Source organism: Capricornis sumatraensis, chromosome 1 (assembly GCF_032405125.1).
Source record: "Capricornis sumatraensis isolate serow.1 chromosome 1, serow.2, whole genome shotgun sequence".
Lineage (NCBI taxonomy): Eukaryota > Metazoa > Chordata > Mammalia > Artiodactyla > Bovidae > Capricornis > Capricornis sumatraensis.
This window is the reverse complement of record NC_091069.1, coordinates 201,059,926-201,204,104: the sequence shown is the minus strand read 5'-3', so window position 1 is coordinate 201,204,104 and position 144,179 is coordinate 201,059,926. Positions and strand designations below refer to the sequence as shown.

The window sequence follows — 144,179 nt, the reverse complement described above, 5'->3', positions numbered from 1 at the left end:
GCCTGACTCAGTCTCTATGGGGTCTCCTGGTGCGCACAAAGGTTTTGTTTGGGCCTCCTGAGCATCTCTGGTAGGTATGGGGTTTGATACTACAGGGGATACCACCCCTTCTACCATATTTTTGGGGCTTCTCCTTTGCCCTTGGACATGGGATATCTTTTTTGCATGGGATCCAACATCCTCCTGTCAATGGTTGTTCAGCAGTGAGTTGTACTTTTGGAGTTCTCACAGGAGAAGATCAATGCACATCCTTCTACTACACCAGAAAGATATGCAGAATACATCATGCAAAATGCTGGGCTGGATGAAACATAAGCTGGAATCAAGATTGCTGGGAGAAATATCAATAACCTCAGACATGCAGATAACACCACCCTTATGGCAGAAAGTGAAGAACCAAAGAGCCTCTTGACGAAACTGAAAGAGGAGAGTAAAAAAGTTGGCTTAAAGCTCAGCATTCAGAAAACGAAGATCATGGCATCTGGTCCCATCACTTCAAGGCAAATAGATGGGGAAACAATATAAATAGTGACAGACTTTATTTATTTGGGCTCCCAAATCACTGCAGATAGTGACTGCAGCCATGAAATGAAAAGATGCTTGCCCCTTGGAAGAAAAGTTATGACCAACCTAGACAGCATATTAAAAAGCAGACATTACTTTGTCAACAAAGGTCCATCTAGTCAAAGGTATAGTTTTACCAGTAGTCATGTATGGATGTAAGAGTTGTACTGTAAAGAAAGTTGAGCACTGAAGAACTGATGCTTTTGAACTGTGGTGCTGGAGAAGACTCTTGAGAGTCCCTTGGACTGCAAGGAGATCCAAGGAGTCCATCCTAAAAGAAATCAGTCTTGAATATTCATTGGAAGGACTGATGCTGAGGCTGAAACTCCAATATTTTGGCCCATTGGAAAAGATCCTGATGCTGGGAAAGATTGAAGGTGGAAGGAGAAGGGGATAACGGAGGATGAGACGGTTGGATGGCTTTACTGACTTAATGGACGTAAGTTTGAGTAAGCTCTGGGAGTTGGTGATGGACAGGGAGGCCTGGCCTGCTGCAGTCCATCGGGTCACAAAGAGTTGGACACAGCTGAGTGGCTGAACTGATAAGGGTAATTGATGTCAGGTGGGCCCCTCAGTTACCAGGGAAACCAGGGCCTGGGGCAGGAGGCAAGCACGTAGGCAGTTACTGATGAAACCTTATAATTAGGAGGATTGGATAGTCATATGAATGAAACAGGGCCTTGTTGAGCAGGGGATGGACACAAAGGAACACAAAAGAAAAACAGCTATCCTGAATGGCCTGACCATAAAGTTCACCCCTGCACATTTTGCACAACCCTTACAATCTTGGTCCATCCCTCTTCTGTGCTATCCCTGGGCTCAGGTATGTACACTGGGGCACTGCAACCAGACACCACAAAGGCAATACAGACAATAGCAGCTAAAGAGTATAAAGAGTCCAAGAGGGTCAAACATTCAAGCCAGCCAGTTACAGGTTCCAGTTTTCATGAAAGTCCAGAGGACAATGACAATGGCGTCTTGCTATAGACCCAGCAAGCAGACTCATTTCACAGCGATGCCTCCACTGTGCCCAGTCTGCAAACAGATTGCCTTTGCTCAGACTAAATTTGGTAAGAGGCACTGTACAGGGAAGATTATGACCATTAACCAACATAGAATCAGTAACAGCATCTTGAGATAGTGCTACCCCTGCCTGAGGTTTCTGTCCTAGAGGGCAGTAACATACCATCTCTTCATCCTCAGTGCCCAGAACCCATGCTGAATCCTGGAGAGGCCCACAGGGTTAATATGGTTGTGCCTTTCTCCAGTCAGGGCTGTATTAATTATCTTATTGGTCTTAGGTGGGACAGGTAGCAGACAGGTGAGATCTATAAATCCCTTTCTAATCCTATTCCCCACAAGGCCACAAATGGCAATATTATTTTGCTGTTGCCACAGGTTCCAATCAAACCCTTCCAGGTAACTGGCCATATCCAATTCACAAATCTGTCCCTGAGTTAACATCTCTAAAGCCCACTTCTGTAGTTGTTTAGGGTTGATGGTTTAGGGGTATGCTGATATTCTGTATCTAATCCAGGTCCTTGCGTTTTTCCTGTGTTCAGCAGCCAGCCCCATGCATTTAGGTGAGCCATGAATGTAGGACTGCTCCTTTTAAGATGGAAAGAGACCTGAGGTTAACAAAATATCAACATAATGGAAGAGAGACAGCCCTCATTGAGATGACCATCACCCCAGGATCACCCCCATATCTTCCTGTTCCCTGACCTTATTTCCCAACAATTCAATACTCACAGGAGTTTCCTTGGCTTCTTGACCACTCATCAATTATTGGGCTGCACCCTGCAGGCCTGCAAGCCTTGTAGTTGCTCAGCCTTGAGACCTGAGTAGGACCCCAGGTACAGCGACAGAGACATCAGTGGTTTAGTGGACAAGGGATCTTAGACGTCTGAAGCAAAAGGTCCTGGAACGACAGCTCCACCATGTGTGGCAGATGGCAGGCAGGACATGGCAGCAGTCTTGGCTACTCAGGAGAGAAGGAGGCTACCATTTATAGGGGCAAGTTATGTCACGTTGTCTCATCAGTTACCAGGGAAACCAGCAGCTGGGCCGGGGGCAAGCATCGGCAGGCAGTTACTGATGAAGTCCTGTAATTAAGAGGATTGGATAGTCACTGAGTGAAGCAGGGCCTTGTTGAGCAGAGGATATACAGAAAACGGGAACAGCCATCTTTTTTAAACAAAATTTCAGGTCTGCAGCAAAGTGACTCAGGTTATATACATATGTATCTACTCTTTCAAATTCTTTTCCCACTTACATTGTTACATAATATTGAGCAGAGTCCCCTTTGCTATACAATAGGTCCTTGTTTGTTATCCTTTTTTAAACATTTTAAAATATTAGTATTTATCTGTTTGGCTGTGCTGGGTCTTGGTGGGGCAGGTGGGATCTTTAGTTGCAGCATGTGAGATCATAGTTCCCTGACAGGGGTCAAACTCTGGGGCCCCTGCATTAGGAGTGTAGAGTCTTAGCCACTGGACCGCCAGGGAAGTCCTGCTAGTATCTAAAGGGAAGTCCATGTGACCAACACACAGTGAGGCCAGACAATACCAAAATGCCTGAGTCTGAAACAGAGAAAGGTCTTTGTGCCACAACTACTAAGTGGTCTTGGTGAGGGCTCTGGAGCCATGCAGGACATATACTCCCCCCCCCAGCCTGTTCCCTGGCCCAAGGCAGGGTGAGCTGGAGGCCCCAGGGAGAAAGCTAAGATCAGCCTCTTACCTCACTCTGCACCTGAGGGCAAATGCTCCACTGATTGTTGGGTGAATGACCTCCCTAAGGGTCTCACTGATGCTTGCTTGTGGGCGGGGCCCACTGTGGCACCAACCAATGAATGACTGAGCAGGACCACAAATAGTCCCTCATTGATAGTTGATTGCTTGAGGGAGACACTCACTACTGCTGACCAATGGCTGAGAAGGATGACTAACGGTCCCCTGGTAACAGGGTGGGGGTGGGGGCTGGGAGGGGTTAGTCAGTTCAGTTCAGTCCTCAGTCCTGGAGGGGTGAAGGGCCCATAGCAACTAGCTGCGCGCCAAAGTCTGCACTACAAGGCACTCTATTCCGTCCTGTTTGGAGCACGGGCCCTAGGGCATGTGGCCTCAGTAGCTGTGGCGCATGGACTCGAGAGTCTGGGCTCAGTAGTCGTGACACAAGGGCTCAGTTACTCCTTGGCATGTTGGATCTTCACAGATCAAGGACTGAACTGGTGACCCTTGCATTGCAAGGCAGACATTTAACCCCTAGACCACCAGGGAAGTTTCAAATATAGCAGTGTGTACAGGTCTGATGCTCAACTCCCTAACTGTCTCTCCTCCAAACCCTTCCCCTCTGGTAAGCATAAGTTTGGGAAACAGCCCTCTTGAATGGCCTGACCGCACACCAGGTCTATTTTATTTCAGAAATTTGGAGTTTTAGGTAGAATAGGATGGTGGCTAAGAGCAGGGATCTAGAGTCAGACTGCTGAAGCTTGAATCTTGCTCTAGGATGCACACACTTCCATCACTGGTTGTTATTTGGGCAAATTCCCTAAGGCAGGTAAATGTTTATCCTGATTCTTCTTCAATAAAATGGAAGTAGCACAAGAACTTGGAGAAGGAAGTGGCAACCCACTCCACTATTCTTGCCTGGAGAATTTCATGGACAGAGGAGCCTGGCAGGCTACAGTTCATGGGGTCACAGAGAGTTGGACACGACTGGGTGACACAGCACACCACAAGAACATAAACTTTGTCTTTCAAACACTGTATCCCTAACGCCTAGCACATTTCCTGGAACACAGTGGGCATTTAGTAAATATTGGTTGAATAAGCTTATATATGAATGTATGAATATTGCTTACATAGGAATTCTTTTTGTTCATAAAATCATCCACTATGGCAGAGGGTGCTTCCTTCATATTTTGGTTTCCTGCAGCACCTAACTAGGGTTTTGGACTGAAGTATTCATGAACGTTGATGAATTTAAGGGCGTTTGAATTGAAACATCACTGCATGATTGAAGCATTTTTCTATTTCTTTCTAGGATGACAGGATGAGACAGTTGGATAGCATCACCAACTCCAGTGAAGGACAGGGAAGCTTGTCATGCGACAGTCCTTGGGGTCACAAAGAGTCGGACATGACAGCAGTTACACAACAGTTCCTTTCTGGTGGGCAGAAGAAGGGTTATAGGGAATCAAGAGAAGCGAATGGAATGTTAGAGTGACATTGACTCTCTCCTTGCCTCTGGCTCTTTTCATCTTGGATTTTACCCATGCGGTGTAGAACCTAGATCTTTTTTTTCCTGAGTATCCTGCTTAGCCTTCAAAGTCAATAAAAATGATGCCTAGATGATGAGAATCTTTCCCAGCAATCAGGTGGCAATCTCATATTCTGATTCCTGTGTAACCAACCTACACCACCCTCAGCAAGTCACGTCACCTTGTAGAACTGTGAGGGGCTTCACACTCACTCTCAGGAGGAATCCTAGTTGGCAGGGTCATTATGGGAGAGAAGAGAGGGGGAGTATGAAAGCCCTGTGAAAAGGATGGCATAGGCAGGAATGCTCAGTCTTTTTAACTAGGAGATGCAACTTAGAGACTCATTTCTCTATGAGATTTGGAGTATAATAGTCAAGACAAGCCATCACAAGTCAGTCAATCTTGTGTTAGATTGTGCTGCACAGACCACAACAAAGAGATTTCTAGCATTACTGCACAATTTAAAAATTCTGGTTTCTTTAGTATATATCCCCTCAATGGTTCCACAAATGCACATGGAGAAGTTCGCTTGTGTCAAGCAAACTTGCTTGCTGTTTTAAGTAGAATGGAAACATTAGGAAGGAAAACTGATCGTGTGGATTTACATTCTAGTGGTGGAGCCAGACTTATGAACAGACAATTACCTCTGTGTGATAAATACAGAGAGGAGTGATCAAGGATAGTTGTGCTCTAGTGACCTTGAAAACTGCCCCTCATTGCTGTTGGAGAGGTGATATTAGTGATGGGTATTGGGGAGTAATACCTGAGATGTGTCTTGAAGAATAAGTTGACATTCAGTAAACACTGAATGGATGAATGGTGCTTATCCATTGTCCTTGGTATTAAAGTCCCTGGGAGGCAGAGCCTAGCAAGGGAATGAGGAAAGAGAGATATTTCACAGAGGAATTACCAGCATTCCATTTTGAAGCTGCCAAACAGGAGGCTGGAGTGGAGAGAATGAGCAAGAGAATTGATTCAGGGGTCTTCAGGCACTAGGAGAGTACACTGTCAAGGACCTCAGACATCATCCTGCTGGAGACGGGAAGTCATTTTCATTTGTATTTTTCCAGTCTGAAATGCCTTTTCATCCATTAACAAACAGTCATGTGGCTGGGACCCTCTGTTCCTGTAGGTCTGTGCTTTGAAGGAAACCAAAACAGGGACAGGGAGAGGTGCTCCCTTGCAGAGGCTGCCTGGGGAAGCTTTGCTGATATTTGGCAGATGGCTAAAGCAATTGAGATGTCCAAGTCATGTGCATCTCTGTTAATAAATGAAAGAGTGTTTCAGGTTGGAAGAATAGAGAAGGAAGGAAAATAACCTAAAGGCTGTTAGAGAAGGTTAAGTAAATTACAGTCAATACAATTAATAAAATACTACACAGATATTAAGAATGACCATCTTGGGACCTCCCTGGTGGTCCAGTGGTTTAAAATCTGCCTTCTAAGCAGAAGATGCAGGTTTGATCCCTGATCATGGAACTAAGATGTCACATACTGTGGAGCAACTAAACCAGTGAGCTGCGACAAAGAACTCGCATTGCCACAGCTAAGACCCAAAGCAGACAAGTAAAGAAAGACAGGAGGGAGGGGGGAAGGAAGGAAGGGAAGGAGAGAAAGAGAAAAATATTAAAGAAAGAGATAAAGAAGAAAGGAAGGAAGGAAAAGAAAATATTCTCTGTGAATAAATAAGATATTCTAGCATCTTCTTTTGGGCTCCTAATTGATGGGGAATTTCAAGCCAGCCAAGGCTCTGGGGCTTGACATTCACTTGATGGCTGACGGCGGCCTTGAAAACAAAGTGAAAACGTTTTCCATTTCCCCATTCCAATCTGCGCACCACCATCTGCTGTGCTGATTCCCAGGGTGGCTGCCTCGGTCGGGACAGAATACGGATGACCCGGGAAACCAGAGATTCATCGATGCTAAAGCAAGATGGACTCGCAGACTCTCAGAAAGAGGAAGCTTCTTGAAAGAGGCCACTGAATTGGTTTCATGGACCAACGCTTTGATCTCAACATGTGTGGAAAAAATACTGCACATTGTCTCAAAGACTTCTCCCTTTGAGAGAAGTTTCTTGATCTTCATTCCTTCCTGCTTCAACCTCATTCCATCAGCAGACAGAGTGATCTTCTTTAAGTGCAAACGTGACCCATCACTCTCCCACTCCAAACCCTTCACTGGCTCTAAACTGCTTTTAGGATAACAATCAGTTCCCTGGCATGGCTGCCGAGGCCTTGTCTCTCGGGCAGTGCCCACTCTATGCCGCTCTTTCCCTTGCCTGCCATGTTCCAGCCCCGTGACTGTCTTTCACCTCCTCAGATGTAGCACATTCCTTCCCAACTCAGATCTCTTCTGTACTATTTTTAAAATTGTTTTTAATTCCAAGATAACTGCTTTACAGTATCATGTTGGTTTCTGCCATATCAACATACTATTTTTATACTAGGAATCTATCTAGCAATCTATCTAGCTCCCACTTACCCTTCATATTATGGTGTAAACATCATTACCGCAGGATACCCTCCTTAGTCTCATGCCCCACACCAGGCTGGGTGAATGAAAGGGGCTCACACAGCAACACCTACCCCAGCACTTCCCCACCAGAGCACGCAACTCAGTTAGGGTTAAGCAGTTATCAGGCAGTTATTTGCTCCCTTGTTTTCCCCATTGGACAGACCCACTCAGTCCCGGCACAGTGTTGGCCTGTATGACCTTACTTAAACTTTCTTTCTTCAGTACTATTATCACCCTGAGATATCTGTGGGTTAATAAAATGTGTGGAATAAGAGAAAGTAGAGGATGCACTTTTCAGCAGGTTGGGCTGTAAAGGGGAGGAGAGAGCTAGGGTGAAGGACACAGTGGGGTTGCTGTAGTCTGCTTCACTGGGTAACAAAGTACCATAGGCTGAGGGGCTCAAACCACAGAGACTGCTTCTCACAGTTCTGGAAGCTGGAAGTCCAAGGTCAGGGTGCCAGTATGGTCGGTTTCTGGTGAGAGCTCCCTCCTTTCTGCCTTGTCAGTGCCTACCTTCTTTCTGTGTCCTCACTGGTGGGGAGAGAGAGAACAAGTTCTCGGGTATCTCTTCTTGTATGGGCACTTACAACCATCGTCAGGACTTCATCTCTAACCATTGTGTTAGGCATTAGAGATTCAACATACAAATTTGAAAGGAACACAATTCAGTTCATAGCAGCAGTTAAGCGAAGGCTTTATGGCAAAGAGTCCAGATCTGGCTTAAGTGCTGATGGTAGATGCTAGCAGAGAGGAGAAGGATGAAGCTCTAGGAGAGAAGAGGGCATAGGAGAAAAGGGCTCTGTTTAGGAAGGCATGCTCCCACTGTGACACAGAAGAGGGGCCAAGAGCATGGACAGCTCCACGCGATCTCTTCCAAGTAGTGGCAATGAGCTAAGAGAGTTCCTGAGTAATGGCTTCTCATTTCCTTTTAGAAGCAACATGCAAAGGTATCTGCAGAGGGGCTGGCAGGGTCTGCAGATCACCGAGAATGTTTGAAATAGATTCTTTTTCTTTTTAAGAAACAACAGCAGCTTTTTTAAAAAAAAAAAAAAACAAACCATTTTTATTTATTTATTTGGCTGTGCCAAGACTTAGTTGTGGCACATGAACTCTTAGTTGCAACATGTGGGACCTAGTTCCCTGACCAGGAATTGAACCTGGGCCTCCTGCCCTGGGAGCTTGGCATCTTAGCCACTGGACCACCAGGGAAGTCCCCTGAAATTGATTCTGTAGAGGATAATGGAGCTGACTCCCCACACACCACCATGGAGTTTTGATGGATCAGGAGAGTTTGTTCACCTTGAATGTTTGGAGGCTCCAAGTGCTTGTGCTGTGAGATGTTTCTCCACGTTGCTCAGCATCCAGTGTGAAGCAGAGAAGGACATTTCCTGAAAAGTGGCTGCTGTCAGTATCAAGACAGTAGGATTCAGAGAGGTTAATGCTAAGTGTTTGTCCACCGTCACATGGCTGGTTAGTGGTGAAGCCAGGAGTAAATTCTGTAACTTTTTGCTTCCAAAGTCTTTCATACACCATGTCTTATACTTTGTTTCTGGAAGATAAATTTTGAAAGAAAAAAGCTGCTCAATAAAGATTCTGATGCTGTTAAACAGGCTTAGATAGTGAACATGTGGCCATGCCTAGAGCTATCCTTTCAGGAAACTAGAAGTGCTTGCCTCTTTTGCTTCCTATTGACTGAAGCCAAAATCATTTTTCCTTCCATAAATAGAGGTTCATATGTCCCCTGGGAGAGAGGGTCCAACGGATCACTCCAAAGTATGTCACCAGCATTGCATCTGTTTTACCAGGCTCTCTAATTCCTGTAAATGATCCATGAAGCTGCTGAGGGACCTCTGCCTGGCTGGGGTCAGGGCAGACAGAGAAGACAGGAGAAGGGTTCTAGACTACAGAGCCCCTGAGAGGAGGACTCAAAATGGGGCTGCCTCATGCTTTGCCAAGTAACCAGTGATACTCATGACCACTTAGTGAGCATCTACCAGCTTCTGGTATTTTACTTGGGAGGGAGGAGAAGAAACTTGCAAACAGAGGCAAGATAGAGGCAGAGAGTAGAGGGCAAGTCCCTTGGGGAGATGGCAGGGTTAGAAAGATAGACAGTCTCTGAACTGCAGTAACTCAGTTTACTACTTGCTATTATTATAAGAATAATACATATTCTTTGGAGAAAGATTGAAAACCATAAAAAATAGAAAGAAGAAAATATTTCTGTGAATCAGAGAAATGCTCTTAGGACTTTAGAATGTAGTATCTTCAAGTTTTGAACATGAATTTTTTTTTTTTACAAGATGGGATAATATGCTTTTTCACTTACTAATACTATGTAAACATTTCCTTACATTTTATTAAGTTCTAAATTAAACAATAACATGTTTAATGCCTACACAGTGCTCCAGAAGAGCAGGAATGAGAGCACCAAATGCCTAACTGGCCTGGGGTCAAATTCCAGCTCTGCCCTTTCCTGACCATATGACAAAACCCCTCCACCCAATGAAGAGAATAACAGACCCTCCTCTTAGGTATGTTGGGACAATCATATGAGAAATGGAATTGAAAGCCCTTACCACAGTGCTGCATACATGCAAACTATTATCATTTCTGAAACTTACCGATTTCCTATTCTCCAACATTCGAGTTTTTCAGGTTTTCACTATCACAAATAAGAGGTAAGGAACACTATTACATACAGATCTCTGTGGTCCTCCATAATTATGTCTTGATGTGAAATTACTGGATCAAAAGGGATGCAGAGTTTGCATGCATTTGATACACATTGTCGAACTATTCTTCAAGAGATGTGTGTTGATTTATAGTTAATTTGATGGCCCCTTGGAAGAGGTGGCTATGAAATCAGGAACCGATGATGAATTAGTTATAAGTAGGGATGCAAGAAGCACATAATACCTACCGAATCCTGGGGCAGGCCTGCTGGCCTCTCTTCTTCTACCTTGAATCAGGTCCAGGGTCTGCCATAGGAGGAAACCTGGGAGAATGTGTTGGGCACTGAGTGGCCTTAGACTGAGGGAGAGGTTAGACAGCAGAGATCAGAAGACAGTGGCAAAAGCCTTATCAGATCAATGAAAACAGATCCCATGATTTTCTTCTTTGGATTAGTGTTATTAACTACTGCCAAGTACTACTTATTCATTTTTAGACACTACTTCCAAATTGTAATTAACTCATATTAACAGCAGACGTATAGAATTTTGTGGGATGTTGAATATGTTGCATTTTTACACTGTGCTGATCCTTTATTCTGAGATTATGCCCTTGCTGCTTTTTTTCTTTTTAAAGCTCTTTTAAAATTGAAATAATGGTAATGGTGGTAGGGTATTTTAAAGTCTTTTAATTGGCATATAAAAGTTGGCCACTTTTATTGATCTTCTAATTTTAGTCTTAAATTTTATCGGTACCTGGAATCAATATATCTGGAAGCTAATGTCCAAGTGACACATAAGCTAGTCTTGAAACTTTCATTTGTCAAACCAACATTCAATGAGTGGATGCTGTGTGCAAGAAGAACAGAAATCTCTGGGTCACACATTAGTATAATACCATGAAGCTGCAACACCATTATCTCTGGGGATGACAGGCTGTAAATGTCAGAAAGCTGGGGGAACATGGGAATCATAGTATATCACAGGGTCCCCAAGTCTTAATACTTAACAGGAATGGTATACTTCATTGGAGTCTCTGGGGAAATAAAATTCGCTACAACAAACACCTCCTCAGAGTTGCACAGTACATATTTCAGGAATTAAAAGGACAAAATTAGACTGAAGCTAGGACAAAAGTAGAGGTTAAATAACCCAGACACCAAGATTTATCCTTGTAAGTTTATTAAGCAATTATTTGGTTAAGGACACCCAAAGAAAGGAAAACCAATGCCTAATTTCATAATACAAGTACTTGGAGAGCTAAAGTAAACTCTTTAATATCCACAAAAACCTTAAATAAAAAGAATCACAAAACAAAATATCATTAGTCACATTTAGGTTATACTGGGAGAACACAAATCAACCAAGTTGTAAATTCTACACAGACATAGAGTACAGCAGGTATAAGTGAACTGGGAGATTATGCTGTATGAACATATTTATATGAGCAAGCGTTCTTTAGTATCCTAAACTTACCAAGTTAAAATTGAAAAATATAAATATTTTTGTTGTTTGAGCCAGAGAAATCTTTAGATTTGAGATGCTTAAATCACAGAAAATCTTTGAAACTATTCTTCCCAAACACTTTCTCTGGGGCTGGGAGGCAGAATAGTTCTGGAAAGAAAATCTATAAACATTCTGGGAGAATTTTCTGAGTGTTGACATGAGACATGCTTTCAGAAGGCCATAATGGTTTGTCAGTTTTAAGGGTAGTCAGCAGTCCTTTGAGGGTATGTGTCACAACATAAATTATTCATTGGAATTCCAGCAAATATCCAAGCAATTGGGAGGGACACAGACACGGCAGCTTTTTTTTTCTTTTTCCAAAGGGTGATGATAATTCTCTCAACCAAAATGGCTAAACCCCAACACCCTGCCAAAGTTTGCATTCAAAAGGAAAAACCCAAAACAAGCCTCGCCCAAACCTTCCCATCACCTGCTTCAAAGAGATTATTGTCAAGCATCGACATGGCTGAATTCATTTAATATGAATAAACAAGTGACATGAACTGACAGCGAGCATTTACCACCAGCAGCACATTGCTTTCTGTTGCCTTGGACATTGAGATCATTCTCTGGATGAAACATGTTATCAATTCAGTGAGTTAACATCAGTCACTAATCATCTAGTTAGGTTCCAATTATATATATCCAGGCCTGGATAATTTAAATTGAAATTTAATTTACAGTTTTTAAATGACAATGTGTAATTTAAATTGCAAATAAATCATAGAAGGATCATTAGATTATGAACCATGAGTGACACTCTCTTTATCTTTTAGGGCATTATTTACACTGAAGACAGTGTTTCTGAAAGCAGAATGCTCTATTCTATTAACTTAGACACTGTGACAAGAAATTTCGATATATGTATGTATATATGTCACATTTTACAGATGCACACACTTTTTAAAAACACACTTTTTTAAAAGACAGGGGAGTATTTTTCAGGTACCAATCTTGCAAAAAAGTCTCACAGTTTTAAAAAAAAGTTAAATTCAGGTACGGCAATAAATGAAAAACAGCAATATAATCACAGCTAAAATTGTCAATGTTGAACTAACAATTATAAATTATAATGATTTCAGGTTCTTAGTAAAAGCATTGGAGTGGACAAGGTGGAATTTCAAGTCAAATCCCATCACAAGAAACTTCATTGCAATAAAAACCTGACCATAAAGAAATGGTTTTCAAGGTCTGGCCAGACATTAGAAGTGTTTCTCATTCTCATTGCCACAACACTTACAATTTGAAATAGCTTGTGGCAATGAGTATTTTCCTAAAAGCAATTATTCAAAAGTTCTTTCTCATACAACAGTCATTTCCAAAAATGAAAAAAATCCAACCCTTGCTTTTGTGACACAGTGTAAGGTGTGGTAATAGAAACCTTGATTCTAGGTAACCAGAAAAATAGAAACACAGATTATAACCGAAACCAATTTCTTTATTTTTCTTACATTGAAAAAGAATGCACTGGCAGACAATAGCTACATCTACAAATTTGACTAGTTTGTGTACTAGCAGCCTGTTCTGAATACTTTGAGCCAAATATACAATAGAGGGAGGTGCACAGCACAGTGTCAACTGAAGATGCTTACTTTATAATTTAAATATATTAGTTATCTGCTATAACAGAACACACAAGTGGTCATGAATTCATTAGGGATAAAAATACTTAACTTATGAATCTCTAGCGCTTAGAACATACCAGGCGCATACTAAACATGAACTGAAGGACCTTTAGGAACATTTTTCCTCATATAAGTTCCTCTTTTCGCTGAGTCTGAAATAATTTATGGACCATGATGAAACAAAGAAGTTACAAAAATAAAAAGGCAATCATATAAGAGCATGATTAACAATTCCTTTCTCTAAAACTATTCTCTGAGTTCTAATGAAGGACAATAGTGGCCCCTGCTATGGAAACTATTCCCTGTGAGTTGTACTGAGACTATGGACATGAACCTACAAGAAAGTGGGGGGTGGAGAGTGGGGTGTACTGAATAATTAAAAGTTGGGTTGTTTTTCTCCAAAGCAATCAACTATGTGATCAAGTCAAGCCTTTTTTTTGCTTGTTTCCTCTCAAATAGGATATATCTGTAGAAAGAAACAATAAGGTTTCAGGAAATTGAATTACTTCTTTGAGATTTACTGGGACCTATTTAGAACAATAATGTTGAATGACCTAATTAGTATTCAATGGGCTTAAATGATTCAGTATTTAAAAAAAAAGATACACTCCAAAGAATTAACTGAGTAATCAATTTGCTGAAGTTCTGCATTTAGACTATATTGATAATACAGTTTTAGTGTCAGGAAGAACTTTAGAAATATTTCTCTGGAGAAATTATTCTAATTATGATTATGTTTTCATTAAAAAAATAGTCAATTGATTATTTTGGCATAATAATCTATACTTTGGGTGGGGAAAACCAGTCATGGCAATAATTTACCTAATTAGTTCAATCAGTTCCATACTGAACCAATAACTTTATGAAGGAATTGCTTATATAACTTAGTATTACAGAGGACTATGAAAAAATCATTTTTTGGAATATTATATTTAATATAAAAGAGTTAATTATAAGAGGAATAATAGGAATATATATGAAAGTTTTAGATTTATAACCAATATGTATAATATTTACAGTGTCTAATCATTCATAATTATGATTAAGAGGAATACTGGAAATCTAAGTAAACATTTCTATCAGATAAGCAGTGGGATGTAAAGAGCACAACTAATCTGGAGATAGGGCATGCATAGGCATTTTGAAATAAATGATCATAAGGGTTTTTTTAAGTGTTGAATATCAATCAACAGTAGCATTGAAGGGGCTGTGAATTTTTCACCATTTGAAAAATTACTATGTTTACTAAGTTTCTGTAAACTTTCCAGAGTAAGTTGTAAATTATTCTTTATTCACAAATCAAAGGCTTATGATTGGCTTAAGTATTTTTGTTAAGCCAAAAAAGGTAATTTGTGATTTTCTACAGTTTTTAAAAAGTCTCATTTCCTGATTACTAACACTTGCAACCCAACTTGATTAAAAATGCATGCATATTATAGTTCATATCCACTTTCTCCCAAGCAGAAATTACAGGGCATTCAGGTATAATCCTTAGAATTTATCACTCTAACACTCTCCTATGCTAATTTCACTATAAAAACATTTCAGGAAATGAGTATTTATTTTTAGCATTTCTATGAGATTAACAATAATTTTCCATATACTATAGAGCTGCATTGTCCAATATGGTAGCCATTAGCCACATTTGGTTATTGAAACACTTGAAATGTGACTATTGCAACTTGAAGAACTAAGTTTCTAATTTCAATTAATTTTAAAGTTAAGAACTTATAGTTGTTTTAGTTATTAGAGAAATTTTAAGTATGTTTAGACAACTTAGGTTAATGAATCTACTTTTTCTTCTGCAAAATTTATGAAATTGCAATAAATCAAGTATTACTGATAAACACCCAACGTCCAAATTAAGGTGAATTTAAAATTTAAAAAACAAACCAGATTTTAAAGACTTTAACATAAAAAACATAAAATTCTCATTAACAATTTTATATTGGTTTCTTAAGTGCTTTGCATCATATTTCTCTTGGACAGCACTGATCTGGGACTCTATGAAATTTTCTAGCTTCTGAAAGTCATATTTTACATTTTTTATTATTTTAATAAAAATTATCATTATGAAAAAGAAATTAGAGTTAGAATTTGTCTAGTAAAAAGTGATCTAATTGCCTTCTCTACACTACCTCCCTTCTCTGAACTGCAGAGCCCTTGCTAGCACCAACAGCAGAATGCAAAAATGATAGGCAGTGAAATATGCAGAAATCATGTATGACAGCACTGATGAGTGTGCAATCAAATCAAACTGCTCACACACTACAAAGTCTCTCTTTTCTTGTTCCCAATTGTCTTCAGATCTATGTGTCCCTAATTCCAAAATTAACCCCCCAACTTCCTCCCAAGTTCTGCTGTGCTATGGCTTCTGGTGTAGAATAATGAGTGATGACTTTACTGGGCAATGTATTAATTAATTGCTGATCATGTATTAATACTAGATTCTGTCCAGGCCCGAGAACTTTCATCCTTTAGAGTGGAGAGCTTCCTCTGGGAGAGGGGTTCAAATCCCAGAAGTTTGAACACTGCCACTCGGTACTTCTTGGACATGATGTTGTAGAGAATAGGGTTGATGGCAGCACTGAGGTAGAAGAGGACGAAAGAGACGAGGTTGCAGTATTGGCTGATCTGAGCGATCTCCACAGAGCCAGGCTCGAACGATTTGGAGAATAAATATCGTCCTACATGGAAGGGCAGCCAGCAGAGGATGAAAGCAAAAACCACTACAGCTGAAAAGACAATGAGAAAGAGAACGTCAGTTCAAGATATGTCATAGCAAACCGCAGTCTCTTTTGAAGACATGGACTTGTTTTGATTATGCGTGGCATGACAATTGACTTCAGAAAAATATCATGTTTTGCTCTTCCCCATTCCTATATTTTAACCAAGATTGACTCTGTTTGGACCAACAGTTCAACCATTTTCACTAAGCTTTCCAATCATTTCTATTTAACAACTACTTTAGTAATTTTGTGCTTGAGTTGACATATTGACTCTAGTAACCTGACAATTTAGTCTCAATAGTCCACCATTTTATATGTGTTAGATCAAACCCATATGAGATAATGTGGTTATAATCAGCCACAGTTATGTATCAGAGTTTCCTGGGGCACAGATTCCTTGGATATAATACAAACTAACTAAATTAAACTCTCTAGAAAGGAGACCAGGACACCTGTTCTCTTTTTTTCTTTTTAAAGTTTCATAAAAGACTGAATATGCAGTCAGGATTGAGAACCATAGAGATGAATGAGACTTTTCCACCTAAAATAGACATAAGTAAGGAATAAAAGGCCATAAAACCAACTAACATTAATGATCATCCATCCAAGTTTTAATTTTGCCCATGTAAGGTAGCTTTTATTTTTTCAAGACCTTTGCATTTCTAGGTTAAGTTTTTAAAATTCAGAAATCAGAGGAAAAATAACAGAAAAAAATATTCTGGTCCTTTTGCCACTTTAGGGAATCACTCAAGTGACTGATTCCCTTCCAGTTGTCAAGGCAAAACAAAATTAGCATTGCTATTGAGACACCAGTGAGGATAATTAACAGTTTAAAAATAAATTAGAGGAAATTATTAAATGTACTCTCAAAACTAAGTTGCATAGTAGCAACTGACTGCCCCAGCAGCAACATGAATTTAAAGTCCCTTGAGGAGCACCAGCAGATTTCGGTCTATTAGTCATATTATGAGAATCATTGGTCTTAAAAACAAAACAAAACAAAACTGGCATTCTTTGAATAAACTCTATCACTTTAATATATAGGATTTCAGGAATTGTAAAATTACAATGCAAAATCATCCTGGAATGACTTCTAAGAAGCACTAAATATGCAAATCAGTACAAAATGTTGACTACAATGTCCAAATAATAAAATGTAAAGATCCTGGTTTTGAAAAAAGCAAGTAGAATTACAATTTCACTTGGATGTGAACACACTTTCTATTACTTGTACCAAACACATATAGTTACAGAAGCTGAATTTATGGAATAACTATTCCATACACACTCCAGTGTGGCATTGCATCCAGATGTTTTCTGAAGGCTCACTTGGGGAGAGATAGTAAGTCCTACCAGCTTCCACCCCTTCTCCTTTTCTTATGCTGGAAGCCTGCCTATCCTAGTTTATCTAGCCTTTCCTACTTGGAGAGAAAGGTAAGTACGAAAACAGAGATCCCAGTACTTCCTTCCAAAGCTGTATAAACAGCATCAGGATAAACAGAATTGAGGCAATTATCTGAAAAAAATACAAGTCAGAAAGCAAATCACAATGTTGAAAGAAAAATGAATCTTCTCTGATAGAATTATCCAAATGATCACATCTTTGGTTAAATTTACCAATGAATGCTTTCTAGAGTCAATGCCTGATTTTTTCACTCCCAGTACCTGCTTTTCTTAATGCAACTTAGTTATCTCCATATTGAGGCAGGAAGCTTAACATCAACTTTAATGCTTCAAGACCACAATAGATTCTTTAATGAAAGATATCAGTTTTGACACGAAGTTTCTAGGCTAATACGCACTACATTGTAGAGGAAAGAGAGAAGGAAAGACCAGGAATGAGACACGCACGAAAACAGAGAAAGAGACCAAAGGAGAAAGAGACCAAAGGAGAAAGTCAAGTGGCGAGAGGAGGGAAGGAGAGAGAGGAAAACAGAGATATATAGACAGAGAAAAAAATGGAAAACAAAAAAGTAGACACACGACAGAGAAACTAGAGACCAAAGAGAGGGCTGAAGACCAAAACTGGAGCGAATAATTGAGAGATTTATAGGGCAACATAGACTTCAAGAAACAGGAGAGAGAGGGAGACTCAGGGAGAAGGGGAAGGCACGGGGAGAGGAGAGCTCGAAGGCGCGCTGAGACCCACCCAGCATCTTCACGGTTTGTTTGTGGTTCTGGTCTCTGAGAGAGGCGCCCACCGCCGCCTCGCTGCGTCTTCTCCTCCATAGCTTCCTGCCGATGAGGCTGTAGAGCACAGTGAGGCAGAAAACAGGCAGGAAGAAGAAGATGCTGGACACCCACACCATGATGGTGAGCAGCCCGGAGCGCACGGCGAACTCGGTGGCGCGGCACTCGTTGGTGTCCCGAGGGTCGGTACCATTCTCATGCTCCACTCCGACCAGCATGAAGATGGGCCCGGCGCTGCAGAAAGCCACGGCCCAGATGACCAGGACGACGAGCTTCACCCGGCCCTTGGTGATCACCACCTTGGCCCGCAGCGGGAAGCAGATGGCGAAGTAGCGCTCGACGCTCAGCGCGGTGATGGTGAGCACCGTGGCGTAGGTGCAGCTCTCGCTGACAAACTGGAAGAGTTTGCAGAGCAGGTCTCCCAAGTTCCAGGGCCGGTAATGCCAGAGGCGTACGAGGTCGAGGGGCATGCAGAGGAAGATGAGTAAGTCGGAGAAGGCCATGCTGGACAGGTAGAGGTTGGTGGTGGTACGCAGCTCGCGGAAACGCGACACTACCAGCATGGTGAGCAGGTTGCCCGCGATGCCTACCACGAAGAGCGCCACGCAGGTGGCTGTGACTCCCGCCAGCAGCGGCGCGGGGAAGAGGGATGGCAGGTCGTCCGTCAGCGAGTCGTTGTCGGGGGCAGCGTCCCAGTCCAGGTCCGGCAGCGTGAGGTTGGGCCCCAGCTCCTCGCTCCGCGTCGCATTCCACATGCTGCCGGTTCTGCTTAACTGGTTCAGGGACGCGACTGCACTGAGAGGCTGGATCCGGCTAGTCCGGGAGAAGGTCTCTTTAGGCTCAAAAGAGTGCGAGGGAGGAGCGCGCGCTCGCTCTCGGGAGAATGCTTGGAAAAGAGAGAGAGGAGAGGCAGTTAGCTGAGCGAGAAGGTGAGATTGAGAGCCTGAGGCGGGGAGGAGGGCGAGAGATGGAGGCAGGAAGACACACACACACACGCACATGCACACACACACGCACACGCACACACTGGTAGTGAGATGGACAGAGTGACCCACAGCTCTGGCACCTCTCGTTTACCCCTTTCTCTCCCCCAAAGACCCTCTCTCCCAACCCAGCCTCCAGCCGGCCTCCACACAGGTACCTGTCCCTGGAGTAGCTTCACCAACTCTGCTTCCCTTTTGCGTTCAGTCTCCAGCCGCATCTCGCATTTCCCAAAGCGCTGCGAAGCGGAGACCCGGCACTGCGATGCTGCAGCGCGCGGGAGCGCTCCCTCACTAGCCTTGGGCGCTGCGTGCCCAGTGTGGCCCCAAAGGCAGATCACACCTGAGGATGGGGGCGGGGATAGTGGGGAGAACACCTTCAGTTCTCAGGACTTACCTCAACAAGGGTTAGAGTTGGCTACAAACCTGGTGTCGAAAACTGAGAGTGCACAACTGAGCTTGGGAAAAGGAGGTAGGGAGTGTTTCGACGGGAGAGGAGACCTTGGGCACCTGGGAAGAGCCTCACACGGTCCTGGAACCTACCATCGTCTTCGCGAGGAGAAGCAGGCTTAGAGAGGTGCGGCCACTTGTCCAAGGTCACACAGCGAGCAGGGGACTCAGGTACTAGATTTGAATATCCCATCTGGTGGACTTCTGAGAACGAAGGAGCAAGATGTGTGAATAAATTATTGTGAATTCCAGCCCTTTGTGCAGTCTCCCAACTGGGCGGTGGTAGGGAATATGCTGTGTAGGAGATTACTTTTGCTGCAGCAAACCTCGGAGGAGGAGGAAAAGCTAAGGGGCATGCTAGCGTGGCAGAGGTGGGGGGAGCTGGTAAAGGGGGCGTAGCAGAGGCTGTAAGGCTGGTACGTTGAGGGTGATCAGTAAACATTTTCTGAGGCATGGATACGAAAGATTAGCCTTTGGGTAAATCATCAACCTTTTTGCTTCACATTTCGAGGATGTTGTGAAAACTACTGAAAATAGATGTCAAAAGTTGTAGCTTAATACATAAATATAGGCAGCAGCGTTACTGTTACTGCTATTGAGGGGCAGGAGCTGCGCTTCGTGGGTATGGGTCGGAGGCTGCCTCTACGCTCTCTAGGTGACTCTCTCTGGACGCAGTCACAGTGTCCTCTGCTCAGAGCCAGGAATCCGCAAACTAAGGAGCGAAGCTGGAGGCTGCCCTCTAACTCACTAATCCGCCGGGCCTCTTCCAGCGAGCCAATCTGGCGGCAGCTCACAAGCGTGTTCAGCACCGCGGCCAGCGACCGGCTCCTCCTACCTCGCGGCACTGCTCACCCCGCTGAGGTCCGCCGCTGGCTCTCATCTTTTTCACTTCTGGCCTCAGGGCCTCAGCCCAGCTCCACAAGGGAGCCGGGAGATTCCTCCCAAACACAGACTCATATTAAGTGGCTTCGCTGACCGCGCCTATTCGCACTCATCTACCCGTGGCCTAAATTGACTTTGTATGAGAGACAGCTTTCCCGAAGCGTTTTAGGGCCTTTGCATATGCCTTTGACAGATGGTTTATATTACCTCTACTGACTAAATCGTTAATGCTTTAAAGTCCACAAAAATTTAAGGCTGGATGTATGCATATGTGCATGAAAGAGTCCACACACAGAGAGAGACTAGTTTAGTACAGGCAACATACTGGAAAATGCTACATAGGTTACTACTGCTATGTTACAGACGTTGGAGCAAAGATCTATTACAATCGTTCTTTTAGAAAAAGATGAGGGACTGCCTGATGGTCCCAGTGGTTAAGAATCTGCTTGCCAATGCAGGGGATTCGGGTTCAATCCCTCATCTGGAAACTAGGATCCCACATGCCAGGGGGCAGCTACTGAAGTCCCTGCCCTCAATAGCCCATGCTCTGCAACAAGAGAAGCCATCAAAATGAGAAGCCCTCACATAGCAACTAGATTTGACTTTAACACGTCCTACCCTACATTATTGGGTTTTCCATATGGCACTAGTGGTAAAGAACCCATCTGCCAATGCAGCAGGTTAAGAGATGTGGGTTCCATCCCTGGGTCATGAAGATCTCCTGCAGGAAAGCATGGCTGCCCACTCGAGTATCCTTGCCTGGAGAACCTCATGGACAGAGGAGCCTGGCGGGCTACAGTCCATGAGGTCACAAAGAGTTGGACATTACTGAACTGACTTAGCATGCACTCTACATTATCAGTGGTCTTCTGTGTGCAGACAAACCTCTAGGGGGAGAAAACAGTGGGATAAATAAAAATACCACAGGAGGCTGTAGCCTAAGAATAAGAATAAGGAAAAGATTGTGGGGACATATTTCTAATCTACTGAGTGTAAAAGCAATAGCTAATAGATAGGTGAAATTCTTCTTAAAAATCGTTATAACAAAAATTTGCCATGTTGGCCAAAATAGCCAGATTTTAACTGCATTTAATTATTTTCTAAAATAAAGACAAATCTGTATTGTGTGATGATGAAAAAAAAAAAACCAGAGGATACTATTGAAATCGATTCATTCATTTACAACACATAATATTGTAAAAATATATAAAACTTTCTATTAGTAGGTGTCACGTACTGGGAATGAGCAAAAAAAAAAAAAAAAGAAGAAGAAGAAGAAGAAGTCAGAAAGGTCCTGTATTTATAAACTTACATTATGGAGAGAAAAGTACAGTTAAACAAGCAATTCCAGTACAGTTTGATATGTGCATTTAAAGAGGCATGTAGAATGAGCTCTGTTGAAATATGGAGAAACAATGAGCTGCACAGAGGTTTTAGGGAAGACTTCTCAGAGGAAGTACCACCTGAGCAGGATCTTCAAAGTTGAGTTCCAACAGGTGAAGCAGAGTATGCTAAACTGTTCAGATAGGAACAAGACCACACTGGAGCATAAAAACCCAGCATACCTTATCCTTTGAGGAGTATTATTATGGATTCATAGATTTTCATATATTCAGTGAGGAGCAGTCCAAATTACAGTATTTTCTTTTCTTTTTGATGCTTAAATTATCCTATCTTTGGCTAATGAGATCCCTTTCAAGCTGGCTCAAGGGCCTCTGACATGACTTGCTTAGACTTTGAAAAAGTCTTGCCACATTTCCTTGCCAAAATGTGTGGCACAGTAAAACACCGCTTGTAAGAAACTTACTGTGTAAGTAACTTACTGTGTAAGTTCCCTACCCTAGACCTGGGAGCAGCTATTTCTCCAAGAATTCCTGCTACTTATAGAGGGGAATGGCATTTAGAAACTTAAGTTTAGGCAGTAGGGATGGTTATCGCTCCTATAATATTATGGCCTAGACTCTGTCTATCAACAGAGCTAGGATAAATGTTTTTTGAAAGTGTCATGAGATGATGATAATACAGTAGATAAATCAGACACACTTTTAGCAAGAGATCAAAATTAACACCACCAGTGTGATGCTCTGTAAAAGACACAAAGTCCCTTACATGGTATTCCAGCTAGGAATGCACAATCTCTAACTAATCACAAGGAAACATCAGACAGACTCAAAATGAGGAATATTCTATTTTTAAAATTCTTTCCCAAACTGTCAATGTTATATATGACAAAGAAAGACTGGGAAAATGTTCCAGACAAAAGAAAACCAAAGAGATGTAACAGCTAACTGTAATTTCTGTCCTAGACTGGATCCTAAACTGGAGGATAAAAACTTCTATAAAGGTCAATATTGGGTTAAGTGACAAACTTAGAATATGGATGATAGATTAGATAGAAGTATTGAATCAATGTTAAGTTTACTGGAATTGATAACTATGTAAAAGAAAATATTCTTAAAAATATATACTTAACCATGATCTATGCTTCTGTTTTAGAATAATTACATGTGTGTAGATAAACAGAGAATTTCCTAAGTGGCTCAGTGGTAAAGAATCCATCTGCCAAGCGGAAGACATGGATTTGATCCCTGGGTTGAGAAGATCCCCTGGAGGAGGAAATGGCAACCTACTCCAGTATTCTTGCCTGGGAAATCTCATGGACAGTGGAGCCTGTTGGGCTGCAGTCCAAGGGGTTGCAAACAGTCAAATACAACTTAGCAACTAAACAGCAGCAGCAGATAAACAGAGGCAATGATAAAGCTGCTGCTGCTACTAAGTCACGTCAGTTGTGTCCGACTCTGTGTGACCCCAGAGACGGCAGCCCCCCAGGCTCCTCTGTCCCTGGGATTCTCCAGGCAAGAACACTGGAGTGGGTTGCCATTTCCTTCTCCAATGCATGAAAGTGAAAAGTGAAAGTGAAGTTGCTCAGTCTTGTCCGACTCTTCATGACCCCATGGACTGTAGCCTACCAGGCTCCTCCACCCATGGGATTTTCCAGGCAAGAGTACTGGAGTGGGTTGCCATCGCCTTCTCCAATGGTAAAGCAAATGGGGAAACATATGAATAATAAATGAATCCAGGGAAGGGGTAGAATGATTTCTTTGTATTATTCTTGCAACTTTTCTTTGTTTGAAATTATTCCCATACAAAATATTAAGAAGTCATTAGTTTTAGAGATATTTCAATTCAACTTCTGATTATTTACTTAATGTACTTGGTTTTATATTCCTTCTGAATATCCTGGCTTCTAACAACATAAGCATGATTATTTATGTTGTAATATGCAGTAAATGATTTCAAACTAATAACATTGGCACTACTGTTAATAGTAAACTTGGCAAATAAAGCTTGAGATTTTCTTGCAGTTCTCTTTGTTCTTAGAATATACCCCACTAAGTGTGTACAGGGCTTCCCAGGTGGAACTAGTGGTAAAGAACCTGCCTGCCAATGTAGGAGACAAAGAAATGTGGATTTGATCCTTGAAGAAGGGCATGGCAACCCACTCCAGTATTCTTTCCTGAAAAATTCCAAGGACAGAGGGGGCTGGCAGGCTATAGTCCATAGGGTTAGAGTTGGACAAAACTGAGCACATATGCACGAGTCTACAAATGTGTACAACTATATGTCCTAAGATTAATTGAAATAATGCTTTTTCATGTGTGGTTACGCGACAAATTTGACACAGATTTGTTTTAGTTACTTTTAATTTTAGGAATTATTTAAAATTTGACCTGTGATTTGACAATTAAAATTTTAAAACAAAGCATGGTCTTAAATTTAAAATGATAAACCAAAGAATATTCAGCAACATATTATACCTTCTTCATACTCCTCAACTGACATCATTAAAAGGAATTTAGCCTCTGGTTTACCTATCCTGTGTGTTTCTATAAATACGTATGTGTGTGTACATAGCTTACATAAAGGGTAATATACTATATATACTTGTCCACTCTTCATTTTTAATGTAACACAGTATCCTGGAGTTCTCTAATACCAATATTCTTTTCTTGGATGTTTTTGTAGTACTCCATCTTGAGAAAATTACATAGTTTCCACTATGAAGATGTACCTTAGTGTTATTCAACCAACATTTTATTGTTTTTGCTTGCATATTTTTAATAATCTTTTACTATTATAAATAATGTTGCATTTTATATGTTGACAGGTACAGTACAGAATAACATAAAGATGAAATGACAGTTGAATAAAAAGAAGAATGTTCTCCTCCCAGCCTGGCAAGCAGCCACAATCTGTTTTCTGTCTCTGAATTTGGCTACTCTAGTTACCCCTTGCCAGTGTTTGCTCTTTCATGACTGGTTTATTTTATTTCGCCTAGTGTCCTCACGGTCTGTCTGTGTTGTAGCTTGTGCCAGAATCTTCTTTCCTGAGTAATATTTCACTCTGTATATAGACCACATTTTGCTTATCTGTCCATCCACCAATAGACACTTGAATTACTTCCACCTTTTGGCTCTTGTGAATAATGCTGCTATGAACATTGATATACAAACATCTGTTTGCTTCCCTGCTTTCAATTCTTTCAGGTATATACCCAGAATTGGAATCGCTGGGTCATATGGTAATTGTATATTTAATTTTTTGAGGAACTGCCATATGCTTTTCCTCAGCAGTGGCCGTATTTACATTCCCACCAGCGGTGCCCAGGGATTCCAATTTCTTTACATCCTGGACAATATGTGTCCCCTGTTTTTTTTCCTGTTATTTATTTTTCTGTCTTGTAAAGTCATCCTAATGAGTATGAAGTGGTATATCATCATGGTTATGATTTACATGTCCCTAGGAGAAGGCAATGGCACCCCACTCCAGTACTCTTGCCTGGAAAATCCCATGGGTGGAGGAACCTGGTAGGCTGCAGTCCATGGGGTCGTGAAGAGTCGGACACGACTGAGTGACTTTGCTTTCACTTTTCACTTTCATGCATTGGAGAAGGAAATGGCAACCCACTCCAGTGTTCTTGCCTGGAGAATCCCAGGGACAGAGGAGCCTGGTGGGCTGCCGACTATGGGGTTGCAGAGTCGGACAGGACTGAAGTGCCTTAGCAGCAGCAGCAGCAGTAATTAGTGATGCTGAGCACCTTTTCACATACTTATTGGATATTGGTATATATTCTTTGGAGAAGTGTCTATTCAAGTCCTCTGCCCATTTGAAAATCAGGTTATTTGGTTTTTTTTTTTCCTGTTGAGTTGTCCTTTTGACTCTTGAGATTTTCTTCCTTGTCAATTCATCTTCTAATGATTCTGAAAGCATTGGAAAATAAATGGAAGGAAGGAAAGTTTGTAAAAAGTAGTATTCCATTTTAATGGATATGACTGTAACATCCGAGGCAGTTTCAAAGCTTCAACAGATGGTGCACAGCAATTGTGCTATACTGATTGAGTTACAACAAATTCCATTAAATTAAAAATCCTCTTAGCAGCTGCCTTCAATAATTGTTGTCTTCTCTGAAGCTAATCTCTGAAGCAAATACTTTTTTTTCAATGTTTGTTATTTGTAGTGTTTGGATCTTTGAAATTCTAGACTTTCTACAAAATAATCTATTGATTGGGGGGCAGTTTATTTTAAGAGTGTTGAGGGGTAGGAGGATGGAGGGATAAAGAAGACATTAATCTCTGACAAAAAGGTAGATTGCTAATAAACTAGACAAGATTTGTGAAACATGAATATATGAGTTTCTTTATAGAAATAAACAGTATATCTTGAAACTGTTTGCTATAGATTGCAATATATATTCATTTTAATGAAAGCTAAATACTATATGCTGAGCGCCGAAGAATTGATGCTTTTGAACTGTGGTGTTGGAGAAGACTCAAGAGTCCCTTGGACTGCAAGGAGATCCATCCAGTCCATTCTAAAGGAGATCAGTCCTGGGTGTTCATTGGAAGGACTGATGCTAAAGCTGAAACTCCAGTACTTTGGCCACCTCACATGCGAAGGGTTGACTCATTGGAAAAGACACTGAGGCTGGGAGGGATTGGGGGCAGGAGGAGAAGGGGACGACAGAGGATGAGATGGCTGGATGGCATCACCAACTCGAAGGACATGAGTTTGGGTGAACTCTGGGAGTTGGTGTTGGACAGGGAGGCCTGGCGTGCTGCAATTCATGGGGTCGCAAAGAGTCGGACACGACTGAGCGACTGAACTGAACTGAACTGAACTACTATAAATGATCTCACCAAGATCACTAAAATAGGAGTCTACATCTAGTTCTAATTTTCTAAAAATCCATAATTACTTATTAAGACTAGTAAAGAATACCAAAAAAAAAAATTTATGACCATTTGGGTAATCAGATTTTATTATGTCACGATATTATTTAATATGCTATTAAGATAATGTATCTAGATATTTCATTATGTAAAGTCTTGCCAGGTGCTTTAGAAAGAGAATGTTTCCTTTGTACAAATCACGGAACATTACTTTTGAGAACGCTAATGAGGAAAGACAACCTGGAAGTGTAAGCAGTGCAGAACACAAATAAAAACCACTCAGTCTGTATTGCCTGCTGGACATTTATAACTGGAGAGCTCATCACCACGTCAAGCTCATTTTATGTCTAAAGCAAATTCATCATCTCCAACCCACTGAGTGTTCCTAATATCCACCCCTCATCTCCATTAAAAAATTTTTTTATACAACTTGTACAGGTTACTTTCCATTTACAGTTATTACAAAATATTGGCTATATTCCCTGGGTGGTAAAATACATCCTTGATAATTTTTAGAATTATATCCAATAGTTTGTACCTCCCATTCCCTCACCCCTACATTGCCCATAGTTTGTTCTCTGTATCTGTAAGTCTGCTTCTGTTTCCTTATATGTACTGTATTTGCTGTAGTTTGTTGTATTTTTTAGATTCTACATATAAGTCATATCATACAGTATTTGTCTCTCTCTGTCTGATTTATTTCACTTAACGTAATGTCCTCCAAGTCCATCCATGTTGCTACAAATGGGAAAATTTTGTGTTTTTTTAATGTCTGAGTAGTATTCCATTACATATATATATATGTATATATACACACACACACACACACACACCGAATCTTTATTTATTCATCGGTTGATGGCCACTAGTTTCTTCCATATCTTGGGAATTATAAATAAAGCTGCTATAAACGTTGGGGTGCCTGTATCTTTTTGAGTTAGTATTTTTTTTTTTCAGAGATATAGCCAGGAGTGGAGCTGCTGAGTCACATGGTAGCTCTCTTTTTAGCTTTTCGAGAAACCTCCATACTGACTTCCACAACAGTGGCTACACCACCTTACACTTTCACCACCAGTGTACAAAGACCTTTATTCCACATCCTTGCCAACATTTGTTCTGACAGGTGTGAATCGACGCCTCATGATAGTTTTGATTTTCACTTCCCTGACAATTAGCAATGTTGAGCATCTTTTCATGTGCCTATTGGCCATCTGCATTTCCTCTGTGGAAAAATGTCTATTTGGATTGTCTACCAATTTCTCAACTGAGTTTGTTTTTTTGGGCTTGAGGTGCATGAGCTGTTTATATATGTTGGATATTAATCCCTTATCTGACATATCATTTGCAAATACTTTCTCTCATTCAGTAGGCTGTCTTTTCATTTTGTCAATGGTTTCCTTTGCTGTGCAAAAGACTTAAGTTTAATGAGGTCTCATTTGTTTGTATTTGCTTTTTTTTTCCTTTGCTATAGGAGACAGATCCAAAAAAATGTTGCTGCAATTTATGTTGAAGAGTGTTCTGCTTATGTTATTTCCTTGGCCTCACCTCCAATCTTAATCATCAACATCTAAGTCCAGTTCCCCACTCAACAACCATGTAGCCGGCAAGTTCTCAGTCTAATTAACTACAAGAATTTGGTAAAACTAAACTTCTTTAAAGCTTACTTTCATTTGGTATCCTTCCTATGTAAAACATTTTTAGTGACTCATTTTCATCTCATATCAAGTCCTTAAAACTCTGACCTTCTCAAGAGCTCATCATTTGGCCTTATCCTACATATCTAATAAGATTTGTTCTTCATTCCACTGTGCCAGCCCTGTCCCTCCCCTCACTGCCCTACCTCTTGCCACCGCTCACCTCTGGCTTCTCTCTGCAAATCCAAACCATGGAGTCCTGACCCTGTTCTTGCTCTCAGTTCCTGCGTCCCTCAGAATTTGAACTTTCTAGTTTATTTCCTAATTATACACTGTTTCTGTGATTTTACGTCCGTGACTTGCCTCTTCAATTATATTATAAGCTCCTTGAAGGCAGCTAAAGTGTTTCATGGGCAGCCCTGTCAGTTCAGATGTGTTTCAGCCACTTCTTATCATATCCTCCATTAATGCCCTGGTCTGAGCCCCTCGACCCCACTAAAATTGCTACAGTAGCCAAAGGACTGTTCTCTCTCTGTTTATTCTTCCCATGCCAAGATCGTTTTGCCTCTTCAGCTAGCAATCTTTTGAAAATACAAATCTAATCCTGACACTCCTGTGCTTAAAACCCTTCAAATGGTTCCTCATTATTTTTGAGGCCACAATGGCTGGCAAGTTTTCCCAGGATCTCTTGGAAAACAGATTTCCCCAGAATATAGATTCTAATTTGGAGCTCTTTCCCTCTTACTCTCGGCAACCCAGTTGGATTAGTTCCCCAAGCTTAAAAAGATTTCTACTTCTTTCCTACTGTTCCACTGTTAAATTTGTACACATTTATGTATTTATTTAACATTTCTCTCCCTCTTAGATTGTAAGGCTTATGTGAGCAGGGCCCAGGTCTTTTGTCAGGGCCCAGGTCTTTTGTAAGTCATTGTTGCCTGGGACTTATTAGATTCTTAATAAATGCTTGTTTAAATGAATGAGGGCACTTTTTATTTAGGCAGTGCTCTCTAAACCTAGGACTTTCTAGTGCATACTCATTCCAGAACAAAGTGAGAATTTAGATCACTTGATCCTTGTACATCGATAGCCATATTCTGCTTTATTCACAAGTGAGTAGTTTACATAAATTATAAAATGTAAATACGCTTGTAGTTTCAGATAGTTTAGGGGAAGATATTTTGCTTCCATTTATTTCATCTGTAAGTTCTATCCAAGGAAAATATTTATTTAGAAAAAATCCTGTGTAAATCATAAGCTTAAAATTTAAAACACAAAACACAGGCTACATTACTTCATTACAAGGGGGATTTAACTATTTCAGATGACAAATTCATTTCAAACTGATAATGTATTGGTAATGCCCTGATCACTACTGGGATTCTGTTATGTGGTTATAAAACAGAGATACGTATGTGAAATGTAGTAGTCACTGCTGGAGCTACAGTGTGCTGGTAAATATTTGACAACTAGATCTTCGGGAAAAACAAAACAAAACAAAAACAACCAACAATCTCAATTTAAATGTTTCCTGATTTCTACTCCCCACCATGGTCAATTTCACTATTAAGGCCACTGCAGGCAGAGTTTGAAAGCCAAGCGAGCAAATGGCTCTTACAAGAGAGTACAAACTGGATCCAGCACACGACTGGATGGGCCCTGTATAAGCAGCATGAAATGGTTGGGAGTGTCAATGATTTGACTTTATGTAGGTATTATTGGAGGGACTGATATTGAAGCTGAAACTCCAATACTTTGCCACCTGATGCGGAGAGTTGACTCATTTGAAAAGACCCTGATGCCGGGAAAGATTGAAGGCAGGAGGAGAAGGGGACAACAGATGATGAGATGGTTGGATGGCATCACCTACACAATGGACATGGGTTTGGGTGGACTCCGGGAGTTGGTGATGGACAGGGAGGCCTGGCATGCTGCAGTTCATGGGGCCGTAAAGAGTCAGACATGACTGAGCAACTGAACTGAACTGAACTGATGTAGAATAGGGGACTTCAATTTGGGAAACCCACAACGGACTTGGATAAATAATTCTGAACAGTGAGTGTGGGAGAGTTTTGCTCAGTCTTAAAAGGGGATGCAAGGTAGCTTTTAGTGTTGTGAAGGCCCTGAGTCTGCTGCTGTCATCCGGCAAGCTACCAGTCAAAAGCCAATATTATGGGCAGAGTGCAGCAAAAGAACAGAGAGACCTGGCTTTTCAGTGATGACGATGAGCCACTGACTTAACCAAGCCCGGAATCACTTTACCCCAAGCTTTTATGTTATTGCTGCCAATTGAGGGGGATCATTTGTTAAAAGCTTGTGAAACCACACTAACTGAAGTGCTCACTAATAAGTTGCTTTGGGCTGATTTCGTTTCGTTTTCTCCACTTGTCTAAACAGGTTAAGAAGGAAGAGCATGATATTTCTTTTACATTGATCTCTCTCTCTCAGAGATGCCCTGGCAAGTGATTTCAGGGAACCTAGGGAGTTGGTGATGGACAGGGAGGCCTGGTGTGCTGCGATTCATGAGGTCGCAAAGAGTCGGACACGAGTGAGTGACTGAACTGAACTGAACTCTTATTTTAAAACATTCAGTTCAGTTCTGTTCAGTCTCTCAGTTGTGTCCGACCCTTTGCGACCCCATGAATCGCAGCACACCAGGCCTCCCTGTTCATCACCAACTCCTGGAGTTTACCCAAACTCATGTCCATTGAGTTGGTGATGCCATCCAGCCATCTCATCTTCTGTCGTCCTCTTCTCCTCCTGCCCCCAATCCCTCCCAGCATCAGAGTCTTTTCCAATGAGTCAACACTTTGCATGAGGTGGCCAAAGTACTGGAGTTTCAGCTTCAGCATCAGTCCTTCCAGTGAACACCCAGGACTGATCTTCTTTAGAATGGACTGGTTGGATCTCCTTGCAGTCCAAGGGACTCTCAAGAGTCTTCTCCAACACCATAATTCAAAAGCATCAATTCTTCGGTGCTCAGCTTTCTTCACAGTCCACCTCTCACATCCAGACATGACTACTGGAAAAACCATAGCCTTGACTAGATGGACCTTTTTTGGCAAATTAATGTCTCTGCTTTTGAATATGCTACCTAGGTTGGTCATAACTTTCCTTCCAAGGAGTAAGCATCTTTTAATTTCATGGCTGCAGTCACCATCTGCAGTGATTTTGGAGCCCCCAAAATAAAACTGTTTCCACTGTTTCCCCATCTATTTCCCATGAAGTGATGGGACTGGATGCCATGATCTTTGTTTTCTGAATGTTGAGCTTTAAGCCAACTTTTTCACTCTCCTCTTTCACTTTCATCAAGAGGCTTTTCAGTTCCTCTTCACCTTCTGCCATAAGGGTGGTGTCATCTGCATATCTGAGGTTATTGATATTTCTCCCGGCAATCTTGATTCCAGCTTGTGCTTCTTCCAGCCCAGCGTTTCTCATGATGGACTCTGCATATAAGTTAAATAAGCAGGGTGACAATATACAGCCTTGACGTACTCCTTTTCCTATTTGGAACCAGTCTGTTGTTCCATGTTCAGTTCTAACTGTTGCTTCCTGACCTGCATATAGGTTTCTCAAGAGGCAGGTCAGGTGGTCTGGTATTCCCATCTCTTGAAGAATTTTCCACAGTTTGTTGTGATCCACACAGTCAAAGGTTTTGGCATAGTCAATAAAGCAGACATAGATGTTTTTCTGGAACTCTCTTGCTTTTTCCATGATCCAGCAGATGTTGGCAATTTGATCTCTGGTTCCTCTGCCTTTTCTAAAACCAGCTTGAACATCTGGAAGTTCATGTTTCACGTATTGCTGAAGCCTGGCTTGGAGAATTTTAAGCATTACTTTACTAGCATGGGAGATGAGTGCAATTGTGCAGTAGTTTGAGCATTCTTTTGCATTGCCTTTCTTTGGGATTGGAATGAAAACTGACCTTTCCCAGTCCTGTGGCCACTGCTGAGTTTTCCAAACTTGCTACCATATTGAGTGCAGCACTTTCACAGCATCATCTTTCAGGATTTGAAATAGCTCCACTGGAATTCTATCACCTCCACTAGGTTTGTGCATAGCCCCACTTGACTTCACTTTCCAGGATGTCTGGCTCTAGGTGAGTGATCACACCATTGTGATTATCTGGGTCGTGAAGATCTGTTTTGTACAGTTCTTCTGTGTATTCTTGCCACCTCTTCTTAATATCTTCTGCTTCTGTTAGGTCCATACCATTTCTGTCATTTATCAAGCCCATCTTTGCATGAAATGTTCCCTTGGTATCTCTAATTTTCTTGAAGAGATCTCTAGTCTTTACCATTCTGTTGTTTCCCTCTATTTCTTTGCATTGATCACTGAGGAAGGCTTTCTTATCTCTTCTTGCTATTCTTTGGAATTCTGCATTCAGATGCTCATATCTTTCCTTTACTCCTTTGCTTTTTGCTTCTCTTCTTTTCACCGCTGTTTGTAAGGCCTCCCCAGACAGCCATTTTTCTTTTTTGCATTTCTTTTCCATGGGGATGGTCTTGATCCCTGTCTCCTGTACAATGTCACGAACCTCTGTTCATAGTTCATCAGGCACTCTATCTATCAGATCTAGTCCCTTAAATCTATTTCTCACTTCCACTGTATAATCATAAGGGATTTGATTTAAGTCATACCTAAATGGTCTAGGGGTTTTCCCTACTTTCTTCAATTTAAGTCTAAATTTGGCAATAAGGAGTTCATGATCTGAGCCACAGTCAGCTCCTAGTCTTGTTTTTGCTGACTATATAGAGCTTCTCCATCTTTGGCTGCAAAGAATAAAAGCAATCTGATTTCGGTGTTGACCATCTGGTGATGTCCATGTGTAGAGTCTTCTCTTGTGTTGTTGGAAGAGGGTGTTTTCTATGACCAGTGCATTTTCTTGGCAAAACTCTATTAGTCTTTTCCCTGCTTCATTCCGTATTCCAAGGCCTAATTTGCCTGTTACTCCAGGTGTTTCTTGACTTTCTACTTTTGCATTCCAGTCCCCTATAATGAAAAGGACATCTTTTTTGGGTGTTAGTTCTAAGAGGTTGTAGGTCTTCATAGAACCGTTCAACTTCAGCTTCTTCAGCATTACTGGTTGGGGCATAGGCTTGGATTACCATGATACTGAATGGTTTGCTTTGGAATTGAACAGAGTTCATTCTGTCCTTTTTGAGATTGCATCCAAGTACTGCATTTCGTACTCTTTTGTTGACCATGATGGCTACTCCATTTCTCCTAAGGGATTCCTGCCCACAGTAAGTAGATATAATGGTCATCTGAGTTAAATTCACCCATTCCAGTCCAATTTAGTTCACTGATTCCTAGAATGTCAACGTTCACCCTTGCCATCTCTTGTTTGACCACTTGCAATTTGCCTTGATTCATGGACCTGACATTCCAGGTTCCTATGCAATATTGCTCTTTACAGCATCAGACCTTGCTTTGATCACCAGTCACACCAACAGCTGGGTATTGTTTTTGCTTTGTCTCCATCCCTTCATTCTTTCTGGAGTTATTTCTTCACTGATCTCCAGTAGCATATTGGGCACTTACCGACCTGGGGAGTTCCTCTTTCAGTATCCTATCATTTTGCTTTTCCATACTGTTCATGGGGTTCTCAAGGCAAGAATACTGGAGTGTTTTGCCATTCCTTTCTCCAGTGGACCACATTCTGTCAGACCTCTCCATTATGACCCGCCCATCTTGGGTGGCCCCACGTGGCATGGCTTAGTTTCATTGAGTTAGGAAAGCCTGAGGTCTGTGTGATCTGATTGACATGTTTTCTGTGATTATAGTTTCAGTGTGTTTGCCCTCTGATGCCCTCTCGCAACATCTACTGTCTTACTTGGGTTTCTCTTACCTTAGTCGTGGGTATCTCTTCACGGCTGCTCCAGCAAAGTGCAGCCGCTGCTCCTTACCTTGGACAAGGGGTATTTCCTCACAGCCGTCCCTCCTGACCTTGAACATGGAGTAGCTCCTCTTGGCCCTCCTGTGCCTGTGCAGCCGCCGCTCCTTGGACGTGGGGTTGCTCCTCTCGGCCGCCTCCCCTGATGTCAGGTGTGGGGTAACTCCTCTTGGCCACCTAGGCCAACCTAATGAATAAGCCAGAATGTTTTATACTTCTAGGACAAGTCTAAATTTATATATACTTTACAATGCTTGGGCGCAGTCACTTAGTGGTGTCCAACACTTTTGCGACCCCATGGACTGTGGCCTGCCAGGCTTTTCTGTCCATAGGATTTCCCAGGCAAGAATACTGGAGTGGGTTGCCATTTCCTTCTCTAGGGAATCTTCCCAACCCAGGGACTGAACCCACATCTTCTGCTCTGGCAGGTGGATTCTGTACCACTGAACCACCAGGGAAGCCTATACTTTAGAGTACATGCAGGCTGGTAAGTCAATCACTTTAAAATTTGCACCAGAGATTTTATTAAAATAATGAAATCTCTTAATAAATATAGAAAAATTTTTATGAGATAATTTTTTGTCATTGTTTCACTCACATTCTCAGGTGACTTGTTGTTACTTAATTCAGCATTCCTTACTGTCAAAGCAAAATATGACAAGCAGTTTTTGGTAGAGCAGTTTTGTTCTTATTATCCCAGCTTTACTAGCAGGAAATATTTTCAGTTTGTTACCAAGCCTCTTCTCTATGCTGTGTATGTCAAATAAGTGCTTTAATTCTTTTTTGTTTGGACTTATTTTTGAGTCCCCAAAATGTGGTGACTATGACTTCATGTTGCATTGTCACAAAAAATAATAAAATAATTATCTCGTTAGCATAAAAATATGGAAAATCAGATCTGACACCAATGTATATCTGCTAGTACATTGCACAAAACAGACTATTTTAGATGAGGTAGTATCAAGGGACTCTGTTTATGTTTGGGGGCAAGTGTCACAGAAGGAGGTTATGTTCGTAGTCGAGCTGGTGGAACTTTGCTAACACTATTTTTGTTTGTTTGTTTCCCAGAATTACATAGAAAGGCTCATCTTCACCTAACTCCTTCTGTTCTAACATAAACCAACCCCACGGCAGTTCAACACTTGAGCTGTGGAATCAGACCAACCTAAGGTCCCAACCTTGCTGTTTAGCTCTGTGATCTGTTTCTTCATATGTAAATAGATGATTATCCCCATCCTTCCGTCACAAGGTTTCTATAGGAAATAAGTGAGCATACAAACAAGAGTACCCCACATAGAGAAAGTGCTCAATAAATGGTCCCGTTTTCCCTTTTTTATTATCTCCCTAGAGTGAAAGCTGGCCCCAATGGAAAGGCTGCCCAAGTACAAACAGCACCACATCCGACTCACACTGCACTTTCCTGTCCTGAGGGTGAAGGGCTTTTGTGCTGTATTGCCTCTCAAACTCCATCTACTTTCTGTACCCCTCCTGGAGAGGGTCTGGAGACAGAAGCTTGGGAAGCTTAGAGGAAAGGGGAAAACCTACAACAGGGGAAGCAAAGGATGCAGAAACCAAATCATCAACCTCACGATGTATTCTGAGGATACCTTCAGTTCATTTTACAGAGCAGCCAGAAGCAAATTCAACACATGGAATCAACTTCTTAAGGTAGAAAGAAAACTTAGCTTTTAAGGAAGTCTGTGACGAATCTCTTTTTAAAATAAAGACTCTTTGGCCATCTCTTGATTTTATCTGGTACATAAACTTGGGCTTTTGTATATTGATTGATTTTCACTCAAAGGAGGAAGTATTTAAACCCTGTTTTCTATAACACTTACATATCTATTTTATCTAGGTCATTTTAATTTTGACATAGATATGACTTTGTAGAGGATTTGAAGAATAAACAGAAACTTACACTGGAATTCAGCACAGAAACAATTATCATGAATTTATAATCCTAGAGGTTTTCTTATTTTTAATTAACATATTTTAAAAGGAGCTTGCTGAGTCCTTAAAACAAGCTAGGCAGGGTCTCAGGGCTTCACATATGTTAAACATTTCCTCACAACTCCCCATGCAAGGTGGGTGCTCTTATCTGAGACACCGAGGGCCTTCTTGCCCCCTTCACTTTGAGTTTTATCCAGGTAGAGCATTTGAAGTCATTTGAAGTCGTTTAATCTTTGCCACTTTTAAACATTTTGATCTTTGAGGAAAATGGGAGAATCTTGCCACCTGGTGGCTGCTCCTGATATGTGACAATAAAGGGGCCCCTCTGGTTTCTCTTTTTTTAATATAAATTTATTTATTTTAATTGGAGGCTAATTACTTTACAGTATTGTATTGGTTTTGCCATACATCAACATGAATCTCTTTGGTCTCAAGAAGAGGAAAGAAGGGCTCTGCCTTACCGCTCCAATCTTTTTAGGCACCTCTCACACATCCGAGCTGGCCTCTCTTCTAGGGTGATTGTCTTTAAAAACCACTTGCCTTGTTCTGCCCAGATACGTCCTAATAGAAACTGAAGTAGTAGTTTTTTCTCTATTCTTCAAGTGAGGAAGTTTCATGGGACAGAGTCCAGCAATGATGGGCCAGAACACCCCTGATTTTATTTCATTTTCAAATAGATCAGATACTCAGTATTCATGCTTTCTTTAAGAAGATATTCACGGTTGGTCAGAAAACTGTCATTCTAAAATATTCACTTCATAGCTGCCTCCTATCTTGGGTTTTACCTGTAAAGCTGCGAAAGATACATGTAGGTATCCCTTATTTCAAACAATTCATGGAATTAAAATGTTGCATATAAATTGAATTTTGGAATTTCTTACCATAATCATTATCTGGGTACATTGTTTTCTTCAACACTTAATTACTAACTCACAGCTCTTGAAATTCAGTTTTCTCAGTTCTAGATAGAGGCTCTATTCATGACTTCTAATTGTCTGTTGATGGGCCTGTGCTCAACTAGCTGTATCAGAGTCACTTGGGGAAATTAAAACACAGACACTGTGGTATCCTGGGCCCTTCTCCAAAAATGCTGATTCAGTAGGTCTGTGGTGAAGCCCAGGCATCAGCATTTCTAAATGTTCCCCCAGAAGGTACTGAGAAGCAATGAGTTCACTTTCACTGACCATAGTAAAGAGTGCTGGTGCTTTACACACAAATCAGATAGTTTTCGCTCACCAGCTTGGCAAACCAGAAGAGTAGTAGTCCATATCCCTTTCTAATGATGCCATGAGGAACACAGCACTGTTGTTTCCGTTGCCCAGTCTGTAAACTGCAGCAAAAGATTTAAAAAGTAATCAGTTATTTTTAGCATCTAAAATGTTAAATCAGCTTATAATCCCAATTTAGGACCAAGGGCAAAGAAGTTCATTGTATTAATAGCATTACTTGTAGTGACAAACAACTGGGAATGAACTGGTGGTGGACTAAATTAGGATCTAGTCATTCAGTGAGGTATTATGCAGTATTTAAGAATCAATTAGGCTTGAATGTTTTTTACACAGTGTATGTGTGTGTGTGTGTGTGTGTGCGTGCGCGTGCACGTGCACTCAGCTGAATCTGACTCTCTGTGATCCCCTGGACTATAGTCCACCAGCTCCTCTGTCCATGGCATTTTCCAGGCAAGAATACTGGAGTGGGTTGCCATTTCCTCTTCCAGGAGATCTTCCCGACCCAGGGGTTGAACCCACATCTCCTGTGACTCATTTATTGGCAGGTGGATTCTTTACCACTGCACCACCTGGGAAGCCCACAAATACTGTAAAATAAATGAGTTGCTGAGTTTTATATAGACACACACATACATGTGTGCATATATATATACGTATATTCCCATTTATAAAGGAAAAATTAATAAAGCTGGAATATTGACTACATATACTTGTGTTAGTAGAAAGATGGAACACATAATTTTATCACTGAAATCTTCATGGTGGGAGGAGTGTGAGGATTTTTAACTTCTGTATACATTTCCACATTTCACTCATCACAACCAATGTGAATTTTTTTTTTTTTTGTAATCCAAAAGACCCAATAAAGTGTTTTTGTGTTTGTTCTTATTGGCCATGCCGAGTGGTCTGTGGTATCTTAAATCTCTAACTAGATATTGAACCCATGCCCTCTGCAATAGAAGCATGGAATCTCAAGCGTTGGCACCATGGAAGTCCAATAAATTATTTTTTAAAAACACATTGGTGGATCAAAGAGTAGTATATTCTTCCTCCAAATTTCTGGTTTGGCATGATTACCATTACCATTCAGATAAAATTTAAATTATAAAATACTAGTAATATATGTATACAGTATGAAAAATTATGCTATAGAGAACCACCACTGTGAACCCATGTCCAGATTAAGAAATAGCACATGACTGTTACCTCTGATGCTCCCTTGAGAGCCTCAGTACTCCCTCCCCTCCCTTGACTCTGGAGTTGTCTTCCTCATACTGGTGATTACCTTTATGGTGATTCATACACGTTCACCTTAGACTATATATCTGGCTGGATAATATTTCATTGTATATATATATATCACATTTTGTTTATTCGATCATCTAAATAAAAATGTACATTTGAATTGCTTCTTCCTTTGCTCTGTGGTAAATAGTGCTGCTATGAAATATGAAAAAGTATGAAATACTTTATGTCCAAGTATTCATTTAAAAGTATCTGTTTTCAGTTCTCCTGAAAGTACACTTATGAGTGGAATTTTGGGGTAATATGGTAATTTTATGTTTAATTTTCAGAGAAATCACTAATTTTTTCACATCAGCTGCACCATTTTAAATTCCCAACAGCAAAGTGTGATGGTGCCAATACACCCACATTCTCACCAACACTTGTTATTTCCTGTTGTTTAATGGTAGTCATCCTAATGGGTATACATACCCTAATGGGTTTCATTGTGGTTTTAACTTTTGTCCAATTTTTTATTATGTCATCTGTCTTTTTGTTAGGGTTTCCCTGGAGGCTCAGCTGGTAAAGTATCTGCCTGCCAATGCAGGAGACACAAGAGATGTGGGTTTGATCCCTGGGTCCGGAAGATCCCCTGGAGGAGGAAATGGCAACCCACTCCAGTATTCTTGCCTGGAAAATTCCATGGATAAAGGAGCCTGATGGGCTACAGTCCATGTGGTCACAAAGAGTCTGACATGACTGAGAATACATGCCTCCTCTTTTTGTTGTTGAAAGAGTTGTTTATGTTGTCCACTATAAGTCCTTTATCAGACATGTGATTTTCAAATATTTTCTCACATTCTATAGGTTGGCTTTTCACTTTCTTGATAGTGTCTTTTTATGTACAAACGTGTAAATTAATATGAAATCCACTTTGCCTATTTTTTCTCCTGTTGCTCATACTTTTGGTGTCATATCTAAAATCCATTGTCAAGTACAAATAAAAGCGAAGACTTGCCTCTATGTTTTCTAAGAATTTTATAGTCTTTGATCTTATGTTTAGATCTGTGATCCTTTTAGGGCTTCCCTGGTGGTGCAATGGAAAAGAGTCGATCTGCCAATTCAGTAGATGCAGCTTTGATCCCTGGATTGGGAAGATCCCCTTTAGGAGGAAATGGCAACCTACTCCAGTATTCTTGCTTGGGAAGAAATCCCATGGACAGAGGAGCCTGGCAGGTTACAGTCCATGGGGTTGCAAAGAGTCAGACTTGAATTCTCAACTAAAAAGCAACAAGATGTTCCTTTTAAAGTTATTTTTTTATATAGGTAAGGTAGAAGTCATGGAAATTTTGATAGCATTTTCATTAAATATGTAGATTGCTTTAGGTAGTAAAGACGTTTTGACAACATTAATTCTTCCAATCCAAGAACATGAGACAACTTTCCATTTCTTTGTATCATCTTCAATTTCCTTCATCAATGTTCTATCAAACAATAGTCAGTTGTTTTTTTATTGATTTTTTGCCTGCTGGTGTTCTATCCACTATTGTAAGTAGAATAGTGAAGTCTCTATCATTATTGTATTGTTGTCATTTTCTCCCTTCAGATCTATTGGTATTTGCTTTATACATTTAGGGGTTCTGATGCTGGATATGTACATATAATTGCTCTTTCTGTTGAAGTGAATTTTATCAGTATATAATGACTTTGTCTCTGAGTGCCGGGATCCAGCCCCGATGGATCCAGGGAATTTGAAGCGGGGATGGCGTTGGCGAGGAAAAACTTATTTGTTTATAAATATAAGATTAGATTAGGAAGAAATAGTATAGTAGGAAATTTAGGTGGAGAAAAAGAGGCTGAATAACTTGGTTTACGGGGAAAACCAATAAAACCTCGAGACAAGAGGTTTGCACCATCTACGTTAGGCCACCGGCGCCCACTTGAATATCAAAGAGTGCCCTGCCTTTGGGTCCCTTTCACGTGGGTCTTAGAAGCCAGGGCAAGTAAGTAGACATGGTGAGAGTCCCCGCTTCAGATGGGAATTCAGCCGAAAAAGGGGAGAAAAGAACGACATGGGGAGCCCAGCATCGGTGAAGACTCAAGATTTTATTTTCAAAATCAGCTTATATACCCCAAGTTGTACATAAAGAAATAATGGAATATGCAGAGTTAGGCAGGGGCAGCAGTCCTGACCCTCATTGAGACCAGGCTTTCTTTTTACATATCTTCCCATATACAAAAGGTCTCAGGTGGTTTACATTATGTTCTGGCCAAGAGGCCTGTCAACATTTTTATGGCTCTCTTCCTGGATAATTGTCTATCAACCAGAAAACTCCTTTTCCCTAGAATTATTTTTTCTTTACTCTGCATCACCCTCAAAGTACTAAATAAAGCTACATTCCTGTAGAACAAAGGTACAGTGGGTTATAACAAAGAAAGTACTTAACTGAAAGATCTAATGTTGCTAATACCAGGTCTACTACCTGTTTTTCTATATACCAACTATATCCAGAAATAAAAGATATGAAAATTTGGCAGCAGGTATTGGCTCAACAAATGAAACCTTTAATCAGTCCTATTCTAATAATTTTGACTCCTCAGAAGCCCCTACATTCCTAGGATGTTTTAAGCTTCCTGTGCCTCCTGCAGTCAGTCAGGAGGCCTCAAACAATCACATTAGCAGCTGTACGAGTCCTGCAGGCAGGCTAGAAAGTCATCAGAGGGGTTTTGGGTTGAAACACCCTTTCAAATGCAGAAGACTGAAGCCCTGAGTTAACTTTTTCCAGAGTGTGTCAGAAGAGTGGAAAAGTACAAGGCAGGCAGATTCTTATTTTGGGGGTACATGCTCAGGAAATACCAGGGGGAAAACCTGAGGCTTGACTCACCTTGCCCATCAGGCCTCTGCCACATGACCTTGTCACGGGTGGGATTCCTCACACTGGCTCCCGGCATCTGAGACAATTTTTGACTTAAAGTCTATTTTGCCTGATGCAAGCGTAGCCCCATGCTGTATGGGATATCTTTTTCTATTTCTTCACTTTCAATCTATGTATATCTTTAAATCTGAAGTGAGTCCCTTGGGCTTCCTTGGCAGTCTAGAGGTTAAGAATTCACCTTGCAATGCAAGGGACACTGGTTCAATCCCTGGGCCAGGAAGATCCCACGTGCCTTGGAGCAGCTACGCCCAAGAGCCACAACTGTTCTCTTGTGCTCTAGAGCCTGTGCTGCACAACAAGAGAAGCCACCACAATGAGGAGCCTGGGCACCACAGCTAGAGAAAGCCCTGCGCACCTCAACAAAGACCCAGCATGGCCAAAAAATTAAAATAAATATAAATTTTTTGAAAAGAAGTGGCCATAGAAAATAAAGTGAATCCCTTGTAGACAGCATATTGCTAGATTTTATTTTTTGATTCATTCAACCACTCTTTGTCTTCTGATTAGAGAACGTCACAAATTGGGTGGTTTATAAATAAATTAATTTTTCACAGTTCTGGAGGCTAGAAGTTAAGATCAGGGTGCCAGCATGGTCGTATAGAGACCCTCTTCTGGGTCACAAACTTCTCATTGTATCCCCACATGACTGAACAGGTAAGGGACCTATCTCGAATATTTTGATTCATGAGTGGACCCATCATGACCTAGTCAATTCCAAAAGACCCTGGCTCTAATACCATCACATAGGTATTAGGATTTCAATGAATTTTGAAAATTACATATGAAATTTTGGAGGGAAATAAATGTTCAAATCATAGCATTATATCTCTGGCCCCCCAACATTCATGTCCATTTTGCATGCAAAATATGATCATTACATCTCAACAGCTTCCAAAGTCTTAATTTCATCTAGCATCAACTAAAATAAATCTAAGTTTAAAGTCTCATATAAATATCACCTGAATCAGATGTGCATGAGACTCAAGGTATAATTGATTCTGAGATAAATTGCTCTCCAGATGTGAATCTGTGAAATAAAAAAAATTATGTGCTTCCAAAATGGAATGTGGGATAGGCAGTAGGGTAAACTCTCCCGGCCTAGAGAAATAGGAAAGAAGAGGGTGGCAGGTCCCAAGCAAGTCCAAACCCAACAAGGCAAACATCGAATCTCAAGGCCTGACAATAATCTTTCATCAGATACTCTCCCTGCTAGGCCCACTGGGATATGGAAATGACTTTCTATGCACCCTGGGGTACACCTGCCCCCATGGCTTTGCTGCAGGCAGCCCACATGGCAATCCTCACTGGCTTAACTTGCATACTTGTAGCTGTCTCTGTCTGGAACTGCACACCAGGGGCTCTGCTGATTTGGGATCATGGGAGAAGCAGTATCCACATGGCTCCACTGGGCATTTTCTTGGCAGGGATTCTCTGCAGTAACCTCATCCTCTCTGTGGTCTTCTGCCTGGGTTGAGTGCCCACATCTCTAGATGGCTCCATTCCTTGATATCTAGGCAGAGGCAGACATCTCTGAGGGTTCTGCTGGGAAGGGGCCTGGCCTCCACAGCTTTGGTAGCATTGCTCACATGGTGAATGTGGCACCACCCCCACATTCATGGTCAAGGGTTGTCTGGTCTGTCAAAATCCACGTAATATATTCCCAACTTTTGATACCAAAGAGGAAGCCTTAACAATCTCTAAAGTGTCTTTGGGGTCCTTCTTCCCTTGTTTTGAGGAATACCACATATCCATAGCTCAATAGCTCTATGTGCCTCTTCTATAAAGTTTAAGAAGTCTGACTACTTTCTTTCATTCCTTCCTATCTCCTTCTGCTTCAGGTCAAATGGGCTGTTTTCCTTGTGGGTGGCTATAGGCAGGCAATGGCACCCTACTCCAGTACTCTTGCCTGGAAAATCCCATGGATGGAGGAGCCTGGAAGGCTGCAGTCCATGGGGTCGCTGAGAGTCGGACACGACTGAGCGACTTCACTTTCACTTTTCACTTTCATGCATTGGAGAAGGAAATGGCAACCCACTCCAGTGTTCTTGCCTGGAGAATCCCAGGAACGGGGGAGCCTGGTGGGCTGCCGTCTATGGGGTTGCACAGAGTTGGACACGACTGAAGCGACTTAGCAGCAGCAGCAGTCATCATTCACACTGTTCAAAAATTTATATATAGTTCTGATACTGTATCAGTTGTACTTGGAATGAAATTTGAGACTTCCCAGGATGTTTATTTAAACTGCCAACTGAATTCTGCACATGCAAATGTAACTTTTCCCTTCTAAATTTTGCCTTAAAATGTCACAATGAAAGGTACTTATGTTGCACAAAGTTTGTGAATTAAACACCCAAATGCCTGGGTTGTTTGGGAACAAAGGACTAAAGGAGGAGAACGTTAAGATTTATAGAAAAACGAATAGTAACCATTAAAGCCAGAGAGTATGATCAACAGATACACGAATAAACAAAATGTAGTATCTATTTTCCAACTCTGCAATATCATTCAGTCTTAAAAAGAAATGAACAGCAAAAATTAATACAACATTGAAAATCAACTATACTTATATTTTTTAAAGAAATTCTGACACATGCTTCAACAATGGATTAAACCTTGAAGACATTATGCTAAATCAAATAAGTCAAACATAAAAGAACAAATACCGCATGATTCTACTTACATGAGCTACCTAAGACAGTCAAATTCATAAAGAAAGCAGTATGGTGATTACCAGGGCCTGGAGGAAGGGAAATGAAGAGTTATTGCTTAACGGTTACAAAGTTTTAGCTAGGGATAATGAAATGTTCTGGACATGAATAGTGCCGAAGATCGCGCAATAATGTGAATGTGCTTAATGCTACTGAACTCTATGTTCAAAAATGGTTAAATGCTAAATTTTAAGTTACCTATATTTTACCACAGTTTTTAGAAAATGGGTGGAATGGGTGCAAGAACCGACAACCAATCCAATGCAGGGTTAGGGGGAGGGTGGGAAGTGAACACAGAAACAGACCCCCTGGGAGTTTGGTGCATGATGTTAGACATTGAAATCAATGGGGAGAGAGTGGGCTAGCCACTGAACTGGTCACTGATATAGTAAAAGATAAAATTATATCCCTTTATCATTCATGAATTAAATTATTGTTGAATCCTACTATCAAACTATGAAAGACTAAACTTCAAATTTTCGGAAAAAAATATTAATGGTAACATCTGTGTGACATCAGTAAAAAAAAGATTTCTTCAACATGGTATGGAAAGCTATATAAACTTCCTAGGCCTGCTGAACCAAAGTCCCGCAGACCAGATGGTTTTCAACATCAGAAAATTGTTCTCTTACAATTCTGGAGGCCAGGAGTCTAAAATCAAGGTGTCAGTAGATTTCTGAGGCTCTGAGTGGAAACTTCTCTTGTTTCTCAAGCTTCTGATGAGGACTGTCAATCCTTGGGGTTCCTCGCTTGCAGCTTCACCACTTCAATCTCTGCCTCTGCTGCCACGAGGACTTCTTCCTGTGGGTCTTTCTGCTACTAAATCTCCTTCTTTAAATAATGAGGCCACCAGTCACATTCTGTGAAGGACCCAACCTATTCCACTATGACCTCATCTTTACTAATTATATCTGCAACCAACTTATTTCCAAATAAGATCACATTTCTGAAGTACTGGGGAGAAGGACATTGACATTATCCTTTGTTGGGACACAATTTAATCTGTAACAAAAGCATTAACCATAAAGGAAAGGACTGATAATATTTTAATCACATTGTACAAAAGTGAGCAGTTTCTTTCTTTCTTCTGTGAGACATATTAGATAAAAGATACCATGAAAAAGACATTAGAAGTTCTTTTCCCCATTGTTACTAATCTTGTTACTATAAAATGTTAAGTACAAAATACACAAAACTACATATTTTAGTCATTTTTATTGAAAAAGTAACACATATTTTTATTTTATTACCTTTTTATTGGAAGGCAGCTGCTTCACAATGTTGTGTTGGTCTCTGCTGTACAATAGTCATCCGTCATAATTATATATGTACCCCCTCCCTCTTCCCCCAGTCCCACTGTTACTGGTCATCACAGACTGCCAGGCTAGGCCCCTTGTGTTGCATAGCAGCTTCTCACTAGTTACCTATTTTACATATGATAATCAGTTCAGTTCAGTTCAGTCGCTCAGTCATGTCCGACTCTTTGCGACCCCATGAATCGCAGCACGCCAGGCCTCCCTGCCTATCATCAACTCCCAGAGTTCACTCGGACTCACATCCACTGAGTCCGTGATGCCATCCAGCCATCTCATCCTCTGTCGTCCCCTTCTCCTCCTGCCCCCAATCCCTCCCAGCATCAGAGTCTTTTCCAATGAGTCAACACTTTGCATGAGGTGGCCAAAGTACTGGAGTTTCAGCTTTAGCATCATTCTTTCCAAAGTAATCCCAGGGCTGATCTCCTTTAGAATGGACTGGTTGGATCTCCTTGCAGTCCAAGGGACTCTCAAGAGTCTCCTCCAACACCACAGTTCAGAAGCATCAATTCTTCAGTGCTCAGCCTTCTTCACAGTCCAACTCTCACATCCATACATGACCACTGGAAAAACCATAGCCTTGACTAGACGGACCTTATATAAATGGTAATGCCCCTTTCTCAATTTGTCCTCCTGTCTCCTTCCCCTACTGTGTCTCAAGTCCATTCTCTGCATCTACATCTGCATTTCTTCTCTGTAAATGGGCTCATTAGTACTATTCTAGATTCCATGCTGTTCAATCACTCAGTCAGATCCAGCTCTTTATAATCTCAGGGACTGTGGCCTGCCAGGCTCCTCTGTCCATAGCATTTTTCAGGCAAGAATACTGGAATGGGTTGCCATTTTTTTCTTCCAGGTTAGATTCCATATATATGCGCTAACATATACTTGTTTTTGTCTTTCTGACTTACTTCTCTCTGTATAACAGAGTCCAGGTTCATCCACCTCACTACCATTGACTCTGACTAGTTCCTTTTTATGGCTGAGTAATATTCTATTGTATATCTATATACATCTTCTTCATCCATTCATCTGTCAAAGGACATCGAGGTTGCTTCCATGTCCTGGATATTGTAAATTAGTGCTGTAATGAACATTGGGGTAGATGTCAATTGTGGTTTTCTCAGGGTATATTCCCAGTAGCGGGATTGCTGGGTCATATGGTAGATTTATTCCTAGTTTTTAAAGGAACCTCCATAATGTCCTCCATAATGGCTTTATCAATTTACATTCCCACCAACAGTGTAGGAGGGTTCCCTTTTCTCCACATCCTCTGTAGCATTTACTGTTTGCAGATTTTTTGATGATGGCTATTCTGATTGGAGTGAGGTGGTACCTCATGGTAGTTTTGATTTGCATTTCTCTAATAATGAACTATGGTGAACATCTTTTCTTGTGTTTATTGGCTATCTTTGTGTCTTCTTTGGAGAAATGTCTGTTTAGGGCCTCGGCCTAATTTTTTATTGGTTTTTTTTTTTTTCTGATATTGAGCTGTGTGAGATGCTTATATAAGATTATATAAGATATTATATATTATATATAATATAAGATATTATATAAGATATCAATTAAAAATAGATATCAGGAAAAAAATTAGATATCAGGAAAAAAAAAACTGTAAAAAAACAAATGAGACAAACATCAAGTGAACAACCTAACCTTATACCTAAAGCAACTAGAAAAAGAAGAACAAATAAACACCCAAAGTTAGTAGAAGGAAATAAATCATAAAGATCAGAGAAGAAATAAAAAAGAAATGAAGGAAACAATAGCAAAATCACTAAAACTAAAAGCTGGTTTTGGGGAAGATAAGCAAAAGTGACAAACCATCACTTAGACTCATCAAGAGAAAAAGGGAGAAGACTCAAATCAAATAAAATCTAAATAAGACTCAAATCTAAATAAAATCAGAAATAAAGAAGGAGAAGTTACAACAGACAAGGGAGCGATACAATGGAATTCTCTTGTTTCCAAGTTGAGAGTCCGGGACAGCCACCACGCGGCCCTGCACTGTGCCACTCTGTTCGCATGCTGCATGCAATGTCCATGACCTTTCAGTCTCTGGTATCTTCACAGGAGTAGATGGTAAAGAAGCAGAGATGTTGATTGCTACACAATTATTTCTCAATTGAGAACCTTCTAGATTTCTGGTGGCAAGGTGGGGAGGGCTTCCCAGGGAGCTAAGTGGTAAAGGATCCAGGACACCAAAAACGCTTGTGATGATGATCTTTTGGTTGAAGTCTTTCTGCTCAGGCTGCCTTACTTCCACCACGTGTTTGAAGTACGTCGCACTGAAAAGTGAAAGGTCATTCTGGGGGCACTGTTTTTTCTTAATAGATCATTTAGCCAATTAAAAAGGCTCCGAAAAAACTGGCTTCTTGGTCCAGGTCAACCAATCGTTCATTAGTTACAGAGACAAAAATTCGATCATTTTCCTTAAGCTCAAATATTCCTCCTTGATAGATGGAATAGAGTCCATATTCTGAATCTTTAGACCAACAACTATTTCTAGCACTTTTCATCAGCAGTATAGGGTCAGGATAGCTTGTGTATTTGTAAATATATTGTACCATTTGTTTGCTTTTTTTTCTGGTCTCTTTTGTTGAAACAGTTTCCAAAACTTCCTCAGGTTCCTGAAATCGAAAGTATGTTTGGGAATAGATGTAATAAAATCCTGTTTGAAGGATAACCAGCTCTCCTTTCCTTAAGTGCAAATTATTCAAGAACGAATGTCCTTTTCTTGATGACTCCCAGGAATCTATTTTATGGCCCACGGCTTTTTCATTCTTGGAGCCTGGGATGAAGTTTGGAGAAAAATAAAATTAACTTGTAGTAAAGCAAGGAGTTTTCCGATAGCTGTGGCTAGACAACGCTTTGGTTGGGACTATACCACATTGCAGGCAGACGCTTTACCGTCTGAGCCACCAGGGAAGTCAATTTAAAACTTCACGCTCCCTCAATCTTCCAAGAAGTCTGAATTTTAATCATATAGAAATCTGGAGGCGCCCGTGCCACTGTGACCTGTTTGAAGTCCCCTATTTTGCTGTATCTCGACTGTCACACTCAGCTCTGAATGGTACCATGGGAATGGTTCATTAGGGCAGTAATCTACTCCTGGGAAGAATTTCTGTCCAGAACCCCTGCCTCCTTTCCTGTGCTGGTGAGCTCAGATTGACAATGTAGAAGGAAACAAAAAGAAACATATCTGTTCCTCAAGCCTAGAGCTCATAAATTCCTGCTACTCTTTTAGGTCTTTTTGGATTCCTCCTTGGTCTTTCTCAGTAACCCAGTGTCAAAAGCACCTTCCAAGCAGCAGGCATCTCGAGTCCAATAAGGCAAAGTATAGGGTTTGGCAAAAATGCCCAGATTTAAAGATCTTCAGATCTTTGGATCTTTAAGTCCTGAAGATTGTGAATGAAGATGGGCCTTACTGAGATAGGATATTCCTTTAAACTTTGGGCTCGTCTCTATGATTGGTGCAAAATTTAGTTTTTCAAGAGTTTAAAACAACCACCATATTATCTGAAGAATTGTAAATAGGAATAGTGAAATAATAATCTCACAAATAGGCAGAACACATAAATTACCTCAAAAAATACCAGTTCAGGAATACCATGAAGGCAACTGCTCAGAGTAAAACCAGACAAAAGCCAACCAGCCAACCAAAAAACCCAACAGACTTTTCATTCAATAACTGATGCCTGAAATACCTTTAACCTAGGACAAAATCTCTCACAATAATAAAAGCACTACTTACTGAGTACTTATAATGCACTAGCATTTTGCATTCATCTTCACTATTTTGTGAGTTAAACGTTCTCTCTACTTTTTATGTGAAGAAAATGAAGCTTGGGACTTCCCTGGTGGTCCAGTGGTTAAGACTTTGCCTTCCAAGTCAGGGTGTTTGGATTCCATCCCTGGTTGGAGAGCTAAGATCCCATATGCCTCTTGGCCAAAAAACCACAACATAAAACAGAAGTGATATTGTAACAAATTCATTAAAGACATTAAGAATGGTCCACATCAAAAAAATCTTTTTTTTAAAAAAAAAAAAGAGAAAGAAAATGAAGCTTGATTGAGTTAAGTAATTTCCTCAAAATGAAGAACTTGGTAAGAAGGAGCTGGGATTCCCATGTGGGTGTTTAGATTACAAGACTCACACACTAACTTCAGCAATATATGAACACCTGTTCTCCAGTTAAAATTAGGCTTGACCTATTTGGTTAACTATTTGAAAATAGTTAACTATTTGAAAATAGATTAACCTATTTGGTTAAACTATGTGAAACCGACATTTCCATAAGTGCAAAGTGGTCAAATATTGGCCATTTTTTCTTTTTGTGGTTCAATCTAATGCAAATGTCACTGGGGGGAGGGTTTGGTGACTCACTAGAAAGTAGGTGACTGATTTAGAACCTTTGCAAAGGAGAAAGATTTGATGAAAGAGTGAGAAATTACTTTTAAAAATAAGAAAAGCAGAAACGGGGGCATGGGAAACTCTAAGTTCTCTCGTTTCAGAATTTTCTTGAAGTCAGTTTTGCCGGGCAGTAACTAAGCTACTCATCTTGTAATCTTGCTTCTGAAAAGAGTCAATCTGAGACTTGATTGCTACTGACCACTTTGTAGATAGCCATATAAACATTTCAGATACAAAAATAAATTATTTAGAACAAATTCTTCCCTTCCCTTCCTTTAAACCATATATTAATAATTTATCTTACCTAGAACTGGCAACGTACTTCTTTTCCGATTGTTTCCAGTTATATGAGCAGCTACCCTCTTAGGACCCTTTTCTCTGTCTAGGTAAGGATTATATTGCTTTTCTAAAAGAGAAGTAACAAAGAATCATCAGCACTTGTCAAGCTACTTAGCAAATACATTGCTGTTCACAGCCCTTGTCAATCAAGCATAGTAAACACACTGGGCTCCCAAAGTTGATTATATGGGTTTCCATAAAACCAACCTACATTTTAGTATTATGAGTAGTCTACTTCAGCCTATGTTTAATTCACAAAATACTTTAGATAGGAGGAATAGGCAGTATCTTTAGCTATAACTTATTGGCATCTCAGGGGTAAGGTTCTACTAGAACATAACAAAGTGAAGATCATGACACTTTTACTAAATAATAATAGTCACTAAACTGTGGACATATAATACTCCTGCTGAGGCATTAAAAGTGCACAAATAACCAGGTACTGGCAACTTTCCACTTTGAGCTGTATGTAGAAAAAGACTGATACCAATTCTAATTATTTCAATTATTTTTTCCTCTATCTACTCTAAAGGAACAGCAATTACAAAACATCATTCACTATCTCAGACGGGGTTTATGGCTCAACTTTCTTCGTGGCCACAGGATTCCATGGTTTACATGTCCATAGATGCCACAAACTGGTATCCAGCAGTTACTTCTCTCACCTCCCAAAAGGTATATGGAACGACATAATGGTCATGATAATCAGTGTATGAACATATAAATCATTGATTCACTAGATCACAATAAACAAATCACATTTACTGACCACCATCTGAAGTGCTCTAGAACAGACTAAATGACTACAAATTCAACAAATTACTCTTTTAAAAATCAGCTAAAACTTCTCAGGAGGCTTACATTGGTTGTTAAGATCAATTGTATGGTTTCACCAAACATGTCCATGGACAAGGCAGTGCTTCCATGGGGGATTCAAAGATTAATCACTGATAGTATAATCTGAGCCTTCAAGGGACTTACAGTGTTTAGGGAAGATACAAATTAGAAAGTGAAAATTGACCCATGTGAAACATAAAGGAAGGGTGATGAAAGATTCCTATTTGTTGGAAAGCTGAGTCAGGGGAACTTTTGGACTAAGGTCCCTTCATTCACTTACTCCAGCAAACCAAAGTGCCCATTACATCTATGCCAGGCACTCTTCTAGGAACACAGAGAAATAACTATAAACAAATGAAAGCAAGAAAGTACTTGAGGTACAGGACAATTATCTGAAATGAGGGAGGGTGGAGAGGCTTAAAGTTCACAACAATGGGAGAAGGGTGTTCGCAGGGATCTAGAACAGTGTCCCCAAGACAAGATGCACACAGCATTCCTGGGACACAGGCGTCAGAGGAGTTCAGTTTCGGGCTTGAATGAGGAGTTAAACTATAGAGGATTTGAATGTTAGGCTAAGAGATTTGGATTTTACAGACATGAGAAGACTTTAAACAGTTTTAATCAGGGAAGCAAAAAGATATGTGTTGTGCTTTAGGCTAAACTAACTCATAGTAAGGTCTGATGCTAGAAACCGAGAGGGCTAGAGATTGGTGAGTTAGCAGGCAGTTGTAATTGATCAAGGTCTGAGAATAGGAAGCCTCCATCTAGACTAGTAGTAGAGGAAACTGAAATGAGGGGACAAAATTCCATAGGGGAGAAAGAAATAGGAAGAGGACTTTATCTGGTATTGTTACTTATTTAGGATAGTGGGTATTTGTACTACATTGAAGACCAACACAGCTTGGGGATGTATGGTCAATGACATGTTACTCTCAGAATGCTCAGCTTTCAAAGTTGATGTGTTCATTTACTTTGAATCTCCAGCAATAAATAATTCATAACGTCTTGACTGCTCTGAGACTTTAACACTTTGCTTTAAAACATTCGGTAATGGAATCCAGTTACAAATATCTTGCATTTGAGGTCAATGCAAGGATATAGGAAAGCCTAGATATAAGAGCAAAATTTGAAGAGAGGAAATTTCCTACAGACCATAGCAAACAACTCCTGGACAAGAAGCCTATGCATATGTATATTTGGGTGTCATGAATACATTTTGGTATACTGAGAAGTATGTGATTTCTGCACCCCACTGGGATGAATATATAAGAATATTTTTCTCCATAACTGAAAATAGTACATGCACCTTCTGTAAACCATGGATCTGGTGTTCCTCATTAGAAGAGTTGGAGGGACTTCCCTGGAGGTCCAGTGGTTGAGGATCTGCTTTGCCATGCTGGGGATGCAGTTCGATCCCTGGTTGGGGAACTAGGATCTACACGCCATGGAGCGACTAAGGCCATGTGTCACAACTACCGAGTCTGAGCACCACAACTAGAGTGTCCATGTGCTGCAAAGAAAGCTTCCACATGATGCAGCGAAGATCCCGTGTGCCACGACTAAGATACGAGGAAGCCAAATAAACAAATATTTTAAAGAAAGAAGAGATGACATGTTCATCATTCCCGCTACTGCCTTTGGCTTTGGGGAAATAACCAGAAAGAATGCTTAGAACTTGGGACCAGGTCTTGCCTTCATATTTAATAAAGGATGGTGGGAGTTATCAAGGGATGAGGAAGCTGATTGTAATGGGAAAGGATAGCTGAGAAGTGGGAATACATCATTAACCAAATTTCTATTTTAAAAACTGTTTCTTCTCTGCCAGGATGGTGTACTCCAAGACTTTAAGTCTGTGGTACATGTATGGAGGCCTGTATGACGATTAGTAGGGGAAAATGGGGTTGTGGTGAGCTAAATGTGAAGAAGCAGCAAATTTAATTCATCAGTTACATTTACTTACATCTTGATTAACAAAATCTGTATTAAGAATTTGTATGTAGACAGAGATGGTGGTGGGACAACACTGTGAAGGCACGAATTGTCACCAAATCATATGCTTCAAGATGGTTAATCGTATGTTATGTGAATTTCACCTCAGTCAAAACATGCAGGCACACACACACACACATGCACAGGCACGCCAAAGGTGGTGCAGGTAAGGCCCAGGGGGATAAAAGAGGATCTGCTAGGCTTGAGATATAGAGGTAAGTCTAGGTACAAAGAGGCGAGAGAAACAGGCATGTTTTCAATCTTTGTAGATCTTTTGTGTAGTATGGAATCAGAACACAGAGAATATATATATATATATTTCCTTTGATTTATACACATGTACTTATCAAAGGAAACTAACAAAATAAGTATGACAGAAAAACAGGATGTGGGGAAACTTTCTTAGAAAGCTGATCAGAGAAGTTCTCTCTGAAGAGGTGATGGGGATGGAGGATGAGAAGGAGATGTGAAAATCCAAGAATGGGAGAAGCCAGACAGAGGACCAGAGAAGCTGGTTTGGTCTTCTCTGAAAGACCCACTGAAAGGGGATGTGGGTTAAGAGAAGTTGGCTGACCGTCAGTGGAGATGGCAAAGGTGTGGGGACTGCAGAACAAGGATTTGGGGTGGGGAGAAGGATTGCTGGGAGAGAGATGATGGAGCAAAATTTTTGCATAAAGAAAGGCTTAGAGCCTAGGCATGGTCAGAAGCAGAGAAGATGGGTAACTTTGGACCCCTTATTTTTTCCCAGCTGTGCTCCAGAAAGCTACCCACATTAGAAGGTAAAAACAAAGAATGGAAGAAGTTGAGATGAAAGGTAAATCCACATAGGAAGAATAAAATTCCCATGAAATAAAGCTCATACCTGAGGTGGGCCTCAGATTTGGTTCAAATGCCAATGCCAAAAGGGAAACAGAATCAAGCATCTTGAGTTACTGAGCATCAGTCAGAGGTAGGATGTTTGGGTAGGAGTAGAGAGCAAGAGGATGGAGAAGTACTCACCTTATCAGGAGGTTAACACTAGAAAAATTAAAACAACAACAAAAAATAATACCTGGATTTGTAGGAATCATTTCCTCAAAGGTTCTCAAAGTCATCTGCAAATAGTATTGAATAAAGCTTGTTAATTTCCCTAAGCATTTTTGATTATTGAATGTCTATTGCTCTTCTTGCTGATGTCTATCAGGAAATTTCTGCATTTAAGATATCAACTTAGGCAGCTTTAAGTTGTTCAAGCAAAGAGCATGTAGGTTTGGGTGGAAGCTGGGGTAAATACAGAGGCAGCTGTCCCTACTATTGACGAAAGGATGGTCTTCTGTCTGAGAGACTTCTGTTTCTGGATGAAGGCTTTGAAATGCCATACCTGGAGCACCACAGAAAGGAGGAGTCATTTTTCTCCAAGTTAGGTCAGCCTAATGTGCTGAGACTTCCTTGTGGCTAATAGACGTGATGGCCATGTCACCTCACTTTCTGGGAGGTGTGTCTGCATGCAAGCATGTGTATAAGTGCATTGTCTGTGTGTGTCTGCATGCAAGCATGTGTACAAGTGCGCTGTGTGTCTCTGAATGTATGCGTGTGTTAGATTCCAGGGGCTTTAAATTATTGGACATACCCAAGACTGAAGGTGCAGGGCACACTCCCTTTCTCTCATGACACCCATAGACACGCACAGCCCATCCAGTGGTGACCTGCTAGCACCGTGTCAACGCTCTCATTTCTGAGAATGTGGCTGAGACATTCTCACCTCATATCATTTTCTTTCCCCACTTGCTACAGTGGGGAAAACCAGTAAGAAAGAATGAATTTGAGCCCTTCTGTTCAATGAGCCCACCCTGACATGACTCACGCACGGCTTTAAACTCGCTCTCTATTCAGCCCTGTCCCCCGCCCCTGCCCGCCTTTCCATTCACCGTTGTTTATCACATAACTGTCAGAAACTTCCTCTGTACTCCAGCCCCATATCTACGTTTTCCTTTGTCAAAAGCCCTGACCACAGATAACAGATAAAGGACACTGGTGTGTGGGAGGGGAAGCAGGGCCTCAGTACATTATCTCTGTCACTGGCCTTCTGAGCCAGAAAGGAAAAAGGAGGAGCAGGAGAAGGAAAAGGCTAATTCTTACAGTGTGGTACAGCTAAGTCGCTTCAGTCATGTCCGACTCTGTGCGACCCCATAGACGGTGGCCCACCAGGCTCCCCCGTCCCTGAGATCCTCCAGGCAAGAACACTGGAGTGGGTTGCCATTTCCTTCTCCAATGCATGGAAGTGAAAAGTGAAAGTGAAGTCGCTCAGTCGTGTCTGACTAGTAGTGACCCCATGGACTGCAGCCTACCAGGCTCCTCTGTCCATGGGATTTTCCAGGCAAGAGTACTGGAGTGGGGTGCCATTGCCTTCTCCGTTACAGTGTGGTAGGCAGGAAAAAAGAACCATTATGAGACTTCCCTGGTTGTCCAGTGGTTAAGACTCTGCCCTCCCACAGCATGGGGCACCGGTTCAATCCCTGAACAGGGTAAAAAAGATGCCCAAGAAATAAGATGCCACGTGGCACAGCCAAAAACAAAAGCACACAACGAAAAAACAGAATGGTTAGAATATAAGCAGATGAACTGGATTAAAATTTGTTCATTATCAGCCCCAGGAAACTTTTCTCAAGTTACTTAACTGATATGGACTATGTTAATTTCTTTATTTTTTTTTTTTTTTTAGAAAAAAGAAGATAATAAGGATTCCTTCCTCACAGCTGTTTGAGAATTAGGGGAGATAGTAATAACATGTGGAATGTCCATAAAGGACATTTATGGAAAACGATCTGTTCGTTTATATGGTACCTGGAAATATGGGGAAGCCTTCCCCGCTCCTACGCTACACTTTCCCATGCCCTGGGTGCCCTCCCTTCTCTAGTTAGTGGCAGGATGTGAGAATGGGGGGAGACGGGAGGAGCAGGAAACCCCAGCCACACAGCTCTCTCACCTCCCCACTTCCTGCCCCCGCGTCCAGCCCCTCCTCTGTCTCCAGATTTCTGCTCTGCTTCTGAGTTTCGCTCCTCTGCCACCAGTGGTTTGCCACCCTCTCTGATCCCCGGGGCCGTGGCGTCTCACTCCTCAGCTTCCTCAGGACCCTTTCCCAATCCGGGGTCTTTCCTGGTCCTTGTCGCTCGGGGCGATGGCGTTCCAGCCGCTTCAGGACTGCCTGTGTGCAGCGAGCGCCGCACCTGTGTTTCCAGGGCAGCCATGGAGCAGATGGGTTTCTCAGACAACCAGGTGGTGGTCTGATTTTACTTGTCATAGAAATAGCATCACAGGGGATGTCTGGGCTTTACTGTGAGGGCTGCTTAGGGCTATAAATTGGAGCCTATAGAAAGGCACACTGAGCACCAGACAGTAGACTAATAATGATTTCTTTAAACACATCCTCTTCCTACTCTGGGAGTGTCCCCAGTAACTGTTTCAAGAATGATTGTGTATCCTAGTTTACAGGGTATTTTCATATCTGTATTCTCGGCAGACCTTTCCAGATATGCAGAAGGTAAACGTTACTAATGCCATCTTACAAATAAGAAAGCAGCCTGAGAAAAGAAACTGTTTGACCTGCCATGTCACTCAGAGTATAATTACATAATCACATCAAGTGAAATAAACTGTTAGCTACCATAATGTTTCTGCTAGAGAGCCTATGTAAGCAGTTTTCACAAGCAGAAAATAATATTTTGTAATGTGTAATTTACTGTGAATTGAGATGCCATCACCTTCAGTTTCTCAAAGTATATCTTTCTTTCCTTTTCCTTTTTCCCTCTTTCTTCAGCTCTATATGTGTACAAAAATAAAAGACTTAATTCCAGAGAACAACAATGTGGGAAAAATATAAAATATTATTTGGTTTCTTTTGTCTTCTGAATAACAAAGAAACCCCATGCACATCCTTTATTAGTGTGTGACCTTGGACATTTTTTTCTGTCTGTGCCTCATTTCCACAAGGTAAGATAACATATTTAGACTAGATGAGGAAGCTCTCTGGAAGAGAGGAATAAACTCTAGAGCAGGCTTTGGTCAGGACCCACTGTGGGGTGGATCCCACCTTTTGCTACTTCTGTGAATTTGAGGACAATCACTTAAACACTCCGGGTTCCAACTTTCTCCTTTACAAAATGAGGACTCTAGACTTCATGATCTAAAATATTCTTTCTCCTCTGAAGCTCCTATGCCCACTGGTAAAGTGACACCATGGTTCACTTACCTTTTTAACAAACAGATGGAGTTGTGACTTTAGTTCCCAGCAGGGATTGATCATACTCTCTTCATCTCTGGAGTCCCAGGAACGGTCATCTTCCTCCAAGAAGCAACCCAAGCCATTTTTAAAGTATTTGTCCTGCATCTGAGTTGAGATGGATATAACACAGTATTACACACAAGTGCTTTTTCTTTTTTCTCATTTGAGGAACTAAAAAGCCTCTTGATGAAAGTGAAAGAGGAGAGTGAAAAAGTTGGCTTAAAGCTCAACATTCAGAAAACGAAGATCATGGCATCTGGTCCCATCACTTCATGGCAAATAGATGGGGAAACAGTGGAAATAGTGTCAGACTTTACTTCTTGGGCTCCAAAATCACTGCAGATGGTGATTGCAGCCATGAAATTAAAAGACGCTTACTCCTTGGAAGAAAAGTTATGAGCAACCTAGATAGCATATTGAAAAGCAGAGACATTACTTTGCCAACTAAGGTCCGTCTAGTCAAGGCTATGGTTTTTCCAGTAGTCATGTATGGATGTGAGAGTTGGACTGTGAAGAAGGCTGAGTGTCAAAGAATTGATGCTTTTGAACTGTGGTGTTGGAGAAGACTCTTGAGAGTCCCTTGGACTGCAAGGAGATCCAACCAGTCCATTCTGAAGGAGATCAGCCCTGGGATTTCTTTGGAAGGAATGATGCTAAAGCTGAAGCTCCAGTACTTTGGCCACCTCATGCGAAGAGTTGACTCATTGGAAAAGACTTTGATGCTGGGAGGGACTGGGGGCAGGAGGAGAAGGGGACGACAGAGGATGAGATGGCTGGATGGCATCACTGACTCGATGGACATGAATCTGAGTGAACTCCGGGAGTTGGTGATGGACAGGGAGGCCTGGCGTGCTGCGATTCATGGGGTCGCAAAGAGTCGGACATGACTGAGCGACTGAACTGGACTGAACTGAACAAGTTAAAATAACAGAAACTGATGACATGTTCAGAGAACTCTTAGTATCTTGCATAAGAGCATTGTCTGAAGTAAAAGTAAGCATGGGGTCTTCCATCCTATGAATAAAGGTAAGCAGTTGGATGTGGGAGAGAGGAAACAGGTGTGGGCCAGGCATCTGGGGTCACCATGCCTTCGTGGCCCCTGCCTTTGGATAGCTGTGTGTCACTCAACAAGTTGCCCCTTCACTTCAAAATCTCTTCTTCATTCGCATTTCGAGCTGGTTCCCTGCGGTGATCTCTGAGGTCCCTTCCAGCTCTGACATGGTATGACTCCCACTCTACAGTTGGAAACCCATGCAGGTACAAAGTAGGCAGTGGAGTCTGTTTACATTCCAGGATCCCCCCACCAAATTAATCAAGCCCTTTAGGGCAAAGGCAATGTTCCATTCCTTGATCTTAGCTCTGACTGTCTTGGTGCTTTTGTTGTTCAGTCACCAAGTTGTATCACCCTCCTGCAAACCCCATGAACTGCAGCATGCCAGGCTTCCCTGCCTTTCACTCTCTCCCTGAGTTTGGTCAGACTCACGTCCACTGAGTCCGTGATGCCATCCAAACATCTTATCCTCTGTCGCCCCCTTCTTCTCTTGCCCTCTTCCCAGCATCAGGATCTTTTCCAGTGAATCAGCTTTTCACGTCAGGTGGTCAAAGTATTGGAGCTTCAGCATCAGCCCTTCCAATGAATATTCAGGGCTGACATCCTTTAGGATTGACTGGTTTGATCTCCTTGCTGCCCAAGGGACTCTCAACAATCTTCTCCAGCACCACAGTTTGAAAGCATCAATTTGTTGGTGCTCGGCCTTCTTTATAGTCCAACTGTCTTAGTAGATTCTAGCTATTGTTGTGATGTCTGCTCCTCTGGATAACAGAATCAGGACTACATTGCTATTAGATATTTGAATCTTGCCTCATTAAAAGTTTACACCAGTTAGAGATTTACCTGCAGAGACTTGAAATACCACTTGAAGGCTCCCTTATTCTGGTTGGGGGTAAATATTTACAATGACTAGATCATTTTCTGCAAAGTTTGCACTTGATGTTATGCAAACACACACACACACACAAACACGTGCACAACTTACACACATACACTCCAATCCATCTGGAACAGTCCAGGATGACAACTGATTAACCTCATGAAGAAAAACAGGATGTTCATGCAAGTTCAGATGAGTCTTTTTTCCTGTTTTTTATTTTTAACAGCTGGGATTCAGATATTATTTCTACGTACAAATCCACTGAAATGCCTTTCTCTGGAGAAATAAGTGGGGAAATAGTCATTTTATCTGTTATCTGAATGAAGGGGACTTCAAAGCTTAAAGGAAAGATCAAATGTAAGAATGATCTGCTTCCTTCTATGGAAAGACAATCTCATTCCAAATAAAAATGACTTAAAGACTGATGAGAATTTTCAGTGAGAGTCATGTGGGCCTATACTGTCAGCCACATACTCCTTGGACATTTGCTCAGGTCTCTCAAGCATAGAAGTGACAAACCTGACTTAATTCCTTCCCCACTGGCATAGAACATTCATTTACTTTTAAGTAAATGCTTATTTTCTTTCTTCCTTTTTAAGATTACAGGAGTAAAACATTTGCCTAGGAGATGTAGTGGGGGTGACAGGTGGGGGCCGCCTAAATTATGACTGGAGATGAAATTAGGCACCATTCCTTTGTTCCTACCCACCTCCATGTTCTTCAACTGTAATCTGCAATTTATGTGGGAGCTTAAAAAGCCTTTCCAAGGAAAGAACTCAATTTAGAAATATAAGAGCATGTTTAGCAAATTGCAGGGAGGATCAGAGAAAAGAGCTGGATTTAGCAGCAAGGCTTTAGGAAAGTTCCAGAAGAATAGATTTATTAGACATTGTCCAGTCCAACAAGACTAGGTATTCCTTGGTCAGGTACTAATTTGATGAAACTGAATAAATAAGCTTAACTGGGATTTCCCTGGTGGTCCTGTGGTTGACACTCTCAGCTGCCAATGTAGGGGTACAGGTTTGACCCCTGGTTGGGGAACTGAGATCCCACGTGGTGTGGGGTGCAGCCAAAAGATTTTTTTTTAAAAAAGGCTTAACTAACTTTCATAACCTGTTGGGACAAAACAATGTGCCTGACACAGAACGGAGAAAGCAACTCGCCTTCTTATGTCATAGCAGTTGGCAAGTGCCCAGGAGGTGGGGTCAGGGTTGGGACAGGGCAGAGCTGAGAGGTGCTGGGATCAGGCAGTCAGAGTAGCTGACAGCCCCTGTGAAGTCAATTGGAGTTTGAGAGGGTGGAAGAGACCAGAGGCCAGCCCAGATCAGGACCAACTGCTGGCCTCTGGAGATCCTCTGGAAATTTTCCAGAAACATTTTCAGGAGGTGGGGAAGGATTGCCTTGAAAACTAAGGTCCTAAGGAGACATGGGAGGGAGTCTGACAAGCTAGTGTGACTCCACTGTTAACCCAGATTTAATGAAACCTGAAGATATAGAGGATACAAAGACACCCTGGAAAACAGAAAATTATAGAATACTTTTCTAAAAGTAAAACAAGTAAAATCCTCCTTGATCCACCCTCATTCTACTTCCCAGTTTACCTTTGGAGGATCTCTTTTTTATAGGGTTAAGATCAGACTGGGTGTGGGCAATTTTGCATATGGTTTGGGCTTCCCCTGTGGCTCAGGTGGTAGAGATCCACCTGCAACTCGGGAGACCTGAGTTTGATCCCTGGGTTGGGAAGATCTCTTGCAGAAGGGAAAGGCTACCCACTCCAGTATTCTGGTCTGGAGAATTCCATGGACTATACAGTCTATGGGGTTGCAAAGAGTTGAACACAACTGAGTGATTCACTTTACTTATTTTTACTTTACTTTTAAGACTATATAAAAATGTCATTTTCTTTAGATCTGTATGACAGTCATATGGATGGCATAGATAGTTTTACAACATTCACTGTAGAAAATTGATAAAATATAGAAAAATAAAAAGGAAAAAGAGGCACCCATAATTCTATCATCTAGAGATCACAACTTATTTTTCCTCCTAGATATTTTTATGCTTATGTATTGATTTCTGAACAACAGAAGGCCACAGCCACCCTGCACCCCTTCCCCAAGCTTCCTATCTGTTAGTTTCCTTCACACACCTGGGCCAATACAGGTGAATGACACATAGGCAAGGGGGTGCTGTGGCTATTCCAGGAATGATTAATGATGCTTAATCTCTCTCCCCACTTCCTTTCCACACCCATTCACACTTTGAGAAGGAATTTTCTATAGTACTTCGGTGGCTGGGACTGTTCTCTTGCTAACCACATCTGGATATTGGGGGCAAGGGGATAAGTGTGCTTTTTTTAATTTGGACACTTCTAGGAAGAGAGACAGCTATGGCACTGGATGCCTGCACTCCTGTTCCAGGAGCCCTTGGTTCTGAGAAGTGGATTCCACTCAACTGCTGGTGGTGCCATTGCAAACACTGTGGTTGTCCAGGCCAGGTACAACCAGTCCTTGGCAGGGCTTGACGTCAGGGGTGTGGACTCCTTTGCTGGCTGGCTGGCTCAGAGACCTCAAGGTGGCAGTCCTGACCCTCTCTGCTGCCCAGCCGTTAGTCTCTGGCAATCAGTTTCTGCAAATCCCAAATAGCATAAAGGATCATTTATGGAGCCCAGTGGATAAGGGGCTCCTCCTCCTTTTTCTTCGCCATCTATGATGACACACCAACAGGTAATCCCCTTGTCAAACTTTCTCAGAGACATAGACTTCACAGGCTAAGCCCATATTTATTGTTTGTGCTTATTGGTCTTGAGGCTTCATTGTGAGGGTTCAATCCAACATCCCTCAGCCCTACTCAACCCACACTCCCTATAATCCTCACCCACTGTATCTTCTGCAAATTTTCCCTTGCCAGAGTAGAACCTGTGATCTGATTTAGGAAATTAATACTTGGGTTGAATATGCTTTTCAGAACTCTACACAGTCATTCAAAGAGATTCAAATTCATTTTCCCTTGCAAAAATTTCTGATGAAGAGGGTGACAACTTCAAGAGACTGCTCCATGCTAATTACAACTTACTGAGCACCTATTTAATGCCTTGGTTCAAAATTGGATTTTACCTTTTATCTAACTTCCCTGAGCCTTAGTTTGCTCATCTATAAAATGGGATAATTATATTTACTTTATAGAATTGTTATGAGGATGAAATAAAACAATATTTTGAAAGTTTCTGAAACATAGTATTTACTCAATATCTCAATTCTCCTGTTTTTGATACTCTTAATAAATTCTTCTGTGCATGTATACAGAAGTGTACAAACATATAAACATTTCTGTGTTAGTTGTTTAGTCGTGCCTGACTCTTTGTGATCCCTTGGGCCATAGCCTGCCAGGCTCCTCTGTCTGTGGGGATTCTCCAGGCAAGCATACTGGAGTAGGTTGCCATGCCCTCCTGCAGGAGATCTTCCCAACCCGGGGATTGAACCCAGGTCTCCCACATTGCAGGCAGATTCTTTACTGTCTGAGCCACCAGGGAAGCCCAAGAATACTGGAGTGGGTAGCCTATCCCTTCTCCAGGGGATCTTTCTGACCCAGGGGTCAAACTGGGGTCTCCTGCATTGCAGGCGGATTCTTTACCAGTTGAGCTGCCATTGCAAGTATATAAACATGTAATCAGAAAGAATGTGTGCAGGTGGGAAGATGTTAAGCTTTGAAGCTTCTGTTTTTTAGAATTAAAAAAAAAAGTTGACCACATACACAGATAATTGTGACTTAGATCAGTAAAGAACCAGTTGGTTCAGTCTTAAAAGGAGGCCAACTTTTAATATGAGCAAATTGAGGGAACTTTTTGTGTATGGAGACACAAATTCACTATTTATACTGCGAAGTAAATAAAACTTAGGACATACTGGCTCCAAATTGGAGAACATAGCAGTAGTATTCCAGTCTCTTGTGCAGACATAGAACTAAAAACCATGATTAGAGTTATGTTGATTTTTTTCCTTACAAATACAAACTTTTTGAAATTGCCCTATAACAAACTCGACTTTACTGGTCATCTAACAGTAGTGATCATTTTCATAATTAATTGTAGACTCATTTATTTGCTTAATTTCCAAATGTAATTCCCAGCCAAGTGAGAGCCAAGTTTATACTCCACAGGATATACAAATGACATTTATTTCCTTAACAGATAAACACTGTTTTGGCACAATTTATATTTGCCTAAGACCGTTAGCCTTGCATTTCCTAGCCAGTTGACAGATTTGATGTTGCCTTGCCACCATGCATCAGGGTGCAGTGTTGAGCATAAGGAGGAGATAGGCTAACCCTACTGACTCCCTGCTGTGATAGGAGGAGTATTACCTATGAGCTGAGCAGAAGACCTGGGTCCAGTTCTGCTTCCCAATTTCTGCCTGAGCTCAGAGAAGTCATTTCTCTGGCAGTCTCAAGCCTCATCTATAAAATGGAGGTATCTCAAATTTCTTTCAGCTCAAAGTTCTCAACTATATAATACACAAATAGCCAAAATGTACACAGAAAATCCTACACTGTTAGTGGGAATGTAAATTAGTGCAGCCATTATGGAGGGCAGTATGGCGATTCCTTAAAAAAACTAAAAATAGAGCTAGCATATAATCTAGCATTCTCACTCCTGGACACATATCCAGAGAAAATCATAGTTCCAAAGGATATATGCACCCCAGTGTTCACTGCAGCACTATCTACAATAGTCAGGACATGGAAGCAACATAATGTCCATCAACAGAGGAATGGAGAAAGATGTGGTACATATATACAGTGGAATATCACTCAACCACGAAAAAGAACAAAATAATGCCATTTGTAGCAATAAACCTAGAGATTGTTATATTGAGTGAAGTTAAACCAGATAGAGAAAAGCAAATATCACATGATATCACTTATATATGGGATGTAAAGAAATGGTAGAAATAAACCTATTTTAAAAATAGAAGTTGAGTCACAGATACAGAAAACAAACTTATGGTTACCTAGGGGAGGGATAAACTGGGACATTGGGACTGACATACACAATTGGAAAGACTGAAACTGAAGCTCCAATACTTTGGTCATCTGATGTGAAGAGCCGACTCATTGGAAAAGACCCTGATGCTGGGAAAGATTGAAGGCAGAAGGAGAAGAGGGCAACAGAGGATGAGATGTCTGGATGGCATCACCAATGCAATGAACATGAGTTTGGGCAAACTCCAGGAGATGGTAAGGGACAGGGAGGCCTGGCATGCTGCAGTCCATGGGGCAAAGAGTCGGACATGACTGAGCGACTGAACAACAACAAAAATGTGTAAAAATATATAGTATATATAAAATAGATGAAAAATAAGAATCTATTGTATAGCACAGGGAACTTTATTCAATACTCTGTAGTCACTTATATGGGAAAAGAATCTGAAAAAAGAGTGGCTATGTATAACGGACTCACTTTGCTATACAGCAGAAACTGACATTGTAAATCAACTACATGCCAATAAAAAATACATTAAATATATATGTGTATGTGTGTGCTGTGTTTAGTCACTCAGTCATGTTCGACTGTCTGTGACCCCATGGACTGTAACTTGCCAGGCTTCTCTGCCCATGGAGATTCTCCAGGCAAGAATACTGGAGTAGGTTGCCATGTCCTCCTCCAGGGGATCTTCCCAACCCAGGGATTGAACCCAGGTCTCCCACATTGCAGGCAGATGGTTTACCATCTGAGCCACCAGGGAAGCCCACAAATATTGGAGATGATAGCCTGTCCCTTCTCCAGAGGATCTTCCTGACCCAGGAATCGAACCAGGGTCTTCTGCATTGCAGGTGGATTCTTTACCAGCTGAGGTACCAGGGACTATATAGAAAGCCAAAAGCTGAAGTTGGCTTATTTTCAGTAATTTTGCTTTCAAAATCCACTGGAACTAGCAACATTTGGAACACACCACAGCATTATTACAGGTGACTTAGAGCTCGTCTTTGGGTTAAGCTTTGACTGTACCCTATGTCCCAGTAGAACCACATTTGTGAAGGTTGGTTACTCACTCAACAAGTGTGGGAGCTCTGTGCTAGTTTTTAGAGGTGTCACAGAAAGCAAAAGCAGACACAGTCCTCCTCTGAGGCAGCTCCTCTCTTGCCCGAGAATTCGAGCCAAGAACTCTAAAACGTTAAGCAGAAAGAACTCAAGGAATGGCAGCAGTTAATATTATAACATACTGTTAAATACAAAACTACCTCAGCAGTTTCATTTCCTGCATCTGCTAGAATCTGGTAGAGCCAATTCTGTAACTATACTTTGTGCACATAATCCTTTCAATTCACTTTTGCAAAGTTCTCAGTAATGATAGGCATTAGCAGTTAGGGTCCCCGGGCAGGACAGAGAAAGAGAGGCTTCTCTTCCTCTGTAAAGTCTTCACAGAGGAGCCAACAGAGGCAGTCTGTCAGGGAGCGTTTGCATTGTACTGACCTGCTTCAGCTTCTTGCTGAGATACATGTAGAACACGCCCATACCAAAAACCTGCAGTAGCACTGTGAAGATGAGGATCAGCACGCAGAACTGTCCAAGTCTGGAGCCCGGAGCCTGCATCAGGGTCATGATCACTGTAGGATGGGACTCCTGCAGAGTGAGTCAAGCTGCAGGTTAGGACTGCGGTGGGGTGGAGCAGATTTGTAAATTTTACTTAGTGAAAAGCAGCAAGTCAAACTGAAACTGGAAGTTGTAAAGAGGAGAAAAAACAGTTGCAAATCTACTAATCTTAAACGACTAGAAGCTAGGGGGAAGGAGGCAGGTCCACTACAGTCAAGCAGCAGATTAGGACTGCGGGGGTGGAGCAAATTTTTAAGTTTTACTTCGTGAAAAGCGGCAAGTCAAACTGAAACTGAAACTCATAAAGAGGAGAAAAAACAGTTGCAAGTCTACTAATCCTAAACGACTAGAAGCTAGGGGGAAGCAAGGCAGGTCCACTACAGTTTTCAGGGGCACAGGGCTCTCTGTCTCTGGTTTTGGATTTCTAACTCCCAGAACTGCAAGACAACACAGTTCTGTTTGCGCTACTTCATTGTGGCAGCCTTAGGAAGTGAATATAGCTTCCACTGGATTAGAAAAGTGAAAAAAGTTGTAAGCGTTACAATCATAATAACTTCAATCCATTAATTAAAACAAAATCTGGGGCTTGTTTTGAAAAGGTCATTGTCAACACGGGCACCAGCAGCAAGTCTATGTTTCTGTGAACTATTCCATTCATTCACTGTTTAGGCTAGAGTCTATCCAGGTCACCAGGTTTTATAAGTATGTGTCTTTCCATCATTTTCTAATTGTATAAACATTCTTCATGTTCTTACTTTACGTTTTATTTATTTTGATTAGGTAGTTATTGGGCCACACCCCACCAGCCTGAAAGCTTGTGGTTGCCCAGCCTCCAGACCAAAGAAAGAGGCTGGATACAGTGAAGGGGACATCAATAGTTTGGTGGACAGGAGATCTTACATGTTTGAAGCAAAATGTCCTGGAGTGACATCTCACCATGGCAGGCAGGACATGGCAGCAGTCTTTGCTCCTTGGGGGAGAGGGAGGCTACCATGTATGGGTGGGAGGGACAGGGCGGAAATTGATTTTAGGTGGGCTCATCAGTTACCAAGGAAACCAGGAGATGGGGTGGGGGCAAGGTTGCAGGCAGTTACTGATGAAGCCCTGTAATTAGGAGGATTGGATAGTCATGTGATTGAAGCAGGGCCTGGTCAAGTAGGGGACGAACAGAGAGCAAGAGAACAGCCATCCTGAATGGTTTGACAGTACACTCCACCCCTGCACCCTTGCACGACCCTTACAATCTTGGTCCACCCCTCTTCTGTGATATCCCTGGGCTCAGGTATGTACAGGGGCACTGCAACCAGACACCACAAACACAATACAGACAACAGCAGCTAAAGAGTATCAAGAGTCTAAGAGGTGGGCAAACATTCGAGCCAGCTGGTTACAGGCTCAAGTTTTCATGAAAGTCCAGAGGAGGACGACAATGGCATCCTGCTATAGACCCAGCAAGCAGGCTCGTTTCCCAGCGAGGCCACCATTGTGCCCAGTCTGCAAACAGATTGCCTCCACCCAGACTAAGTATGCTTACCAGGCACAAGACAGGGAAAATTATGACCATTAACCAACATACAAGCACTATCCTGAGATAGTGCCGCCCCTGCCTGAGGTTTCTGTCCTGGGGGGCAATACCATCCCATCTATTCACCTGCAGTCCCCAGAGCCTGTACTGAGTCCTAGAGAGACCCTCAGGGTTAACATGATGGTGCCTTCCTCCAGCTGGGGCCTGGATTAATTACCTTATTGGTCTTTGGTGGAGCAGTTAACAGACAGGTGAGATCTATAAATCCCTTTCTATCCTATTCCCCACGAGTTGGCAAACCCAAACCACCAGGGACTCACATGCCAGTCCCAGGGCTGGCTTATAATGTGTTCTCCTGGGGTTAGATCCTGTGGCCTGGACAAAAGCAAGCTTTGTCCTAATGGGTAGTCCTAATGGCAGTGTGCCTTGAACTCGAATTGTGTGACCTTCAAGTAGCCTTTGGGTTTGGGTTCAAGTTTTCATGAAAGCCCAGAGGAGGACGAAAATGGCATCCTGCTATAGACCCAGCAAGCAGGCTCGTTTCCCAGTGAGGCCACCACTGTGCCCAGTCTGCAAACAGATTGCCTCCACCCAGACTAAGTATGCTTACCAGGCACAAGACAGGGAAAATTATGACCATTAACCAACATACAAGCACTATCCTGAGACAGTGCTGCCCCACCAGTGCGTGGGCACTGGGACCATTGCTCCTGGGGTGTGTCCACATGTTGAGAGTGGGGTTCTCGTCTCACTTGTTGCTGATGTGACCCCACTCATCCTCTGGGTTGGCCTAGCAGCACTAGGGTTGGTCATTTCCAGCAGCCCTTTCCTGAACTTCAAGGCCAGTAATGCGGGTTCCTTGGTCAATACTCATGTCCTTGGGGGTCCCGTGCGTCACACACAGCTCTTCTGGACCCTGAACTGAGGATTTTGCATCTCTCCACGACTCAGGTAGGCCTTTTGTAATGTCGTGCCCCTGCTGTGACACCCTGTAGACATGCATGCCTGCTGCTCCATCACACTGACTCATTGCTCTGCCCCCTTCCACAACTGGGACCGGAAGCCCAAGGGCACTCATTATTTTGCTGTTGCCATAGGCCCCAACCAAGCCTTTCTGGGTAACAGGCCATGTCCAATTCACAAGTTTGTCCCTAAATTACCATCCCTAAAGCCTAAACAACCTTCCTAGTTGTTTAGGGTTGGTGCATTGAGGGGGCTATGTTGGTATCTTGAAGATGATCCAGGTCCTTGTCTTCTGTTTGCATTCCCCAGACATGCCTGTGCAAGTCAGATGAGCCACGAGTGTGGGGTTGCTACTTTTAAAGTGGAAAGAGACTCTGGGGTTTACAGGATATTGTCATTATGATGGAAGACAACTGCCACAGGGCCCTACATGCTAGTTGACAGCCTCTGCACAATCATTCCTCCAACTCTCTGTTCCTGGCTTTGTTTCCCTGCATCTCTGCACTCACAAGAGTTTCTTTGGCCTTCTGGCTGACTCATCAGTTGCTGAGCTGCAGGCCTGAAAGTCTTGCGATCGAAGAAACAGCCCAGAGACAGGACAGAGACATCGACAGTTTATTGGAAGGAGGATCTTACATGTCTGAGGCAAAAACTCTATAGCGACATCCCCACTTTGTGCAGCTGGCAACAGGCAGGTGGTGACAATAGTTTCTGCTATTTAGGGGGAGGATGAGGCTATGATTTATAGGAGTTTGATATCAGATGGGCTCATCAGCTACCAGGGATTAAGCCCTATATTAAGAGGAGTGAGGACTTCCCTGGTGGCTCAGAGGGTAAGGTGTCTGTCTACAATTCAGGAGACCCAGGTTTGAGCCTTGGGTTGGGAATATCCCCTGGAGACGGAAATGGCAACCCGCTCTAGTACTATTGCCTGGAAAATCCCATGGACAGAGGAGCCTGGAAGGCTACAGTCTATGGGGTCACAAAGAGACGGACATGACTGAGAGACTTCACTAAAAGGAGTGAATCGTCATATGAAGGAAGCAGGGTCTGGTAGAGCAATGGATGAACAGAGAACAAGAGAACAACCATCTTGAAGGACAACCATCTAGTAGCCCTTATACACAGTAATGGGATACAAAGTATTTCACCCTACCTGGCCATGAATTGTCCTGTTCTCCACCCTGAAGACAACCATTGTTAACAGTTTTTATGTATCTTTCCACTAGGATTTCATGCACTTATAAATAAATATATATATATAATGTATATGATAGAATGGTAGCATACTCTATACATCATTCTGAACCTTGTTTTTATCACTTCATATATCTTGGGAATTCATTCTGTATTTGTAGGATTTTTTTTTTTTTTTTGCTATACAATACTCTACTATATAGATGCATTAAAAAATATTTAACTGGGCTTCCCTGGTAGCTCCGTGGGAAAGAATCTGCTTGCCAATGCAGGAGAATGGGTTTGATCCCTGATCCAGGAATTTTTCACATGCCAAGGAGCGACTAAGCCCGGGCACCACAACTATTGAGCCTGTGCTCTAGTGCCTGGGAAACTACTGAGCCCAGATACCACAACTACTGAAGCCTGAACACCCTAGAGTCCCTGCTCCAAAATAAAAGAAGCCACTGCAAAGAGAAGCTCATGCACCACAACTAGAGAGAAGCTGCCAAAGCCTGTGTGCACCAATAAAGATCCAGCACAGCCAAAAATAAGCCAGATATTTCAAAAATAATATTAAAAAATATTTTTTAATATTAGAAAATATTTAACCAGTCTCCTATAGATAGATATTTAGGTCTCTGCCAATATTAATCTTTATCACAAATGATTCTCTTCATCAAGCCCTTTCTTTGCCATCCCATGTGTAACTGCAATCTGCTGTTTCCTGTCCTGGCCCCAAGCTTGCTCCGATGCTTTATTTTTCCTCACAGCACTTTACATTTTCTGGCATTCTATTTATTTTACCCATTAATTGCTTGTCTTTACCAACTAGAATTTAAGTTCTATGAAGACACATGTTTTTGTCTCTTTAGTTTGCAGTTGACTGGCTTGTATCTGAGTGCATAGTTAGTGCTCAGTTAAATACTGACTTAATGTTTTAATTAAATGCCACAAAAGAAAAGCATACACGGTAGCTAAAAGGTACGTATCTTCCCTTCAGGGAAAAAATAAGCCATAGGGTAACAGAGCAGGACCCTTTGGGGGCCTTCCTGGAACAGACCACTCCCCCCATATGTCCTTTACCTGCCCTTTGTCTGTAGAACTTTGGTCAAAGATTAACAAAGTGAGAAAATGCAGAAAGGAAAACAGTGAACCAAGATAAATTAGTAATACTTTAGCCATTAAACAAAGTCAAGGACCTTCCATTTCTTTTCAAGGGTTGTAGATAATATTCTGAGCCATATCTTTTGAGCTGTTTTGCAGATACTGAAACCTCCACCAGGTAGAAGAAGTTAACTGTATGCTGCCCACAACTATGTAAACCCAAGACGAGTCGTAACTAGGTTGATAATGTTGACTCCCAATTACCTCACCACCAACCAACTGGAAGAATGTCCACGAGCTGACCAGACACCCCACAACCCTCCCTCCCTCCCTCGAACTGGCTTTAAAAACTTTTCCCTGAAAGCCTTGTGTGTGTGTGGGCAGGGGGGAGGGAAGTTCAGGCTTCTAAAACACATTATTGACTAAAGACACATCAATACATTTTTAGAGACTGATACAATGAACATCACTAAGTGAAGTTGGTGCAGCTTAAAAATGATCAAGGGTTCATTATGCAATTTATGATTGTTATCATTCATGTTTCATTCCACTAGGTTTTTGTTCCAACCTTGTGTTACATATTATAAATGCAAGTTTATTACCATTGAATTTTTGAAAATGAGACATTGAGAAATTTTGAGTCAAGAATTTTTCGGTGAATTTTATGCAGATACTTTCTTTGATTGTCTGAGCAACATATATATTAATTTCTCAGGAGACAGTTCTTCAGAATATATTTCTGATTCAGGTGATGTGAATATTAGACCAACAAAAAGACAAAAAAAAACCTTAGTGATTGATTCTGATACAAAAAGTGAAGATGAAACTCAGGGTGCTGGAAAAGACATTATGGATGTGATCTGCAAAGTGTTAGTGAAATAACAAAACTTTTGGTCAGCCAAAATAAAAATTGCTGGCCACAAGATTTAGTTTCTACAAAATCCCTGATCCATGATTTAAGCACAAGCTGCCCTGAATTCTTTGCTTAGTGCCCTGCAATAAACGCTGCACTTTCCTTCACCCCAAATCCAGAGTCAGTAGAGTGTTTTTACTGATCATGGGGCAAGCAGACCCAAGTTTGGTTTGGCAACAGTAGTTTCCAGACTAATCAGTCGTTTGTCCTCTTTGTCTTCTATTAATTTTTTCAGTTCAGTTCAGTTCAGTCGCTTAGTCCTGTTCGACCCTTTGCAACCCCATGAACCGCAGCACACCAGGCCTCCCTGTCCATCACCAACTCCCAGAGTCCACCCACACCTATGTCCATTGAGTCGGTGATACCATCCAACCATCTCATCCTCTGTCGTCCCCTTCTCCTCCTGCCCTTAACCTCCCAGCATCAGGGTCTTTTCCAATGAGTCAGCTCTTCATATCAGGTGGCCAAAGTATTGGTGTTTCAGCTTCAACATCAGTCCTAATTTTTTACACTGTGCCAAATGAGATTGTTTTAGTTTGATCCAGAGTTGATATACTCTGTGAACCCAGGAATGTCTCTATTAAACTCAGCTTATTTGATCTGGGATAATGTTTCCTGATCTGTCTAAACTAGTAAGCCAAATAATGTATACTTGAGTCTCTGTATGCTTGTACATGGTGGCCCTCCTGTGCTGATAATATCATTTACATGCAATTTCTTCCACAGCTGTGCATTTTGCATTTCCAGAAGAGAGAATTACTATGGTATTATTTCTGGTAATTGCAAAGCGTGCAGAAATCTCAAGTTATCTTGAGAAAGTCATTACAGGTTTAATTTGTCCCAATTACCTTCATAAGGAGTTAAGATGTGGGAGCTTGTGTTTGTCTCTTGCAGAGGGATAGGCCCGCATTTCAATCAGGCCCTGACACTCAAGAGTTTAAAAGTGTCATCGACTAATTGTTCTTTGGGAGGGAAGAGTGGGATGCTCTACAGTAAAATTTAAAAAAGAGAGAGAGAAACAGCATGCTGGATTGGCCCGAGGAGTACCAGTGAAATTCCTGAAGGTTCTCTCCACTCTACAGCAATGTTCAGGACCAAGGAGGTAAACACACCTTGAAAAAATTCTTCAGTATTGAAAAGGATAGCTGAGGCTTATGTCAAACAGACCCTTTCTCAATCCTCAGGTGCTTTGGGGTCCTGCAGATGGGCTTTTGCCCAGTGACGGTGCCAATTCCTAGGTTCCCATGTTGCATCTCACCCCAGCTGCCACAACAGACTGGGATAGCATGGCAGGGAACAGACCACAGCTCTGACCACTTTCTGAGGCCACCTGGTCTGGAGATACCCACTGCATCAGGAAAATCATCTTTTGTCATCTCTGCAAGGGTCACACCCTGGTTCCCACACACACCAGCTCAGCAGTCTGACTGTGTCACTGGTTGAGAGGCCATCTGGTGTGGGGATTAAGCAAACAACCCACACTGGGCTCACACTGCTTGGGATCACATCTTTGCCCTGTTGCCTCCCATGTGTCAGTCTGGCTGGTGACACACCAGGGCTTGATTCGAGCTTCAGCATCTGGGAAGTGAGAATGACAGAACCTCCTCAAAAGCTGTTGGGAGGATGAAATAAATTATTCATGACTGGCTTCCTAGGTGCAATTAATAAATACATCCTGTAACCTTTCTAGGCAAGAAGGTGAAGCCACAGCCTGCTCATGGACTTAAAAATTAAGCCCTAATTAGTCCTAAGTAAAATTTTATTGATAGTGATAGAAAGACGAAGGAAAGGCACCTGAGTGATTTAGACAAGTAACCCACTCCAGTATTCTTGCCTGGAAAAATCCCATGGACAGTGGAACCTGGTAGGCTACAGTCCATGAGGTCACAAAGAGTCGGACACGACTTCACTTTCACTTTCACTTTCTTTCACACTCACACCCAAGAATTAATGAGATAAGAAATATAAACCATTCGGCACACCCCTGACATGTATAACCCCCAGTACAAGGCGATAATTGCTAAGGTCAGGAAAAACCATCAGGAAGTTGGCAAAATTAATTTTAATTTTGAATGTATATCAGCTTCATCTTCTTTATTTAGGTTATCATTTACATATATAAAAACTTATCAACTCTAAGTGAACAGTTTGATTACTTTTGGTAATTGTACACCATGTGTAACCATCACCATCATGATACAGAATGGCTACTTTGCCTTAGTTTTTCCATTTCTGGATAAAGGAGAGGTGGTGCTTATATACAATGGAATACTGCTCAGCCATAAAAGGGAATGAAATCGTGCCATTTGCAGAGATGAGGATGGACCTGGAGATGGTCATCTAGAGTGAAGTAAGTCAGAAAGAGAAAAGCAAGTATCATACATTAACACACGTATGTGGAATCTAGAAAAATGGTACAGCTGAACTTATTTGCAAAGAAGAAATAGAGACACAGGCACAGAGAGCAAATGTATGGACGCCAAGCGTGGAAGGGGAGTGGGATGAACTGAGAGACTGGGGTTGACATATATATACTATTGATACTATGTATAAACTAGATACCCTGGTGACTTAGATGGTAGAGAATCTGCCTGCAGTGCAGGAGATCCAGCTTCAATCCCTGGGTGGGGAAGGTCCCCTGGAGAAGGAAATGGTAACACACTCCAGTATTCTTGCCTGGAAAATTCCACGGACAGAGGAGTCTGGCAGGCTACAATTCATAGGGTGGCAAAGACTCGGACATGACTGAGCAACTAACACTTTCACTTTTCACATAAATTAGATAACTAATAAGAAACTACTGCATAGCACAGGGAACTCTACTCCATGCTCTGTGGTGACCTAAATGAAAAGGAAATACAAAAAAGAGGGATATATATATACATACAGCTGATCCACTTTGCTGTACAGCAGAAACGAACACAACATTGAAAAGCAACAATACTCAAATTTAAAAAAATAAGGTTTTTCTATCCCCTTTGCCTAAGCTCTTTTTTTTAGGATTATTTATTCTCTCCTTAAATGTTTGTTTAACACCCATGACAGTGCAGGCATGGGTGCTGTGGTAGACATCACTGAACACAGACTACAATCCCTGCCCTCCTAGAGCTTACCTTCTAGGGAGAGGAGGTAGGTGACCAACAAAATACAGTATAACCAATACCCCCATCCCAGTTCAAAGGATGAAGATTCTGGCCTATAGGGAGAGGAAAAGATTTTGCCAAGGTCACACAGATAATTAAAAGTTGAGTTACACAAAAATGGGGGACCACTAGGGGCTGTGGTGAACTGAGCATGCATGTATCAACTAAAAAGGGGTCCCTCCCTCTCAACTCTGGATAGTTGTTGCCAGGAGAGCTCTGGAGAGGAAATCAAAGCACATCTAGGTTCGGCTTGTGGACCATCAGTTGGGGTCCCCTGGAAAAATGGTAGGAGGTATAAAACACCACCTCACCTTTAATGCATTTAGACATACTTGAGTTCAGTTCAGTTGCTCAGTCGTGTCCGACTCTTTGCGACCTCATGAATCGCAGCACGCCAGGCCTCCCTGTCCATCACCAACTTGGAATATTATATATACAAATTTTTAAAAAGGAGTTCTTTCCCCTCAATCCCCATGTTTTGGTTCCAAGGGAAAAATTTGATTGCTACATTTCTCTTTCTTTTCATGAACCTTGGAAAATCCAGGCTATGAATGGCCCTTTGCCTAGGTTCTGTTTGAAGACACTAGATATCATTTCTAACACATGGCCTTTCTAACACGAACTCTCTTGGTCATTTTAGAAAAGTCATTTTACCTCTCTGGATGTATTTCTGCTCATAAATAAAGAATATTGGAACAGATTTGTTTCTAGGGCCTCTTGCAATACTTTCATAAAGTTAGGCAGTGTGGTGAGCAGGAGTGTTAGACTTGAGTCCCCATTCTTGACATGGCAGACCCTAGTGGATAAACAGCCTGTGGTCCCATCAGACAAACTTAGGTTTCCAGCTCCTCTCCTGGAAATGTGTAAACTTTTTTAAGCATAAGTTTCCATACCTGCAATATCTGGTTCATTTTATTTTTTAATAGAGGTATAATTGATACGGTAATTGTTTTAGGTATATAACATGACAATTCGATATTTGTTGAAATTATTGAAATACTGCAAAATGATCACTGCAATAAGTCTAGTTAACATCCATACCACACATATAGAACTTTTGAGATCTACACTCCAGGCAACTTTCAAATATACAATACAGCATTGCATTTTCGATCACATCATTTGCGGATGTTTTCTCCCAGTCTGTTGGTCGTCTCCTCTTCATCTTTTGATGGCTTTGTTTGCTATACTTGAGGTGTATGTGCATGTTAGCTACTCCCCTAGAAACCTCGTCATCCTTTTATAATGAAAGTGAGGCTCAGACCAATTTTTCCTACATATGAAGATACTACTAAACAAACCTTTGTTAGCAAACAGAAATAACCATATTGCCTATTCTGCAGTTTGAGGAAGCCCAGTCCTTTCCCTCTCTTGATAAAAGTGCTCTCAGGCTTGTCCAGCCACTGAAATACCTGGGGACTGCCCAAGTGAGCTGTCCAAGTGAGCTCTACCTGAGGAGATGTAAATACTGATTTCTGGGTCCTGATGTAATTGATTCAGGCATGGGGGGTTTTAATCTCCTCTGATGATTCCAGCAGACAACCAAAGTTGAGAACAACTGACCTCTAAAAGTTATAGATTCACAGACTGTCACTCTGCATGAAAGGTTTGTTGAAGGCAGCAGTGACTATATTTCATTGGCTGGATTCTGTTATCTTTTTAGTTGGCACCAGGCAATCAGAATCTTAATTCACAGCTAGACATAGATGATAGAGTCAGGAATTTAGCCTAAGATGTCCTTAACGGCTCCCCTGGTGCTTCAGCTGGTAAAGAATCTGCCTGCAATGCAGGAGATGGGGTTTGTAAGGTTTTAGTCTAGAGCATTGGCTGGCAAACTACTGCTTCCAGGTCAAATCTGATCTACTGTTTCTTTCTGTATGACCCCAAGTTTAGAATGATTTTAATTTTTTTCTCATTAACCTTTACATTTTGGGGCCGGATGGGGGGCTCTTTTCCTGATTTTATTTATTTATTTATCTGTGGCATGTAGGCTCTTAGTTCCCTGACCAGGGATTGAACCTGTGCCTCTTGCAGTGGTAGCATGGAATCGTAACCACTGGACTGTCAGGGAAGCCCAACTTTTACATTTTTTAATGGTTGAAAAGAAATCAAAAGATGAATATACTTTTGTGAACATGAGAATGATAAAAACTTGAGTAGCTTTGCTCATTTGTTTGTGTATGGCTTAGGGCAGTTCTGCATTGTGGGAGTGAGCATCACACAGAAACGAAGGGATGGAGCAGTTTGGATGAGACAGTACATGGTGCTTTCATGACTTCTTCCTGCTGCTCCACACACAGCACATCTCCGAGGTGCAGACATAACTTGATTTGCTTTTGGTCCACAAAAAGATTTATTATCCAGAACTTTAAACAAAGAATATTAACTTCTAGCCTAGTTCCTTCACTATATTCTTATACTTTCTTTGTGGAGCAAGGTGACTACTTCTAAAATAGGTTACCCCATTTACGTACCTTAATTTCAACTCATTCCAATAAAGAGATACCATTTCTAACATTCACCATTGACAAATCATTACTTGTCCCAGTGAAAATCAACCTCTAGCCTTCATTATGTGAAGAGCAGAGCCTGTGCTGTGGATTGGCATGGATAAGAGACTGGGTGGTAGCTCCAGCCCTGGTGGGCAAGCTTGCTAACAAGACTGCCAGAGGCCATGGGAGGGTGTCAATTCATAGTCAGAGTGACAGGTCACTCAATTGTGTCTGATTCTTTGCCACCCTATGGACTATAGCCTGCCAAGCTCATCCGTCCATGGGATTTTCCAGGCAAGAATACTGGAATGGGTTGCCATTTCCTCCTCCACGGGATTTTCTCCACCCAGGTATCAAACCTGCATCTCCTGCTTGGCAGGCAAATTCTTTACCACTGAGCCACCTGGGAAGCCCCAGCCTAACAGGATCAGCAAATCGTTTCAACTACTACACACTCTATGATTCTTATCTGCAAGGTTTTAAAAACCTCAGTGCCTAGGTCCCTCCCCACATCCTTTGAATCAGAAGTTCCAGAGGTAAGACCCAGGTATTTTTAAAAAAGTTCCCCCAGGTGACCCACTATTCTGTTATGAGGCCCTCTGAATAAATTATTGACATCTTAATAGATAGTTAAGCTAATATTAGGAACAGAAAGTAAAATAGAGTAGATGGTATAATCAATACTAATCTTATATAACTTTTATTAGCATTTCAGAGCCAGCTATTAGCTACTCACTCTAAAAATGTGTAAATTTACCAATAGAACAAGAGCAAGATTTGAAGAAACACAACACTTCAGTCTTAGACACAACAGTCTTAGTTAGACTAGTTGGCTAACTTCTAAGCAGCCTAGTTGGCTGATTAAGCTCTCAAAGTGTGGTCCCCAGAAGGATTGGAGCCACCTGGGAGTTTGTCAGAAATGCTCATTCTCAGGCCCCCCACCGCAGCCGTCCTGAACCAGAAACTCTGGGAGCAGGCCCAGTAAGCCCTCTGGGTAATGCTGATGCACGCTGAAATCTGAGATCCCCTGCTCCAGAACAATCTTCTATGTGCACAGGAATCCCCTCTGTGGCTTTTTAAAATATACCTCTGGGCATTCTTATTCAGTAGGTTCAAACCATGTGGCACAGAGTCAGACCCGGCTGAAGCGACTTAGCAGCGGGAGAAACAGCAGCAAACCATGTGGCTGAGGTCGCTCTGCTTTTAAGAATTATTAGCTAAAGGGATCCATAACAGTCCTACCCTAGTAATAATAATTCATAATTATTTATAGGAATAATTAATAATTCCTACCCTAGCCCTAAACACATGATATGCGTTACCTTCCCTCAAAACAACCCTATGAAGGGAGACCACATAATAAGGCCTGTTTTAATCACTAAAATGCTGAACTTGAGAGGAATTAGGTAAAATTTCCAACATCACACACTAAGGTCGGACCCAGGATTCTAACCTCATTCATTCTGACTTCAGAGAAATCAGCTACTTAAGAAAGTGATTTTCACATGAAACTCTGCTCAACGTTATGTGCCAGCTTGGATAGGAGGAGTTTTGGGGGAGAATGGATACGTGTATATGTATGGCTGAGTCCCTTCACTGTTCACCAGAAACTATCACAACATTGCTAATCGGCTATGTGGTCGTTTAGTCGCTAAGTTGTGTCCAGCTCTTGCGACTCATGGATTGTGGCCCACAAGGCTCTTCTGCCCATGGGATTTTTTCAGGCAGGCAGGAATACTGGAGTAGCACAGTATTTGCCATGTACACCCCAAAACAAAATGTTTTTGGCTTTTAAAATAAATAAATAAATAAAAATTTTTAAAAAGAAAGTGCTTTTGTTGAACTGGCTCATCTCACTTTAATTTAGGGGGAAAATTCACTTTATTCTACTAGAGAGAGAACACGCAACTCTTCTATAGTCATTTTAGCTAAAACCTTCATCTAGTTTCCTTTCCCAGGTTCCTGGAGTCTTAACTGTTGTTATTGTTGTTCACTCACTAGGCTGTGTCGTACTCTTTGTGACCCCATGGACTGTAGCACACCGCCACGCTCCTCTGTCCTCCACTATCTCCAGCGGTTTGCTCAAACTCACCGAGTTGGTGATGCTGTCTAGGGCATCAGTGTCTTAACTACAGCGCTATCTTTGGAAGGAATGATGCTAAAGCTGAAATTCCAGTACTTTGGCCACCTCATGCGAAGAGTTGACTCATTGGAAAAGACTCTGATGCTGGGAGGGATTGGGGGCAGGAGGAGAAGGGGACAACAGAGGATGAGATGGCTGGATGGCATCACCGACTCGATGGATGTGAGTCTGAGTGAACTCCGGGAGATGGTGATGGACAGGGAGGCCTGGCGTGCTGCGGATTCATGGAGTCGCAAAGAGTCGGACATGACTGAGTGACTAAACTGAACTGAACTGAACTGAACTTTTCTACTCTGGGCTTTAACTTGACTACAAGAGGGAAGAGACATATGTATATCTATCACTGATTCATGTTGATGTGTGGCAGAAACCAACACAATTCTGTAAAGCAATTATCCTTCAATTAAATAAATAAATAAAATTTAAAAAATAATAATTTCCAGAAGAGAGTTCTTTATAATCATAGAGTATTTCCACTTGTATGTTTGTGTGACAAATGAATCTGCACTGTGCTCAGGTGTTCTGAGAACTAACTTCTTTATTTTATCTCTGTTTAATCAGTTTATTCTCATAAGGGCTTCCTATGAAGAAGCAGGGTGGGGGAACATACATGTTCATTCTGTTTAATTCTTAGTTCAGTGGTTCTTGACCGAATGCACATTAAAATCATCAAGAAGTCTGTTGAAAAGTATTGCTACCTGGGCAACATTGATTAATTAATCAGGTCCTCATTTATTGTCTCCATTACTGGGAATTGTGGGGAGTAGGTTATTAGATATTGAGGGGGTCACAAGAGAAGACCTCCTCCTCTGCCCTCAGCATTTATGCAGTCCTGTCTCCTCACTCATCCAGGTCCTTCTTTTTCTCTCTCCTCTTTCTATCATTCTATCATCCCCTCAGCCAAAGAAGAGGGATTTTAACTTCCCCTGTTATAGAGCCTCATTCTACCTTAGGGCGCCAAGCTTCATGGTTCGGCTGCTGTAGGCAGAAGGGCTAGTTTCTAAACGATAGAACTTTTGATAACTGAAACTTCCATCCTTGATTTTTCTTATGCCCCTGTGAGGTGTGGGGAGAGAGTGGATAAAGTAGAAATACTCTCTCATAGCTATTGTCTTGCCACATAATCTTATTTTAAATGTCAGAGTCTAAATATAAATTCCTTTGTTTTCTTCACTTTCTGGAACAAATAATAATCTCCTCCCCTACCACCCCTATCCCCACCCCCATTCCACCTCTAACAAAGGAGTTTTGACATAAACAGAAATTTTAGATTTACCAGAGATTTTAGATTTATAAATATAGATACATTGTAGACATAGACAAGCACACTTGGGTCAATCCAGAGAGGTAGGGAGTAATTGACATTCTCAGAAATGCAGAAGAGAAAACCAGATATTTTCCAAAATATTATCCCCCTCACATTCTGTGTCTCATGGCTAGTAGGCTTCTTTTACAGACTAGGAAACTGGGGACAGGGAAGTTCATCTGCCTTGCCGAGGACATACAGTCCATTACACTCGGAATCAGGATCTAGCCCATGATTCAAGCTATTAGGAGTTATAGATTTACCCGGCTATATATAGGGTCCCTATATCTTGTTCAGCATTTCCTGACTATTCTAGATCCACCGAATTAACATTTCTGGCAGTGGGCTTAGGAATCTGCATTTTCAGCAAGCACAGACCCCTTGGAACCTAGAGTTTAGGATGCCTGCTCTAGGGTGAACCTCAGCCACTGCCCTGAGTTCAGTCACCCCCAAATCATCATTTCCTACCCTGGCCTTCTAGCTGTGGATGAATCAACTATCTACATTTAAAAGAATATTTTTCAAATCTTAATTTTTCCCCTGTCAAAATACCAGATTTTAAAATGTAAACTCCTTTTGGACACAGGTGAATTGCCAAGGTAGCATTTTTTCCACCTAAAAGTTTTAGACGTTATGTGAATCTAATACTTTTTAAACATACTTACAAACTTTAGGTCCTAGAGTGAATGAGTTTTTTGAAACAGAATAAAGATGAGTGGGATAACTAGAGTGCTCAGGACATAGCCAGGCAGAGAAGTGAGAAGAGATAAGAGATAGCAAGGAAAAGAGGTGAGACTTCAAAGAGAAACTGTCTTAACATTGCTAGAAACCAGAAGAAGAATTATGGTTATGACACATGTTAAAGGCAGGAAATACCAACAGAGTGATATTAAATGTACTGGAAGTCAGCATCTATACTGGGGACAAGAGAAAAATAAGGATGAGAGGCCAAGTACAGTCAGATCAGGAGAGAAGGTAAGGGGTAGGACGTTTAGAGGGGTTGCAAGAGTCAGGGAAGGTTCAGTCCTCTCTGTCTTTTGAAGCTCTGAATGTATTCAAATATGAAGAAAAGTCTAAATAGGGTTTCACAAATTATGGTATATTTTAAATGATGTTAGTAAATTAATGCTTTTAACATGGAAGAATATTGATTGAAAATTGATGGATTGTATGTCTAAGTTTATACGCACATTGAACTGTCCACTGGAGTGTCTCTGTGAATGTGAAGTTCAAGGCCAACAGCTCTCTGGACCCTCATAGGTCTGGGAAGGAGGAATCCTGTTCTTCTATGTCAGGAAGAACTGGACAAGCCCTGAAGTGGATGTGAATCAGATCGTAACCCTCCCCTGATTAAACTCAGCAAAATCTTCCCCTTGTCCTCAAACACACTGAAGAAGGGATAGGCTACCTGCTCCAGTATTCTTGGGCTTCCCTTGTGGCTCAGCTGGTAAAGAACTCACCTGCAATGTGAGAAGATCCCCTGGAGAAGGGAAATGCTACCCACTCCTGTATTCTGGCCTGGAGAATTCCCTGGACTGTATAGTCCATGGGGTCCCAAAGATTCGGACACGACCGAGCGACTTTTACTTCTTATCTGCCCATCCAGGGAATTTCCTTAAAAGGTCAATTGTTTCCCACACTAAATTTTGCAACGGTTGACTCTGTTCACCTTTAATTAGAAAGGAAAAACAGAAGCTGTTGTTACTGGGAGTGTCCTGTGAAGATTTGTAAAGATTTCAAAAAATGTCTCTCTCACATAGGATTTTATTATAAGGGCTGTAATTGCAAACACATTTGTAAATAGAGCACAAACACTTGTGCTCCTGAAGAGGATTCGCTAGGCAGAACTTTGCCATATCAGTTTGGGTCCTCAGCTCTCTTGAATCCTAGAAGATTTCTAACCTGGATCAGCAGGACTTTGAGTGGTAGAGTGTGGGCAGTTGGACAGAGGTGTCCAAAACACATATCCAGTCTTCCATCTGGCATGATATGGAGGAAGGAAGAAATGATTTGAGGAATATTGAAAACTTTCTGCCCCAATATAATGTTAGTAAAATAGACAAGGGTCAGAGGCATGTATCTGGGAGTCAACCAATGTGCATTCTATTGCTATGTTGATGTATTGAAATACATCCATAATATGCCAATTATATTCATTGTTCTGCCATTTTCAAGATATGCAGCCTTAACCAAGGCATTCATATTTTAATGCTTTAGTTTCCTTATCAATCAAGCAATAGGATTTACTAAAGGGTGTTAATCAAGGATTCCAAGAGAACTGGTTGAGGCAAAAAGCAAAAAAAAAAAAACCCCACAAAATTTAAAGTGTTTACTTGGGAATTGTTAGATCAGCAGCCCTGGAAACACAAATCCCAGAAAGCACTTGAACTATGTTCAGCTGGACCACAAAATGGAGCAGGTTTGTAAAGGTAAAAACCCACAATTACATGAATTGTCAAGTTATGATTAGAGCTGGCAAGAAGTAAGGTGCTTGTTAAGCAAGGACTGGTTTGCTTTCCAAATAATTAAAAAGCAGCAGAGGGAGGGTCCTGTGTGGTGGTGAGCAGCTGCTAGCAGATATTATTTTAAAATAGCTGGTGGTATCCTTGACTTTGATACTGTTCAGAAAATTCAAGTTCTCAGTGATGCAGAAATGTGTCTGAAACCACATCCACCACAATACCCAGCTCCATTTTAGATGCACAAACAATAGTTACTCTGCTTTGATTTCTAAATGATCTTAAATATGTCAACAGGGGCCTTTAACATCCATAACAACCTGATCATTTTATGATTCTATCATTGCCTCATCACGGAGACATAATAGGGATTCACTTCTTTACCTGAAAACAGTATGTCTAAGATCTCTTCTGACAAGACTTCAATAGCTATAATCCAAAAACTATTACACCATCATTAGCTAGCAGAGGAGTCTGGAGGGCAACAGTCCATAGGGTCACAAGGAGTCGGACACAACTGCAATGACTTAGCATGCACACACACACACACACACACAGAGCCATTAGCTAACACTTTGATTTGACTGAGGGATAAGAATGGGGTGCAGGTTGGTGTAGATTTTGTTATTGTTTCCAATTCTTTATTCCAGTCTCTAGTCACCCCCTTTGCCATGTGCTTTGCAGTTCAGTAGAGACTACCAGTACTCTTGCCTGGAAAATTCCATGGACAGAGGAGCCTGGTAGGCTGCAGGCCATGGGGTCGCTAAGAGTCAGACGTGACTGAGGGACTTCACTTTCACTTTTCCTTTCATGCATTGGAGAAGGAAATGGCAACCCACTCCAGTGTTCTTGCCTGGAGAATCCCAGGGATGGGGGAGCCTGGTGGGTTGTCATCTATGGGGTCGCAGAGAGTTGGACAAGACTGAAGCGACTTAGCAGCAGCAGAGACTATATTTCTCTGCTTTATTGATGTTGGGCTTGGTTGTGGACCGTTGGGATATTAGTAGACCTAACATGGGATGGCTTGAATTAGAATTGCACAGTTGGTCTTGCCATCTTGACCACTGTCATTTCCATAAGATGACAAGCCCTGGGTAGTCCAAGGAGAATGAGAGATGTATGGAGCTGAGCTAGACTCAATTTACATTTTTAGAATTAAGGTCAGATGAACACAGCCTAGATCAGTTGACTCTCGGGCAACCCACAGACAAATGAGCAAGAATAAATGTTGCTTTAATCCACTGAGTTGTTGGCCATAACACATCATAGCAATAGATAACTAATAGAATATAGGACTGGGTATCATTTAGAATACTTTTAACTTCAATTAATTGAGAATGTCACTTAAGAGAGCATCAACAAAATTTCAGTTAGGGTTTTAGTGGCAAGGGGCTGCCCTGATAGCTCAGTTGGTAAAGAATCCACCTGCAATGCAGGAGACCTGGGTTTAATCCCTGGGTTGGGAAGATCCCCTGGAGATGGGAAAGGCTACCCACTCCAGTATCCTGTCCTGGAGGATTCCATGGACTGTGTAGTCCACAGGGTCACAAAGAGTCAGACACGACTGAGCGACTTTCACTTTAGTGTCAAGCGACTGAAACCAAACCAGACAAATTTCTGTTTCCTTGAAACAGAAAAGGCAATTTGTTAAAAGGCTATTAGATATCTAGAATCTTGGTGGGAGCAGGGCTTGCTGAAAACTCAGATTTGGAGATGTCAGACTCAGGATTACCAAAATCTAGCCACAGTCTTTCTGGTTGCACTATAACTGCTATCATCACAGGATACATACACCACAGACGTCACCCACACTAGATGCTAATGATACTGCTGTTACAAAAAATTGAACACAGCGGCCACTGACCAAAACCCACAGAACAGAAATGTCCAGCCTCTGCTTTAACTCCATGATTCACCAGTTGATTCTGATTCATGTGTGTGTTTGTACATCTCTGTGGTTCATGTTGCACCCTAACTTCAAGGGAGAATGAGAAGGTGATTACATATCTGACATCATCAGCTTCTCTGATGAGAATTGGGATACTCATAAAGCGGGGAACTTCTCACACAGGAAAGAGATGACATGCTGGAAAGCCAAAGCAAAGAAAAACGTTAACTTCAAATGGAGGTTATTAGCTAACCTAACACTACGTCTAGACGTAGGGCAGTTTTCCCCAGCGCTTGGCCCTGGAAATCCACAGCGTCATTCAGACTCAGGTCCTCGTCTCACATCCTCAACAGTCTGGTTTTATCCTAAGGTGGCTCCCCTCAAAATTCGTTCTTTGGTTTGAATGTTTTCTCCCTTCCGCTTTATATGTTGAAATTCTAGTCCCCAAGGATGATGTTATTTGAAGATAGGGTTGTTGGGAAGGGAAGATAGGGAAGATTCCACACATCTTGGGGCAACAAAGCCCGTGCACCACAACTACTGATCCTGGGCTCTAGAACCTGTGAGCTGCAGCTACTGAATCCTATAGAGCCAGCAATGTGCCCTAGAGCCAGCAAGTCCCAATTACTGAAGCCTGTGTGCCTAGAGCCTATACTCCACAACAAGAGAAGTCATCACAATGAGAAGTCTGTGCGCTGCAACTAGAAAGTAGCATCTGCTCTCTACAACTAGAGAAAGGCTACATGTAGCAACAAAGGCCCAGTGGAGCCAGAAGTAAATAAAGCACGGTGCACATGTCCCCCACCCCAGCACCCCAAAAGAAGAATTATAATTGGAGCTGACAAGAAGGGTGCTTTTCAAGTAAGGATTGGTTGGAGTTTGAAGTGGTTGAACAGTTACAAGGGGAGACCTTGAAACCAGAAGGTTGTAGGTGGCAGGCTTTCTGAAGATGACTGGTGGCATTCTTGAGTCTAGTACAGCTCAAAGAAATTTCAAGTTTCAATGATGCAGAGCTCTGAGACCAGATCCTCAATGGCCACCAGACTTCATTTTTATATACCTGAACTTTGATGACTCTGTTATACTTTCAATTTGCCAGCAGGCTATATGCCATCTTATTCATCTCTAAAAGAGAGAAAGATATGCTTTTCCTGCACACTCTGTATCCTCTTTGAGCTTTTTCCAATTACAATAAATTTAACATATAATAAAATGTACAGATTTTTAGTATAAGAGTTTCCTTAGTCAGGATTCTCTGGAGAAACAGAACCAATAGAACGTGCATTTTGAGAGATTTCTTTTAAGGAATTGGCTCATGTGATTATGGAGGGAATCTGGAAGTCCAAAGTCTGCAGGGTAGGCTGGAGGCTGGAGACCCAGGAAAGAGCTGTTGTTGAGGTTTGAATCTGAAGGCCATTAACTGGCAGAACTCCTTCTTGCTTAGGGAGGTCAGTCTTTGCCCTATTAATTACTTCAACTGATTGGATGAGGCCCACCTACATTATGGATGGCATCTGCTTTACTCAAAATCCATCAATTTAAATGTTAATTTCATCCCCCAAACACCTTGACAGAAACATCTAAAATAATGCTTGACCAAATATCTGGGCACTATAGCCCAGCCAGGTTGACACAAAAAGGACAATGAGTTGGACATATGAAACTGTAACCATCACTCCAATCAGCATGACCAGAAAATGATTCTGTATGCTTTTCCAGTCACTCTTTACCCCACCTCCATAGCAGATATTTCTGAATTCTATCACCACACATTAATATTCAGCTTAATATTTAATATAAATTGAATCATACAGTATGCGTTTTGTCTGGCTTGTTTGAGACAGCAAAAGGAACACAAGGTGTTATGTGTGTGTGTATTTGTGTGTATGGTATAATTAGCATTAAATGCACAGATCCAGATGTTCAGTTAGGTAAGTTTTGAAAGACTTGCATACATCTGTATAAACTCTACTCAAAACAATGGAATATTTTCATTGCTCCAGAAAGTGCCTTTATACAGCTTTCCATGTCACCCATTAAATGTCACCCATTCACCCAAGCAAATTTCTTTCTTGCTTTTTTTTTTTTTTGCTTAATATAATGTTTTTAAGATTTATCCTGTTTTTCTATATTAGTAGTTCCCATTTGTTGATGAGTAGTCTTCCATAATTTGCTTATCCTTTCTCTTGTTGTTGGTCATTAGGATTGTTTTCAGTTTTGTGTAATTATGAACAAAGGTGCTTTTCATGTTTTCATTCAGTTCAGTTCAGTCGCTCAGTTGTGCCTGACTCTGTGACCCCAGGAACTGCAGCACACCAGGCCTCCCTGTCCATCACCAACTCCCAGAGTTTACCCAAACTCATGTCCATCGAGTCAGTGATACCATCTAACCATCTCATCCTCTGTCATCTCCTTCTCCTCCTGCCTTCAATCTTTCCCAACATCAGGGTCTTTTCAAATGAGTCAGCTCTTCGCATCAGGTGGCCAAAGTATTGGAGTTTCAGCTTCAACATCAGTCCTTCCAATGAACACCCAGAACTGATTTCCTTGCATGTTTTCAGATAAGCCTTTTTGCACAAAAGCTTTTCCTTGGATAAGTTCTTAAGAATATAATTTTTAGTCACAGCATATGTATTTAAGTTTTTAAGAAACAGCCAGCAGCTTTCCAAGTTAGTTGAGGCATTTCTCACTCTAAGAAGCAATGTACAAGAGTTTTAGTCACTTCATATCCTCACCTACATTTGATATCAACAATTTTTACAATACTAGCTGCTCAAGTGGATGTGAAGTAGGTCCCGTTATGATTTTCTTTTGCACTTCCCTAATGACTAATGATGTTTAACATCTTTTTATGTTGACCTTTGTGTGTGCGTGTTGTTCATTATTTTGGCCACATGTTCTTCTTAGGGATGAACTGAAATTCTTCAGTTAGGGAAGAGTCTGAAATTGTTCTTATAACAATAAACATTAATTAACAATAAGAAATAACTCCTGCAGTCAAGAGTGGGATTAGCTTCCTCTGAGGAAAGGAACTGCATGGAGCATGCAGAATAAGGATAGATAAACGAACAAGATCAGAATTTTGTGAGGAAGGAGAAGAAGATATTTCATAGTGAGGAGAGATAGTAGAAGACAGTAGGGCCAACTGGTGGTTCTCAACTCAAACTCTACATCCAAAGCATCCTTTTTAAGATACCAATTAAAATCCAGTACTCTCTGGCTCCACCAGGGCAGAGCTTAGACTGCCAAGGCTCTGGGTGGCCTGGACCTCGTGGCTCTGGGTGGTCCTGCCCCCATGGGCTCTGTGCCTGGGGCTGTGCCTGAAGCTCCTGTTGCAGACCTGGTGGCTCTACCTGTTTGGGGCCATGGGGCTGACCCCAGCTCCATGATTGCTGAGTATTGCCCTAACAGGAGGCTCTCTAAGTGGCCCCCTTGTCAGGAAAGAGTTCATCTGAGCCTCTTTTATAGAAATGCTAATTTTATTCATGAGGACTCTGCCTAATAGCCTCCCATAGGCCCACCTGCTAGCACCATGGCATTAGGTACTAAGCTTCAACATATGAACTTGGGAGACATACAAACATGCAGACCATAGCACCAGAGAACATGTTTAAAATGAAAATTCCTGGGTTCATTTCTAGTAATTCAGATTCAGTAGGTTTAGAAAGAATTCTAGGAATCCGCCTAAAAACAAAAAACAAAAAACACAGATTTACTAGGTAGCTCTGAGGTAGAAGCTTTTTAAATAAGATGAGTCATTTTTAATGGCTGTCATCAACAAAATCCACAAACAGTAAATGCTAGAGAGGGTGTGGAGAGAAGGGAACCCTCCTACATTGTTGGTACATGTGTAGTGAATATAAATTAGTGAATGTACATTAGTGAATGTAAATTGGTACAGTCACTATGGAGAACAGTATGGAGGTTCCTTAAAAAACTAAAAATAGAGCTATAATATGACCCTGTAATCCCACTCCTGGGCATATATCTGGAGAAAAAGATGATCTGATGCACCCCAATATTCATCCCAGCACTGTTTACAACAGTCAACCCATGGAAGCAACCTAAATGTCCATTGACAGAGGAATGGATAAAGAAGATGTGGTACACATATGATGAAATATTATTCAACCATTAAAAAGAATGAAATAATGCTATTTGCAGCAACATGGAGAGACCTAGAGATTGGCATACTGAGTGAAGTAAGACAGAGAAGGACAAATATCATATGACATCCCTTATAGGTAGAATCTAAAAAGACATGATACACATAAACTTACTTATAAAACAGAAACAGAGTCGTAAACTTAAAGAATGAAGTTATGGTTGCTGAGAGAAGTATGTGGGGAAGGGATAGTTAGGGAACTGGGGATCAAAATGTACACACTGCTTTACTTAAAATGGATAACCCACAAAGTCCTACTGTATGGCACATGAAACTTTGCTCAAAGTTATGGAGCAGCATGGGCGTGAGGGGAGTCTGAGGGAGAATGGATACATGTTTACATATGACTGAGTCCTTTCACTGTTCACCGGCAACTATCACAACATTGATAATTGGTCATAACCCAAAACAAAATAAAAAGTTTTTTTAAAGAGAGGAGCCATTTTTAACCATTCACAAATTTTCCCCTGTACATATATGCACCCAAGGACCCCTTGCTACTCTGTAACCCTCCAGGACCTGCAGCTTTCATGTTGGGGTCCACTAGTGCACTCTGCATTACTGAAGGAGTATTCATACGTCCACATGCAACACTAGAAGGATCATGGGAACATCCACATGGGATAATGGATGGCTACAAAAATTGGATGAGACAAAAGGAAAACACCAGTCCAACTGGACACTGAAGAGGCACATGGAATTGTTCACAGCAGACATTAGTAGAACACAGAGAACACCCATGTGGATAATGGATAAGCAGACTATGTAGGACATGGAAGGACCACATGGGAATGTCCCCATGAGACACTAAAAGGCAATATGTATCCATAAGGGTCTCTGGAAAGGTGAGTGGGTTCTGCATACTAATTTTTTAATATATTTATTTTCTTTTTACTAAACAATTGATTTACAATGTTGTTAGTTTCAGGAGTACAACAAAATGATTCAATTATTCATACTTGTATGTATAACTGATGTTTGCTCCTTAAAAGAAAAGCTATGACCAACCTAGATAGCATATTAAAAAGCAGAGACATCACTTTGCCAACAAAGGACCATACAGTCAAAGCTAGTCAGTAGTCATGTATGGATGTGAGAGTTGGACCATAAAGAAGGCTGAGCAGCAAAAAATTTATGCTTTTGAACTGTGGTGTTGGAGAAGACTCTTGAGTGTCTCTTGGAAGAAAAGGAGATCAAACCAGTCAATCCTAAAGGAAAGTAATTCTGAATATTCATTATTCATTGAAAGGACTGATGCTGAAGCTGAAGCTCCAATACTTTGGCCACCTGATGCAAAGAGCCAACTCATTGGAAAAGACCCTGAGAAAGATTGAGGCAGAAGGAGAAGGGGACAACAGAGGATGAGATGGTTGGATGGCATCACTGACTCAACGGACATGAGTTTGAGCAAGCTCTGGGAGATGATGACAGGACAGGGAAGCCTGGCATACTGCAGTCCATGGGGTCACAAACAGTCAGTCATGACTGAGCAACTAAACAACAACAATGGATATATACATTTATGTTAGTATATATATTTATGTTAGTATATATATAAGTATAAATATATAGTATATGTATTTATATATATGTTAGTATTTATATTTATTAAATGGCAACCCACTCCAGTACTCTTGCCTGGAGAATCCCACGGAGGGAGGAGCCTGGTAGGCTACAGTCCATGGGGTCACAAAGAGTCGGACACGACTGAGCGACTTTACTTTACTTACATATATATATGTAAGTATATATATTTACATATATATATTTTAAGATTCTTTTCCTCTGCTATACAGTAGGGACCTAGTTGGCTTTCTATTTTATGTACAGTAGCCCTTCACACTAATTTTAAAGAAACATGGTTCTTGTTAAATAGTAATATATGTTTAAAGAGATAAAAGCAGTGGTTTGGTAGGTGGTTTAGTTGCTAAGTCATGTTTGACTCTTGCAACCCCACAGACTGTTCTGCCAGGTTCCTCTGTCCATGGGATTTTCCAGGGAAGTATACTGGAGTGGGTTGCCATTTCTTTCTCCAGGGGATCTTCCTGACCAAGGGATTGAACCCGGGTTCAATCTGCAGGCAGATTCTTTACCAAGTGAGCTACCAGGGAATATCTCCTACAGGATAAAAGCAGAAACAATGTGAAAGTGAAACTATCAGGACCTGAGGAAGTGGTTCTATGTCTCACCTTCTCCACCCATACAAGGTACAGACCCCAGCCTAGACCCCACTCCTGCCAGAAGTTGAACCCTGCCATGCCCCTACTGCTCAGGCTACAGCTGTCTTCTTTCCCCATTTCAGAGCAGAAGAGCCACAGACTTGTGTAACAAGCAAGAGTCAATTTTGACTGCATGCTGGTTCTGTTTCTTTGACTTTGACCCTTGTTTTTTTGCCACTTTTGTTATTATAATCATACACAATGGCCTGCCTCAGAGAATTCTGCCCCCCTGCCTGACCTTTAAACTAAAAGTGCCTTGGTTTAGCTCACAGGGAGATAATCTGACCCTGCTTGCTGTGAATGACTATAAGAAAGAAGAGACTAACACATTCCCCTGCCTGAGGCTAGCCATTCTAAGAGATATTGCAAGACTAAATGGACTTTCTACTTTCTTTCCTCACCTCCCCTTTCTCTGATCCATAAAATTACCTAGCATCAAGACCCAGGGAAGATGCCTTCTTGATCTGCCGGCTCTTAGAATAAAGTTAATATTAAGAATAATTATTCCTGAAAGCATTTCCCCTAAAGTCAGGAACAAGACAAGGGTGCTAACTTTTACCACTACTATTCAACATAGTTCTGGAAGTTTTGGCCACAGCAATCAGAGCAGAAAAAGAAATAAAAGGAATCCAAATTGGAAAAGAAGTAAAACTCTCACTGTTTGCAGATGACATGATCCTCTACCTAGAAAACCCTAAAGACTCCACCAGAAAATTACTAGAGATAATCAATGAATATAGTAAAGTTGCAGGATATAAAATCAACACACAGAAATCCCTTGCATTCCTATACACTAAAAATGAGAAAACAGAAAGAGAAATTAAGGAAACAATTTCATTCACCATTGCAACAAAAAGAATAAAATACTTAGGAATATATCTACCTAAAGAAACTAAAGACCTGTATATAGAAAACTATAAAACAATGGTGAAAGAAATCAAACAGGACACTAATAGATGGAGAAATATACCATTTTCATGGATTGGAAGAGTCAATACAGTGAAAATGAGTATACTACCCAAAGCAATCTACAGATTCAATGCAATCCCTATCAAGCTACCAATGGTATTTTTCACAGAGCTAGAACAAATAATTTCACAATTTGTATGGAAATCCAAAAAACCTTGAATAGCCAAAGCAATCTTGAGAAAGAAGAATGGAACTGGAGGAATCAACCTGCCTGACTTCAGGCTCTACTACAAAGCCACAGTCACCAAGACAGTATGGTACTGGCCCAAAGGCAGAAATGTAGATCAATGGAACAAAATAGAAAGCCCAGAGATAAATCCACGCACCTATGGACACCTTATCTTTGACAAAGGAGGCAAGAATATACAATGGAGAAAAGACAATTTCTTTAACAAGTGTGCAGAGAAAACTGGTCAACCACTTGTAAAAGAATGAAACTAGAACACTTTCTAACACCATACACAAAAATAAACTCAAAATGGATTAAAGATCTAAACGTAAGACCAGAAACTATAAAACTCCTAGAGGAGAACATAGGCAAAACACTCTCTGATGTAAATCACAGCAGGATCCTCTATGACCTACCTCCCAGAATATTGGAAATAAAAGCAAAAATAAACAAATGGGACCTAATTAAAATTAAAAGCTTCTGCACAGCAAAGGGAACTATAAGCAAGGTGAAAAGACAGGCTTCAGAATGGGAGAAAATAATATCAAATGAAGCAACTGACAAAGAACTAATCTCAAAAATATACAAACAACTCCTGCAGCTCAATTCCAGAAAAATAAATGACCCAATAAAAAAATGGGCCAAAGAACTAAACAGACATTTCTCCAAAGAAGACATACAGATGGCTAACAAACACATGAAAAGATGCTCAGCATCACTCATTATCAGAGAAATGCAAATCAAAACCACAATGAGGTACCATTTCACCAGTCAGAATGGCTGCTATCCAGAAGTCTACAAACAACAAATGCTAGAGAGGGTGTGGAGAAAAGGGAACTCTCTTACATTGTTAGTGGGAATGCAAACTAGTACAGCCACTATGGAGAACAGTGTGAAGATTCCTTAAAAAACTGGAAATAGAACTGCCATATGACCCAGCAATCCCACTGCTGGGCATATACACCGAGGAAACCAGTATTGAAAGAGACATGCATACCCCAATGTTCATCGCAGCACTGTTTATAATAGCCAGGACATGGAAGCAACCTAGATGTCCATCGGCAGATGAATGGATAAGAAAGTTGTTGTACATATACACAATGGAGTATTACTCAGCCATTAAAAAGAATACATTTGAATCAGTTCTAATGAGGTGGATGAAATTGGAACCTATTATACAGAGTGAAGTAATCCAGAAAGAAAAACACCAATACAGTATATTAATGCATATATATGGAATTTAGAGAGATGGTAACAATAACCCTGTATGTGAGAGAGCAAAAGAGACACAGATGTATAGAACAGTCTTTTGGACTCTGTGGGAGAGGGAGAGGGAGGGATGATTTGGGAGAATGGCATTGAAACATGTGTAGTATCATATAAGAAACGAATTGCAGTCCAGGTTTGATGCAGGATACAGGATGCTTGGGGCTGACCTAGAGCGATGGTACAGGGAGGGAGAGGGATGGTACAGGGAGGGAGGTGGGAGGGGGGTTCAGGATGGGGAACACGTGTACACCTGTGTCAGATTCACATTGATGTATGGCAAAACCAATACAATATTGTAAAGTAATTAGCCTCCAATTAAAATAAATAAATTTAAATTAAAAACAAAACAAAACAAAACAAAAAGAATAAATATTCCTTGCCTCAACACCTCATCTTGGATTCATTGGCCTGTCATGCAGTGAGCACAGTAAGCGTGAAGGGTAAAAGAAGGTAAGCAGTCCTGTAAGACTGTTTGGACATTATGGACATGAAAAGTATTCACAACCTAAAAGTTGAGAGTTATGTTTTACTGAGTGGGAATTTTTAGTACTTCCAGTCTGGGAAGTGCTTCCCTTGTGGCTTGGCTTGAAAAGAATCCACCTGCAATGTGGGAGACTTGGGCTCGATCTCTGGGTTGGAAAGATCCCCTGGCGAAGGGAAAGGCTACCTACTCCAGTATTCTGGCCTGGATAATCCCATAGACTGTATGGTCTATGAGGTCGCAGAAAGTCAGACATGACTGAGCGACTTTCATCATCATCAAGCCTGGGAAACAACATCTCAAATAACCCAGAGAAAACTGCTCCGAGAAGGTGAGTAGGGGGCAGGGGGGCTGGGAGCCAGGTTATATAGAAGTTTTACAACAAAGGGTAGGTAGTCAGAACATCAAAAGATGATTGTTAATTAAAGAAAACCAGATACCCCAAGTTAAGGAATTTAGTACTTTTCTGTGTATGGGAAGATGCAAGAGTCTAGGCTCATTGAAATCATTCCTTTGGTATGCACCTTAGCTGTAAGAGCCAAGTATTCTGTGTTTTCACTACTTGAGTTTCCTCAGGGCTCAACGCCTCACCATCAATGGTGGCTGCAGTTGCTGATGACTGTGACATCTTTTGTCTACTGATACGGCGGGAAATACTCTATGTCTTAGTGTGTTTGGTCATGCCTTTCAGAAGGAGCTGTGTGTACTCTGGGCAGGCCTGTTAACTTTCCTGATGGAAATTTCTCTTCTGGAAAGCTTTAGTTCTAGCAGCTGTGTGGCATTCAGAGTAGGCCCAAGGATGCAAATGAGATACATGAGCATCTTCCTCCCCTTCTTCCAGGCTTTCTGCCTTTAGCCCTGCAGCTCAGAACACTGACAGGTTCAGTGAGTTTAACCCCAAGAGGGTGATAAACAAGGACCAGAAAGTTTACTTGATGGGAGGAGGCAAAAGGCAATACAAGTGTAAACTCCTGGGGGAACAGTTTTTAACTCTTTATTTTCTATTGGACAACAGGTGATTAACAATGTTGTGTTGCTTTCAGGTGTACAGAAAAGTGATTGAGTTATACATATACATGTATCTGTTCTTTTTCAAATTCTTTTCCCATTTAGATTTTCACATAAAATTGAGTAGAGCCCCCTGTGTTATACAGTAAGTCCTTGTTGGTTATCTGTTTTATATACAGCAGTGTATACATGTCAATCCCAAAGTCCCTAACTATCCTTCCCCCACCAACCACAAGTTTGTTCCCTTAAAGTCTGTGAGTCTGTTTCTGTTTTGTAAATAAGTTCATTTCTATTTTTTTTAAGATTTCCCATGTAAGCAATATCATATGATATTTATCTTTCTCCGTCTGACTTATTTCATTCAGTAAAATCTCCAGGTCCATCCATGTCCCTGCAAATGGCATTATTTCATTCTTTTTACCAGAATGACAGAATGTGGTCCACTGGAGAAGGGAATGGCAAGCCACTTCAGTATTCTTGCCTTGAGAAACCCATGAACAGTATGAAAAGGCAAAATGATAGGATACCAAAAGGGGAACTCTCCAGGTCATTAGGTGCCCAATATGCTACTGGAGATCAGTGGAGAAATAACTCCAGAAAGAATGAAGAGATGGAGCCAAAGCAAAAACAATACCCAGTTGTGGATCTGACTGGTGATAGAAGCAAGGTCCGATGCTGTAAAGAGCAATATTGCATAGGAACCTGGAATGTCAGGTCCATGAATCAAGGCAAATTGGAAGTGGTCAGACAAGAGATAGCAAGGGTGAACGTCGACATTCTAGGAATCAGCGAACTAAAATGGACTGGAATGGGTGAGTTTAACTCAGATGACCATCATATCAACTACTGCGGGCAGGAATCCCTTAGAAGAAATGGAGTAGCCATCATGGTCAACAAAAGAGTCTGAAATGTAGTACTTGGATGCAGTCTCAAAAATGACAGAATGATCTCTGTTCATCTCCAAGGCAAACCATTCAGTATCACAGTTATCCAAGTCTATTCCCCAACCAGTAACGCTGAAGAAACTGAAGTTGAACAGTTTTATGAAGACCTACAAGACCTTTTAGAACTAACACCCAAAAAAGATGTCCTTTTCATTATAGGGGACTGGAATGCAAAAGTAGGAAGTCAAGAAACACCTGAGGTAACAGGCAAATTTGGCCTTGGAATGCGGAATGAAGCAGGGCAAAGACTAATAGAGTTTTGCCAAGAAAATGCACTGGTCATAGCAAACACCCTCTTCCAACAACACAAGAGAAGACTCTACACATGGACATCACCAGATGGTCAACACCAAAATCAGATTGCTTTTATTCTTTGCAGCCAAAGATGGAGAATCTCTATACAGTCAGCAAAACAAGACCGGGAGCTGACTGTGGCTCAGATCATGAACTCCTTATTGCCAAATTCAGACTCAAATTGAAGAAAGTAGGGGAAACCGCTAGACCATTCAGGTATGACCTAAATCAAATCCCTTATGATTGTACAGTGGAAGTGAGAAATAGACTTAAGGGACTAGATCTGATAGATAGAGTGCCTGATGAATTATGGAATGAGGTTCGTGACACTGTACAGGAGACAGGGATCAAGACCATCCCCATGGAAAAGAAATGCAAAAAAGCAAAATGGCTGTCTGGGGAGGCCTTACAAATAGCTGTGAAAAGAAGAGAGGTGAAAAGGAAAGATATAAGCATCTGAATGCAGAGTTCCAAAGAATAGGAAGAAGAGATAAAAAAGCCTTCTTCAGCGATCAGTGCAAAGAAATAGAGGAAAACAACAGAATGGGAAAGACTAGAGATCTCTTCAAGAAAATTAGAGATACCGAGGGAACATTTCATGCAAAGATGGGCTCGAGAAAGAACAGAAATGGTATGGACCTAACAGAAGCAGAAGATATTAAGAAGAGGTGGCAAGAATACACGGAAGAACTGTACAAAAAAGATCTTCATGACCAAGATAATCATGATGATGTGATCACTAATCTAAAGCCAGACATCCTGGAATGTGAAGTCAAGTGGGCCTTAGAAAGCATCACTACGAACAAAGCGAGGGGAGGTGATGGAATTCCACTGGAGCTATTTCAAATCCTGAAGGATGATGCTGTGAAATTGCTACACTCAATATGCCAGCAAATTGGGAAAACTCAGCAGTGGCCACAGGACTGGAAAAGGTCAGGTTTCATTACAATCCCAAAGAAAGGCAATGCCAAAGAATGCTCAAACTACCGCACAATTGCACTCATCTCCCATGCTAGTAAAGTAATGCTCAAAATTCTCCAAGCCAGGCTTCAGCAATACGTGAACCATGAACTCCCTGATGTTCAAGCTGGTTTTAGAAAAAGCAGAGGAACCAGAGATCAAATTGCTAACATCCACTGGATCATCACAAAAGAAAGAGAGTTCCAGAAAAAAACTATTTTTGCTTTATTGACTATGCCAAAGCCTTTGACTGTGTGGATCACAAGAAACTGTGGAAAATTCTAAAAGAGATGGGAATACCAGACCACCTGACCTGCCTCTTGAGAAGTCTGTATGCAGGTCAGGAAGCAACAGTTAGAACTGGACATGGAACAACAGACTGGTTCCAAATAGGAAAAGCAGTACGTCAAGGCTGTATATTGTCACCCTGCTTATTTAACTTATATGCAGAGTGCATCATGAGAAACGCTGGACTGGAAGAAACACAAGCTGCAATCAAGATTGCCGGGAGAAATATCAATAACCTCAGATATGCAGATGACACCACCGTTATGGCAGAAAGTAAAGAGGAGCTAAAAAAACCTCTTGATGAAAGTGAAAGAGGAGAGTGAAAAAGTTGGCTTAAAGCTCAACATTCAGAAAACGAAGATCATGGCATCTGGTCCCATCACTTCATGGCAAATAAATGGGGAAACAGTGGAAACTGTCAGACTTTATTTTTTGGGGCTCCAAAATCACTACAGATGGTGACTGCAGCCATGAAATTAAAAGACGCTTACTCCTTGGAAGAAAAATTATGACCAACCTAGATACCATATTCAAAAGCAGAGACATTATCTTACCGACTAAGGTCCCATCTGGTCAAGGCTATGGTTTTTCCTGTGGTCATGTATGGATGTGAGACTTGGACTGTGAAGAAGGCTGAGTGCTGAAGAATTGATGCTTTTGAAGTGTGGTGTTGGAGAAGACTCTTGAGAGTCCCTTGGACTGCAAGGAGATCCAACCAGTCCATTCTGAAGATCAACCCTGGGATTTCTTTGGAAGGAATGATGCTAAAGCTGAAGCTCCAGTACTTTGGCCACCTCATGCGAAGAGTTGACTCATTGGAAAAGACTCTGATGCTGGGAGGGATTGGGGGCAGGAGGCGAAAGGGACAACAGAGGATGAGATGGCTGGATGGCATCACGGACTCGATGGACGTGAGTCTGCGTGAACTCCGGGAGATGGTGATGGACAGGGAGGCCTGGCGTGCTGCAATTCAAGGGGTCGCAAAGTCGGACATGACTGAGTGACTGAACTGACTGACTGACTGAATATGCCATTCTGTGTGTGTGTGTGTGTGTTGAGAACTGGAAAAGGGAATCGATAAACATGTGGTGTGTATATGTGTATACATACCACATCTTTATCCATTCCTCTGTCGATGGACATTTAGGTTGCTTCCATGTCTTGCCTATTGTAAACAGTGCTGCAATGAACACTGAGGTGTTTGTATCCTTTTGGACCATGTTTTTCTCCAGAGGTGTGCTCAGAATTAGGATTACAGGATCATATGGCAGCTCTATTTTTTTTGTTTTTTTAAAGAACCTACATACTGCCATGGGAATAGTTTTCTATCCTACCCATACATGTAGAATCCTTGTTTCATTCTTTGCCTCTTAGTTTTCAGGAAATCTGTGACACTTTACTGCATTTGAAACTCATCACAGGTTGGATTCCTTCACAAGACTGTCTCCTCACAGTCAGAGACCCATCCTAGTGTCTTTGGTCTCCAGTGCTATGAGTTCTTAGCACTTCGTAAGTAAGCAACACCTGTTCATATGAAGGGATGAAGAGAGAGAGGGAAAGAGACAAAAGGGCTGGCAGAAGCCCCATGCTGTGGCACTGGTGCAGCAAGGGAATGGGCATGTGTCGATGCTGAGAGGGCTTCCTGGAGGACGTGTGCTTCGTTGGCAGCCCTGGTCCTGGAGCGCAAGCCTGGAAGTTCAGTCAGGGAAAGGGAACAGTGCTAAAGAGGGTGAGAAATTTCCACAACACATCCCCTGTGACAGTTCAGCCTATTCCAGGTCCCAGATACCACAGCTGGCAGGATCTCAGGAAAAGCTGGTGGAGAATCGAAGGCCAGGAAGGTTTTTTAAGTTGGTGATAAGCATAGAAGTGTAGGAAAGGAGCTTTGGGGCCAGTGTCACTTTTCAGTATGTTAGTTCCTGCCGCTTTTCTGTTCTATCAGGGGAAGGCAGAATCAAGCCTCGAACACCTGCCAGACAGGCTGGGAGATTGCTTCAGGGCTGAGACTTTTGCTATTGATCTCAGCATTAAGGTGGCACTAAATAAATGTTTAAGAAGGGCAGTGCTAAAGAATATTCAAGCTATTACACAACTGCACTCATTTCACATGCTAGTAAGGCAATGCTCAAAATCCTTCAAGCTAGGCTTCAACAATACATAAACCAAGAACCTCCAGATGTACAAGCTGGATTTAGAAAAGGCAGAGGAAGCAGAGATCAAACTGCCAACATCTGTTGGATCATTGAAAAAGTAAGAAAGTTCCAGAAAAACATCTACTTCTGCTTTATTGAATATGCTAAATCCTTTAACTGTGTGGATCACAACAATCTGTGGAAAATTCTTTTTTTTTTTAATTTTATTTTTTATTTATTTATTTTTTTAATTTTAAAATCTTTAATTCTTACATGTGTTCCCAAACATGAACCCCCCTCCCACCGCCCTCCCCATAACATCTCTGTGTAGAAGAGATGGAACTACCAGACCTCCTTACCTGCCTCCTGAGAAGCCTGTAGGCAGGTCAAGAGGCAACAGTTAGAATTGGACATAGAATGACAGACTCGTTCAAAATTGGGGAAGGAGTACATCATATTGTCACTCTATTCATTTAACTTCTGCGCAGAGTCAATCATGTGAAATGCCAGACTGGATGAGGCTCAAGATGGAATCAAGATTGCTGGGAGAAGTATCAGTAATCTCAGATATGCAGATGACAGTACACTTATAGCAGAAAGCAAAGAGGAACTAAAGAGCCTCTTGATGAAGGTGAAAGAGGAGAGCGAAAAAGCTGGCTTGAAACTCAATATTCAAAACACTAAGGCCAGGGCATCCAGTCCCACCACTACATCCAGTATTGTCTAAAAGAGGAAATTCTACTGCAAACACCAATGAGAAAATGATCTTCCTCTCTGCATTCAAGAGTCTGGGTAAACAATCTTTCCCTGTCTGTAAAATGGTAGCCTTTGAGCTGAAGGATATTTTCTCCACAGCAAAATGTGTGAGAAGAATACATTTTGAAGGGTTATATCCAGACACCTGTTGACTCTGCCTCAAAGTCTTTTAGGTCACTTCTACTGAACACTGAGGAAAATAGGGCTGTGTGATTGGCCAGGAAATAAAGATGCTTAATCTGTTTGCACCTCCATTATCTTACTATTGTCCAGTTGGGGACCAAGGTTAATCAGTCTGTCAGATGTACCCATGGAGACTAGGGCTGTTATTTTGCTTGCCCCTTGAGTGAAGTGGATCACGGTCTTATTTCTTTTGGGTTATGGCAGCCAATTTATTGTTTCCTAGGAGGTTTCTTTTCCTCTCTTTTTCACGGACTCCACTCTGACGTCTCCCACCAGGTAGCTCTGCACAGGGACCAGCTCCTCTTCTTGACCAAGAATCACTCAGCAAGCAATGATGTGAAGACCTCCATGAGGGGATGGGAAGAGGGATGTCTGGAATCCCGTGACTACACATTAAAAACACCTTTGTTTTCCAAAGTGAATTCAATTTAGAATATCTGAAGAGTATTTATTTGTAAGATACTAACAGTTCTAAGATTATTATAAAATGCAGCAACTCTAGGTTTTGTCTCTCAGGGAAGACTTCTGCTGTCTGAAAAGCCAGGTTGATGGCACATGAATTGTATCCAATATCTGCATCACTGGCAGTTAGTCTGTGTTTGGTTACTGCAGGGTTGTATAGCTGGTAAAGAAGTTGGCATAGAGTTTGATCTCAGAAGTGAAGTAAACTGCTTGTTTGGTGCCTCATTGTTGATCTAAGCAGGTCACTCCCTGCATTAGTAAACTGTTGAAATTTCATATCCTGGATGGCCATCAGATATAGTGATAAAGACCGTGGAGTTTGTAAACAGGAGACCCCTGGTTTGATTCAGGGCCCTGAGGTTACTTCCTCTAGGACTTTTTAAAAAATGTATGGTTTATTTTTGGCAGCCTTTGGCCTTTCTTGCTTTGTGTGGCTTCTTCTGGTTGCAGTGAGTGGGGGCTGCTCTTTGTTGCGGCACTCAGGTTTCTCACTGCAGTGACGTCTCTCTTGTAGAGCACAGGCTCTAGGCATGCAGGCTCCAGTAGTTGTGGCACACGGGCTTAGTTGCCCCATGGCATGTGAAATTCTCCCACACCAGGGATCAAAACCATGTCCCCTGCATTGGCAGGAGGATAATAATCCACTGTGCTACCAGGGAAGTACCTTCTGGGACTTCTTTAGGCTGTAGTTTTCTCATCTATAAAGTGGGAATAGCGCTAATATTTATGTCATGTGCGTTGTGTGGAGGTTAAGTAAGACAAAGCATACAACTGAGTTAACACAATGCCTGGCACTTACAAGGACTCAGGGCTTTTAGCAGGGCTGGCTTAGCTACCAGCCGCAGCAGGCATAGTACCTAAGGACCACAAGTTTGAAGGGCCTGGGAAAATGGTTTAATTTCTTTTAGAATTGGAAGGAAAAATATGAATGTGATAATAATGAATTCACTTGGCTTATAATTTGTCTTTTTATTAATATGGTCATAAACCATGTTTTTTAATATAAAATAAGGAGCCTGGGGAAGCAGAAGCACCTGGGGCCCAGGAAAGTCATAATGTGACTCCAGCCATTAGCAATCTTATTTGTCACAGTAGCAGGAGCCTTTGCAGCAAAATTGAGGTAAACAAAATGATAAGGTGTGACTGAGTCCTTTACAGAGTGGGTTTTGGTTAATCTCTCAGTGAAAGCAATACAGTGATTGTAAAATCAAACAGTTTCTAGGATTAGTAGTAAAATAGCTCTAAAGATGGGGGGAAATAAACATTTGTTTTGATAACATCAAGACTGCGCCATCACTGAAGAATGCATTGTCTGGAATGACTGTGTGTGACTGAATCATACTAACTGTCCCTGATCCTCCTGGATCAAGTAAGTCGACCCCAGCTGGACCCTTCCCTTGCCTGGTGTAGCTACCACCAGTTACATGAGACTAGATTCAGCAATGCAGAGCAGAAACTTTATTCACTGATCAAGGATGAAGAAGGGAAAGCTCATGCTCTATAGCTATCTTCTCCCTGAAGGGAGGAAAGCGGGGGGGTGGGGGGTGGGAGAGGAGGGTGGTGGTTTCTAAGCGGTGAAAGGCAGGTGCATCATCAGAAGCTGAGGGAAAGGGCAGAGGTTTCCATGAGTAGCCAGGGCATCACGGTCCCTCAGCCCCCCTTGCACAAGGCACTCAATGTGCCTAGAAGAGTACAAGCACTTTGATCAGATTTCTTAGCATGATAATGAAGCAAAGGGGCTTTGAGGAGACACCTAGGTTTTCTCTGCACAGGAACTGCTCTTGCAGTTACGCTGGATCCATTCAGGGCAAGTTGACTGTCAAGTTTCCTCTGAAGTGTAATTGATAAACATCTTTGACAAACATCAGGTGTTTTGGAACACCTAGGAATAGGTTAAAATAGACCTTTCAGCTCCCTGGGGCTTCCCTGAAGGCTCAGTTGGTAAAGAATCCACCTACAATGCAGGACACCCTGGTTCGACTCCTGGGTCAGGAAGATCCCTTGGAGAAGGGATAGGCTATCCACTCCTGTATTCTTGGGCTTTCCTTGTGGCTCAGCTGGTAAAGAATCTGCCCGCTATGCGGGAGACCTGGGTTCGATCCCTGGGTTGGGAAGATCCCCTGGAGACGGGAATGGCTACCCACTCCAGGATTCTGGCTTAGGAAATTCCATGGAGTAATGAGTCAGACATGACTGAGTAGCTTTCACTTTCACTTCGCTTTTTTAGCTCCCGGGATATGTATGAGTGACAACCGCATTTTGTTGGCCCCACATGAGGCCCAATGTCCTGCCTCTCCCTCTTTCTTTTCATACCTGAGCTTAAGACTAGTTGCAGGGAAGCTCCCCAGCTGGAGATGGGGCCTATCAGCTTTTACCCTTGCTTTCATTTGATATGAAGTCTGGGAAAATACCTTTAGCTGATGCAGATGATTAATGGTTATGAGACACCCTGCCGGAGGCGGGGGTGCTTCTGACTCTCACTCGTAGTCAGATTCTATCTTTAGTTTCAGTCCCTTGGAATACCCATGTATCTCTTTCACAGACATGGATGCAGCTGTGAATACCTCTGGATTGTTTTCTGCTTCATCCTGCCTGCATCTAAGTTACTCATAGTAAACTCCAAAATTGCACTTATGCAGTGGCCTGTTCATTTTTCAGTCTCAAAGTCCCTTCTTGGTTCAGAGGAGATTAATATTCTCGCCTTGGTGCAGACAGAAATGGTCATGCTTACCCTACATCCTCAGGAGAAGAAAATCATGTTCTATACAGATTGTGTCAAGGGGTAAAACACACCAGATATTACTATATTTTGTTTCACTTCAGTTCAGTTCAGTTCAGTTCAGTCGCCCAGTCATGTCCGACTCTTTGCAACGCATGAACTGCAGCACGCCAGGCCTCCCTGTCCATCACCAACTCCCGGAGTTCACCCAAACCCATGTCCATCAAGTCAGTGATATCATCCAACCATTTCATCCTCTGTCGTCCCCTTCTCCTCCTGCCCTCAATCTTTCCCAGCATCAGGGTCTTTTCAAATGAGTCAGCTCTTTGCATCAGGGCCAAAGTATTGGAGTTTCAGCTTCAACATCAGTCCTTCCAATGAACACCCAGGACTGATCTCTTTTAGGATGGACTGGTTGGATCTCCTTGCAGTCCAAGGGACTCTCAAGAGTCTTCTCCAACACCACAGTTCAAAAGCATCAATTCTTTGGTGCTCAGCCTTCTTCACAGTCCAACTCTCACATCCATACATGACTACTGGAAAAACCATAGCCTTGGCTAGACGGACCTTAGTCGGCAAAGTAATGTCTCTGCTTTTGAATATACTATCTAGGTTGGTCATAACTTTTCTTCCAAGGAGTAAGTGTCTTTTAATTTCATAGCTGTAGTCACCATCTGCAGTGATTTTGGAGCCCCAAAAAATAAAGTCTGACACTGTTTCCATTGTTTCCCCATCTATTTCCCATGAAGTGATGGGACCAGATGCCATGATCTTCATTTTCTGAATGTTGAGCTTTAAGCCAACTTCTTCACTCTCCACTTTCACTTTCATCAAGAGGCTTTTTAGCTCCTCTTCACTTTCTGCCATAAGGGTGGTGTCATCTGCATATCTGAGGTTCTTGATATTTCTCCCGGCAATCTTGATTCCAGCTTGTGCTTCTTCCAGTCCAGCGTTTCTCATGATGTACTCTGCATGTAAGTTGTATAACTTGATGACTAGAGCTAACTCTGCTGTATGACATATAGCAAAGTAGTTAAAAGAGTGAATCCTAAGAGTTCTCACTCATTACAGAGAAAGATTTTTGTTCCCTTTTTTTTTTTGAATCAGCCACGGATGTACATGAGTTCCCCATCCTGAACCCCCCTCCCACCTCCCACTCATATCGTCTCTCTGGATCATCCCCGTGCACCAGCCCCAACCATCCTGTATCCTGTATCGAACATACACTGGCAATTCATTTCTTACATGATAGTATACATGTTTCAATGCCATTCTCCCAAATCATCCCACCCTCTCCCTCTCCCACAGAGTCCAAAAGTCCGTTCTAAACATCTGTGTCTCTTTTGCTGTCTCTCATATAAGGTTATCATTACCATCTTTCTAAATTCCATATATATGTGTTAGTATACTGTATTGGTGTTTTTCTTTCTGGCTTACTTCACTCTGTATAATAGGCTCCAGTTTCATCCACCTCATTAGAACTGATTCAAATGTATTCTTTTTAATGGCCGAGTAATACTCCATTGTGTATATGTACCACAGCTTTCTTATCCATTCATCTGCTGATGGACATCTAGGTTGTTTCCATGTCCTGGCTATTATAAACAGTGCTGCAATGAACATTGGGGTACACGTGTCTCTTTCAATTCTGGTTTCCTTAGTGTGTATGCCCAGCAGTGGGATTGCTGGGTCATAAGGCTTTTTTTGATATCTATATGATAAGGTCTCTGTTAACAGAACATATTATAATAATCATTTTATAGTATATGTAAATAAAACCATCACATGTATGCCTTAAATTTATGCAATGAGATGTGTCAATTATTTCTCAGTAAAACTTTGAAAAGTTGGATGTTATAAAACTACATGTTTTATGAAACGAAAAAAAATTCCTGCTAAAGAAGCAAGGGGACACATATTTGTTTTTGTTGGAAAGTGTATTTATAACTGAGCTAATCAGCTTGTTTCTCCACTGATCAAAGACAAGGGTTATTGGTGGGATTAAAATCATTTCCAAACTTACTGAATATAATCTTATATATTAACCGCCTATAAAATGAAGGAAAATAAAAGAAAGGAATGAATGAAGACTGTCGGCTTTGGCCTCAGAGATTAGGGACAGCAACATTGTGGAAGGGTATTAGGAAAAAGAGCAACTTGGTAGTAGTAATTTTTCTCATTTGAATTTCTCCCCAGAACATCTTTAGTCTATGATTCCACTTAATATATTTTAACATCAAAATGGTTTCTATTAACAAAGTGTTTGTCAGTTCAGATTTGATCAGCAGTTTTAAACAACTGGATGGATTCCTGGTCTTAGTTGCTTTTCCAGAAGTCTTCCTCTTCTGCCATTGTCTGTAGAAAGATGTGGGAGGTTATTCCTCATATAAACAAGTCTCCTGGGTGTTAAACATTTTTCTATAAAGGTCTATTACCTTGTCCAGTAACTTGGATACTCCTTGTGTGTTCTCACTGCTCCCAAAGAAAATAGCTATCTTGACTTTTGTGATACTTAGTTTCTTGCTTTAAAAAATATGTAGTTCTACTGCCTGATTTCTATTTCTATTTCTAGAAAGTGAAAGTCTCTGCAACCCCATGGACTATACAGTCCATGGAATTCTCCAGGCCAGAATACTGAAGAGGGTAGCCTATCCCTTCTCCAGGGGATCTTCCCAACCCAGGGATCAAACAAGGGTCTCCTGTATTGCAGGCTTTACCAGCTGAGCTACCAGGGAAGCCCTGAATTCTATGTTCATAGAATCATATAGTGAATGTTCTTTTGTGAGTTGTTTCTACTCAATCATATTATGTTTAAGGTTCATTCATAGTGACCTATGAAGCTGCAGTTTGATAAAATTCTCACCACTTAAAAATGTTCCATTACGTAAAAATTTCACGATTTATCCACTTAATTGTTAAAAGGCTTTAGTGTTGTTTTTGATAGTGTTGCCACAAACATTCTTATACACAGGTGCTCTGATGCACATGCCCATTTATCTGTATTATAGGTTATGTTTCTGTCACTTTAACAGGGAAAGTTTCCAAATGCTAGTACCAATTGGTAATTCCATCTGTGGTAAAAGACTTCCTGAAAGTTCACCAATACTTGACATTGTAGGAGTCTTTTTTATCAGTCTGTTTGATGCATAATGGGAAGCTATTGTGACATAATATGCATTACCTTACAATAACACTCAGTATCTCTTGATATGTTATTATTCATTTACAGATCCATCTTCTGTGCAGTGATTATTCAAGTTTATTTTTTAACCTTCTCTTTCTGTAGGATTATTTTATTCTTAATGGCTCATGAAAAATCTTCATATATTTGGGATTCATGTGTTTTGTTGTTTGTATATGTTGTAGATATCTCATACTTTTCTGTATTTTCTTTGCACTCTCCAAATAATGCCTTTTGATAAGCAGATAGTCCTAATTTTTATATAGTCAAATTTATTAATCTATTCCATTATGGCTTGTGTTTTATGTCTTGTTTAAGAAACTCTCTCTGTCTCCAAATTGCGACTATGGTATAAAACTCCATTTACTTATTAATCACCTGGAATTTATTATTATTATTTTGGGGCTTCCCTGGTGGCTCAGACAGTAATGAATCCGCCTGCAATGCCGGAGACCTAGGATTAATCCCTGGCTTGGGAAGATCCCCTTGAGAATGGCATGGCAACCCATCTCAGTATTCTTGCCTGGAGAATCCCCATGGACAGAGGAGTCTAGCGGGCTACAGTCCATGGGGTTGCAAAAAGTCAGACACAACTGAGCAACTAAGCAAACACATTATTATTTTTTGGTATGGAGTGTGGTAGGATGTCTCGGTTCCTTTTATATGGATAGCCAACTGTCTCAGAATCTTTTATTGATAAATCCACACTTTGCCTATCTATCTCAAATACTAACTCTGTCACATACTGAGCATCTTTATATGCATAAGTCTTTTGAGTTCCCAGTTTTGTTCATTGATTTGTTTGTTGCCATGGGAATGCCACATTGTCTTCGATAGAAAGCCCTCTCACCTTCTTCAAGATAGTCTTAGATATTCTTGTCTTTTCTTTGGTTTTCTTAACTTCAGAACTAGGAGTTAGTACTAGATCATCCCTATGGTTCTCTCTAGATCCAAAAGATGTATTATATTTTATATCACATTAAGCTGTATAATAACATGGTTGCTTTTCTTCATGGTACCACTGGATATACCAATTATTGCCAAACTACATTAATCTTTTAAAATAATTTTACATGGTTCTGTGGTTATTAAATTAATACCTCTCCTTTTTTGAGGATTTTAATGCTGTTAGCCTCAACACCATTTTAGAATAGTGGCATTGCTGATATACAAGTAGTTATAGAATATTACATGTGCCCAGCAGTTGCCTGGGGTTTAGAGGAAATGCAAAGAACCATGCATCACTGTCTGATGGGGAATAACACATACTTTAACTGCGGAGACATGGCAATGACACAGTGCTACCTTTGACTATATCTGGATTTGATCAACAAATTTTCAGGACCTCAGGTTTTTGTGTTTTTGTTCCTTATTTGAAAAAATGCCCCTTTTAGGCCCTCATATTTGATGAATTGACATACAACAGCTCTCTCTATACCCTGCCCATCAGAAGGCTGTCAAAACACAGATAACCTCCTGAAACTTATATAGTATTGTATGCCAACGATGACTCCATTTTTTTAAAAAGCAAGCCAACCTACACATAATAGGGATTCCAGGAAGAGACCACAACAGTATGCAACTAGATATCCACCACAGAAAGAAAAATGAGAAAAGAAAAGATTACATGGAGACTAAACAACATGCTGCTAAAATACTAATGGGTCAATGTGGAAATCAGAAGGTAGCTTGAGAGAAACAACATTAAAAACACCACCATAAAAAGTCCATAGGGCACAGCAAAAGCAGCTTTAAGATGGGTGTTTACAGCAGGACTTCACGCTCAGCTGTGTCTGATTCTTTGAGGCCCTATGGACCATAATCCACCAGGCTCCTCTGTCAGTGGAATTTTCCAGGCAAGAATACCGGAGTGGGTAACACTTCCTGCTCCAGAGGACTTTCTCAGTCTAGGGATCAAACCTGTGTCTCTTGCATCTCCTGCATTGGCAGGTGGTTTCTTTACCATCAGCACCACCTGGGAAGCCCCAGGCCTTCCTCAAAACACAAGAAAAATTTTAAATGAAGAGCAAATGAAACTATAAACAAAATGAAAGGAAAATCTACAGAATGGGAGTAAATATTTGCAAACAAAGCAACTGACAAAGAATTAGTCTCCAAAATTTACAAACAGCTTATTCAGCCCAATTTCAGAAAAACAAATGACCCAATCAAAATATGGATGGAAGACCTAAATAGACATTTCTCCAAAGAAGACATAAAGATGGCCAACAGGCACATGAAAAGATACTGAACATAACTAATTATTAAATAAATGCAAATCAAAACTATAATGAAGTGCCATCTCACGCTGATCAGAATGACTATCATTAAAAAGTGCACGAATAATAAATCCTGGAGAGGGTGTGGAGAAACAGGTACACCCCTACACTGTTGGCTGGAAACTAAATTTGTGTAACCACCATAGAGAACAGTATAGAGTTTTCTGAAACTAAAAAGAGTTACCATATGATTCAGCAATCTCATTCCTCAGCATATATCCAGAAAAGATAACAATCTAACTTGAAAAGATACATGCACCCCAATGTTCATTGCAGCACATAAGACATGGAGGACATGGAAGCAACCCAAGTGTCTGTCAATGGAAGAGTGGATAAACAAGATGCAGTACATATATACAATAGAATACTACTCAGCCATAAAAAGGAATGAAGTAATGCCATTGTTAGCGATATGAATGGACCTAGAGATTATCATGTGAAGTTAGAGAAAGACAAATATTGTACAATAGCACTTATATGTGAAAGTGAAAGTTGCTCAGTCATGTCCAACTCTTTGCTACCCCATGGACTATACAGTCCATGGCATTCTCCAGGCCAGAATACTGGAGCAGGTAGCCTTTCCCTTCTCCACAGGATCTTCCCAACCCAAGGATCGAACCCAGGTCTCCCGCATTGCAGGCAGATTCTTTACCAGCTGAGCCACAAGGGAAGCCCACTTATATGTGAAATCTAAGCTATTTCACAAGTGAATACACAAAACAGACCCAAAGACATAGAAAACAAACTTGTGGTTACCAAAGGGGAAAGAGGATAAATTAGGAATATGGGATTAACAAATATACAACTCTCTATAAAAAATAGATAAACAAGAAGGTTTTACTGCAGAGCACAGGGAACTATATTCAGTATCTTATAATAATGTATAGTGAAAAAGAATCAGAAAAAAAAATATATGTATAACTGAATCACTTTGTTGTACATCTGAAACACAGTGTTGAGAAAGATGACCTTTCTCTGTACTATGTGAGGACACACCAAGAGGATGTTTGTCTGCCAACCAAGGACACGCTTACCAGACACCAAGTCAGCCGAAACCTTCATCTTGGACTTCCCAGCCTCCAGAACTGCGAGAAATAAATGTTCATTTTTAAGACAAAAGCCAAAACCACCACCACCAACAACGAAAACCTCACACAAACAAAAAACAGATAACCTGCAAGGTGATTTGTCTAGGGAAGAAAAAAGAAAACCTTGGAAGAGATAGTTTCTCCTTTAAAGAAACAGTTAGGAAACAGAAAAATAACCCACCACATCTGTGCCAATTAAAAAAAAAAAAAAACCTTTGTATTCTCTTCTTCTCTCTGTTGAAATCAGGAGTCTCAATTAAGTTGTTTGTTTAGGAAGGAGCCTGGACTCTTGCCATAGTAATCTGCTTTCCTGCTTTGTATGCCATCCAAATGTTAGGTATGATGACAAAGGAACTGCGTGAAAATAGTAATGCACCAATGATCTTTGAAATATTTTGAACCTAAGTAAAAGATGCTGAAAGGGAGCCTCCTTTCCAAGTGAATGCTGCAGGGTGACTTTGCCTTGCCCTAAAGAGGCAGGGTAATTTTCCTTAGATTATCCAACTAGACAGAGGTAAAACCATGACTAGAATTCTGATTCCCAGACTCCTGATTGGCTCTTCCTCCACACTGTTATTGTTGTTTAGTTACTAAGTCATATCCAGCTATTCCCCACCACCCCCATGGAAAACCTCCAGGTTCCTCTGTCCTTGAGATTTCCTTGGCAAGAACACCGGAGTGGGTTGCCATTTACTTCTCTAGGGGATATTTCTGACCCAGGGATTGAATCCACATCTCCTATTTTGGAATGTGGGTTCTTTACCACTGAGCCATCAGGGAAGTCCCCTTTCTCCACATAGAAATAAATAAATCTGATCCATATAGCCTTTGGGGGAAGCCTGTGAGACAGGAAATGCACTTTCTCTTAAATTTTATTAAAACAAGTATTTCAAATGCAGATAGCGATAGCATTTTCCTAGGAGTGCAGAGAGGGAAATCATGTATGTCATACACCACAGAAGTAAATATTTATAGTCTGAGTTCAAGGTTAATAAATATTTTTCAGGAGATAGAATTTTTGGCAGTACATCAAAAAATATGTTTGATCTATATCTGTTACGGGTCTGATTGTGTTCCTTCCAAAGTGATATGTTGAAACCTAATCTCCAGTACCTTAGAAATGAAAATGGAAGCTTTATGGAGGTAATTAATGAAGGTTATAAGAATGGAGCACTAATCTAATATGTCTGATGTCCTCATAGAAAAAAGAATAAACCCCAGGGATGGGCACACACAGGGAAAAGGCCATAGGAAGACACAGTGAGAAGGCGCCCACCTATAAGCCAAGGAGAGAGGCCTCAGGAGAAACTAAGTCTGCTCATATCTTAGATGTTTGGCCTCCAGAACTATGAGACTGCAAATTTATATAGAAATGTAAATTTCTGTTATTTAAGCCACCCAGTCTGGGATGTTTTATTATGGCAGCCCTAAGAAATGAATACAATATCTATTGAATCTCCTTATCTAAAAATTACTCATTATTCCTCTAAATGTTTTATTGTCTTAATTCTATAAAAAATATTCTGTCTGAAGTCTCCTTTCTCTATAAAACAAAGTACAAGAACCTTCACCGGGCTGTCTTGGGCTCTGGCTAATTGCTTTTCCTGATGTATGTATCTTGGGCCAAACTCTCCTGTCTGAGAGTGGAGCCTCTTACTCTGGCCTCCATGTCCCCTGGGTTTCCTCTCAGGCGTTCAGGGGATACTGTAAAGGTAGGGTCACTCAGACCTGAGATGCAGGAAGACTGCAGTTTTTCAAATCAACACATATGTTACTAAGTAAACAAAAGTCAAGAGTATTTTTGCCAGAATATTATGTGGCCAAGGTGGGATGTTGATGTTGATTTGGAAAACACTAGCAAGGTAGATGCTAATTTTCCTAGAATTAAAATAATAATTCTTTTTTTAAATGCAGAGATCTCTGGATTGTCAATAGGGATATCTGTCCAAAGTTATCTTGCTTAATTGTTTACCCAGTTCAAATTCTTCAGATAATACTCTCCACTTTGTGATGAATAAGCATGGTTCAATTTTACTGAATCAGTATTTTGTAAAATGTAACTCGTGGAGTTTCTCTGTGTTGTATTTAAAAAGAGAAAGGTTTCTATTGCTTAAGAATAGTAAAAAGTCCTCTCTTGCCCCTGTAACCCAAGGCACTTACTTTTATTTATTTACTTGTCCTGATTGACTTTGTGCCTGACACTGTGCTAAATGCCTTTTATGCATTCTCTCATTTAATTCTTGCAGTGTATTTATCAGTCATGTGCTAATGAATTTTATATGTAAGAAACCTGGGATCAGAAAAGTTAAATGATGATCCTAACTAATGATTCATGGCTGAGTTAGGATTTGAACACAAATCTGCCACTTAACACAAAATATTTTACCAGTTTTCTTTTCTTTCTTGAGTGTCAAATCATCCTGAGAAATGTTTTCCACAAAGCATACCCTAGAGAAATTTTAAAACTGGAGAAAAAAAATGATGCAAATATACCAGTTTTAATGGGTGACAAGTATCTTTTAATAGAAGCACAATTAAAATGCCACTAATTAAAATGTTGGCAATTTGATCTCTATTTCCTCTGCCTCTTGAGAAACCTGTATGCAAGTCAGGAAGCAACAGTTAAAACTGGACATGGAACAACAGACTGGTTCCAAATAGGAAAAGGAGTACGTCAAGGCTGTATATTGTCACCCTGCTTATTTAACTTATATGCAGAGTACATCATGAGAAATGCTGGACTGGAAGAAGCACAAGCTGGAATCAAGATTGCAGGAGAAATATGAATAACCTCAGATATGCAGATGACACCACCCTTATGGCAGAAAGTGAAGAAGAACTAAAGAGCTTCTTGGGGAAAGTGAGAGAGGAGAGTGAAAAAGTTGACTTAAAACTCAAGATTCAGAAAACGAAGATCATGGCATCTGGTCCATCATGTCTTGGCAAATAGATGGGGAAACAGTGGTTGACTTTCTTTTCTGGGCTCCAAAATCACTGCAATGGTAATTGCAGCCATGAAATTAAAAGATGCTTACTCCTTGGAAGGAAAGTTATGACCAACCTAGACAGCATATTAAAAAGCAGAGATATTACTTTGTCAACAAAGAACTGTCTAGTCAAAGCTATGGTTTTTCCAGTAGTCATGTATGGATGTGAGAGTTGGACTATAAAGAAAGCTGAGGGCTGAAGAATGATGCTTTTAAACTGTGGTGTTGGAGAAGACTCTTGAGAGTCCCTTGGACTGTAAGGAGATCCAACCAGTCCATCCTAAAGGAGATCAGTCCTGGGTGTTCATTGGAAGGACTGATGTTGATGCTGAAACTCCAATACTATGGCCACCTGATGCGAAAAGCTGACTCATTTGAAAAGACCCTGATGCCGAGAAAGATAGAAGTAAGGAGGAGAAGGGGACAACAGAGGATGAGATGGTTGGATGTCATCACCGATACAATGGACATGAGTTTGGGTAAACTCCGGCAGTTGTTGGTGGACAGGGAGGTCTGGTGTTCATGGGGTCACAAAGAGTCAGACATGACTAAGTGACTGAACTGAACTGAATTAAAATGTAATTAATCAGAAAGTCTTTTTAAGTAACGTGAATGGTGACTGTTTGGGGTCACCCTAGAAGTGGAACTTGAGATGGGGGTACTTATGCAAGGGATATGATAAAAGAGTGTTCTTAGGAGAAGAAAAGGGTTCCCTGAGCATGCAGGACAGAACAAGGGAAGAAGTTAGGCATGAATGAAGCCTCAGCACAGGCTTAGCTTTGAGCTGATCCCAAGAGCTGCTCTGGAGCATGAATTTCACCACATCATTTATCCCACAGCAGGACAAGTGAAAGTGTTAGTCACTCAGTCATGTCTGATTGTTTGTGACCCCATGGACTGTAGCCTGCCAGGCTCCTCTGTCCATGGGATTCTCCAGGCAAGAATACTGGAGAGGATTGTGATTCCCTTCTCCAGGGGGTCTTCCCAACCCAGGGATCGAACCCAGGTCTCCTGCATTGCAGGTAGATTCTTTACCAGCTGAGCCACCAGGGAAGCCCACCAAGACAAGGGGACTGTCTTTTTGTACCATATCAGTCAGTGATTTGTTTCACATTCCTCCTATGGGGAGGAGAGATGGGAGGGCATATATTCTTGAGGCAGCTCCTATTGGCTAAAGAAAATTCTTTGGAGACTGAACAGCCAATAAGGCAGAGGGATGGTGACTGAGTCACCAGCTCTCCAGAGGAGATCTGAGATATCAAGAGCACCCACTCTGTCCTCTCTATGTACTGGTCAAATCCACTTGCTCCTTGTATTAATTTCATTCTGTCTAGGTATAGATTCTTTAGGGTCCTCATTGATCACAATTCCTGGGAAAGTTTACAAAAAGATTTGATGGGATGAACTACAGTGTCACTGTTGCAGTTGGTCCTGGGACAGTAAATAATGCTCAATTATCTTTTTCCCCCACTGATACTAGTTGCCATCCCTGTCTATTAATACTTAGGCTAGTCTGGTTAAGTGTCCCAGACCATCATCTCTGGAGTGATCTGAGTCACTGGTGACCATGGCCAAAACAGGTTGTGGTTGCTACCCTTGCCCACATACAGCTAAAATTCAGCACAGAGTGCTAATATATGCCCCAGTAGAACACACGAGAACCAAATATATTCCCATTGTGTAGTATAAGCTCTCCATCTTAGGGAATATCTGTCAATTAAAGAAAACTGAGCACCAAAGAATTGATGCTTTTGAACTGTGGTGTTGGAGAAGATCTTGAGGGTCCCTTGGACTGCAAGGAGATACAACCAGTCCATCCTAAAGGAAATCAGTCCTGAATATTCATTGGAAGGACTGATGCTGAAGCTGAAACTCCAGTACGTTGGCCACCTGATGCGAAGAGCTGACTCATTTGAAAAGACCCTGATGCTGGGAAAGATTGAGGGCAGGAGGAGAAGGGGATGACAGAGGATAAGATGGTTGGATGGCATCACTGACTCAATGGACATGGGTTTGGGTGGACTCCAGGAGTTGGTGATGGACAGGGAGGCCTGGCGTGCTGCAGTTCATGGGGTTGCAAAGAGTCGGACACGACTGAGAGACTGAACTGAACTCTTACTGGTGTGCTCTTTTTGTAGCTATTGCTCCATTTGTGCAAGCACCCTAAAATGATCAGGGTACAGCTAAAGCTTCAAACTTAGTGGTACTCTTACTATGTGAATAGTGTAATTGACCATTGGGAAGCCAGGATATTCAGACCCACAGAGACTAAAGCTATAGGGATAGCAAGTATAAATTTCCCAAATGTTTGGAAATGATGTCAAGTGGGGCCCTTCTGATTTCCACATCTTGTTTCCCAGGCTCATGTATTCTACTTACTGAGTTCAGCATCACATACTGGCCATTGGTTTAGGGTATATATTGCACCTTGAAGTTTAGTGCCTCACCATCGTGTGTGTGTGTGTGTGTGTGTGTGTGTGTGTGTGTGTGTGTGTGGTGGGGGGGCGGTGGGGGAAGTTACCTCCACACTGGTGTCTTAGCTTCAAAAAGCCATCCTAGAACTCTTAATGGCTAACATCTTCCAGATGGAATGTTATGTGGTAGGGTCAGTGGCTCTCATTGCCATTTTCCTGCCAGCTCACTCCCTATACTATAAAGAGAATCCTTTGGGCTGAGGTGATACTATATGGGATCCCATGTTGGTAGATTAGGCCTTGAGTGGTGGTGCTGTTTGAAATATCAAAAGCAAAAATGTAATCCACTTCTACCAAGTGACTGGTGACCCCCTTCAAGGAATGGTTTCAGATCAGGGGCTCTGCATTCATATCTGTACCAACAGGGTAGATATTCAGCAGTCATGCATTTTGATGAAAGTGTCTGCACAGTTGGATACATGTGTAACTCCCTTTCTGCTATCATGAGCCCATTGCACAGTTGGGGTGGTTGAGACAGTTGCTGGCTGACATTTGCTTTCTGAGTTATCCTGTCCACTTGTTTGTTTAGTGCTTCTTCTGCGATGGATGCTTTTTGGTGGACACTAATGGAGACTATCAATGATAGTGAGAGATCAGGCTTCAATAGCTGCTACCGAAGCCAGGGGAAATAGACATGACACTTCCCCTAGCCCCAGCAGCTGGACTGTCCAAGCAGATGCCTCTACCAGTTCTTGACTCTCAAAATAGACTCAGATAGCTCTCAGGTACTGCAGCTACAGCTACAAAGTCTAGATTCCAGGGCCTGGGGGTGGAAGAGTCCTGCAGCACAGAAAGCAGAGATCAGTCAGCCAGCAGCATCGGCAACAACAAATGATGTCCTAAGAGGCAGTTCAGTCAGTTCAGTTGCTCAGTTGTGTCTGACTCTGTGACCCCATGGATTGCAGTATGCCAGGCTTCCCTGTCCATCACCGACTCCTGGAGCTTGCTCAAACTCATGTCCATGGAGTCGGTGATGCCATCCAACCATCTCATCCTCTGTCGTCCCCTTCTCCTCCCACCTTCAATCTTTCCCAGCATCAGAGTCTTTTCAAATGAGTCACTTTTTTGCACTAGGTGGCCAAAGCATTGGAGTTTCGGCTTCAACATCAGTCCTTCCAATGTATATTCAGGACTGATTTCCTTTGGGATGGACTGGTTGGATCTCCTTGCAGTCCAAGGGACTCTCAAGAGTCTTCTCCAACACCACAGTTCAAAAGCATCAATTCTTTGGTCCTTAGCTTTCTTTATAGTCCAACTCTCACATCCATACATGACTACTGGAAAAACCATAGTTTGACTAGATGGACCTTTGTTGGCAAAGTAATGTCTCTGCTTTTTGATATGCTGTCTAGGTTGGTCATAGCTTTTCTTTCAAGGAGTAAGTGTCTTTTAATTTCATGGCTGCAGTCACTATCTGCAGTGATTTTGGAGCCCAAAGAAATAAAGTCTCTCACTGTTTCCATTGTTTCCCCATCTTTTTGCCATGAAATGATGGGACCAGATGCCATGATCTTAGTTTTCTGAATGTTGAGCTTTAAGCCAACTTTTTCACTTTCCTATTTCACTTTCATCAAGAGGCTCTTTAGTTCTTCTTCACTTTCTGCCATAAGGGTGGTGTCATCTGCATACCTGAGGTTATTGATATTTCTCCCAGAAATCTTGATTTCAGTTTGTGTTCCTCCAGCCCAACATTTTGCATGATGTTCTCTACATATAAGTAAATAAGCAGGGTTACAATATACAGCCTTGATGTACACCTTTCCTGATTTGGAACCAGTCTGTTGTTCATGTCCAGTTCTTACTGTTGCTTCTGCATACAGACCTGCCTACAGACTTCTCAGAAGGCAGGTAAGGTGGTCTGGTATTCCTATCTCTTTAAGAATTTTCCACATGGAAAATTCCACATGTTTGTTGCAACCCACATGGTCAAAGGCTTTGGCCTACTCAATAAAGCAGACATAGAATGTTTTTCCACATCTAAGAAAAAGATACCTCTTTTCTGTCCTAAAAGGCAGTTCCTGTGAAAAGGTCATGGCTGTGCTTTCCTCCCTTGATTTTGCTGGGATCTGGCTGTTTGACCTTCTCTCCAATGCTGTTAGCAACCCAAGACTCTTTCAGTGATTTCCTTTTCTTACTAAGTTATCTAAAATCAGTTTCTGGTTTTGCAAGAATCATGACAAATCCATTATTTTGTTAATATCAATGAAAACTGGAAAGGTAGGCAGTGCTAGATAACAGATGCAGAATGACCTTTAGAAAGAGAATTACCAAGCCAAGATAGTGTAAGGAAATGAATCCATGTGACAGGCATTCATATAACCTGGCCAGGTTGGGAAGAACCTCATTAAAGGGAAGAGATTTGACTGTTTCAAACAAACACTGACACCATATTTGCCCCATCATCTTTTGCTTATAAACTTCGGGGACCAAAGTCCACCTACTGGCTCTCCATTTCTTTTAAATTCGTGTGCCTTTCCTCCTCATGCCATGAAACACTTTGAAAAGGAGAAATACTCTTATCCATATTGCCACATTTAGCAGTTCAACCAAAATTTTCATGTTTTCTTTTCCAGAATATAAAAAATTATTTTAAAAAAGATGTAGAGCTTCCCTGGTGATAAAGAACCTGCCTGCCAATGCAGGAGACACATGTTCAATCCCTGGTCTGGGAAGATCCCACATGCCTTGAAGCAACTAAGCCCGCTTGCCACAACTACTGAGCCTGTGCTCTAGAGCCCAGGAACCGCGACTACTCAGCTCATGTGCCACAGCTACGGAAGACTGCATGCCCTAGAGCCCATGCTCCACAACAAGAGAAGTTACTATAATAAAAAGCTTGTGCAACATGGTTAGAGAGTAGCCCCCACTTGCCACAACTAGAGAAACTCCCTTGCAGCAATGAAGACCCAGCACAGTCAAAAATAAACAAACAAAATTTTAAAAGATATTTACTTACTTCGAAACCACTCTGAAATCAATATTTCCTTCCGTCTTCCATCAGATGAAAATCTGTCCCTCCCTCCATCCTTCCCTCCTTACCACACTTCCTTCCTTTCTTTCATTCTTTGTCTTTGTCTTTTACAACTTCTATTTAATAAAATTTAATATATATATATATATATATATTTTTAAAGGATTAGAATGGACAAAAATGTAAAAGAAAGCAATAATCAGTAATTGTACTTGCCATAGGTCTTTTTTTTTGTTTCTTTGATATATTTTCTTCAAGATTTTTTCCTGTTCATTTAAGTCTGTAGTAATAAAATTGTGATAAGAAATTAACAATGAAGGGAAATATTTACATACATACAATATATGTATAATATGTATATCATACATTTTGCTTTACCCACTTAATATTTTAATTTTCCATTTTATAAAGCTATTTGAAGATATCATTTTTATTATATAATATGCTATCATGTGACTTAACTTTTTATCCATTTCTCTGATAAAATTTGGATTGCTTCCAAATATTACAACTAAAATAATATTGTGAATATTTTATTTATTCATGAATATTTCCTTCCCCACATACCAAATTACCTTGTAGCAGAACTAGTAGGTTGAGAGATACAAAAATTTTAAGTTTATTGATGCATACTGTGAAGTTATTTTCAGAAAGGTTATACTAATTCACATTCTCACCAGCACTGCATAAGAATACCAATCTCAATATTGTATTTTTTAAAAACCTTTACTGACTTGATAGTTTATCTCGATGATTTACCCAGCTTTAAGATATAAATTCTATTTCTGCTTTGATGATTAAAGCTGTCACTCATCTTTTATTTCAGATTTACAAATGCACAGCTTGTTGGAAGAGAACCGATGATTTTAAAAACATTCTTTATCAGAAAAATATCTAGTGTGAGTTAGCCTACTGTACGAAAGGAGAAATACTCTGTTGACTAATTTCTATGTGTGACTGGGTAATTCCATGTGAAATTTCAGACAGGTTTTCTTCCAAGCTTTTGACCTTTCATGGCTGGTTCACACTTCAAAAGAAAATTTTTTGTACTTGATACTTTACAGAGAATAACAGCTTTCCTTTATACCCAGTCATTTGTTACCTGTAGAAGAATGAACTTCAGGATTCCCTAATATACACTCATACACATATTTATGCACACACATTTACCATACCATATCCCCCTCAGCCTTCCTTCACCAGTCTCCATTTAAGGCATCTAAGAAGCAAGCCAAAAGTGTGGCTTCTGCATCTTCCAGTGCAGATTAACTTGATAACCATAAATTAAGCACTGGACACTATGCTTAGAATCATATCTGGTCTAGAGGGCATGTCTAGAGGAAGCGATTTGAAGATAAAGCAATTTTTCCAGTTCTTTAAAGAGGCTCTCAAGAACTAAATAGCTGCATGACTGTATATGAGCAAGTTTCATCCTCAGATCTACATTAACCAAGGATTTAGAAAGGTTCTGGACACACAAAAATACTGTTTCCTAAAATTTAAACTGGAAGCCTATGCTGGGAAGGTGACTAATAGTTGCATGATTTTGTGATATTAGTATGAGGACTGACTGACTAATTTTTAATTGCTCAGTCATGTCCAACTCTTTGCAGCCCCACGGACTGTAGCCACCAGACCCCTCCGTCCATGGAACTTTCCAGGCAAGAACACTGGAGAGGGTTCCTAGTTGAACTCAATAACATAATAAGTTTTTAAAAAATAGTGAGAATGCTAAATAAATCAGCATTATCTAGAGGAAAAACTGGAAACACTTATCACAGGCCATAATACAGGCCCAAAACATCCATCTTTCTTAATCTAGCAATCTCACTACTAGGAATTTATCCTAAGAAAACAGAGTCTTCAAAGAGATTTATCTGCAAAATTCCCACTGCATCATTATTTATCAAATAAAAAACTGGAAATAACCTAGGAATCCAGGAAGAGGGAAATATTGGGCTGAAACACATAAAGTTGATGCTATTCAACTTGTGCTAAGTTGCTTCAGTCATGTCTGACTCTTTGCAACCCCGTGGATTGTAGCCTGCCAGGCTCCTCTGGAGTTATTTCCTTCTCCAAGGGATCTTCCCATATTCAACTATTTTGACCTGCAAAATGGCAATTTTATGTAGTTCAACTTAAATATATATTAAATATATTGTGTTAGATCTGATTTTAGACCAGATACTTCAATAAAGAAGATACTTCAATAAAGAATCATGTATTTAAAAAACACTTAATGATGTGAAAAAACATCACAACATACTGATTAGAGAAAAACATCATAACAAAACAGTGAATAGGACATGTTTTTTTTTAGTGACTGGAGAGATATACATCTATGACTTAACATGTTTTATCTCTGGCTGTGGACCTATGGATTATTTTATATTCATCTTTATGACTTTGTCTTCCTGGTAATCATGTATTATTTTTGTAAACATTGGGCTTCCCTGGTGGCTCAGTGGTAAAGAATCCACCTGCCAAAGCAAGAGATGTAAGTTTGATCCCTGGGTCAGGAAGATCCCCTGGAGAAGGAACTGGCCACCCACACCAGTATTCTTGCCTGAAAAATCTCGTGGACAGAGGAGCCTAGTGGTCTACAGTCCATGAGGTCGCAAAAGAGTCGGATATGACTTAGCAACTAAAAACAACAATAACAATATGTACATACAACTCAGTAAAAAGACATGGGAGTGTACTTGCACTTTGCTTTCCTGCACAGCTTTCCACAACTCTTGTCATGGGGCCATTTGCATTTGCCAGTAGGCAGATTGTCATGGACATAAAATAATTTATTGTTGTTGCTGTTGTTGTTGTTCAGTTGCCCAGTCATGTCCAACTCTTTGTGACCCCATGGACTACAGCTTGCCAAGCCTCCCTGTCCCTCACTATCTCCCGAAGTTTGCCCAAGATCATATCCATTGCAGTGGGGATGCCATCCAGTCATCTCATCCTCTGACACTCTCTTCTCCTTCTGCCCTCAATCTTTCCTAGCATGAGGGACTTTTCTAATGAGTTGGCTATTTGCATCAGGTGACCAAAATATTGGAGCTTTGGCTTGACTGATTGATTGATTTCCTTTAAGACTGACTAGTTGGATCTCCTTGTCCACCCTTAAATCAAGGTTGGCTTTTAGTTTAGACAGAATTAGGTGAGGGGTGATGTGCCTTCAGAAAGAGCATTCTCTATGCTTCTCAGATGGTTGAAATATCTTTAAAAGAGGAGAAGCTTTCAACAGGACAGGCTTCTTCCCTGAGAGGTAAAATTCTCATTAGATTGGGGGAAGGGCATGGGGCTCGTGCACAAAGACTGATCAGAAGCCAATACAAGAGCAGTATAGGGGGCAGGGCAGGAAAAGCTGAGAAAGAGCAGGTTGGTGCCACTGCAGACCTACTCGAGGTCCCAGTAAAGCAACAGAAAAAATAAGAAAATAAAACAAGAGCAATGAGCTTCTAATACCTCTTCAAGTTGGGATATTAGAGAAAGATCTTGGAGTCCCTATGAATACTTAGGTTTAGATCCAGTTGTTGAGAAATCTATTTGGACTAAATTCCAAAATTCACTGGAGACCGTAAAAACATGTCAAAACATTAGGGTAAATGATCACAGATATGAATAATTCTATTCTTGTTTCAATACGTGTGACATCTCAAAGCATGAATTTAGTTGCTTCATCATTTGGCAAGACTGAAACAAGATAGTTCTCTGCTAGGGCCTGCAGATAAACTGCTGGATCCACCTGGAATTTCAGAATTCTTCTTTCAGTGATAGTAAAGTAAGTTTCTTTCCTATGGTTTAATAAAACAAAGAGTTGAGAAAAACACAGTGATTTACTAAGTAATTCATATGGACAGCTATTTTAACATAAATGAGTATCATTTTAACTACTGATTTCTTTAGTCAGGGACTAGTAACAGAACTAACTCCAGAGCCAGACTGCCTGGGTTTGCATATCAGCATAGCCATTCACTGGCTGTGTGACCATACCCTTGCTGTGTCTCAGTTTTTCTATTTATAAAATGGCAGTAGTTATAATAAATAACCCCCTTGTTGGATTATTGTGAAAACTAAATGAGTTGAAATATGTAAAGCACTGTAATAGTTGGGCATAGCAAACAAAAGGGGAGTATTGGCTCTCAGTATCTCAGTATTCTTTTGTCTTCTATATCAGTCATTAATTTTTCTCATCACAGTGAGAAAAATAGTATGCTCGTCAGTAATGGTTGCTTATTATGGCAGTGATTTTTAAAAGGAGGGTATAAGACTTCCCATGTGGGAGGAGGAGTTCCCTCACTTTTTAAAAGCTCTCTAGATGATTCTGATATCCACTTACTTCCAGGAGAGTGATAGGGTAGAACAGCTCATCCAGCGGCACTGTTCTGCACTGTACTCCTCTCTTCCGCTCTAACCTAACTATTTCTTGGATGGCTTTAGTCCTGGACAGAATAGTTCTTGGATACCACCCCCACCCCCACAACTCACATACCATTTCAAATTATTAATATCATATATTTGATTCTCTTTGTGTAAAAACTTGATGACGATGCTTATACCACACCTGTCATGGGTGTTCTTTTTGCCACTGCACACTCCATTCACTAGCCAATCCACTCTTTATCCACTCATTGAGTCATGCCACCTCTCTAAGTAGGAAACAGCTCTGTATACTCTATACTTTGGCAACAAGTTATGGATCAACCCTGTGATTTGGGGCAGAAAGAGCCAATATATGGGGATGTTGTTAAAGCATTACTTCTTCCTTTTGCTGTAGGAAAACCTCCAAAGGCCATCTCTCTGCATGTTTCCCTGTCTTCTACTACAAAAGATTGCAGGTCAAAGAATCACCTTCCCCTCAGGCCACAGCCAGAACTACACAATGACTCTCTTGGGCTCAGGGCACTTTGGCTTGATGGGCCCTTCCTTCATCAAAATATTGTTACATTTTATGACTATGTTGGTATAAAGAAGAATATATCAATATTACATATTAAACTTTTTAATTTAACCTAAAAGTTAAAGCTTTTTTTTTCTGATTTTAAAAGAAGTTAATTTCCATTTCTATGGGCCTGTAAAAGCTCAGTGGACCTGAGTTATGGCGCTCATTATGCCTAATGACAAGTTGGCTTCGGCCACACACTTGCCTGGGGCCCAGCACAGAAGAGCCTTATCATTATTCCCAGCTTTCACCATGGCTGCACTAACTCCATGGCAAAATCTAGGAGGGGTAACTTAATAAGTTGAGATTGGGGAATGTTAGTATCCTACACCCGGGGAACAGATACTATTGCCTTTTATGCTGAAGGAACGATTGTTATCGAAGCCTGCAAGGTATACTACAAATGCCAGTGCCTTATACTAAATATGCGTGGATTGTTAGTTGAATTGGATGGGCTGAAAATGCAAAGGGCAAAACTAGTCACCTAAAGTAACCAGGCCCTACTCAGTGTCTTTTGTTGTTTCAGATGCTAAGTCATGTCTGACTCTTGGACTGCAGTGGTCCTTTGCACTCTTCATGGGGTTCTCACAGCAAGGATTCGGGAGTGATTTGCCATTTCCTCCTCCAGTGGACTACGTTTTATCAGAACTCTTCACTAGGACTCGTCCTTCTTGGGTGGCTCTGAACAGCACCACTCATAGCTTTATTGAGTTGTGCAAACCCCTTCTCCGCAACAAGGCTGTGATCCACGAAGGGAATTCAGTGTCTGGGCACTATCATAAGAATTCTGTACATATGAGGTCTTCAGGGCGTTTTTTAAATTTTGTCTTTCAGACATTCTTGTCCTTTCATATATATAAGCACACCTCATTATATGTTGAAGTAGCACTGATTGGTTATAATACTATTTATCTCAGAAATAAGTTATTTAAATATATGTGTATATTCATGCAAATGTAGCATATTTATTTGTATATTAACATTTATATGTTCTTTTGAGTGCTATGTGTATTTTCAGGAAACAAAAACAGGGATAACAGATGTTGTGTACACTCTTGGCCATTGAGCTTTAATTAAAAATGCAAAGACTGTTTACCAGTGAACACTTTGGCATGCTAGTCTGAGTTCTGATTTTTGTAACACATGTAATTTACTTCATTGTAACTTCTTTTTCTGCAATTTATTTGGTATTTTGTAAAATACTTAAAACCATGAATGGTTCACCAAAGTTGTATAAGTAATACTGCTGAAAATGATGCAAAGAACTAAAGGAAAGGTACCATGGTGAATGATAATATGCATATTTTAAGGAGTCCAGAAGCTAGACCTCTGGAGGAGGAAATGGCAACCCACTCCAGTATTCTTGCCTGGAGAGTTCTATGGACAGAAGATCCTGGAGGGCTACAGTCCATGAGGTTGCAGCAAGTCAGACATGAGTGACGTGACTTAGCACACAGGCACAGAAGCTAGACCTAGGTGGAGATCAACAACTAATTTGGGATTGTTGTAGAGGTTTAAAAGACAGTAAAAGGACACTGTGAAATATTTTATGCCAATAGATGTAAAACTTTAAATGAAGTAGATGAACTTCTGAAAACAAATAATATATCGAATGGACTCAGAATGACTGACAATCACCCACTTGAGTTGGCAGTTAGATAGCTGATGACCTTGACAAGACTGATTTCAGTGCAACAGTGGATGGGAGGAAAATAAATAGATGGTAAGAAGAAATAGTTCTATTGAGGAGTTTGTTGTGAAGGGGAGCAAATTTAAATCTGCTTCACATCTCATCTTAAGCATACTCACACACACACACACACACACACACACACACACACACACACCAGCTTGCTTCACCAGGCTTTACCACTTGATTGAATCCATCTCATATGGTAACTTCTGGATTCTATATTGAATTGTTTTTATGTTATCCCTGTATAGATGGATCACAATACTTATAAATACTTAGATAACACTGCATGTCAGTTTGCATAACTCTAAAGGCTTAGCCTGTCTCTACAGTCACAGAGTTATGCTAATATGCCAAGTTATTTCATTTCTCTCTTTTAAGTTTCTAATTGGATTTTTTAAGATGTATCACTTCCCCACTCTGAGTTAAGTTATTATTTCGTATCTGCTTTGGCACTATATCCAGTCTGCCAGTCCTTAGGGTTTTTTTTCTTGACATCTATTTACAAAATTCAGCTGGACTGGCATTTTCCAAAATGTTTCTCAGTTCAGTTCAGTTGCTCAGTTGTGTCCAACTCTTTGCAACCCCATGGACTCCAGCACACCAGACTTTCCTATTCTTCACCAACTCCCAGAGCTTGCTCAAACTCATGTCCATCAAGTCAGTGATGCCATCCAACCATCTCACCCTCTGTCGTCCTCTTCTCTTCCTCCCTTCAATCTTTCCCAGCATCAGGGTCTTTTCCAAGGAGTTCTTTGCATCACGTGGCCAAAGTATTGGAACTTCAGCATCAGTCCTTCCAATGTATTCAGGACTGATTTTCTTTAGGATTGACTGGTTGGATCTCTTTGCAGTCCACGGGACTCTCAAGAGTCTTCTCCAACATCACAATTCAAAAGCATCAGTTCTTCAGTGCAATTCTTTGTGGCCCAACTCTCATGGTTTCTAAGGAACACTAATTTCACAAGCCACACTATCAAAAAGGTTTCCATGGTCAGCCAAGTTTAGGAAACCCTGCATATTGGATCCACCACCACCCTCCTGATTATCCTTTTGGAAATTTACACTGTGCAGAGATAGCATAGTAAAGGTTTTAAGAGGCTTCAAATCTGTTGAGTTTTATTTAGCACAGCTTTTTACAATAGAAATACTTGTAATTGGGTCTGGAAATATGTAATGATATCTGCACTTTAACTTCAGCATGGACTCAAACGGTGGCCCTAAGAGAATGGGCCACAGCCAACATTGCTGATCAGCCAACTTTTTAAATGCCAGAAGTGATTATTTCAAACGCTTCTCTTGGCACTTACCGGGAGGTCCAGTGGTTAAGACTGCACTTCCACTGCAGCAGGCATGGGATCAGAAAACTAACATCCCACATGCTGCATGGCATGGCCAAAAAAAACCCAAAAAACCAGTTTTGGCATAGTAAACATTAGAAATTTTTTGATGAAAATAATGGCTGATTAGCCTAACAAATGATAGAAATGAATTTTCACTGGTGAAATGAAGGTTTTTAGGATATGTAAATTGGCTACAATCTGATACTTGGCTTTCATTATAACCTGGCAGCAAAGTTGCATGGAGTTAATGACCCTCACTCACTGCAACCTTTTTCAGTGACTACTATTATCTACTGAAAAAACTGAAAGAGTCAGGCATTCCCAAATTTTCTTTGCAAAACAGTATTTAAAAAAATAACAACAACAACAACAAAACAGGTGTTATGGATTGGAGAGTACAGATGAATAAGTGAAGGGTGATCTCTGAGGCAAGAATTCCAAATAAGGTGAAGATAAAAGCGTGACTTCCCCTGAGTCTACAAATGATTATGTATTAGTTCCTCTGATTGTATTACCTCAGGCAGAAGACAATGGCTAGAGAAAATGAGTCTGTAGAGGACTTGTCCAGGGCACCTGCCTGGAAATTAGTCAGAGATATCCACAACTCCCACATATCCTCTCGGCTCCATCCATGATAGAATTGTCAGAAGAAAATAGTGCTGCTGCCACGTTAATGCATCTGTGATTCATGGACCCCAGGGTAAGCAAAAATGAAAACTTCTAACTGTTCTATGCGCTAATGAGTGTTGTGAACTGGCTTAAGCATGTTTGGCTGATTACAGAAATCAGATTCTTTTGGGGAACCTCTAATATTTAGTTCAGGGCTAGAACTCTCCTCTTCTCATAACCTGCCTTCCAGGTAACAATGACGTCAAAGATCAGTTAGCATTCTGCTACACAAACAAACACCAGCAATGGTTATTGCAGCTGCTCTCATTAGCTTGATGAAGTCCAAACTCCGTTCTATCAAAAATGGGCTCAACCCGCATCTTTCATAAACAGTTTACTTCAGGTAAACTCAATAGATTCTAATGGCAGAATTCAGCCTCACTTCCTAGGGAAAGTCAATGAACAGTAATACTCAGGGAAATCTACTGGGCAAGGAGCACATTGGGATCCTAAATCTAAGGGGTCATGACAAAGGGTGTGGACTACTGGTCTCATTAAATACTTTGACCTTGTTCAGGCTGGCACAGAAATACAGGTACAAAATCCCCAGAGAGCCTGAACACCTTGACTACCACTCATTGCACTGAAGAAAAATTTATTTCTACAAGTTAATTACACTACTTAACCAGGTCCCTTTTTTTGTTCTAAGAGAAACACAGCAGAAGCACTTGTAGGTTTTTAAAGGTTACTGTAAATCCCAGGAGTATATGCTCAATTCAGATAAAATGTAGATTTAAATTAATAAAACTTTGTATTCCAACCACAATGGGGTAACTTGCCCTCGACCCATCTTTCTACCATTAAACAACTGGATGCATGCATGAATGACTATTTTCAGATGTTGAACAGCAGGGAGTTGTAGTGATCCCTGAAAGAAGGAAACAAACAAGGTGAACTCAGAGATCACCCAGCTCTGTGCCTGGAGGCACTTTTGAGACTGCCACACAAACGGGAAACCCAAGTACAACATGGCCCCCTCCTGAGCTGAGTACCACCAGGGAGAAGGGAGCTACATGAAAAAACCAACACATTGGTCCCTTGGTCTCTGTGTCCTAGCCCGCTCATTCCCTGGATGCAGTTTCATGAGGCTAGACAAAGGAGAACTACTGCTGAGGAAAGAAAAACCACCAGGGAGCTGTGAGCTGAACAACTATTAGAGATTCGGAGAGCTGGAAGATGTTCCCAGCTACTCTGAATGAAAGGACATCTGTAGCCTCTGGGCCTTCAGTGGTGACCCTAGGAAGGTGATGCCTTAGGAGCCTACTAACCCTAGTCTCTTGAGGGCCTACCAGGGGCTAGGGAGTAAATAACACAGGGTGTTTCTACCCTTTACGTAACAGAGGACTTCTCCTGAATCTCATGACAGTTTGGATTATGCAACTTTGGGTGTAAGAGTAAAGACAGTGCTGAATTCTTCCACCAAATATAAATAGAAGGGAGGTGGGACAATGGTGAGAAGGGATTCAGGAGAAACAGAAAGAGTGGCCAGTACACCTGGGCCAGGGAGCAGAGAGTCCATGGGTCAAGTTTTTGGTGGCTAAAACAGCTACAGAAGGAACATTGAAGAAAGAAATACCTAATAGAGATTAAAAAAAAAAAAAATGAGATGAGGAGTGAGAGGAGTTGTGCAATGCAAACTCATCTTGTTCATTTCCTCTTTGATATTTTTAGCAAGTTTACATACTTTTGTGCAAGAGAATTCTCTTTAGCAATTTCAGAGTTGACTGACATTAAACTGTGAAACCAGCTTGACCCAGCATGAAACAGAGATAACATATAACAGATGTAAGGACCAGAGGAAAAGGAGATAGCTGCTGACTGCATGGGCCTGCAACAACCCTGGCAAGAAGGTGAGGTTTTCTCCAGTACCTCAGGCCAAACTCAAGGAACCCTGCTGCTCCCTCACTGACATGTCATACAGTGCAGCATCCCACCCCACTCTTCAGTACATTTGCAGTTCTCCTTGAAATGAGAAACTTTGGGGGGAATAGTGGTCTAGGATAGGAAGTTTTATTTTCCATTAAATTCTCCTTTGTAGAAAAAGAAAAACATCTCTATGCTAGTGTTTAGAACATAACAAACTGTACATGTTTCCAATACTTTTTTTACTCTAGGTAGCATTAAAAAAACTGCTCTTACTCTGGCAACCTCAATGTTGGCTCCGGAAAATGTCATTTCTAGTTGTGCCTTGGCATACTGAGTATCAAGGAACATTTATGTAGGGATCAGTTTTCTTTGAAGGAATCATCTTTTTTTATATATGTTACTGAATTCCCCTCCTTCAGTGCACCAACATCCTTAAGAGAAAAATGAAACCTGTGTTTCCCAGTGGAGAGAATGAATTCTTAAACCAGAGCTTCCAAAGGGCTGAGAGAATATGAATTGGTCTTCTTGCCTGCTCCTGAGTAACATTTCTTCTTGTTTATGAAATAAGGAGGCTGCTGTTGACTTGCAGAACTCTCCACATCCAAGCCTCTGAGAACGTGAAAAGCAGCTTGCTAGATGCAGAGAATGGACTTATGGACACAGTGGGGGAAGGAAAGGGTGGGACGAATTGGGAGGGTATCATTGAGATATATATACAATGCTGCTGCTAAGTTGCTTCAGTTGTGTCCGACTCTGTGCGACCCCATAGACGGCAGCCCATGTGTAAAATAGACACCTAGTAGGAAGCTGCTGTATAATACAGGGAACTCAGCTCAGTGCTCTGTGATAACCTAGGAAGGTGGAGTGGCGGTGGGGTGAGAGGGAAGCTCAAGAGGTAAGGGATATATGTATACTTATATCTGATTCATAGTGATGTACAGCAGAAACCAACACAGTTCAGTTCAGTTCAGTCGCTCAGTCGTGTCCGACTATTTGCGACCCCATGAATCGCAGCATGCCAGGCCTCCCTGTCCATCACCATCTCCCGGAGTTCACTCAGACTCATGTCCATCAAGTCCGTGATGACATCCAGCCATCTCATCCTCTGTCGTCCCCTTCTCCTCCTGCCCCCAATCCCTCCCAGCATCAGAGTCTTTTCCAATGAGTCAACTCTTCGCATGAGGTGGCCAAAGTACTGGAGTTTCAGCTTTAGCATCATTCCTTCCAAAGATATCCCAGGGCTGATCTCCTTCAGAATGGACAGGTTGGATCTCCTTGCAGTCCAAGGGACTCTCAAGAGTCTTCTCCAACACCACACTTCAAAAGCATCAATTCTTCGGTGCTCAGCCTTCTTCACAGTCCAACTCTCACATCCATACATGACCACAGGAAAAATTATAGCCTTGACTAGACGGACCTTAGTTGGCAAAGTAATGTCTCTGCTTTTGAATATACTATCTAGGTTGGTCATAACTTTTCTTCCAAGGAGTAAGCGTCTTTTAATTTCATGGCTGCAGTCACCATCTGCAGTGATTTTGGAGCCCCCCAAAATAAAGTCTGACACTGTTTCTACTGTTTCCCCATCTATTTGCCATGAAGTGATGGGACTGGATGCCATGATCTTCGCTTTCTGAATGTTGAGCTTTAAGCCAACTTTTCCCCTCTCCTCTTTCACTTTCATCAAGAGGCTTTTTAGCTCCTCTTCACTTTCTGCCATAAGGGTGGTGTCATCTGCATATCTGAGGTTACTGATATTTCTCCAGCCAATCTTGATTCCATCTTGGGCTTCCTCCAGCCCAGCATTTCTCATGATGCACTCTGCATGGAAGTTAAATAAGCAGGGTGACAATATACAGTCTTGACGTACTCCTTTTCCTATTTGGAACCAGTCTGTTGGTCCATGTCCAGTTCTAACTGTTGCTCCTGACCTGCATACAGATTTCTCAAGAGGCAGGTTAGGTGGTCTGGTATTCCCATCTCTTTCAGAGTTTTCCACAGTTTATTGTGATCCACACAGTCAAAGGCTTTGGCATAGTCAATAAAGCAGACATAGATGTTTCTCTGGAACTCTCTTGCTTTTTCCATGATCCAGCGGATGTTAGCAATTTGATCTCTGGTTCCTCTGCCTTTTCTAAAACCAGCTTGAACATTAGGGAGTTCACAGTTCACGTATTGCTGAAGCCTGGCTTGGAGAATTTTGAGCATTACTTTACTGCATGTGAGATGAGTGCAGTTGTGCGGTAGTTTGAGCATTCTTTTGCATTGCCTTTCTTTGGGATTGGAATGAAACCTGACCTTTTCCAGTCCTGTGGCCACTGCTGAGTTTTCCAAATTTGCTGGCATAGTGAGTGCAGCACTTTCACAGCATCATCTCTCAGGATTTGAAACAGCTCAACTGGAATTCCATCACCTCCACTAGCTTTGTTTGTAGTGATGCTTTCTAAGGCCCACTTGACTTCACATTCCAAGATGTCTGGCTCTAGATTATTGATCACATCATCATGATTATCTTGGTCATGAAGATCTTTTTTGTACAGTTCTTCCGTGTATTCTTGCCACCTCTTCTTAATATCTTCTGCTTCTGTTAGGTCCAGACCATTTCTGTCCTTTCTCGAGCCTATCTTTGCATGAAATGTTCCCCTGGTATCTCTAATTTTCTTGAAGAGATCTCTAGTCTTTCCCATTCTGTTGTTTTCCTGGATTTCTTTGCATTGATCACTGAAGAAGGCTTTCTTATCTTTCTTATCTCTTCTTGCTATTCTTTGGAACTCTGCATTCAGATGCTTATATCTTTCCTTTCCTCCTTTGCTTTTCGCCTCTCTTCTTTTCACAGCTATTTGTAAGTCCTCCCCAGGCAGCCATTTTGCTTTTTTGCATTTCTTTTCCATGGGGATGGTCTTGATCCCTGTCTCCTGTACAATGTCATGAACCTCATTCCATAGTTCATCAGGCACTCTATCTATCAGTTCTAGGCCCTTAAATCTATTTCTCACTTCCACTTGAGCTGGCGCACTAAGCGTGGGTGGCGGCCTAGAGTGCCAGGCTGCGACTGTGCAGGAACGGCTGAGAGGAGCTACCCTGCGACCGAGGTCAGGGGCAGTGGCCGAGAGGAGCTACCCCACGTCCGAGGTCAGTGGTGGCCTGGAGGAGACACCCCGCGTCCAAGGTCAGGGCGGCGGCTGGGAGGAGCTACCCCACGTCTGAGGCCAGTGGTGGCCAGGAGGAGACACCCTGCGTCTGAGGTCAGGGGCGGCTGGGAGAAGCCACCTCACGCCCATGGCTAGGGGCAGTGACCCTGAGGAGCCACCCCGAGCCCGAGGCAAGGGGCGGCAGCTGGGAGGAGCCACCCACCCCGGAGGCCAGGGCCGGTGGCCGGGAGGAGCAACCCAAGGAGCAGTGGCTGCGCAGGCGCAGGAGGGCCTAGAAGAGCTATCCCACGTTGAAGGTCAGGAATGGCGACGGTAAGGAGACACCCCTCGTTCAAGGTAAGGAGCAGTGGCTGTGCTTTGCTGGAGCAGCTGTGAAGAGATACCCTACGCCCAAGGTAAGAGAAACTCAAGTAAGATGGTAGGTTTTGCAAGAGGGCATCAGAGGGCAGATGCACTGAAACCATACTCACAGAAAACTAGTCAATCTAATCACACTAGGACCACAGCCTTGTCTAACTCAATGAAACCAAGCCATGCCTGCGGGGCAACCCAAGATGGGCAGGTCATAGTGGAGAGGTCTGACAGAATGTGGTCCACTGGAGAAGGGAATGGCAAGCCACTTCACTATTCTTGTCTTGAGAACCCCATGAACAGTATGAAAAGACAAAATGATAGGATATCAAAAGAGGAACTCTCCAGGTCATTAGGTGCCCAATATGCTACTGGAGATCAGTGGAGAAATAACTCCAGAAAGAATGAAGGGATGGAGACAAAGCAAAAACAATACCCAGTTGTGGATCTGACTGGTGATAGAAGTAAGATCTGATGCTGTAAAGAGCAATATTGCATAGGAACCTGGAATGTCAGGTCCATGAATCAAGGCAAATTGGAAGTGGTCAAACAAGAGATGGCAAGGGTGAATGTCGACATTCTAGGAATCAGTGAACTAAAATGGACTGGAATGGGTGAATTTAACTCAGATGACCATTATATCTACTACTGCAGGCAGGAATCCCTTAGAAGAAATGGAGTAGCCATCATGGTCAACAAGAGTCTGAAATGCAGTACTTGGATGCAGTCTCAAAAACGACAGAATGATCTCTGTTCGTCTCCAAGGCAAACCATTCAATATCACAGTTATCCAAGTCTATGCCCCAACCAGTAACACTGAAGAAACTGAAGTTGAACAGTTTTATGAAGACCTACAAGACCTTTTAGAACTAACACCCAAAAAAGATATCCCTTTCATTATAGGGGACTGGAATCCAAAAGTAGGAAGTCAGGAAACACCTGGAGTAACAGGCAAATTTGGCCTTGGAATGCAGAATGAAGCAGGGCAAAGACTAATAGAGTTTTGCCAAGAAAATGCACAGGTCATAGCAAACACCCTCCTCCAACAACACAAGAGAAGACTCTACACATGGACATCACCAGATGGTCAACACCGAAATCAGATTGATTATATTCTTTGCAGCCAAAGATGGAGACGCTCTATACAGTCAACAAAAACAAGACCAGGGGCTGACTGTGGCTCAGATCATGAACTCCTTATTACCAAATTCAGACTCAAATTGAAGAAAGTAGGGAAAACCGCTAGACCATTCAGGTATGACCTAAATCAAATCCCTTATGATTATACAGAAACCAACACAACATTGTATAAAGCAATTGTCCTCCAATTAAAAAAAAGCTTGCCAGGAAGGAGATGCCCTTCATGGATCACTGCCTTGTCATGGCAAAGGGGCTTACATAAGTCAGGAAAGTTCTGAGCCATGTCGTTCAGGTCACCCAAGATCATAGTGGAGAGTTCAACATCATAGTAATCCAAGGTCATAGTGGAGAGTTCTGACAAAACGCGGTTCACTGGAAGAGGGAATGGCAACCCACTCCAGTATTTTTGCTGTGAGAACCCCATGAACAATATGATAAGGCAAAAAGATATGATAATGGAAGATAAGCTCCCCAGAAGGTGCTCCTCAGAAGGTGTCCAGTATGCTACTGGGGAAGAATGAAGGACAATTATGAAGTGCTCCAGAAAGAATGAAGTGACTGGGCCAAAGCAGAAATGATGCTCAGCTGTGGTTGTGCCTGGTGGTGAAAGTAAAGTCTGATGTAAAAAACAAGATTGCATAGAAACATGGAATGTTAGGTAGGTGAATCAAGGTAAATAGGACATGGTCAAGCAGAAGATGGCAAGAGTGAACATCAACATCTTTAGGAATCAGTGAACTACAATGGACCAGGATGGGTGAATTTAATTCAGATGAACATTATATCTACCACCGTGGGCAAAAACCCCTTAGAATAAATGTAGTAGCCCTCATAGTCAACAAAAAATGTCTGAAATGCAGTACTTGGGTGCAGTCTCAAAACCAATAGAATGAACTCAGTTCATTTCCAAGACAAAGCCATTCAACATCATAGTAATCCACGTCTATGCCCCAAGCACTGATGCCAAAGAAGCTGAAGTTGAATGGTTCTATGAAGACCTACAAGACTTCTAGAACTAACACCAAATAAAGGTGTCCTTTTCATCATAGGGAACTGGAAAGCAAAAGTAAGAAGTCGAGTGATACCTGGAGTAACAGGCAAGTTTGGCCTTGGAGTACAAAATGAAGCAGGGCAAAGGCTAACTGAGTTTTGCCAAGAGAACACACTGGTCATAGCAAACATCCTCTTTCAACAACACAAGAAACAACTCTACACATGGAGATCACCAAATTGTCAATACCAAAATCAGATTGATTGTATTCTTTGTGGCTGAAGATGGAGAAGCTCTATACAGTCAGCAACAAAAAAAGACCTGGAAATGACTGTAGCTCAAATCATGACCTCCTTATTACAAAATTTAGGCTTACACTGAAAAAAGTAGGGAAAACCACTAGGCCATCCAGGTATGACCTAAATCAAATCCCTTATGCTCATACAGTGGAAGTGATGAATAGATTCAAGGGAGTAGATCTGATAGAGTGCCTGAAGAACTACGGACAGAAGTTCATAACCCTGTACAGGAGGCAGCAACCAAAACCATCCAGAAGGAAAATATAAATGCAAGTAGGAAAAATGGTTGTCTGAGAAGGCTTTACATATAGCTGAGAAAAGAAGAGAAGCAAAATTCAAGGGATAAGGGGAAACATATGCAACTGAATGCAGAGTTCCAGAGAATAGCAAGTAGAGGTAAGAAGGCCTTCTTAAATGAACAGTGCAAAGAAGTAGAGGGAAAAATAGAATGGGAAAAGCTAGAGATCTCTTCAAGAAAATTGGAGATATGAAGGGAGCATTTCATTCAAGGATGGGCACAATAAAGGACAGAAGTAGCAAGGACCTAACAAAGCAAAAGAGATTAAAAGAGGTGGCAAGAATATACAGAAGAACTATACAAAAAAGGTCTTAATGACCTGGATAAGCATGATGATGTGGTCACTCAACCTAGAGCCAGACATCCTGGAATGTGAAGTCAAGTGGGCATTAGGAAGCATTACTACAAACAAAGCCAGTGGAGGTGATGGAATTCCAGCTGAGCTATTTCAAATCCTGAAAGATGATGCTGTTTAAGTGCTGCACTCAATATAGCAGCAAATTTGGAAAACTCAGCAGTGGCCACAAGACTGGAAAAGATCAGTTTTCATTCAATTCCCCAAAGATGGCAATGCCAAAGAATGTACAAATCACCATACAATTGTGTTCATTTCGCATGCTAGTAAGGGTATGCTCAAAAATCTTCAAACTAGGCTTCAGCAGTATGTGAAACAAAACCTTCCAGATATTCAAGCTGGATTTAGAAAAGGCAGAGGAGCCAGAGATCAAATTGCCAACTGCCAACATCCCTTGGGTCACAGAGAAAGCAAGGGAGTTCCAGAAAAACATCTACTTATGCTTCATTGACTACACTAAAGCCTTTGACAGTGTGGATCACAACAAACTGGAAAATTCTTAAAGAGATGGGAATACCAGACCATCTTACTTGTCTCCTGAGAAACCTGTATGCAGGTCAAGAAGCAATTAGAATAGTACATGGAACAATGGCCTGGTTCAAAATTGGGAAAGGAGTACATCAAGGATATATATTGTCACCCTGCTTATTTAACTTATATGCAGAGTACATCATGTGAAATGCCAGGCTGGATGAAGCATAAGCTGGAATCAAGATTGCTGGGAGAATTATCAGCAACCTCAGATTTGCAAATGATACCACTCTAATGGCAGAAAGTGAAGAGAAACAGAGAGTCTCTTGATGAAGGTGAAAGAGGAGACTGAAAAAACTGGCTTAAAACTTAATATTTAAAAAAATTAAGATCATGGCATCGTATTCCATCACTTCATGGCAAATAGATGGGGAAGAAGTGGAAGCAGTGACATTTTATTTTCTTAGGCTCCAAAATCACTGTGGATGTTGACTGCAGCCATGAAATTAAAAGACGCTCTTTGGAAGAAAAGCTGTGACAAATCTAGGTAGTGTATTAAAAAGCAGAGACATCCCTTTGCCGACAAAGGTCTGTCTAGTCAGAGCTATGGTTTTTCCAATAGCCATATACTGATGTGAGAACTGGACCATAAAGAAGGCTGAGCACTGAAGAATTGATGCTTTCAAACTGTGGTGCTGGGAAATACTCTTGAGAGTCTCTTGGACATCAAGATCAAACCAGTCTATCTGAAAGGAAATCAACCCTGAATATTCACTGGAAGGGCTGATGCTGAAGCTGTAGCTCCAATACTTTGGCCATCTGATGCCAAAGAGATGACTCATTGGAAAAGACCCTGATGCTGGGAAAGATTGAAGGCAAAGAGAAAAGACGGCGACAGAGAATGAGATGGTTAGATAGCATCACCATGGACATGTATCTGAGCAAACTCAGGGAGATAGTGAAGGACAAGGAAGCTGGACATGCTGTAGTCCATGGGGTTGCAAAGAGTCAGACAGGACTTAGTGGTGCAACAACAGGAAGGAGATAGGGCATGGCAAAATAAATATTTTTACAAACTGAGGTGTTTCTCCTTGGCCTATATCTGCCTATTGTTTAGAGGTCATTTTTAAATCTACCCTCTCAGGATCTGTGAATTTTCTGGTTCACACCCTCCTCTCAGATGAGCATGGGGTTGGGATGGTGGGATCTAGAGTTTTGACTCAGGTGGGGAGTTTTGGCCCACATGGGTTTTTGAAAATGGGTATGTCCATGGGCTTAAGAATATGGATCTGAGGGAGGCTGGGGGAAAATATGCACCTGCACTGTCATAACCTCCAATGGAAGGTGAGGATGATTATCAAATGGATTGAGTTGTTGCTGACTCTGGAGCTTTCAGAGAGAAAGAATCAGGTAATAGACACAAAGCAGCAGGCAAGAGAACCCAGGATGGACATGTGGATGTGAGATGAACCATGGCAGGAAGCTGACCTGGAAGATTCTCTGTGATCATTTCTTTGGTAGATGGGAGGTGAACCATTAGGGATGCTGTTTTTTATGGGTTGAATTGTGTTCACTCCCAAATTCTTATGGGGGACTCCTAATACCTAGTATCTCAGAATGTGACCTCATTTGGAGACAGGGTCGCTACAGAGGTAATTAAGTTAATATGAGGTCATTAGAGTAGACCCTCGATGGCTCAGCAGGTAAAGAATATGTCTGCAATGCAGGAGACACAGGAGACGTGGGTTTGATCCCTGGGTTGGGAAGATCCCCTGGAGGAGGAAATGGCAACCTACTCCAATATTCTTGCCTGGAAAATCCCATGGATGGTGGAGCCTGGTGGTCTACAGTCCATAAGTTGCAAAGGATCAGACACAATTGAGCGACTAACACACAAGTTAATCCAATGATTGGTGCTGAGGGCATTTGGCACAGACATGCATACAGAAGAATGCCACCTGAAGCTGAAGGCAGAAACGGAGATCAGGGTGATGCTTCTATACACCAAGGAATGCCAAAAACTGTCAGCAAAACTCCAGAAGCTAGGGGAGAGGTGGTAACAGATTCTTTCTCACAGCCCTCAGAAGGAGCCAATCCTGTTAACACGTCAGACGTGCAGCCTCCAGAGCTATGAGACAACAAATTTCTGTTGTTTAAGCTATCAACTTTGTGATACTGTTATAGCAGGCCTGGCAAAAAAGTACAGATGCTGAAGGATTTTAGACACAAGCACCTAATTATAACCTCTCTGCTTTTAGAGATGAGAAACAATGGGAAGTCAAACTAAAAAACAGAAGCACACCTGTTTAGTGATTATCCTCTCACAGTAACATTTATCAGATCAAAATCAATGATAATTCTGAAAGTGAAAGTGTTAGTCATATCCAACTCTTTGTGACCCCATGGACAGTACCTCTGTCCATGAAATTCTCCAGGCATGAATACTGGAGTGGGTTGCCATTCCCTTCTCCAGGGGATCTTCCTGACCCAGGGATTGCACTTGGGTCTCTTGCATTGCAGGCAGTCTTTACTGTCTGAGCCACCAGGGAAGGTGATGGCTTCATATTCCACTGAATCCAAACCGTCATTTTCAGATGTGGAAACCACAGCCTGGAGAGCAGGAGGGTCCTGATAAGGTTACATGGTGAGACAGAGGTCTACAGTAGACTCCTGTACTAATCCACTAGGGCTACCATAACAAAACACCAGGGACTGCAGGCTTAAGCAACAGAAATGAATCTTCTCACCGTTCTGGAGACTAGAACTCAAAGGCTGAGATGTCAGCAGGTTTGTTTTTTTCTGAAACTTCTCTCCTAGGCTTGCAGATAACTGCCTTTTGCTATGTCTCCACATGATCTTTCCTCTGTGCAGGCACATATCTGGTGTGAGTCTAAATTTTCTCTTCTTATAGAGATACCAGTCAGATTGGATTAGGGCATAGCGTGATGCCTCATTTTAACTTAATCTTTAAAAGTCCGATCTCCAAGTACACATTCTGAAGCACTAAGGGTTAGGCTTCAACATATGAATTTTGGGGGCACGCGATCCAGCCCATAATATTCTGCTTCCCCCAATTCATGTCCTTTCACATGCAAAATACATTCACCCTCCAATTCCAACAGCCCCAAAGTCTTGACTCTGAACATCAATGCTAAATCCCAAATCTCATCCAAATATCTAAATCAAGTATGGGTGAGACTTGAGGTATGACTCATCCTGAAGCAAAATTCCTTTCCAGCTATGAACCTGTGGAATCAGATAAGTTGTCTGCTTGTTTTGTGATTAATACGTGATCTATCCTTGAAAATGTTCTGTGAACACTTGAGAAGAATATATATGCTGCTGCTGTGGGTGGGATGTTCTATATCCATCTGTGAGGTCTATTTGGTCTATAGTGTTCTTAAAGTCCACTGTTTCTTTGTTGATTTTTCTGTCTGGCTACTCTAGCCACTATTAAAAGTGAGATATTGAACCTCTATATACTATAATATTAGAGTATTGTTGTCTATTTCTTCTCTAGTTCTGTCAATGTTTGCTTCATATACTGAAGGCTCTGATATTGAAAGGAGATTGTATCTTTCTGTTGAACTGATCTTTTATCATTATATAACATCTTTCTTAGTCTCTTGTTACAGGTTATTTTGGGGACAGTTTTTGACTCAATGCCTATGTTGTCTGACAAAAGTATAGCCACTCATGCTGTTTTCTGGTTATAATTTGCATGGAATATCTTTTTCCATATCTTCACTTTCAGTCTACGTGTGTCTTTACACCTAAAGTGAGTTTCTTGTTGATAGTTTATCAACTTCGTTATACCTTATTCTTATATCCATTCATCCATTCTGTGTCTTTTGATTAGGGAATTTAATTCATGTACATTTAATGTAATTATTGTAAAAGGATTTATTATTGCCATTTTGTTGTTTTGTTTGCTTTTGTAGTTCTTTCATCTTTTTCCCTTGCTTTTCTCATATTTATTTTCTATATTGATGTGCTTTGATTTCTTTCTCTTTTTCTTTTGTGTAGCTTCTAGAGATATTTTCTTTATAGTTACCATCAGTTCAGTTCAGTTACTCAATTGTGTCCTCTTTGTGACCCCATGAATCGCAGCATGCCAGGCCTCCGTCCATCACCAACTGCTAGAGTTCACCCAAACTCATGTCCATCGAGTCAGTGATGCCATCCAGCCATCTCATCCTCTATCATCCCCTTCTCCTCCTGCCCCCAAACCCTCCCAGCATCAGGGTCTTTTCCAATGAGTTGAATCTTTGCATGAGGTGGCCAAAGTATTGGAGTTTCAGCTTCAGCATCAGTCCTTCCAATGAACACCCAAGACTGATCTCCTTTAGAGTGGACTGGTTGGACCTCCTTGCAGTCCAAGGGACTCTCAAGAGTCTTCCTCTACACCACAGTTCAAAACCATCAATTCTTCAGCGCTCAGCTTTTTTCACATAGAGCTTACCATAGTCTTATAAAGTTTAAATTGATGAGAACTTACTTTCAATCACATATAAAAACTCTACATGTTTACTTTTCTCCGTACCACAGTGAAAGTGAAAGTGAGTTTGCTCAGTCATCTCCGACTCTTTGCAGTCCCATGGATTGTAGCCTACCAGGCTCCTCCATCCATGGGATTTTCCAGGAGGCAAGAGTACTAGAGTGGATTGCCATTTTCTTCTCTGGGGGATCTTCCCAACCTAGGGACTGAACCCAGGTCTCCCACATTGCAGGCAGACACTTTACCATCTGATCCACCAGAACAATTTCTTGTACCACATGTACTTGGTTATTAATGCCACAATTTATATCTGTTTGTACTGTGTGCCCATTAACATCTTTAAAGTTATAGTTATTCTTAATATCTACCATCATTACAATAATATTCTGTATTTATCCATATATTTATCTTTATCAACAAGTTTTGCACTCTTTCTTATGCTACCATATTGTTGCTGCTTAACATCTTTTTATTTCAAATTGAAGAACTCCTTTTAGTATTTCTTGTAAGGTGGGTTTAATGGTGATGAATTTCCTCAGCTTTTGTTAATCTGGAAAAGTCTATCTCTTATTCATTTTTGAAAAACAGTTTTGCTGAATATAGTATTTTTTGTTGGCAGTTTCTTTTATTTCAAAAACTCTGAATATATCTTGCTACTCTCTTCTGGCCTGAAAATTTTCTGCTAAAAAGTTTGCTGATAGTTATATGGAGATTCCCTTATACTTCCCTGGTGGCTCAGATGATAAAGCGTCTGTCTACAATGTGGGAGACCTGGGTTCGATCCCCGGGTTGGGAAGATCCCCTGGAGAAGGAAATGGTAATCCACTCCAGTACTATTGCCTGGAAAATCCCATGGACAGAGGAGCCTGGTAGGCTACAGTCCATGGGGTCACAAAGAGTCAGACAAGACTGAGCGACTTCACTTTCTTTCTTTCCCTTATACATACAGGTTGTCTCTCTCTTGATGCTTTTAAGATTCTCTCCTTGTCTCTAAACTTTGATAATTTAATTATAATGTGTTTCAGTATGGTCTCTTTGGATTCATCGTGTTTACCTTGTTTAAAGCTCTCTAGGGTTCCTGGACCTGGAATGAGTTTATCTAAGTGCTTTTGCCATTGACTAAAAAAATCTACAGAATCTGAATACCTGAATAATACCTGTGAATAACTATCAGAGTCAAACAGAAAACATATTCCTGAAAGGGAGGAAATGAAACAAAACCACCCATTTTACACTTTGATTACAGGCTAGCCTTGGTGATGAAAAGCAAGTCAGTATAAATTAATCAGGAATCCTAATAATAACAGTCTTATGTTGCTAAAGAAGAAAAAAAATCTGCATTTACATATAAGAAGAAAAACGTTTACATATACTTTTTTACATACAAGTTTTCTCTCAGAAGTTGTTTTAAGGTTGTCAGCATCTAACCTTTCTTTTAAAGTTGCAGCTAGATTGTTTTCACAAAAGGAGGAATTAGGAAACAGAAAGCAGAGCCAAAGGGAGAGAGAGAGAGGCGGGGGGAGGGGGTAAGGGGGAGAGTGTGACATGGGGGATGGGAATGAAGTGGTATGATTGGGTGGGTTTGCTATCCTGCTCCTGGGTTCCCTGAGATAGGGAAAGTTCCAGGAATAGACACTGACTTGAGAGCCTTCTATGAGAATTCTTTCGTACTAATTGGGCTTTTTTCAAATTGTTAAACAATTGAAGTTTAACTCTTTATCCATGTTCTAATTCTCTTTCACTTCTGGATTATCTAACACCAAGCCAAAGAAAATGGCCAACCAAAGAAAACTAATAAATTTTTCTTCACATTTTGGCAACTGTATTTATAAGTTAAAGATCTAGATATGAGAAAGAGTTTGATAAAAGTGAAGTTGCAATTAGAAAATGGAATGCCACAGAAACATACTTACTGGTCTCTCCTGGGTGAGATTTCAAGTTAATATATTTTCAGCAGAATGAATCACATATCTTCATGGTTACTAGTCAAGTGGAGATTGCTCTGGGTAACAGAAATATTGCTGTACTTTCTGCCAGCATAATTGGTGAGAATGCCCCTGAATTCAGATCAGAGGATTATTTACTGCTGTTTCCTCCAATACTGATATATGACTTTGTTTTGCAGTCATATTCAGGTCACTGCTCATGGTATTGAGAACTTTCTTTTCAATGCAGATGATAAGCGAACAGTTCAGTTCAGTTGCTCGGTTGTGTCTGAATCTTGGCGACCCCATGAACCGCAGCACACCAGTCCTCCCTGTCCATCACCAACTCCTGGAGTTCACCCAAACCCATGTCCATTGTGTCGGTGATGCCACCCAACCATCTCATCCTCTGTCATCCCCTTCTCCTGCCTTCATTCTTTCCCGGCATCAGGGTCTTTTCAAATGAGTCAGCTCTTTGCAGCAGGTGGCCAAAGTATTGGAGTGTCAGCTTCAACATCAGTCCTTCCAATGAACACCCAGGACTGATCTCCTTTAGGATGGACTAGTTGGATCTCTTTGCAGTCCAAGGGACTCTCAAGAGTCTTCCCCAGCACCACAGTTCAAAAGCATCAATTCTTCTGTGCTCAGCTTTCTTTATAGTCCAACTCTTAGATCCATACATGACTACTGGAAAAACCATAGCCTTGACTAGACGGACCTTTGTTGGCAAAGTAATGTCTCTGCTTTTGAATATGCTATCTAGGTTGGTCATAACTTTCCTTTCAAGGAGTAAGTGTCTTTTAATTTCATGGCTGCAGTCACCATCTGCAGTGATTTGGACCCCCCAAAAATAAAGTCAGCCACTGTTTCCACTGTTTCCCCATCTTTTTGCCATGAAGTGATGGGACCAGATGCCATTATCTTCGTTTCCTGAATGTTGAGCTTTAAGCCAGCTTTTTCACTCTCCTCTTTCACTTTCATCAAGAGGCTTTTTAGTTCCTCTTCACTTTCTGCCATAAGGGTGGTGTCATCTGCATTCCTGAGGTTATTGATATTTCTCCTGGCAATCTTGATTCCAGCTTGTGCTTCTTCCAGTCCAGCGTTTCTCATGATGTACTTTGCATATGAGTTAAATAAGTAGGGTGACAATATACAGCCTTGACATACTCCTTTTCCTATTTGGAACCAGTGTGTTGTTCCATGTCCAGTTCTAATTGTTGCTTCCTGACT

At 41.3% G+C, this 144,179-nt stretch overlaps 2 protein-coding genes across 2 annotated transcripts; both read right to left on the bottom strand.

Annotated features, from left to right (window-relative positions):
* Window positions 1-15,565: 15,565 nt before the first annotated feature.
* On the bottom strand, window positions 15,566-18,809 carry GHSR (growth hormone secretagogue receptor). Its single transcript, XM_068983948.1, has 2 exons — window positions 18,014-18,809; window positions 15,566-15,870 (listed from the first exon to the last, which is right to left on the bottom strand). The coding sequence occupies exons 1-2, from the start codon at window positions 18,807-18,809 to the stop codon at window positions 15,566-15,568; spliced, it is 1,101 nt and encodes a 366-aa protein (XP_068840049.1).
* Window positions 18,810-47,294: 28,485 nt separating this feature from the next.
* TNFSF10 (TNF superfamily member 10) lies at window positions 47,295-142,960 on the bottom strand. Its single transcript, XM_068983134.1, has 7 exons — window positions 142,938-142,960; window positions 110,477-110,527; window positions 65,730-65,879; window positions 57,294-57,431; window positions 54,117-54,159; window positions 50,205-50,306; window positions 47,295-48,277 (listed from the first exon to the last, which is right to left on the bottom strand). Exons 3-7 carry the CDS (start codon window positions 65,856-65,858, stop codon window positions 47,826-47,828), a joined length of 864 nt encoding a protein of 287 aa, XP_068839235.1. The 5' UTR covers window positions 65,859-65,879; window positions 110,477-110,527; window positions 142,938-142,960; the 3' UTR covers window positions 47,295-47,825.
* Window positions 142,961-144,179: the final 1,219 nt, after the last annotated feature.

Coding starts and splice junctions, on each gene's coding strand:
- TNFSF10 (XM_068983134.1), bottom strand. CDS start 65,858: ATGACCCTGATGCAGGCTCCGGGCTCCAGACTTGGACAGTTCTGCGTG. Junction 50,307..54,116: donor AATGATTCCTACAAATCCAG/GTATTATTTTTT, acceptor CTTCTCTTTTAG/AAAAGCAATATAATCCTTAC. Junction 48,278..50,204: donor AAGTACGTTGCCAGTTCTAG/GTAAGATAAATT, acceptor ACTTCATCCCAG/GCTCCAAGAATGAAAAAGCC.
- GHSR (XM_068983948.1), bottom strand. CDS start 18,809: ATGTGGAATGCGACGCGGAGCGAGGAGCTGGGGCCCAACCTCACGCTG. Junction 15,871..18,013: donor ACAAACCGTGAAGATGCTGG/GTGGGTCTCAGC, acceptor TTGTCTTTTCAG/CTGTAGTGGTTTTTGCTTTC.